Raw genomic sequence first — 144,179 nt, forward strand, 5'->3', positions numbered from 1 at the left:
TCAACACGATCGCTTTGGTGGAGGTTCTCTTATGGTGTGGGGAAACATTTCTATTCAAGGGTCCACGGAGTTGTATATCATCAGAACTTGAGCACTGACCGTATCATATATAGAGATGAGATTCTTCAACCAATCCTGAGACCAATTGCCGGAGCCATAGGTACAGAATTCCTTTTGATGGATGATAACACCAGGTCACAAAGAGCAAACAATCGTGAACCAGTACCTTGAGACTATCAAGAGAATGGAATGACCTTTAAAGTCACCAGACCTCAATCCTATTGAACATGTCCGGGATGTTCTTCAGAGGCAAATTCAGCAACGGGATCCTATTCCATCCAATACTAATGAACTTGAAGTTGCTCTGTTAGAGGAATGGGATCGCATTCCCCAAAGGACCATCAGTTCACTCATTCGAAGTTTCCCGAGGCGATGCAGGCTGTTATTCAGGCAAGGGGAGGCCACGCAAAGTATTGACATTCGTTGGATCAATTGTCATTTTTGAATTAAACAAATTATTCAATTACTGGATAAGGATTAAACCCTCTGATTAGGAGGGTGTCCATAATTTTTAGTCTTGTTCCTCTTTGCGAGTGAACATTTACCATTAATTTTTTATCAAATGTGTTTTAACTTTAATTACAGAAGAAATTTTGTGATTTATTTTGATTAAATATACTTTTTCGATACAGAAATTATAAATGAAGATTTTCATAACCCTTAACTTTTTTTGTTGAGTATAATACGTTATCACCTGCATATAGTGTTAATATCTCCCAGCTTATTCGATATTCAAGAACATTTTCTGAAGACGATCAATATTTAAACCAAGGCAGGCTATTGACATGTTGCAGGAATTTCAACAACCTCGTTTAAACTCAGCATTTCGTAAAATCTATTCTATTATAATTACATTTTTAACAAATACAGCCTATCATTTGGTCGTTAGTTCATACCATGTTAAGTCTTTGTTTTTATGTTTAATTTGACTACAGAATGGTCTGTCTACCTGATCAATATATAGGTCTCACAGCAGGTGGTCAACAGAGGATGCTTATCCTCCAAGACATCTGACCCCACCTCTAAAATCTCTAAGAGCCCGTTTACAGATTTGTATAGTTTGTGAATTTTTTGAGCTTTATCACTCTTCGCTACCCAAATTTTTCATTAGATATATCGAGAACGTTTTAATTAACAATAACAATTAACAATATTCAGTTTTGTTTCTACGTTGATTCGATCTGTCCTATTGAACTCAAAATAAAAGACACCAGAGAGTCTGAATAAAGTTTATGATTGTCGTGATGTCTTAAACTTTTCTATCCTCAGATTCCTTTATTTAAGTGGTAATATGGTATTATCACTTGTATGTGGAATTTATGTCTCCTAAATGATTCAATAATTTCTACGTGCGAACAATATCGTAAACGAGGCAGGCTATTTACAATAAGTTGATGATACAAATATTTCAACGATCTCGTTTATGGTCAATATTTTGAATTCTATGGTTGATACAATGACCTTGTTTGCAAATACAATCTGTAGTTTAGTCAAATATTGACTGAAGTCTTTCATATAAATTGTTAGGCCATTATTTTCGCATTGAATGGTCTTTTTTTTCTTTTACCAATCATAACAAGGAACACATCAACATGGCGGTTGTAACCGGTCGACAGGGGGTTCTTGCTCCTTCATGGCACTTGATCCCACCTTTTAGAGGTCCGTGTTTGCTCTGGTCATAACTAGTATTGTTGCATTGAATTTTTGAGAATGATCACTGCTTGTTATCTTCACATTCATGGAATACTTGTATTTTGAACACCAAAGTCTGTGATGGTTTTTATTCTAACTTTTGAATTTATAAATGATTTTCAAACTTCTCTCTCAGTTCTATTTTTATAATCAGGTATTTCTGGACTAATCACACTAAAACATATATATTGTTGATCGAATTTTTAATACTTTGGACCGGCAATATCGTCTTTTATTTAAGGTTGATAAAAATTACAAAATGTACCAATACTTCTGACAATATTTGTTTTATTATTTGCTTTGACTTTGTAAAATTCCCCTAAATGACCTGAAAGCCATATACCACTTCTTTTTTTCAAAACTAACAGATACCTGTATAAATTATTCGATTTGTAACTGGCAATCTGTTTTTCTTCTGATAGCAGCGAGTGCGTAACAAAAAACAATAATAGTGTATTGCATAATTTAGCATCAAAAGCATGAATTTGTTGTTTTATTGCAAAAAAATTGATTTGCTTTGGGGGTTTTCTTTTAACAACGCCCTTCTGCTAACATAAATAGTAATTGAGCATGCCACAAAATAGGGTGCTGCAATATCTATGGTCATACTTTTAAAGTTTTTGACATATTTTCTGTCTCCAAAGCTTGATATAAATACGAAGTACGAAAATCATTACTTCTTATCATATTTAAAGACATATTTTAGACATCGGTATTTATCTAAACAGATATTGACCATAAAATATATTTGATTACTCTATCATCTCTGGACGCTAAATATTTCCTACAAAATCCGAGCGTAAATGAGACCCCCGCTTAATTGTAACTCGTTTGAATGACATGCATTCTTATCCGCATAAAAATGGTGCTTAAATCTCACATCCTTGAAAACCAGTTGTCATAAAAATTGAAAAACAATAAGTTTCATTGTATCATCCTAATAGAACATTTCAGATCAGGAAAGAGGACAGAAGGTGCTTTAATACCAAATACATCCTAGATAGACAATTCGGTTGAGCATTGGAGAGGAATCCCACTTAAAGCCGCATCGTAAAGCAGTCATTCTACTATAAAAGGACCAATTCAGGGTATAAAACATGAAAAAAAAAATAATTGTTTTAAATAGCAATATGAACATCATAATTCTCTAAAGGACATATCAGTGAACTTGAAAAAAAAAGAATTGTCCACAAATCTGGCATCGTTAACTTTTTACAACAAATTTAATATAACATTGACTTTAAGGTAATGTTACGGAAGTTAATACATGATCAAGTCTTATTGTTTTTTAAATAAAGCTGAATTTGACCATTTTTTCGTTTTCTGATGTTTAGTTTAGAAAGCTAGTATGATTCACGAATCCAATATCAAGTTAAAATTTCGGGGGAAATATCGTTATGGAAGTTAATCGTTACGGAAGTTAATTTCCAGCAATAAAAGTTTAAATTCTTGGCATTATTAAAAATTAACGTTTGTTTTAGAATGTTAAACAAAAGTATGAAGCATTTCGCTCCAAAAATAGTAAAAACAAAATAATTATACCTTCAGTACAAAATTTTTCCTGAATCACCGTTACGGAAGTTAAATTTTAAATAGAGACAACTGTTTTTGTCTAAATCTTTTTGTTATGTTGAAAATGTTATGGTCTACATTAGCTGACTCGCAACTAGAATCGATGATATATAAGGTTCCATGGTCACTTTCAGAAAAGTTTCAGTTCTTTTTGAAATCTGCATTCTGTGCGTGAAATTTAAAACAAAATCGTTACGGAAGTTAAATGATTTTCAGCGATTTGCTATGATTTCGTCTGAAAGAAGATCCATGCATTTCTTTGCGAGAAGTGGTTTGATTTCTTTATAAATAGGTAAAAAAAACAACTTTTTTTCAACATTTATTCATTCATTCAACATCTATTCGGAACGCTTAAACGGCTGAAAATTTCATCTTAAAATTTTTAAATGAATGAAGCGACATTAAGATTTGCAGAGAAATACTTTTTTCAACAATACATTGTGTTCATATCAAAACTTTAACTGCATATATATCGACAAATTTACAAAACCATATGCGTATATTAAGTCTTAGAGTTGAAATCGATCTTTAAATTTATAGTTAAGATATTAAAACGGTAAATTTGTAAGCGACATAAAAAATTCTTAATTGGGCATGTTTTAATAGAATGACTGAAAGAAACAATTCTTATGAATACAGGAAAGAAGTGCTGCTTAAAACTCACAACCTAGAAAGACAATTCAAACAAGCATTCTGAGAGTATTGCATAAGCAATACGAGTACCTTGCCGACAAGTGTAATTTGGTTCCTCTTAAAATTAAAAATCCCATAATTATATTTAAAATCATTGAAGCAGAACAAAATGCGACATTGATCTACAATTCATCAAGGTACATTCACATACTGAAAATCAGCTCAATTCTGCAAGAGTGCGAAAAAACAAGTTAAACAGACAGACAGAGGGACAGGTACACAAACAGACGGACAGCTAAACAGACAGATGGACAAGCAGACAGACAGAGGGACAAACAGACGGACAGCTAAACAGACAGCTGGACAAACAGACAGACAGAGGGACAAACAGACGGACAGCTAAACAGACAGCTGGACAAACAGACGGACAGCTAAACAGCTGAACAGACAGAGGAGGAGGAAACATAGTCCCTCTGGTATTACTGGTATTATCAAAAATGGCGTTTAAAAGCCGCATCCTCGATGGACCATTACCATGATTATTACTTATATATATAGACAGAAGGGTATAATAACTATTAAGGAAGAATGATGATTAAGAGCCACATCCTAGAAAACCAAGACCACTGAACGCAGAACAAGATCCAAAACAGAATACAACATACTAAAACACAATTCTATTTAGGTGACCAGCACTTTATAACCAGAAGCTAAAAACTCTCCAACATGTGTTTGTTTGTTTGTTGTTTAACGTCCCTCTCGAGAATTTTCACTCATATGGAGACGCCACCACTTGCCGGTGGAGAGCTGCAAATTTTGACCTATACTCGGCACTTAGGGCCATTGAGCAGTGAGGGATCTTTTTCGTGCCAGCACCTACTAGGACACGGGACCTCGGTTTATACGGTCTTATCCGAAGGACCGGTCTCCACGTCCCACAGTGGGATTCGAACCCGCGACGTAAGGATCAACTCCTTACTCCGCGACTCTAGAGCAGAAGCAGACGCTCTTACCACTGCGCCACGCGGGCGACTCTCCAACATGTGTAGCGTAGCGGAGATCAAGTGAATCTTGACATTTTAACTCTGTGCAGAGTAAAGCTAATGCTTATTGAGTTTAGATCTAACATCTTAAAGATTCTAGTACTTAAAATTACAGTTCGTGGTATTTATTCCTAGTATTCGTCTTACGGGGAGGGGTATCCAGACACTCTCCGTAGAATTTTGTGCTGTTAAATAGACAAGGCATCTCCCCTGTAAACGACATCGTCCCCTGCCCCTAACTTACTTAGTTGACTATATGTAAAGAAGCCTTTTTAGAAATTTTGCACTTTATTATTGTATTTAATTGATATACACAAAAATTCCTGGATCCAGCTTTGCAATCAATTCAAAACGTAGAAAGAAAAAACACACGACTTTCCAGAAATATCTCTTTTGAAGCTGCACTAAATCTCTTATTGTTGAAAGTGCAACAGGTACGCGGTATGCAATATGAAATATAAAAACATCTCTTCAGGATTAGTCCCCGACAAGGGAGTTAAGATTGTTTTACCTTGTGTTATTGCTTGGAACTTGTTTTTTTTTTTATTTATTTATTTATTTATTTTTTAAATTTAATGAACCATTCACAGAATTGTAAACTTTAACATTTCTAATTTTTTTGGGGAGTGGAGGGGGCATACGTAAAACAATGTAAAAATACTGGCAATAATTTTTACCTATAGATCTTCTACAAGCAGAGAAAATAAACACCTACGTTTTACTGATTTGATATAATAATTTTTTTTTTGTTATCTAATATTATTTCTTTTCTTATGGACGATATGGCGACTTTCGCGTTTTTTATTTATTTATTTATTTTTTAATAGATTACGGCAAACTCTTTCATTATAATATAAATCAAGAAATACAGTATGATTTGCAGAATTTTTTAACAGTTTTGTCTTACGAGCGGTTAGCCTATTGTCATCTAAATAGAATGACTCAAATATCACAGCAGAATAACAACTTGTGGTCATGAAATGAGTAAAGAACAAAAAAAAATAATATCGTCAGGATATAAGGTTCCCGGCAGCGCTAAAATGAATTTTAAAATAGTTCGGACTTAGTGAGGAAGGCTGTAATCCACAGCCAGCATCTAACAGATTGTTTATGTATGAATATATTGATGAAGACGTAATATTAAAAAGACTGCTGCACCATTAACTAGAATATTTGTATGATACTGGGGGATTGAGCTCCTGAGAGCAGAGGCTCAGTGTTAGATAGATGAAAGCTTTTTGATGTTCACCAAGACGTAGAGAAGGGATCGTTGATTGATTCTCTCAATAATCTACGATAACGGTGTTATTCACACTCTCAAAGTGCTTCTTCCTATTCACTACAGGTAAGTGATTTTTTAACAATTCTTTTAATAAAATTTTAATTATTTTTTTTTTCATTTGATAATTTGTACACTATTTTGTACAAGGACGAAACTCAATTTTTGTGACATGAATAATATATATTGAGTGTTCACGCACATCATTAGAATCTGCATTATTGGCGTCGTCGAACTTTATAATTCCAGATTAAAATTTTCGTGAAATATACGCCGTGCTTTCTTCTTGGCTTTGATTAATTTTCCATCTACAAGACTAGTTTCTTCGACAGAGAAAGAGAACAAAAGTACATGCAAAAATAAACCTAAAAGACTTCTTAAAATTTAAAACGCCATCCGTCTTGTCATTTTCTGGTGATTACATAGATGGCGGTAGCAACCGGGGAGCCACGGGGACCACCCCCCCCCCCCCCAAAAAAAAAACATAAGTACTTTATGCCTATGCCCCCTCAATAATAACGTCTGATCCTCCCCCTTTTTATTTGCATGTCAAGGATTTTATTTGCATGTCAAGGATTGTTTGTGCTTGGTAGTGCCCCCCACCCCAAAATGAAAATGTTGGGTTGTCCCCTAAACTAAAATTGCTTCCTATAGACCTGATACATATATCTAGGACCATTCAGTTTGACAAAACGGTCAATGTTTATAAACTTTATGGAAAACCCTCGTAATCACCATTAATAAGCCATTTTTTGTTTTAACTTTTTCGACATTTACATTTCGACAGATATATAAAGTGAGTACCTTTCAAGAAATTTAGGTACAACCGTACAAGTTTATGGAAACATAATTATCCTGAATTATTACTAGGGCATGTCTTTCACAAAGTACTCAGTAAAATACGAATTAGATGTAAATATTCACTTATGGTCCATAATAATGGTGTTTAACCATGGTCTTGTCTTACAATGACAGGCGTTCTTGTAGTAACAAAGACGGAACCTATAAAGTCTCTCCCCCTTTACTATGATTTCAGGAAATATAGCCAAGAAGTCATAAACTCTAATTAGACTCCAAAAATCCTATAAACATTACGTAATATCTTAATAAAGTGATAAAATAAGTCTCAAACAAACTTTGTAGAACAAAATTGTAGTACGATATTGATATGGAACTGAAATTTGTCTGAAAATTTCTGTCAATTTTACAGAACAGAAGCCTGGATAATAGTTAACGGATCCGTTATTGGCTTTTAAGATTTGATTTATCATCCCGCAAAGGAAAAAAGACTCCTGGACTGATAAATAGTAGTGATTAAATTGTCAGATTGTTTTATTTCAAAAAAATCCCAAGAGTCCCAAAACCCACTCCGAAAATTTAACCATGAAACTCTTTATTATATATCTCTCTTTATATGGGAATAATGACGTTCCTATTGTACCGTTGACACAGTGCTGAAAACTGTCCTTAGTATTATTGTTGTTTTTTTTATCTAAATTTTACAACTTATTCCTACAAATATACATAAGTTGAGGGTATGCCAGAACTGAACTGCCAAGATTAACTATCATGGACTGAATCAGGATTTTATTCCATGCCTTATCAAAATCTCTACATTCACATAAATAATGATAATAATTTAAAAAAAAAAAATCTATGGGTTCGGTAGGTAGTAACAAGTTTCAGTGACCGTTTGACCTAGTCAGCAAATGCAATCTATCATTAATGCTGACTGACTTTTTTCATACTAATTGTTAGGCCATTATTTACACACTGAATTGTCGACGGATTTTTCCGTTATTTCCCGATCATGACAAGGAGTACACGGCGGGTGTGACCGGCCGGCAAGGGATGCTCACTCCTCCATGGCACCTGATCCCACCTCTGATGTCTTAGAGGTCCGTGTTTGCTTATTTTTTGTGTTTTGTTGTAAAGCAAGGGTATAATGATGGAATAGAATCCTTCTTTCCACTTTAATGCGTCCTGTCAAGATTGAAATTCTAGAAAGTATTCAATAGAATTGAGTAAAAGATTCAAATGAAAAGGAATTGATTGTAGCTTGTGGGGCAAAATTGCAAAAGACATTTCAACTTGACAAATTTATAAAGAAATAATAGACGTTTATTCCATTAAGAATTATCTCTCTTTTCAGTGTAACAATGAACCTTAAGGATACAATGAATCAGGATGACAAACGTCAGTAGTCTGTTCCGTGTTAGTGTGTCCTTAAATAAATATAGTTTTGCGAAATTAATATATCATGTTTAGGATTAACATTTTAAGGCTATGTATCAGCTCTATAAATACGAATTATTCTCTTGAAGTTCCCGTATAATAGGCACATTTTAACGACACAGTCGTGAATTACAAGATATTTGGAATTCATTTCTGTCAATGCCGTAATGCTGATAAACTTGACTTCTAAGGAACCAGAATTAAGTATGAGTTATAGAGCGAAATCAGAGATTTTATTGATAATTACTACGCTTTTATTTTTTGTTGTGTACACAACGCCCTTCTAACACAAACAACCGCAGCACACAGGGCAAGATAAGATAAAAGGAACATTGCACCATTATCAAGTGCATGTGTTATGCTTAATGGAACTGCTGACACATAATTCAAGATGAAATACCTTTAAAACCGATCAAATTCAATATTACATCAAGTATGACCAATACCGGCGGTAAATAATTTCCTCATCACGACAAGTTCATCCGTCTATATTGCTTCGAAAATGTCAAATATTTCAAGGACATATCATGTCTTTTCAAACGAATGAATGGTCAACTTTCTATAGCATTACCATAATGTAATGTTCTTGAAAAGGTTACCACATCAAACTGGTAGAAAGAATTCTTCACTCTCTTTTCAAAAATTAATATTTATCTTTAAATATGTCTTGGATTTTCCAGGAACTAGATGAAATAACTATCTATAAATCCAGTCATATTTCATAAATATTACTTTTTTAATTGAAATATCGTGGCGCAAAATTAAGCGGTATCGATTCCTGGCGCACTTGGCTCCTTAGATTAAGATCATCCATCCGCTCTAATCAAAAGTTATCCTCTGGTAGTTGCTGCTTGGACTAAAAAAAATAACATGTGTGTGTGACATGAATGTCTTGCAGAAAGATATTTCAGAATTTCAAGGCTGTAATTCTTTTAATCATGAAGCTTGAAACTCAGACACGATATGATATTCAACAACATGTGACCTCACAGGAAACTGAAATTCAATATCTACATATCAATATCTTAAAATATTAAAATATTGTGTACTTATATAGGGCAAATCAATATATTAAAATATAGTGTACATATATAGTAAAGTATTCATAATACTTACAAATTTAAATTGCAAGTACGGTAAAAATTTGGCAATTGGGTATTTATTTCTGAGCCTGTTTATAATTCATTTACTTAAGGACATACGCAACGTAGTTTGAACTTTATTGTCTTTTCCCCTGGAGTTGAAGAGTTCCAATACTTAAAGGAATTGTGTGCTACATTTTAATGTCTATGTATGCTGCTGTACACTTCTTCTAAAACAAGTTTGGATTCACAAAACATTTAGAATATATGTTCAGTAATTTTTGTATATTTTTCTTTGAATTATACAAGAATTCATCAATTGATATCTTTTAAAAACCCCTGGTAATGAATGCTGATTTTTTGTCTACGAACATCTGATGACACTATAATCTTAAATTAAGAATATCTTGAAAAATTATCAGTAGGTAAGGTACGTTGCGTATGTCCTTAATATTACAAGTTCAGCCCAATATCTTCAAGCTTAGCAAGACAAGCTTGTGCATATTCCGCCTTCCCTTTCACCAATAATTTTGCTAATCTATACTTTACAATATAAAACAAAGCTAAAATACGGTTTTGCTCCCTGAAAAACAAAGTCTGGTGACCTTTCTTTTTTGAAACTTCTATGACGTTGTGCCTCCCCCCCCCCCTTTCCTCTCCTCCAACTGGAATTGCTTGCTACCGGGGCATGTTGTAGATGACAATAAAATTAAATTATTTTTAAAAACTGGACAACTCTAGATCTTCGCTCAGCCTACTGACTGAGTGGATAGACAGTCTACTATTAATGAAACAATTTATTTCAAATAGCGGACTTGCACACATATCCCTACGGTGCATGTAGGTCTTTTACATTCCACCTTAATTAATAAAGTCAGGGAGATTGGTCTAAGTTTTGGTGCATGACGTGTAAAATCTTTAGAGACCCTCGGGGATTAACAGTCCACCAGCAGAAGCCTCGACCCATTTGTCATAATGTAAATAATATACAGTGCCAATTTTGATGCACCAGATGCGCATTTCGACAAATTATGTCTCTTCAGTGATGCTCTTGCCGAACCGTTGGAAATCCAAAATATTTGAGTAAAAAAAAACTTTGAAGAGCTGAAAAAGGGGATGTCAATGACTGGAGCCAAATACGTCGAAGGATCAGAGCTATGCATGAGGGAGATAATTCTTAATTTTGAAATAAATTTATACATTTTACCACAGCAATCAAATACTAGTACATAAATTATCCGTATTTTCAAGCTAGTCATATGTCTCTTTAAGCATTTTAAGATTGCCACTTTCATTTTTCTAATTTATAGTCTCATTAAAGATCTTTTATTGGAGCAATAAGATACCATTGATTATAAAATTTTAATTACTGCTTTCTGGATTTTGAGGAAATATGATTTGCATAAGTAATAAATAGACGCCAAGCCGTCGACTCTAGCGTATAAAATATTTTAGATACTAAAAAAAAAAAATTTAGAGAAGTCTCTGTTTATAACGTAAGAAAGAACCGTGTTAATCGTAGAGTTGTATTTGATAGGTGGAATTATTTTTGTAATATGAACAGTTGCATAAAGTGCCGTTTTGAAGACATTAATATTGTACAGCGGCCACACGTGGAAATTTTAAGATTTGTGGATGAAGCATAGTTTATTTACGTCAGGTGGATGAGAAGGAAAAAAATAACAAAAGTTTCCGTACATATATCTCTTAGTGATAGCTCTGTTTTGACCCTTGCAACACGGCATTTCTACAGATTAGTGAGGTTACAGATAAGTGAGGTTATGACAGATGCAGGTTCCTCTCTATCTAACCAAGGACATCAGTACCTACGGATATCGAATTATCATATTAAGATTGAATTGATTGTTGGGAAGCCGGATGTTGTTGGAGAAATACAATTAAATACGTGAGAGATTTAAGAAGTACAAAAAATATCATTGCTGGAGGAGAGAGAAGGTTTTATTTTTGTATGGTATCTCGGGTAATAAAATCTGAGCTTGATGATATTTGTTATTCATTACATGTAAAATTCAAAATATTGACTAATATTATTGATATTTCCTTTTTTTTTACTTAAATATTTCGGACTTCCAACTTTTCAGCAAGAGCATCACTGAAGAGACATAGTTTGTCGAAATGCACATCTGGTGCATCAAAATTAGTACCGTATATTATTCACATTACAAGCAATCTTCTGATAATAAATGCCAACCTATTTGTATTAAACCAAGTTTTCTTATATATCATATCATTTTCCCAGGAAAAAAAGGGAATTTAAAGATACTCGAGGTTAAATATACACACAAATGTTTTGTGAATTCTTAGCACTTTGCTATTTTACTGTTTCCAGTATTATGCACCGATATAAAAATACGGAATTCATGATTTACACAAAAACTTTAATACTTGGAATTGTATTAACGCTCTTATTTTTATTAAAAACATCAACGCAGAGTAAACATTTTGTTTTTCAAACGTGACAAATGGCCTGTTTAAAGGATGACATTTTATGCCATTATCAACTGTGTTCATAATATGTCGTACGACAATTCAACCTAACATGAACAACTGTTTATAAATATAATTGGAGAAACAGTTCCCATAACCAGGGCTCCTTAGTAACCAGTTTTCTTGAACTCTTGTTCCTTAATTTATTTTCAAATAAAAGAAAATAATGAAGGAACTGAATTTGAGAAGAAAAAAACTGGTTGCTATCTCGCACTGGTAATGGAACCTTTATGTCCATTTCTTACAAAACACCCAGTAACTGTTAACTTTGCCGTACAATTGCCTTATATATATATATATATATATATATATATATATATATATATATATATATATATATATATATATATATATATATATATATATATATAAAATTTTGGTTTTTCGTCAAGAAAAAGCGAAATGCTTAACATAACGACTTTTTAGATATGCAGTCATAAAGTGACACAATGGTGCAAAATAGTCCACAGAAAAGGGGGGGGGGTATATAACTTATGTCGATCAAAAAAAAAAAATACTGAGAAAAATACTAAATAAGTCGGGAAATATTCAGTTAATTGTTAGATTCCACATTTTCTGTTTTCAATATGGTTGCGTGAGAAAAGAATGTAAAAGAATGAAGACGGAAATGACGCAAATGAGAGATAAAATGAATACATAGAAATCAGTGTTTGACCATTCCAATTTATAATATCCTGTCCTTCGTGTAGAGAATAAATTAAGTGTCTAGCAGTCTCTTTGAACACAGAGACATTTTATCAAAAATCAGTAGTGATTGACTTTACCTGTAAAGATTATTATCAATTCTGCCTGAGAAGACACGCGCGAATCAACGTGGACAGAAGTAATCAATTTAATTACTTCAATACATGCATGGCTGTACGGTCAATTGCAATTGCCAAGTACCCTTGTACTTATCATAAAAATTATATCGTTTTTTAGAATAATTTTAAGAATTTATTGAGTATTCATCAATGCAACAAATAACCCATATTCAAAAACCCTTTAAATAGGATTTGGTACAGTCAAGAAAACATATAAATTACTGTACATTTTCTTTTAATAATAAATGTTTATGTAGATGTAGCCATCTTTAGTTATATAAATGTACTTCAGTACACATCATAGTCCCCTACCGGTGAAACCGAATAGTTGTCATCAAGTATAAGTAATCATGTTTCATGTGGAAGAAATAGCTAAGAGCTCCCTGTAGTAGAATAGCATCAAGCTTAGCTAGGAGTGTCCTGTTGTAGTAACACATCAAGCTGAGCTAAAAGTTTCATGTTGTAGTAACACATCAAGCTGAGCTAAAAGTTTCATGTAGAATTACAACTAAGTTTAGCTAAGAGCTTCCTGTAGTAGAATTGAAATTGAGCTTAGGGAAGAGCCAATGTAGTAAAATTGGCATCAAGCTTAGCTAAGAGCTGCGTGTGGTAGATTTGACAACAATCTTAGCTAATAGCCTCTTGTATAATTGACATCAAGCTAAGCTAAGCTTATCTATGAATTTCCTTTGGTAGTCGTTTTTAAATGCAAGGAAAAGAAAAAATACGATACAAAAACATTGGAATTCTTTGCAAGTATATTGAAATATAAATATTTGCTTAACAAATTTATTTTTAGTTCTATCTATCTCTTATAGGAAAAGTGTCCTATAAATATAAAATAGTAATAATGTATCGTCATATAAATACTCATTTATACTGTCACAGTGGTAATTTTGGTAACTATTCTGTATGAAAAAAAAAATCGAATCTCACTGAAAAAAAGAGAATTTTACTGATTTGATATCAGTTACCTAGGTCATCAACTGTATATAAAGTCAAACCGTATATGCATAGAAAAACATCCATGTGAGTAGAATTTAAGATACATTAATAGATGTTTAACAATGACTTTTGCACTGTTTTAATGAAAAAAGATGGATAACGAACTATTCTGCAGTTCATGTGGCTAGGTTGAGAAGTTGAGTTATTGTCTTTTTCCTGTACGTGAACAATATCATCTTAATGTCATACTGAGTGCATTATTCATCCTTTTTCATATATCATGACATTTGTATTAGCAAGTCAATAAGGAGAACGTGTAAGTTTTTATAAATTCATATAGATACACATGATTTCTCCCCTGGATTGACAATATGCAGGAGGTTAGGGATGAAGTGTATTTTTGCTTGTTTGTCCAAAATGTACAATGAAAGGTTACAATTAAAAGAAATTATTTCAAAACCAAATTCAATTTTCTTTATATGATACCGGCTGATAAACTGGTGTAGGTTTTAAATATTAAAAGCAAAAAAAACTTTTTCTGCTTGCTTGGAAAATGTATTTTTGAAAACAGTAAAATAACACATTTTACAGATGCATATAGTACATGCAAGTACCGTATCATCAACACTGGGCACAAAGTAGATTTATTAATTTTGTACTATTGTTTATATAACTTCCATATTCTGTTGTGAAATAAGGTTTAATTTTTGTAAATGCCTAGATACTTTTCTTGATTAGCCAATAAAATATCTTGTATATTATATCAGACGGAGGAGTGTGAAATCGTGAAAGGCGCAAGGCGAATCTGTTCTCTTAATGTAATTACAGTGTAAAATAGATTGTTGTCTGATGTCTCTTCAGTGCATTGTTTAATAGGAAAATATGAAAATAAGTTTACCTACATCCGAGTTTTCAAATAAACTTGGCTCTTTATACGAAAAGTCTGTCTTTTTCTATAACAAATTAAATTGTATTTAGTTAATACATATCGATTTAGTGCATATTTAGTAAAAAAAGATTTGTAATGTGAAATATGTAAAATAATACTGCAATTCTTCGCGATTTAAAAAAAAACAAAACAGCAAAATAAGCTTCTGTACATTGCAACTTATAAAAACAAGGGGTAGTTTTTTTTAATACTATCGATCGGAAGCATAAATGAAATGCACAAAATTAACATGAAACATTCTTTCAGGAGATATGCTATTCAAATTTCATAAAAAAAATTGTTCTAATGTATCTCAAGAGATGTATTGGGACAAAAATGAAAGTTCTAAGACAGTTTTTAAGATCGACACATAGGCTCTCTTAAGATGAAAGAGATAAAGATAACGAACAGTGATCGATCTTAAAAAATCTACAAGCAGTACAAATTTGTGAAAAGGACATAAGATACGGAGCCCGGAAATTCCAGAGGTGGGATCAGGTGCCCAGGAAGAGTAAGCATCCCCTGATCACCGGACACACCAACTGTGAGCCTTATGTATTGATCAAGTAGACGGAATATTCTGTAGTCAAAATCAGTATAAAACAAAGGCCTAACAATAACTACACTATGAAACAAGTCGGCCAAAATATTGAATGATAGGTTATATATATTTCCTAGCAGGGTCATTATAACGACAATAGAATTTACGTAATACTGACTTTATAAGAGGTTGTTAAAAATCCCTGTAACATCAACTTTTCGGTCATGAGCCTGCCTCGGTGTAAATATTAAGTTTCGAATAAGTTGGGAGACGTAAACACCGAATGCAGATTATACCGAAATATTACTACATAAATAAGGAAAAGCTGAAGTCATCTCGTTTGTCATACAGTATAGTTGTTAGTAGGCCCTTTTCGTCTATAGTATGTAAATCGTCCAGTTATTTAGCAGATGTGGCAGACTCCGTGGTGTCTTTTATTTCAAGTTCACTGGGATATATCGAGTCGACATATGAATGGAAGTAACTACTGTTAATTGATAATCGTCGTCGATATATCTGAATGTCGAGTTAAGGGCCACAGGAAGTGGTTTCTTCTTCTCATTCAGAAGTTTTTAAGTAAATTCTGCTTCATAGGAATATAAAAACAGGTCAGCTAATAAAGGAGCACAATTAGTATCTATCGAAATTCCAACAAATGAATTTTATTTATAAATATCTTAATCTCCTTAATCTCCTGTAAGTCTATATCAGAATTTTCTGCAGTATTCTAGTAAGCTCGATACTTTTTTGCAGTGCTTAGTTCAAAGAGCAGGAAATCTTTGTCCTACACCCTTTGAATTTTCAGTGTTGTTAAATCTCAACAAAAAATAAATTTGCACATTCCAGTTCCAAAGAAAACAAGGACTCTTCCTTGTTTAAAGGTTCCCCTTTTACCTTCGAACTGGGATGTTCATAGGAAATATTAACAAGGTCAAAAATCCAATTAAACATCACAAATTTAGAGCAGATCATATCACAGGGAAAAGTGGCTTACATGATATTCATGTGATTATCTTTTTATTTGAAAATTATGTGAAAATCATGTAAAAATTATATAGATATTATTCCATGCGAATATCATGTGAATAAGTTTGTATGATATTGACAAATATTTTTAGAACATTCATGTGAAGTTTTCTTTGCACGATCTTTATGCTCTTCATGTAATATTCATAAGAAAGTTAGGTCAAAATGGCTAGAAGTTTTCACATAAATTTCACATGTCTTCATTTTCGTCTCTTCACATGAAATTCATGTGAATTTCATATAAAATTTATGTAAGCCACTTTTGCCTGTGATACAAGAACCCCTAAAACATTAGAGGTGGGGTCATGTGCCAGAGAGGAGCTCGCATCCTGGTCACACCAACCATGAGCCCTTCGTCTTGATGCGGAAAAAGGAGTATTCAGAATGAATATAACAATTTGAGTCAATATTCAACTTAACGACATGCATTTAACGACAAGGTCATTGTAACGACGAAAGAAATTGCGAAATGTTGACTTTAAATTAGATCTTTGATATTATTGAAACAATAACTTGTTTGCTATTAGTCTGCGTGTCTTGGTTTGAAAATTAAAAGATGCTCTTGTCTATTAACCGAGTGACATTATCACCATATGCAGATGATGATTGTATATTGCCACATGAATTAGTGAAGTTGACGATAGGAAATTTGAATTCCTCAAGTTCATCATCAAGTTTAGTTGTTAGTTTAACATCAGGGTCTCTCTAGTAAAACATCCAAATATGAAGCAAATATGTCAGAATCTTTGGTGTCCTTAATTTCGAGTTAAGTGGAATATAATACGTATAATATTGGAATGAAAATTAATATTGTTAATTAATACAACTTCGTCGATATATCTGTGACCGTGTATGGATTTGGACGGCATCAAGATTTCTTCTGGAACGTTGTTTGCAGAACTAACGGGATGGGGGAATGTTGGCGTATAGGGAACGAGGTATAGGTAGAGGCGCTGTGTGGCCGTAAGGTAAAAAAAAGTATAGATGTGCCATATTCCCGAAGGTCAACCAATATGCAATTCCAGATAAAACAAAAAACAGACATTTTAAACGTGATCGAGTCAGATCTGGCCGAAATGGCCTTCGAACTCCGAGTCCTGGTGACTGACATGGCCGAGATTGGCCTTTGTATATTCCAGACTAGAAATTTAAATTATACATGATTTTTTGTTAGAATCTACACAATGAGTAAATAAATGGAGGTGTTGTCATTAAGAAAAATGAGTGAAAGATTCATATTGAGTTATTTTATTCTTAATGACTCGTTGATGTTTGGAATGAAAAACAGATAATTACACAATGTTGTTATAGCAGAAAAACAATTCTTGAGACATAGCACTGTGTCTCTTTGTAATAACGGATCTTATGTCCGAGAAGTGTCACTGGTATATTAAATATTAAGCTTTGTGAAAAATGATATTGTGAGAAATAAAATATGACATAAGCAAGAAATTGAAAAGTAAAGTCCCAAAATAAAGTTTTTCAGGGACAGGGAATATTACACTGTGATCAATTTAAACGTTGAATTGACTATCACAGCAAGAGACATCCTCTTTTCGGCAGAAGTTTTTGAATTATATTTTATAAGAATACAAAAATAAGTTATAAAAGGGGCACAATTAGCAAATAAAAAAAATAAAACAATAAAAAAAAAAGAAACGAAATTGTGCTATTATACAATTATTTCTAAAAGATCCATTTCCCTTTTATAACATTTATGGGAAACTTTTGGAACAAGACAACCCCTAAAAATCGTAAAAACGTCTATATCGCAGGGATATTTACCATATCGCAGATCCTGAAGTGACGTCATCACCGAAAAGTTATCCAACCAGGTTCAAATAATTATCTATCATACTTAATATTAGCAACAATATTGACCAAGCCGTGCACACTTTTTTTTTCAATGTGCGTTAATATGGTCCATATTAATGCACTTTGAAAAGAAAAAAAATTGTTTCCTGTTAACTCGGTCCCAAATTTAACGCGCTTTGAAAAAAAATTTGAAAGTGCGTAATTTTTCAAAGTGCGTTTTAACAATGCTTTGCCACCAATGTAGGATTTGGGATGATCAATAGTATGTGGCTTCTGATTCTAATTAACGTAAACATTGTCTAAGGTCCAATTAATCGAGAAAAATGGCCATGCTTTATAAAAATTTAATATACTATAATTATGGGAACTTTTAAAATGCACAATTTTTGATGCTTGAAAGTTAAATTATTGAGATTCTTCAGATTTCATTCTAGTCATAACTTAATTACAAGACACTTATATTTCGACAATGTTCCTCTTTTTTATTGAAAAATAAATAAATTATCTGTGAAAAGAATACGATTAGCTTTATGTTTATTTCAGTAGAATGGGCGTGTATGGAAGTTGATGACTTATCATATTATCGCCATGTAGATATGATTATAAATATTTCTGAATGGCATTCTATCTTGTCAGTCTTTATCAGTTAAAACCAAGTCAACTGTTGAACCACCTGGCTGTTATTTAAAAGGTAGGTCGTACATGTTATATCTCGGCTGATACTGCTGTTATTTAAAAGGTAGGTCGTACATGTTATATCGGCTGATTCTGCAGGAACATCATTTTCATCTGACTATAATTTTTTTTTTTTTTTAAATTCACCTTCTTTTTGCATTTGAAATAAAAATATAACTAAGTAGGTTATAATGATATGAGTAAGGTTTTTTTTTTTTTGTTTTGTTTTTTTTTTTTTTTTTTTTGTTTTTTTTTTTTTTGGTTTTGCAGAACGAACTACGAATCCTTGAAACATATTGATTATTATAGCATACAAAAAAGTTCGCTTTATTTAGAAATAAATTAGTTTTACGAAATTGCGAGAAGCTTAAGTAATAAATCATATGTAAATCTTTTAAACTATGCAGTGTTATATTATCGAAACAAAAAGGAATATGTGTGAATGTAGGTCTAAATATGAAATAACTGAAAAAGATCATTTTTCAGTACCAAAATGTTATGTCGTAAAATTTATTGTTATCAATAATAAAAGTTTAGAGTTTGGCATATATATATGATCAGAAATAAAGAATTGACTAGACAAGACTATCGTTCTATCTTATAGTCACCGAATGCATAAAATTAGGTATCCCACAATGCTTCCATGTACCCGGTAGTGGCCATGAAAAGTGGAGAAAAAGTTTTTATTTATGACAATAAATCTTGATTGTGGAGAAGATTAGCGCGTTCCAGATCATGTCACTCAGATATTTGCAATTTTCCAGGAAAGTCCTAAACATTAACAGCAATTTCCAAGCCGTAAAAAAATCTTCCAAGTAGCAATAGCCTGTAAAATAGGACAACCAAAAAGGCCTTTAGTTAAATAAATACATTGAAATGATCTATCTCCTGGTCCTGGTATATCTGATTAATCCGCCAAATGAAGGAAAAACGGGGCCCGAGGTGAAAAATGTACTTCAAGTAAACAATTCAGTTTTCAGTATTTTGTCAGAATATTGTGACCTCTCTCTCTCTCTCTCTCTCTCTCTCTGGGCGTTGCCCGGATAGCTTCCATTACTTTGTCTGTTTACGGTCGCTTCCTCTCCAATTGTGATTGTTTGAATGACATAAATGTTATCAGGAATAATAGTTCCTCTACTGATTGTAGTTCTATTTTGGAAATTGGATTTAATAGGTTGTAAAAGTTCTTTCAAGTGATAGATTCAAACTAAGACACAGATACAGGGGACTGTCAAATTATCTCCCTTGCCAATCCTCCTCCAAATTTCATCAATTATCTACTGTAAGGACTGTGTTGTTTTTAGTAAAACACCCCCTACTAACGACGCAAATTAAAGAGCATATCATCTGGTCCAGTATTAAACAAGAGTAATATACTACAGGAATCATGCATTTTGTTATGGACCATCAATGAAAATGCTTTTGGAAAATATTTTTCTGATTTTATGAGAACTATTGATATATATCTCCAAGAACTGTCAATGTGTTTATTATTGTCTTTCAACTTGAGTTTTCTCTCCAAAGCAGATCAATAATTCACTTAATATGCCAGATTCAACACCATTGGCGATGCATTCCTAGTCACCATTATTCTGAATTCGATTAATTCTTCATTAAAAGATATGTAAAATGACCTGGCGAGTACTTCAAGGCAGGAACAGTTATACACCACTAATAGAAATCACGCTTTCTTTACAAAAGACATGACCTGTTGCACGACAGGGCCAAAATTGCTCCATCAATTTTATAGCCTGTAATTTACTTCGACATCCGGGAACTTCTCCCAACCGCACTACCGCCGCGGACTAATGAAGGTTCTGTACAACGTTTCCTTTATGTTCACCGAAATTGTCAATGGGCGATTCTGTCATTTTAATAAAGTTTGACTGCTTTGATACAATTAAAAACCTCTGTGATATTGATTTTAAATGAGTTAACATTGTTAGAAACACTGATAGTGTAGATAGAGGGTGACATAAAGCATTTTATTGCAGTATCATGTAAATTAATTGGACAAAGACGAATAGGTCTCGTTATTTTCTCCAGGATTAGAGTTGGGTGCTACCAAACATGATCTGTTGTTTGACAAATAGAAAGATTTTTGTCGAAATATACTGTGAAGCTAGTTCGGCATCAGTGGTTTCAGATAATTTTGAGTCAGGAAAATGGCGAGTTGTTAGTGACAATATCTTCATATAAATGCACGTACTTTTCCAATTAAATAAAAATACTCCGTAAAAGAATCCTATATCTTTTTATCCGTGGCAACTGTTTATATCTAAAGAGACCTTCTATTTACGTTACGTATGGTGTTACGCTCATTGAGCTTCAAAATAAAATCGCTAGGAAACTGTTTCATATGTTAACCAGTATGATAAAAAAGCCAATTTATCGTTGATGCAACTTTAAATCATTTGGTTACAATTAAGATTTTTTTTTTTTATTTCAAATTCCTTTGTGAATGTAAATTATAAACATAGCTAGGCATTTTAATGATACGGTAGCGCCAGGGTTTTTTGCGGGAGTAATTGCTTATTTATTTTTTCCGAACATTAGGCCACTGAGGCCCGTTATTCGCTTCCTCGCCCATCAGGGATGCTCACTTTAAAGAAATCTCTCCACTTTATCAGAAGCATATAACCTTTTTTCATAAGAATCAATTTGGCTCTGACTGCGGCCCCATTCAAATGCGTATGCTTTGATATAAAATTACAGATCATAAATTAGAGCATCTCTTGTAAATTTGACGAGCGATTATTAGAAGAGTTACCAAGGCAGATTTTCTCGCGTGAATATGTACTTAGCCATTTTATTTGAACTAAATTATTCCAATCTAGCATAATTCAGATCATAAAAACCAATTAAGGACAAACGCAACGTAGTTTGAACTTTATTGTCTTTTTCCCTGGAGTTGAAGAGTTCCAATACTTAAAGGAACTGTGTTCTACATTTTAATATCTATATATGCTGTTGTACACTTCTTCTAAAACAAGTTTGGATAAAAAAAGAACATCTAGAATATATGTTTTGTAATTTTTATATATTTTTCTTTGAATTATACAAGAATTTTCATTAATTGATATCTTTTCAAAACCCCTGGTAATACATGCTGACTTTTTGTCTACAAACATCTGATGAAACTATAGTCTTAAATTAAGAATATCTGGAAAAATTATCAGTAGGTAAGGTACGTTGCGTATGACCTTAATGCATTCTCCTTAAAAAAAACACACGAAGAAACACATCGTATAAATGCTAACAACGGGATAGCTAGAGGATTTGACGTTTCTTTGGGAAAAAAATTGGCCAATAATTTTAAATGCTGTTCATCACGAACTACAGTGAAGGTAAAGAAAGCATTTTCTATTCAAATTTAAAATAAAGAAAATTACTTCTTTTAACTTACAGGCCTAATGCAAAAATTTTGTTTGAAAAAGAACTTCAGTGTTTTCTAAAATTGCAGTTTATTTTTAATTGACATGCGCTTGACTTCTGGTTAAATATATAGGTTAATGAATATATGTAATTGAATAAAAAATAAATCTGACGCGATGTAAATCAAATTATAACTGCCAATAGATTCTTAAGGCCTCGCAAGATAATCCAACCATAGAGATTATAGAAGATTTACGTTACAAAAATACGATATTCGTTGGCAAAGCAGGGAGGGCGTTAACTCGACTGTAAGTGACACGTAACTTCTATAATGATAATAAATCAAACAAACAACATCTCAGAATGATGCCATTATCTAGAGTCGCAGATGTCTAACGATTTCAGGCAGGTTCTCTTCGGGAATAGTTTGTATTGAGACCCTTTCCTTACCTGATGACATTCACTTTTGTATTTTGACCTTTTCCCTGATCACTATAACCTTTAGAATTACTGATGTACTTTTCTAATGTATTTGGTTATTCAAGAAAAAAGAAAACAGTAAGAACCACTTTATTTTGTGATAAAAGGTTAAGTAGAGTATTGGATTTTGATGCTGCTGTTTGCCAACACCACTTTGTTTTGTATTTAGGTATATATGTATATATTAAGTGTGTGTCAGCAGGTCTTACAATGAACTCTGATAATTTTATTGTGTTTGAAGAGATAATCAATTACATGCCCTAAATTTGTTTAACAGAGAAACAGTAACATAATATCAGAAGTCGTAAAGTGCTTTTAATCAAATGTTCCTACTTCGACAATTTTGCTGTGTATTAATGTATTTTCTTTTCTCTATCTTAGGAAACCTTGACGTCATCGCTAGGTGAAATACCTTTGACAAGACATGTAGACAATTTGTGTCAAAACAACGGAGAGACATATTACCCAATTATCTTCCTGAATATTGTGTCACACACAAGACCATCACCAACATGGAAAGCACAGAGGAACTTCTGATGATGAATATGTCTTTCCCTTTCCACCTTGCTTTTGTTTATCCTATCCCAGAGGCGTTCTACGTTAACGGATTCGTCTCCCCCGTTCTGATTTTCTTCACTTTGGTGACAAATATTTTCGTAGTTCTTATTCTTCTGCGAAGGCACATGCGTTCACCAACTAACGCCATCTTAGCTGCCATGGCAATTTCCGACACGTTCACTGGAATTTCCCCGCTTCCGGTATTCATTCATTTCTTTTCTCTCGAAAACTACGAGGACTTTGTGGAATATCACTGGTGTTACCTTTACAAGTTTCTCGGCGAGCTCATTCCAACTATATTCCACACTGCCTCGATCTGGCTTACGGTGACGCTGGCCATTCAACGTTACGTTTACATTTGTCATACAGCTACCGCCCGACGATTCTGCACCATTCAAAACGTTGTCATTGCATCGTTCATAATCTATTTTCTGGCCATACTCTCACAGATTGCGCGTACCTTTGATTTTGAATTCATCCCCTTTCCAATACATAACGCGCCCAATAACACATTCGTAGCTTGTATCGAACAATTCTCTCCATGGGTCCTCCAAAATGAAGATCTGTATTTCAATCTTTACTTCTGGTTCAGAGCTATTTTCATTCACCTTGTCCCGTGCACAGTCCTTGTGGTGATAAACTCAGTACTCATATGGACACTTCGAACAGCTCAAAAGCGAAGAATGCAACTTCTAAAACAAAACAAAAGAAGCGAATCCATGAAGTTGAAGGATAGCAACTGTACAACCTTAATGCTGGTGTGCGTCGTGGGCTTGTTTTTGCTTGTTGAGTTACCCCTGGGTATTATCGTGATTTTACATCTCATCCAAAACAATTTTAAGCTTAATTTCATGTCAGTGGAGACATTCAATTTATTGTCACTAATTTCCAACACATTTATTTTACTATCTTATCCGCTGAATTTCTTTATTTATTGTGGAATGAGCCGACAATTCCGAGAGACATTTATGGGAATGTTTGCAAGGTTTCCGATGCCAATAAATAAGGAATGTTCCCATTACGCATCTATTCCGACAGAAAATGGCAAGAACAACGGGGAAACCACGAGGGAAACCGTGTTGTGAAGGGTAGCCGAAATTAAATGTGATAGAACGCATAAGATAGAATACGTAAGGCTACCAAAACTTTATAGACCAACTAGTATATCAGTCAAAAATGTATATATCTGGCGTCATGTGATGTTTCCATGTCTTCTATCATTTAGCGTAGAATATGTACATTTAGATGTGTATGTAAATGAATAACTCAGTAAAAGGAAAATAAAACTGTTTAACGGGACGTCAAGCTGGTGACGTAACCTACAGCTTTGATACGTAGTAAGGTCGTAGAGACTAGCCGTGGATATTTTTATCTATGGTGATGTAAATTCGTGATACATGTAAGACTTGTAATTAAATTCATGAAATTTGAAAAAAAATGCTTTTTGTTATTTGACTTGTGTTTTTCTTCTATTTATCTTTTTGTTACTTAAGTCCAGTGTCATTTGAAAGTTCACGTTCAAATTTGGCTTCCAGGGGTTTCTTAAAAAACGGCATTAGAAATAGGAGTTTTATATTGCTGGAATAGGATCTTCAAAAATTATGGCACCAAGGGTCAATTAATCAAGTTAATCATACTGTCTTTGTCAATGACAACCTCCACTTGCCAGCAGAATTAACTGGCTTTCTTAGTCTTCTTATTCCACTGAATGAAAGAAATCTGCAGACTGCACTAAAAACCAAGACATTAGTCGTTTTCTTTGTTGTGACGTCAGATTGGGATTCCCGAGAAACCGCCAACGAAATGTGAAATATCTATTAGATAACGAATGGTAGTTTCTTCACATAGGCTTAAAAACAATTTAGATTTAAAATTACTGAGCTGTTGGTTTAAGTTGAACCTGATTTGGTGTACACGGAATAAACACTTTGCTGACCAACGTTAATCCGTTTCATCTGAAAAGGTGTACATTTGTATAGTCGAACAATTTTCTCCATAGTTTATATAAGTTTTTAATGTAATTTTTATTTATTGGCATTTAAGATTTTTGGACACAAGAATTGCTTTACTATCAAAAAAAAAAAAAAATACACAAACACATTTATTTCATGTAAGTAAACTATATTCTTCCATAGTATCAAGTTCCAAGAATAAATCAAAATTTCAAAGATTTTCCTAAGCTCTGTGAATGTACTAAAACAATCCATGGGCATTGCAGGATATCTACAATAATGTACCTGAAGTCGAGGAGAGGTTCCAAATATTTGATTCAGAGATTTGATTCTAAGAGGCAAATAAACCGTAGATGACAAAATTAGAGGGAAAAAATTCAGTCATAATGCTAAGAAAGTGTTCACACAATTTCCATTAAATCTAGTGGAATATTCCACAGAAGCGTCCCGAACAGAAGATTCTGTAATATAACAAATGTATTACACACTTGTTGTTTTCAAAAATAATTAAAGAAAACTTTTGGTACTGCTAAGGACTGAGTTCTTTTTCTCTACACTTTAGACACAGTTCACGAAAATAAACTCTTGTCTTGCCACATGTATCCACTTTTTTGTATTACTATCTTCCAGAAATTATCACAAAGTCAAAAACACAATGATTGCAAAACAGAAGAATGGTTTGTGTTATGCACCTTGAATTATTTTCATGGTAATTTCAAAGTCATCTCATTTTTACTGAATTTCTGAGACTCCGTCCTTTACGGAGGAAGAATAACAATAATCCAAGGAATAAGGGTTCTTTTTTTAACCAAAGAGGACAGGGTGAAAGTGGTTATATTTTAGTTATGTTCTCCGGTTCCTGGGAATTTATTAATGTGTCAAAATTACTCAAATGATCCGATACTAAAAACTTTAAATTTGGGGTTTATTTAGATAGACTAAGCTTAAAATTCCCTCATAGATGATGAAGAAAATGGTTGCTTAAAGAATTCATTGAAGTGTCGAAACACATTCTGGTACATCAAAAAGTATTGATACTGATATTTAATCCACAGTGCTGGAATTGTTACGTGAATAAACCTAAAGTAAAATACCTTTGCATTTACTGATACTAAGATGGTAAACAATAGATTTCAAGGTGTATATAACCTCATAAACACTATCTGAGATCACGGGCCACTTCCGAGACATTATTTGATGATACTAAGATTTCAAGGGATACAATAACCTAGTCTGCAATACAACCTATCATTAAGTTGTTTGTTTGTTTGTATGTTGTTTAACGTTCCTCTCGAGAATTTTTCACTCATATGGAGACGCCACCACTTGCCCTGCAAATTTTGTCCTGTATTCGGCATTCAGTAATCAACCAGTGCTCGTTAGAAATCAACCAGTACTCGTTAGTGCTACTGCAACACGTGACCTCGCTTTATACGGTCTCATCCGAAGGACTGGTCTCCACGTCCCACAGTGGGATTCGAACCCGCGATGTAAGGATCAACTCCTTACTTCGCGACTCTAGAGCAGACGCTCTAACCACTGCGCCACGCGGGCGACATCTATCATTAAGTAAAATCCTGTCTGAAGTTTTTCATACTATTTGTTAAGCCATTATTTACACAATGAAATGTCTACGGATTTTTCCGTTTTCCCCGATCATGAAAAGGATCACACGGTGGGTGTGACCGATCGGCAGGGGATGCTCTATCCTCCATGGTACCTGATCACACCTCTGATGTTTTGGAGGTCCGTGTGTGTTCTGCTCACGATTTGTGTTGTCTAAATAGACTTTGAATACTTTTTGTTATCTTCATATTTAATTCCATTCATATGTCGACTCAATATACCCCAGTGAACTTGAAATAAAAGATACCATAGAGTCTGACACACATGTTTCATATCTGGGAAGTCGTTAATGGTAACCTAACAACAAAATGTTATGATAAAAGAGATGACTTCAACTTTTCAATCGTCAACTTCCCTTATCTATATAATAACATACCCTTTTCACCTGCATATGGAGTTTATGTCTTCCAGTTGATTCGTTACAGAAGAGCATGCTCTTCTTTCGAAAATTTTCAAAACGAGGCAAGCTATTGACAAACAAGTTGGTGAAACAAGGATATCAACAGTCTCGTTTAAAGTCAATATTTCGCAATTTCTATGGTCGATACAATGACCTAGTCAACAAATGCAATCTATCATTATGTCGAATGATGACTGACGTGTTTCATACTATTTGTTAGGCCATTATTTACACACTGAATTGTCTACAGATTTTCCCGTTATTTCCTGATCATGACAAGGAGCACACGGCGGGTGTAACCGGTCGACAGGGGATGCTTACTCCTCCATGGCACCTCATCCCACCTTTGGTGTTTTTGGAGGTCCGTGTTTGCTCTCGAAATTTGTATTGTTTTAATAGACTTATGAGCTTGATTACTGTTGTTTGTCTCCATATTTCATCATATGACAATAAAAAGGTAGAGAATAACGACAAAGGAAAAATATGAGAGTGATGACAATGATCAGGTAGTGATTGGAGACGATGAACTGGTAATGAATAATAAAGATGGAAAGGTAAAAGATAATGAAAAGAAATTATTAGATAATGTTAACAATGAACAGATAGTAAATGGTGACGATGAACATATAGAGAATTATTACGATGAAAATGCACTGTGTAGACAATGATGACAGAAGAAAAGCTAAGGAATGATGACCATGCATGATCAGGTTGTGAATGGCGACGATTTAAAGAAAGTGAATAATAACAAGGAGAAGATAGGGAATTATGATGACGAAAATAAAGGGAATAACGACAAAAGTAAAAGTTAGAAATGATGACAATGAACAAATAGTGAATGATGACGATGAAATTAGAGAATAATGACGATGAAAAGGTAAAGTTAGGAAAGGTCACAAATGCTGGCGATAGTCTGTTTCCTGTAGTCTGTTGATCTGTCCGTTCATCTGTCTAGCTTTTTGTCATTTTCTCAAAATGCGATTTAATTTCCTTTTGGTATCCCATTAAGTATACACCAATCTGGATAAACTGCTTTCCAATGTCCTAAAATGGTAACCAAATGTAGTTCTAATCAGAAAAATATAACTTGTTATTTATAGCTGCAGACGTCATTAGATAAATAACAAAGTTGATTAAACCTCCATGTTTTTCTATGTAATAAAGGATTAAGAAGTTTACCAAAGTGACGTTGGAGACAGAGTGGGTCATCCAGGGTTTAGTGAAATTGCGCTGTGATTAATTTTGCATGGATCTATGCTTCTTCTCAAGTTAAGCTATCGATTTACAAGGTGGATATATTTTAAAAGATGGACAATTTTATCTTACATGAAACTTTGTTGTTAACAAATAACATATCAAACAATATATCGAACCTTCCTGCTCTAGTTTACAAAATTAGGGACAGGCAAAATGATATACTAGTCTTTATTAGTCATTTTGTTCTCAGAATGCCTTTGAATCAGGTGCACAATTATAAACTGTGAAATTACTAATTTTTGTGGGGGTTTAATTTTCGTGGTTTTTGAAATATGAAGGACCCCATGAATTCATGTCCACCACGAAATGTAAATAAGTTACATAAGTACTGAACAATTTTTCATCCACGAATTCAAAATACCTACGAACCTATAGTTTTTCTTCAAACCATGAAAATTTAACCCCACGAAAATATGTGATTTTACAGTTTTGAGAGCAAGAGATTCTCACTTGGACTCGAGACAGACCCTGGCTTTGATAATGGAAGGTTAGATTTTTTTATTGCTGATTTTACCAACTTTAGTGTTTTGTTTATTCTCTTTACCTTTAACTATGGCACTTAAAGTAAATATAAAGTTTATCTTTTGTTAAACATGAGAATAAATGTTCTGAATGATACATATTTAGCTGAATTATTCGTGCAGGATTGCTATGGTTTGATATAATATGTAATCGTGTTAATCTCAGCTGATATTCGACTTTTCTGGCTATTTGAACTTCACCGAATCTCAGGAAATTTCTTCATTATATATGTCTCAAAAGTCTTTCTTATCTTTGGACGGTTTTAGCTATTATTGTGCGCCCTAGCTAGGTAACATGGCAGTTTGCTTCAAAAATATGATTCAAATATTAAAGTTACTATTACTTTTAATACTTTATTGCTTACAGTTTAATGAACACAAAGCAAGTATATTTCGATCAAACGATTGTTCCTATGACACAATATTTTATCTCCTGTCTGTGTATTGTTTTAGGTCCCATTCCAGAATGTTTCACTCATATAGAGAAGTCACCATATACCGGTGAAGAGCTTCAGCAAGTATATATAAAATCTTCTTCATAGGAATATAAAAAAGTCGGCTAATAAAAAAGCAAAATTGGTGCCCATCGCAATTCCAACAGATTCCTGGAAGACCTGGTCTCCAAGAAATACATAGATCAGCAGTCTTGTTTAAAGTCGTCATTTCGTAACTTCTATGGTAGATACAATGACCTTGTCAGCAAATACAATTTATCATTAACTCAAATGCTGACTGACGTTTTTCATACTAATTGCTAGGCCATTATTTACACACTGAACTGTCAACGGATTTTCCCGTTATTACCGGATCATGACAAAGAGCACACGGCGGGTGTGACCGGTCGGTAGGGGATGTTCACTCCTCTATGGCACCTGATCCCACTTCTGATGTTTTAGAAGACCGTGTTTGCTCTGTTCCAAAATTTGTATTGTTTAATAGACTTTTGAACTTGAATACTGTATGTTACCTCCATACATTTCATCGATGTTGTCGTTGAGGAGCTCCTGTATCCTTTTAATATCAACTTTAGAGTACTAGTGTGTAGAGCGATTTTTAACAAAGTAATTTTGTTGATGACCAATCACAAGATATGAAAATTTCAGAGTTCCGTTTTTATTGAAGAAGCAATAGTTGATATCAAAATACCTAGTTTTTAATTTATCGTGAGGAATGGTTATATAAAGTATTGAAAAGTCGTACGTTTTGATGTACTGACTTTGGAAAAAATTCTAGATTTTTTTCTAAAAGGTCTTTGGAGTTTTTGAAAATTACACTACACCATAATTTTGTTAGTAGGTAGGGAATAGCGGTTGCTTACGCGGGTTACTTATAGTATATATGCATTTTTCTCTAATAATTATAATAATAATAATAATAACCTTTATTTATCCAGGATTACACAATTAGCATAAAGCTAGTTTTCATTGTGGTCCTGCATCAACACATATTTACAATCATATATGGGCATATAAAATTAACATCTAAATAAAAAACATAAGATACAAGAGTACAATCACATGGCAGATATATACATGTAGAATCATACTTGTAACAATACACTCATAAATTGGCACATTTAATGAATTGGAATTAAAAGAAATCTTGTTAATTTAAGTATTGTATCTGTTAAAATACTCAGTAAGATATACAGATTTAAAAATACCCACTGAGCTAGAGTTCCGAACATTTTGTGATAGTTTGTTCCAAAGAAATGCAGACGAATAGCTATATGAACGTCTAAAGTTTAAGATGGCCTGATGGGCTCTAGCTTAAAACACAAGCTTTTTATATTAAACTTTTTTTTCCATTTTGGTGGTAAGAAATTCTTTCAAGAATGATTGACAAATATATTTGATAAGGAATTTTGATCCCGTACTCTCCCACCCCACCCCCTCTAGCCTCCTAGGGGCTCAGAAGCATGTGCCTTTTTAAGAAAGGATTCTTTAAAGATTTCCAAGATAGAGAATTTATTATGTAATAATTGTGCTGAGGTTGCCTATGTATCACGTGATTTCCTGGACAATTGGCCAGGTATTTGTCTAGTAGCAAGTGTATTCTAAATAGGCTTAAAATCTATTTAAATCAAACTTACATGGAGTGACAAAGTCTATCAGTCCCAGTTCGGATACTAAATTTAACGTAAACTGGATTATTTTAAGTCTTGCTCTTACCAATTTCGTGTGGATGATAAATAACACAAGACGTGCATTCAATTCTGGTTGTATATTGTCTCTGTTCAATAAATGGAGGACTTCAATCCCCAAGGACCTCTAACTCTGTCGCTTGCTCGGGTCATGCCCCATTGAAAACATACTGTAAATTATATCAATAATGCTTCGAATGTAAGGACCCTAACTCACACTAAAAATGCATCATTTCGTGATAATTTGATGCATAAGTGATCTGCTCTTAGATCTAAATAAAATAAATCGCTGCAATTTCTTTCAAGTTACTATCAATTTTACTCTGCCTAAACTTACTTACATTTAGAAATGCATATGACATGGGATACTGGGTGTCTTCAGAAAATGGGTCACGTTAAAGGAATTTATGTTTACTACTTTACTTATGTATCAAACCTGCCTGAACTCCTATATAGTCATAGAAGTGGCATATCCAGAGATGTTGTAAAATTTACCTACAAAGCACAGATAAAGTTTTTGAACCAATAAATGAAATATTGTTGGCATAATTATAATGAGGAGAAAGCCTTTCACTGTACAATAACTGTGAATATTAGATAAGACTTCGTTGCTGGACTCTAAGAGCCTTTTTTATCATTGATACATGGACTACATATATCCTTTTTTCATCCTAAACCAATTTTAACAGGTTTATAATAAAAAAATTGTATTTTTTAAAGCTAAACTTAAAAACAAATTGCAAGTTTTTAGAGAAATATATGTTTGGATGTGTTGAGAGATAAATTAATGCTATTTTTTTTTTCTTAGACAATTTATCAACTTTTGCGACAAAAACATGTTTGCACTCATGAGTGTTGCATAACACTTATTTCTCAGCTAAAAATAACATGTTTATACAGAGTACATGTATGTCCATGGACAAAGTACAATCTTAATTTATGTTAAACAGTTTTTTTTAGTAAAAACCCATAATATTTTGAACAAGTTTTATTCTTTTTTATTATTAATTTTTATTTTTTCAATATATAGTAAAAATGACATGTATTGTTCAAATAATCAAAAGGCTAGATTACTACCGGTATATGCACTGAAAAACAAGGGTTTGTTTTCTCAAGAAATATTTCAATTTTTTAAACACACAGAGAGAAAAAATGTAACATTCAGAAGACAATGTGGCTTTATTTCTTACAATTTAGATCTGAAAGCTAAATATAACTCACTTGTGAGTGTAATACCATTAATACCTCTTTATACAAGACCTGGTTGTACAATGTTTGAATCACTGAAATGAACTGAATCAAAAAATCAAACAGATGATATGAAATAAAAGGGTCAATGACAAATACTTGGATTTAATTGAACTGCACATACATAGATACACAGAGAGTGTACTTTGTTTTAAATGTAAGGAAATACAATGCCTTAATTAAAATGCACCAAAAATGAGCACAGTTTGCATCATTATACAGAGAATTAGTAATTAAAGTTGTTGTTTAACATGCATTACATTTAGGGTATTTGTCTTATAGGCCTACATCTGAAAGTGTGAATTAATGGTGTTCTAATCTTACTACTAAGAATTATGACATAAGGAACCGTCTATACACAGCACACTAAAGAGTTCTAAATTTCATGGTATTTTATTGCAGTTAAACTGATCTGCCCTTAGATCTTATACAAAATAAATTGAAATCTGAAGTTCATTACTTAATTTGTAATCAATTCAAGCATTCTTAATATTTCATTTGGTCTGGATGAATTAATTGAACACTTTATGTGCAATTACTTTTCTCATTTAAGTAAGCAATAGTGATTATAGTTCAACACTTTGAATATTTTTTCCTGGTGGGCAAATGGCAGGTACCCTTAGCTGAAAATTGAAATTCAATATATATATCTTTATATAATTTCTCCAGAGTTTAAAAAACGTTATTCTTTGGTGTATAGAGGGTTCAGAAAGATACATGTACCACAAACAAATTTTCATATCTTTTACATAGAAGAGTTTATTTGTATTTTTTTCAATATTTCTTTCAATGAAAATCTAGTTTGGAAATTTCAATTTTGCAAAATGTAAAAATAGATCCTTGAAAATGTTCCCTGAAACTTTACAGGAACAAAACTTCATACATGTACCACAAACAAATTGTCTTATCTTTTACACAGAAGAGTTTATTTGTATTTTTTTTCAATATATCTTTCAATGGAAATCTAGTTTGGAATAAAACTGTACATAGCAGATACTGGAAGTTAGTGATTTCTGTATGAGCAGGAAATAAAAACATTAATATCTATCTCTAATTTACAACCAGTTTAAAAACACAAAACAACAAACACAAATCTTTGTCTTGAAATTAATTCAGTGTTTTTGAACATTGCATATTACTGTGGAAGGAGATTTGGCAGTTTGTTTTCCTTTTGACAATATTCTCATTTTGTTCAATCAACTAAAGAGATTATCCAGTTGATGAAATCAATGAAATATGATAATTTTTCTATCTCTCTATCACACACACCCTCACACCCTCACACACTATGACTATATTGGCATTAATTTATGAGGTTCAACTATAAACAAAAAAAAGGATATGTCAATTAAAACAATAAATATATCAAATCAAGAAGAAATTCAAGACTTCTTCTATCAAGTTATCTATAAATTATTATTTTATCAGAGAAACTTTACTGATGATGAAAAATGTCAGCTGGTTCTACTGAAGACAAACTACAAGGAAAACAATATTACCTAACTGTAGTTCAAATAATTCTTCTGGTAGAAAAATTAAAAATAGTACATTCCGAAATGTTTACCTCTGTTTAATTTATGATGCTGAAACAGAGAGGTTACTTGCTGAGTTTAGTGAACCTTTTGTATAATCATACATTTATGAAAGAAATACTTGACTAATCTGAATTCATATTCATAATTCAAGTAAAAATTTTACATATATAAAATAAAATTATCTGTAACATTTTAAAATACTACGATGCTTAACACCAAGTTTTTAGACTGGGGTTCAAAGCTTCAGTGCTTAAAGTTGTGTCTCAAAAAGATTTTTATCAACTTCTTACAATAGCAGTCATGTTACATCATTTTTGCATGTTCTATGGTGGTGTCCAGTTAATTATTCCTTTTATGCAAATACTGAATGAGGCATTAATTGAAAATTAATTAGTAAAACAAGAACATATATTGCATTCAAAATGTTAAATCTAAAAAACATCAGCTTATGTCAAAAACAAGGGACATCATCAAATATGACACAACTGTTTCATCAGCTTCCAATGTAAAAGCTTTACATAAATTTCATAAAATGCACCAAATTCTTTTTTAAAAAAAACCTCACATAAAGCTAATAATCTGGAAAGAATTTCAAAGTTTCACTTTGTTTATCAATACTTATGGACAGCTCTATACATGTTCAACTTACACAACATACAAAATATATGTCTTGATTGTTTACAACTTAGAGGCACTTCCAAATGAAATAAACTTATTCTTATTATATCATTCTGCCTCGATTACTTGCCATGAGACAAAAACAATCAAAGACAAAATGTCTCTTAGAGTCACCCACAGGTACACTTAATACTGGAGCATGTAACCAAACTTAAATAAATCAGATATATCTACCAATACTCATCACATTTCAAAGCTCCCTCCTAATAAGCCAAACTTTAATAAATGTAAATATCCTTTACAATCAGAAAACAAAGATTAAAACTCTACCAGTCTTAGTTATTCAATATGAGTTTTGACTTGTACATAGGAATAGAACCTAGATTTTTATGTGCAACTAAATATATGTATGTTAAAATCTACTGAGGATCAAAATAAAACTGGTCATGTTTTAATCAACATTCTGTTTTATATTTTATTTTTTTTTAACTGAATTACTTTTTTCTTATACTTTTGAAATATATTGAATTTCAAGGTGTCTCCGAATTATGGATGAGATGCTTCCAGATGTACAGATCACTCCAATGTGTATATCAAAGAATGCCAATTAATAATTTTACATTAAATTGTTTGAATATACCAGCAAATTTAATTTTTCCTGACTTGTCCAGCTTCCAGAATGATGTTGCACAATTATACTTAATCCTTTATAAATTACAAAATAAAACATATTCTCTAAATGCGTTAAACTCCGTCGCTGGCTTGTTTTTGTGGTATACTGTCCACTTTGGTCACTTTCCTGTTTTTCTGAAGTGGACAATGTCTTTCACTAAATTTCAGTAATGGATTAGTCCTCTTGCAAGAAAAACTTTGATTTTTGTCTTTGCTCTGTGAAGTGTATAAATGTGAAGCACCGTCCACCATATCTTTAGGTCCTGAGATTATAATGGGGTCCTCCTCTACTTGAAGAAGTCCAGTCAGTTTTAAAATATTTTGCCCTGTATCATGGCTAATATCTACCTGAAAAATGGCTGCTTCTAGCATTCTGGCCAGAGCTATTAAATATTCCTCTTGTTTTTCTAGCAATAGAAAGTTTGTTCTCTGGCGTAATATTTCCACTATCTGAACATATAAAGTATTTATTTCTGGTTTTCTGTTTTCTGTGACTTGGAAAAGATGAAACCTCAAGTCCACTGTATTATCCTTATTGCGAATTATTGTAAAACTATTCTCCCCTGGCAGTGTTGTGGCAAAAACAGACAAAAATGCTGGGCCATATTGAGTGCTGCAGCTAAAATAAATAAAATCAGAGTTTTAAAAACCAGTAGTTTAAAATACTTTTGATGGTGCTGAATCAAACAAGTGATAATGTGAATACAGTAAAACTCAGTTATAATGAACTTGCTTACAAGAAAATCTCAGTTACAAGGAAACATTTAGGCTTTGTTGAATGGCCTTTCAATTCATGTGGAATAGCCTATCCTTCCTAAAGCTGTGTGGAGTGGTCATTTTTATTTCTTATGATATGTTGAATGGCTTTTCATTTCTAACCATGTGGATTAATCTATGTTTCCTAAACCTGTGAAGTGGCCTTTTATTTCTAATATGTGGATATGCATATACTTTCCTAAAGCTGTGTGGCCATCAGTCTAATGATATGATGATTGACCTATACTTTCTACAGTCAAGTGGAGATGGTGTTCATTCAGAATTTCTTTTCATTTCTTACTATGTAGATTGACCTTTCTTTTCTAATGCTGTGTGGGGTTAATGTTCATTTCTAATGATATTTGTAGTGACCTATCATTCCTTATGTTGTGGGGAGTGGCTTCTAAGCATTGGAATTGGCCTATCTTTATCTTTCCTACAGCAATCTGTATGATTCTGTTGATAAGTGGAGAGGGCTTCCATTTCTAAAGCTGAATGGGATATGGATACTGTAAACCAACTATTATTCGCGTCGTCTTTTATTCGCGATTCGTCAGTTTGAAATCAATCCACAGCGATTAATTTTTGCGACTGAGAAAACATTCTCTATAAATACAAAGCAAAATAAAAGGTTCGTGGCGATTAATTTTCACGAATTCAAGTAGGTCGCAAAACTCGCGAATATTTCTCACACATGAATAAAATTGGTTTACAGTATGTAAAATGACCTATCCAGTGTTCGACGCTAATGTTATAGTCTCAGATTAATACATTTTCATTCAGACTAATAGTCTCTTTGGCTAATTAGTCCAAACGCACCAATTAAAATTTCTCGAAAACAATATGTCAAATAAATTACTGATTTCTGATTCTCAACAACTTTTACTGGAAAACCCCGCATTTTTAGCTTTTTAGCTTCTTGGCAGGTAGTTAGACAATTCCAAGTCAATTCAGTGCTTAATTTTATGACTGACTGATATGAAGTAAAACATTTAGCAATCATGATTTAGTATGACACATAAAGGAAAGATATCGGACATTTTGGATGTAAGTATTGAGAAAAATAACGAGATCAGGAATATGATTGTACTTGTTGATGGGAAGATTTCAACAAGTCTGATTAAAACACTTCACATAGATGCTTTGTTTATTTCAAAAAAAGTAGAAAAAGTACATTGTAATGTTTATTTTTAAATTAATCATTACAAAACATTGATGTTTCTGTTTTTTGATGGACTCAAAAAAATTGTGTGTGAACTAGAAAATAAAGAAGTACTATTCCGGCTGGACTAAAGCCTAAAAAAAGTTAGTGTCAAACCCTGCTATCACTCTTAATGCTGTATGGAGTGGCCATTTGTGGAATGGCCTTTCATTCTTAATGCTGTGTGAAGTGGCCATTCCTTTCTAATGATATGCAGTGGTTCATCACTCTTAATGCTGTGAGGAGGGGTCTTTCACACCTCATACTGTGTGAGCTACCCTTTCATTTCTAATACTGTGTGGAGTGGCTTAGCATTCCTGATGATGTGTAGGGACTTGTCTAACACTGTAATAACTTGTACCTGTATGTGTCTGTAGTTTTTCCTAGAGATTCTAAAGCTTCCACAGACTGGACATGTTTAGTAGCCTGGGTGTTCAGTTCTGCAGATTTGTCATTAGAAGAACTCTCCACCTGAGTGGATTCTGTGGAGGGTGGAGCTTCCACTTGTACTTTGGTGTGGATTTCTGTTGGGACTTCCTTTTTCTCTGAGTCACCTGGATTTAAAGGTTCTGCTTTTTCACTATTGGCTGTATTGAAAACCACTGAAAGTTAGGGAAAAAAATCTCTATTAAGCATCTCTCCCTTCTACATCTATTGTAAACACTTTTTTATACTGATTTAATATATTTTTGTTTTTGTCTTATTTAAAGTGCTAAAAGTACTTCACTTCTTAAATAACTTGACATTTAAACATGCATTCTCTGTAAAATCTTTGAAACAACATCTCTCCAATTTTGATGAAGTTTGCACAACAGGTGTGCCTTGGATAGAAACTACCCAATATGGTGTTAAAAGTTTCACACGTGCACCCGGTTGCCATGGAGACTGAATACACAGTATAAAGATTTTCTCACAAAAATTTGAATTCTTAGAAAATAAGATAGTCTATTTATCACATTCTTATTTATAATGAATTTACTCATAACATTTTTTTTTCAAATAAATATCAAAGTAACATAAAAAAAAGTATTAGTACATTCATTACAGAATATAATTTCAATTTCTCAAATGAATTAATAAGGGGGAGATATGTTTCTTTAAGTGTATCTCACTGCTGATAACCTTTTGTTATAACAGTATTCATGTCATTCCCTAAGAAAGATGTCAATCAAATATTTCTGTGTCCAATTAATCTATTAAGCCATTATCAATAAGGCCAATCACTGATTAAATATAATAATGATGTAACAACTTGGCATCACTTTTCAGTACATACGTGTAGGTCAACAGTACCTACAAATCTGAGAACTCTAAATCAGTGTCCTACTAATTCATTAAATGTGATAACTTGCCGTCACTTTTAGGTGTGTACGTCAATAAAAGCTCTAAGTCTGGGTACTCGTAAGCCGCGTCCAATAACCGCTGTCCCTCCTTAAAGAACAGGAAGACAAGGGGGATCACCACATCTGACTGGCCATCTCCAGACATTGCAAATAACAAACTTGACTCTGCAGTACTTTCTTTGTTGTTATCTGAAGAAAAAAGAATTTGATGGCAGGTAAAAGCTGACTTGAGTTTTTAGCTCAGTCCTTTATGAAACTTTGATCCCTTATTGTGACCCCATCCTACCTTCAGAAGCCATGATATTAACTAATTTGAATGAACACCTTCAAGAAACTTTAATATAAGTTTCATCTTCTCTGACCCAGTTAGGATCATAAGATGATTTTTAAAAGATGCCACCAAATTTTCACCATTTCTTAATCATCTCCCATTGAGAGAGTACATGTCCCTTCATTTGAATTAACTTAAAATCCCATCACCCAAAAATGCTTTTTGAGGCAAGTTTGGTTGAAATTGGCCCATTGGCTCTGGAGAAAAAGTCAAAAATGTGAAAAGTTTACAGATGACACATGACAAACTATGCAGGATAGATAATGTCAGACACCTTTTCATTAGTTAAGCCCACTTGAGCCTTTGTTTCACATGAGCAGTCAACATGGAATGCTAACTCCACTATGGCACCTGATCCCACCTCTGATGTTTTTTAGAGGTCTGTGTTTTCTCTGCTCCCAATTTGTATAGTTTCAATGGACTTTTCAGGGATAGACATTAACTGTCAGATTCACTTGTCCTTCGGGCAAGTGATCTCAAACTTTGACTTGTCCGAATACAAAACTTGGTTGCCCAAATTAGGAAAGAACTTAAGAAGAAAATTATTTATTACTGTAAAGCGCTTCGTGATCGGGAGGTCGTGAGATCGAATATCGGCCGCGACTGACCTAAGTTGATAAAAAATGGGTAGCAACTGTTCCTTCACCATGCGCTCGACACTTTGAAGTGAAAGTTGCGGGTTCTTCGGATGAGATCTTAAAAACCGAGGCCCCGTGTCACAGCAGGCGCTGGCACAATAAAAATCCCTCACTGCTCAATGGCCCTAAGTGCCGAGTAAAGGTCAAAATTTGAAGCCTTCACCGGTATATGGTATATGGTGACGTCTCTATATGAGTGAAAAATTCCTGAATGAGACGTAAAACAACATACAATCAATCAATCAATGTTACTGTAAATGTTATGATAAGGAAAAATGTGACCAAATACACTATTGTCAATTTGGCAAGTTGAGCTACCTGAAAAAATTGCAATGCTGCATTTGTACATAAATGTGTAAATTTAACCTATTAGCACACACTGCCATGCAGCAGTTGCCCTCCATTTCCTTATAATAAAATTCATTAAAAATTATTTTTGGTAGGATCCTTTTGTGAATCGCGATTTTCAGAGATAACTCTGAAGCAACGCTAAAGGAAGATAGTTGCTACGAAACATACACCTTATCTTAATCAGGATACATCCTGTTACACTGTACTTATATTTTGTGCGTGAATAAATAATCTAATTTCCTAATAAGAAGTTAACAAAATTTTGTTAGACGTAGAGTGTATTTACTACGAAAGAAAATAAGAACCTGATTTTTAAATGAACGGTATAATACAGAAACGCTAGCAAGGGATTCCGAATGCAAAAACAGGTCAGGTATGTTGCAGAAATAAAGTGTTCAATTTATTGTTTTATTTATAAATTTATGTAGACTAAATAAATATGTACATATGAATGAAAAAAATTCACTTGCCCTATTGGACAAATGCATCGACAATTTCACTTGCCCGAACTGATGATTTACTTGTCCCAGGCAATCGGACAACCGTTAATGTCGATCCCTGCTTTTGAGCTTGTTTACTGTTCAATATCTCCATATTTCATGAGCTAATTAGGTCATAAATCATTACTCCCCCAACTCTCTACTGCTCAACTTTCATCCTAAGTTTCCTTAAGGCCTGTTGTTCATGTATCAAAACTTTGAAGTTGCTGTTATACTGGATTCCTTACTGTATACAGGTTTTTTTTCGCCCCGTGTTATTTTCGCCCTTTCATACTTGCAAACAAGTTTGCCCCGTTTTAAATTCGCCCAGTCATAGTTTTGTTTAAGAAATAATACTGTATTCCTTTAATTCGCCCCGTTTAAATTTGCCCAAATGAGGGTAGGGCGAAAGGGGCGAAAATAAATTGGGGCGAAAATTTCCCTGTATACAATATTTTTAGCGAGTACTTATTATCACGAAATGGCTCTCTAACGTCAAATCGTGAGAACATTAATTTATGAGTGGATGGTTTATGAAGGGATTTCACATTGATTTCAGGACCATAAAAAAAAGCGAGCAATTTTATTTCGCAAGTGGTGCTTCTCGCGTAATTACACAATAATTAATTCCTTGTGTATAAATAGGAATCTAAAGTATTGTAATGAACTTATTGCTTTTAATCTGATGTTGTGTAAGTAACTAATTCATCATTGGAAATAATTCATTACAAAATAAATTTAGCATTATTGATAGAAATAATGCCACATACTTCCTATTGATGTTGTATTAAGGCTAATATTCTTACCAATGACAATGCCTCCTATAGCACCTGCTGCCTGTAAACGCCTGGCCTGTAAAACAAAAAACAGAAAAAGCCTGTAAACATCTGGTCTGGAAAACAAAAAACAAAAAAAGCCTGTAAACATCTGGCCTGGAAAAGTAAAATACACCTTCAGATTTAAAATAAAAGAGTCCTTAACACCTGGCCTGGAAAAGAAAACAGTCCCATTTTGAATACAGGCCTGTTATAAAGACTTGATTTTGAAATAGAAACAGACTGTAAAAACTGCCCTGTATCACCCCTCTAATTCAATATAAATGGCATTTTGTTCATTAAAACTTGTTTGAATGCAAAGAAGAATTCATTAGTAATTGATTAATAATTCTAAAATCAGTGTCAATAAGTTCATTACTTCCAATTACAGCTCTTTTCATAATGGGGTGAAAAAGAGCTAGGTTCACTTTATGCATAAAATGGCCCTGTAGATAAACCAATTTATCCACTAACACACTATTTCCCTTTCTTAACATCAATATAAAGTAGAGACTTGGCGCTTTCAGTTTGTATATAAAAGTTTCCTCTAAAGACTCCAGATACTGGAAAACAGGTTGTGTGAAATTGCAATGTTCTTGAATTTTGCAGAAAACAGGTGAATTTGAGAACCTTCAACGAAGAATTAAAATATGAGCACACCCCTCGATCCAAAAATTAAAGTATGTTTTATAATCTTAATAAGCAGTTCTTTCATAATACAGCTAAACTTCGAAATCTCGAACACGGATATCTCGAATACCCCAGATATATCCAAGTAAGGCCGCGGTCCCGACGAAATTTGCCTTATACATGATTAAAATAAACCCCTCTATGTCGAACACGGTAATGTCGAATACCCCGGTTATCTCGAAGTAAAATTGTGTTCCCATTCATTAAAATCACATGCGTTATCTCGAAGTCAGATAACTTTCCGCTCTGATGATCAAGTCCGTTAGGTAAACTGAATGCTCTATTGATAACACCCACCTGTCTGTCATGCTCGGGTTACCTGCGTTCCTGTGATCAACAGATACATGCAATAGCGCGATAATTATACGAAGTGTATGTATGGCTTACACTTGATTTTAATTATGCAAGCCAAAGGTTGTGTGTATTAGTCTAATGCATATGCGCGGATGACACGTTAATTGTTTTGTGGCTTGGGTACGTTTATCTTGATAATCGCTATTTAATGCTATGTGAAATTGCGCGCATACATAGTTTATGCATATGAAAGTGAAAGTTATAAACATCAAAGTGAAACAAAATTCTGTAATTTAATGCAATTAGAATTTATTTTTCCTACATGAGCGTGCAGAATTTACAATCGTCAGTACACACCGTCATGTGAACGTGTGTCGCAGTGAAAACTTGTGCCGTGTGATTCAGTGTTGTTCTCTTGTTAGACAAAAGTGCGTGATTCTTCTTCTGCATTTGATTTTATTATGGTAAAATAATTTTATTTTAACCAATTATACATGTATGATCATGTTTTTCCAATAAAAGAAAATGTATATTTCGTTTTCGTTATTCTGACAGCGACCGGTTTTTAAAATCTACTATGCATAAATGATATCTGGTTATGTATACATGGGAAACGATGCTAGCAGTTGACTTGCCGCGTTGGTAGAAGGATTATACTTCTGTGCATATTATACAAAGTTTTTATTTTGTGAATTATAAAGAGGATGCAAAAATCTTTTTATTGCTAAATACATGTACATGTATATTAAAGAAATCGTATACAGAATTTCAAACAAGAAGGAATTTTGACGTGTTTTTACTATTAAGTACATGTTCACTGCACTAAGTTTATTTGAAGTTCATTTGAATTATAACCCTCGATATGTCGAACCCCCGGATATCTCGAAGTTCATCAACGGTCCCCTCAACTTCGAGATAATGAAGTTTAACTGTATATTTGAACATTTTGGATTGGAGGTTGTGCTGTATACAAAATATTGAAAAATAGCATCATATTTTGGCCATTTTTGAAGAAATATTCGGGATATGTGAATAATGACGCAATTCATGACGTCATAATGTATTGACTAGCAAGAAAATTATGTCATTTTTAGTAGAAATTCAGTCACCAAGTGTTCAAGTGATATTTATTGCCTTGTTGACTAAAACTATGCAGTTTAAATTTTTCAGAAATTTATAGGGCCCAAAAAGGCCCTAAGTGGCCCTTGCTCTTTTATCCATTGAAATCAGGCTTTAACACATCACAATTTTCAAATATGCATTGAAATGAATAAATGACCATTAAATTTTTCCATATGTTTAATTTATGAAATTTGATAAAATCTTTATTTATAATCTCCTTTGAAGTTGATATAAAGTGGCCATTTTTTTTTTTTTTTGTCTGTAAACATATGTTCCTCCCTGTGAAACAACAAAAGCTTTCAATTGGTATGTATTTGTGTAATAACAAGAGGCCCAAGGCCCTAGAATTGCTCTTCTGATAAATTGTACAACACTATTACTTCTATTCTAAGCCTCATATTATTTGAAATATTAGGGAAGATTAAACCTTGAAATTCCAAAAGTAGATCACAGTAACCTACTTTTTTGGTTAAGAAACTCTGAGGACTCAAAATGCATCAACTGACACGGTTTGATGACTCTAAGTCTCTTATTATACAAAATGATTTGATATAGCTGTGAAACTCCAAAATTAAGTCACCATGACATACTCTTTTGTTAACATACTCAGAAATGCATCAACTATCAAAGTTTGATGATTCCTAAGCCAATTAGTTTTTGAAATATTTAAATATAGCCAAGAAAAGTCAAAAGTAGGTCAGAGTGACCTATTTTCTTGATGAAATAACCAAACGACTAAATATGCATCAGCAGACAAAGCTTGATGATTCCAAGCCTCTTATTCTTTGAAAAATTCAGATATTGCCTTAAATTTCCAAAAGTAAGTCACTCTGACTTACTTTTGACTTGACACATTTCCAGGACCAAAGATGCATCAATTGACAAAGTCTGGTGATTCTTAGCCAATTAGTGTCTGAAATATCTAAATATACCCATGAATTCCAAAAGTAGGTCACAGTGACCTACTTTATGGTTGAAACATTTCAAGGACTCAAGATGTTTAAAAATTAATTTCCATTTTCCATTAATTTCTATAGTGAAAAACACAAGTTTTACTAAAATTATAGAGTAATCTCTCTTTGTTAGCTCTACTGGTCAGAGACCAGAAGAGCTTATATAATAGTATGGTGTCCGTCGTCCGTCTGTCTGCCTGTCCGTCTGTCTGTAAACAATTTTTCAAAATGCTACTCCTCCTACAGTTTTGGTTAGACTTCAATATAACTTGGCACACAAGTAGACTAGAGTAAGATACATAATTTATTGCAGCAGTTTTTGATTTTGATGAACGGTGTTGCCATGGTTACTAAAAATAGAAATTTCTGTGACATTCATTTAAAATGCTACTCCTCCTACAGTTCTGGTCTGATTTCAATATAACTTGGCACATGAGTAGACTACACTAAGATACAAAAATTAGTGCATCGGTTTTTGATTTCAATGAACAATGTTGCCATGGTTACTAAAAATGGAATATTTTTGTGATATTCCTTTTAAAACGCTACTCCTCCTACAGTTTTGGTCTGATTACAATACAAGAGCACCGCTAAGCGGAGCATCCCCTCACGCCAGGAACTTCACCAGTAATGGCAATGTCTCCATACGAGAGAAAAATTCTCAAGAGGGACTTTAAACAAAATACAATCATCAAGCCCTAATAATCAACGGTACCCAGTATTCCTATGTAAAGTTTAAAATAAGGTAAAGAAATTAAAATATATTGCAACACTAATTAAATTTTAACAAAAGTCAAGGTGGATATCCTCGGGGGTGGGGTGGGGGTTGCGTCATAAGCATACGTGATTGGGCAGTTTCCCTTATTCCTAGCAGAAACATGTCACGTATGCTTTAAATTTCATTAATTTTCCTACCTGAGTAAACCTCACAGTAGCATGGAATATGCCTCAAATCTGAAAATACGCACGGAAATAATATTTTTTTGTAGTGAAAAATGACAATATACCGGTGTTGAGATGTCAATGGCACTTGTGAAACTTTATATTTATCACTGTTTATAACTTTCAAGAATTACGTGCGCCTCAGGCCCCTATTGTAAACACACACACGTGTGGCAATTTGGTATTGAAACCGCGACGTTCATCAAATTATTTCAGTTACTCTGTGACAGAGATGACACTTTTAATTCATAAAAACTTTCTCAGATACGCACAATAAAATGACAATACGCAAATACAAAGTAGAACTTACAGAAGCGGCTCTATCAAAACGACCCGAATTTTAACCTGTTAAATTTACCGGAAGTGAGTATTGTCAACTCGTACATAAAATTGCAGGGTTTGAAGGTAGTAAAAACGTGATATTTTAAGAACTATTTCACCGCTTAACTTGAAAATGAATAGGTTTCGTCCTTTTACAATGCCACATAAGTATGTGAAGGCTGAAAAATGATAGTGCAAAGGTTCTCTTTAAATCTTGCCCACAAGCTGTAACGGACACACTAACACACTACCACACACACATACGCACAGTAGCGATGCTATATCCCCTCCGCAACTAGTTGCGCGAGGGGATAATAACTTTGCACACAAGTAGACTACACTATGATACATAATTTAGTGCATAGGTTTTTGATTTCAATAAACAATGTTGCCATGGTTACTAAAAATAGAAATTTCTGTGAAATTCCTTTAAAACACTACTCCACCTACAGTTTTGGTCTGATTACAATATAACTTGGCACACAAGCAGACTACACTAAGATACATAATTTAGTGCATCAGTTTTTATTTCAATGAACGGTGTTGCCATGGTTAATAAAAATAGAAATTTCTGTGAAATTCCTTTAAAACGCTACTCCTCCTACAGTTTTGGTCTGATTTCAAAATAACTTGGCACACAAGTAGACTGCACTATCATACATAATTTAGTGCATTGGTTTTTGATTTCAATGTGCATTGGTTTTTGATTTCAATGAACGGTGTTGCCATGGTTATTAAAAATAGAAATTTCTGTGAAATTCCTTAAAAACGCTACTCCTCCTACAGTTTTGGTCTGATTTTAATATAATTTGGCACACAAGTGGACTTCACTTTGATACATAATTTAATGCATCAGTTTTTAATTTTGATGAATGGTGTTGTCATGGTTACTAAAAATAGAAATTTCAGTGAAATTCCTTAAAAACACTTTTCCTTCTACAGTTTTGGTCTGATTTTAATATAACTTGGCATACAAGTAGACTACACACACTAAGATACATAATTTAGTGCATCAGTTTTTGATTTCGATGAACGATGTTGCCATGGTTACTAAAAATAGAAATTTCTGTGAAATTCCTTTAAAACGCTACTCCTGCTACAGTTTTAGTCTGCTTTTAATATAATTTGGCATACAAGAAGACTATACTGAGGTACATAATTTAATGCATCGGTTTTTGATTTCGATGAACAGTGTTGCCATGGTTACAAAAAAAAAAGTTTTTTCTGTGAAATCCCTTTAAACCGTTACTCCTCCTACAGTTTTGGTTTGATTTCAATCTAATTTGGCACACAATTAGAATACACTACAATACATAATATGCATTTCGGTTTTTGATGTGGTTACTAAAAATAGAAATTTCTGTGAAATACTTTCAAAACGCTACTCCTCCTACAGTTTTCGTTTGATTTCAATAGAACTTGGCACAGAAGTAGACTACATTAAGATACATATTAATTCTATTTATTAATGCATGTTGCAAATCCAAGTGCTACTTTGTTATATGTACAGACTAGTAGAGCTACAGTCTCATCAGAGACTTCTGGTTTTCCAAAATAAGTTATGTTTTATGAAAATTCACATAAATATCTACATAAATATGAAACCAGAAGTCTCTCATGAGACTGTAGCTCTACTGGTCTGTATGTATAACAAAGTAGCACTTGGATTTGCAACATGCATTAATAAATAGAATTATGTATCTTAATGTAATCTACTTCTGTGCCAAGTTATATTGAAATCAAACGAAAACTGTAGGAGGAGTAGCGTTTTGAAAGTATTTCACAGAAATTTCTATTTTTAGTAACCACATCAAAAACCGAAATGCATTTTATGTATCGTAGTGTATTCTGATTGTGTGCCAAATTAGATTGAAATCAAACCAAATCTGTAGGAGGAGTAACATTTGAAAGGGATTTCACAGAAATTTCTTTATTTAGTAACCATGGCAACACTGTTCATCGAAATCAAAAACCGATACACTAAATTATGTATGATAGTGCAGTCTACTTGTGTACCATGTTATACTGAAATCAGACCAAAACTGTAGGAGGAGTAGCGTTTTAAATGAATTTCACAGAAATTTCTGTTTTTAGTACCCATGGCAACACCTCACATTGAATTCAAAAACCGATGCACTAAATTACGTATCTTAGTGTAATCTACTTGTGTGCCAAGCTATATTGTTATCAGACCAAAACTGTAGGAGGAGTAGCCTTTTAAAGGAATTTCAAAGAAATTTCTATTTTTAGTAACCATGGCAACACCGTTCATTGAAATCAAAAACCAATGCACTAAATTATGTATCTTAGTGTAGTCTACTTGTGTGCTAAGTTATATTGTAATCAGACCAAAACTGTAGGAGGAGTAGCGTTTTAAAGGAATTTCACAGAAATTTCTATTTTTAGTAACCATGGCAACATTGTTCATCAAAATCAAAAACCGATGCACCAAATTATGTATCTTAGTGTAGTCTACTTGTGTGCCAAGTTATATTGTAATCAGACCAAAACTGTAGGAGGAGTAGCATTTTGAAAAATTGTTTACAGACAGACGGACAGACAGACAGCTAAATGGACAGACAGACAGACAGACCGACGACGGACACCTTACTATTGCATAAGCTCTTCTGGTCTCTGACCAGTAGAGCTAAAAATCATTCATTGACAAATATATCAACTTTTGAAAATTGGCTTGGAGGTAGGCGGCAGATCAATACTATCATTTGCAGTTCTTTAAAGTGATAATGGACAATGGACATAGGATTGTTTATTAACATCATAATCAGCAGAAATGCTTTTCTTTGAAAATTACTTCTCTTAAATTACATATGATTACTTAACATTTCATTCTGCTAAGTTTAATTAGCACTAAATCAAGAGACGTGATTACTTATGTTTCGTAATTGAAGAACTATACTTTAATTGAGAGAACAATTATCACCTATTCTATAAATAGTACACACTATACATTTACCAGGTCCAGCACAATCTCTTGATTTAGCTATATAGCTTGAAAAAGCTATATAGCTTTATTAAGCTATTCAAAATAGCTTGATTAAGCTATTTATGTGCAGTTTTTCAAAAAAATGTGTTTTGTAAGAAGAGTCGCAAGTATTTGACTATTCATATATGTACTATGGGCTATCAAAACAACAACCGAAATCAAAGTTAGTTCTAACATTGCAGCATTTGAATACTTTTAAGCAAAAGATGAATTTCCATTGTTTGAGTAACTGTACACAACCTTTAGTGCGTTGAGGCGTGAATAAGTATGATTGCTTCTCATTGTACTGAATTATTACCAATCAATTATCTTGTTGACCATAGTTGGCCTCTTTTATAATTTCAATGAAGAAGTAACTGTATCAATTGCTTTAAATAGCCCCAAAACTGTTAGAACTTTGAGTACAAAGTCTCTTAAGGAGACGTAATTTGATGAGTGATTTTTACATGCATTATTTTCAGAAGAGTTCAAGGTTTAATATTATCACTGCACCAAGGTGCGACTTTTTGTGCATGCTGAGAAAATAACACATTTAAGAAAAAAGTGTGATAAAATAGCTAAAACAAGCTATTCTGAATAGCTTAATAAAGCTATATAGCTTTTTCAAGCTATATAGCTAAATCAAGAGATTGTTTTACTGTCTGTTTTTTAAAAAATTAAAGTTATATGAGCTGCAACTTTGATGTCAGAAATTTTTGTTGAGAAATTGTAATTTACTATTTTAATGACAGAAAAAAGAACATTTATAAACTTCTGTTGTTCATATTTGTGATGGAAAAACTATTTATAAGCTTTGATTGGTGCAAAATTACATTATTGTCGTCCTGTACAATATTGATTTCTTATATAATACTATACATTTCATTGTACAGAAGTCTTTCTTCTGAAACAATTTAATACTTTATATTTGTCTTATTGATCATAAAGGCGTAAATTATATACAAATTCATTATAATAACACATTTTAACAGAAAAATAAAATTCTCAAAAATGCAGTTCATATTGCTTTAATGTATGTTTGTGGATAACTTGAAATTTAAAGATCATTAACTTCCTTATGATCACAATTCGTAAATTTCATATTTTTTACTGCAGTTATCAAATGGAACCCCTGATTAAAAATATCAAGTTAATCAGATCGTGTGACATCAAAGTCAACAATTGCTAATCAGCTGTACGTGTTAATCTTACTAAAATATACAAAATACCTCTGACATGTAAAAATACCAGAGGGTGACTTAAACACTAAAGAAACAAAAGGTGCTTGAGCTGTATAATAGTCAATCAAGACAAAACTGTGATCATCTGAAATTTGTGACAAAATTTTACTATCTTTCTGGTTCAGTCTTGGACTTGGTGTTGGAATTCTGTAACTCCTATGTACTAAATCCTTGTTGACTAAGAGAGTGTATGAAAATTTGTGAAGTTTTAGACATTATGTTTTGATCTTTAGTTTGACTTCATTTTGTGCTAGTTTGATTGATTTTCAATTAAAAATACAAGCATTTTCATCAAAGTATTGAAATCTAATTATGACAGCAAAATTAATTTTAATGTCAAGACAGAGCAGCAAGCATACATTATTTTTTTTCTTGCATAGAGCTAAGTAGAATTCAGACACACTGCAGAGGAAACATGACTAAAACTTTACTTTAAACTGACTAACATGTCTAGGTGACAAAAGAAAACACAAGAGGCCCATGGGCCACATCGCTCACCTGAGCACTGTGGCTAGGAAAAAAGCAAATATCAGTTCAGTATTGAAAAGGGGAAAGGGGGGGGGGGGGTATGATTTAAGCAAACTTGAATCTACACTAACTAAGGATGCTTACATATTTCTTAAACTGTGGCTTTTTTTCCTAGAAGTTTGAAGTTTCATTGTGGTCCAACCCTTCCCCCAGAGGTCTTGATTTGAACAAATCTGAATCAACACTACCTGAGTATGCTTCAATATAAATATGACCAATGATGGCATTGCTGTTCTTTAGAAAAAATACATATGTATTCCTATGTATAACTTTGCTCGTCCATTGTGGCCACACCCTACCCCTGGGGTTATGATTTGAACAAATTTCTATCTACACTACCTGAGGATGCTTCCACATAAATATGACCAATCATGGCATTGCTGTTCTTGAGAAGAAGATTTTTAAAGATTCTTCCTATATATTCCTGTGTTAAACTCTGATTGTCCATTGTGGCTCCACCCTACCCCGGGGGGTCATGATTTGAACAAATTTGAATCTACACTACTTGAAGATGATTCCACATGAGTTTCATCTTTCCTGGCCCAGTGGTTCTTGAGAAGAAGATTTTTAAAAGATGCCATTATTTTTTCACTAATTTGTAATTATCTCCTCTTGGAAAAGGGTGTTGCCCTTCTTTTGAACAAACTTGAATCCCCTTCACCCAAGGATACTTTGTGGCAAGTTTGAATGAAATTGGCCCAGTGGTTCTTGAAAAGAAGTAAAAAATGTGAAAAGTTACAGACAGATGGACAGCTAGACAGACGAACGCCAGACAAAATGTCATCAGAAAAGCTCACTTGAGCCTTTGGCTCAGGTGAGCTAACAAGACATACTTAAGGTGAAAAAAGATTTTCTCTTCTTTTGAATTTCTTTTCACATCTTTAAAAAACAAATCACAATTGGTGAAAATGCTTTTATTATGAATATGACAATTGCCAAATCAATTTAAAATGGTGACTAACAGGAAAAATTTAGGCACCTATTGGAAATTTTAGTAGCACCATGATGACTGAATATAGGCCTGATCAGGTAGCCAAGATGTTAAAAACAGGTAAAATCGTAGGTCTTACTCAAAAGCTGTAAAAATGGACCCCAATCAATATCAGTCAATGAGCCACAGATTAGCCATGCAGTATTCTCTATTTGTGATTGGCTATAGAAGTACACATACTGGTATTCCTATGGCGTCATTAGTCTAAATTGTATCCAATAAGCATTAAATGCCAATGAGACCAAATAAGTCTCTTAAATGTCATGATTTACACTGATGGTGTTTTGACTGAGCTTGTATAATCAACATAACTTTTCTGTTTACTCATAAAAGCGAAAAGAAGCATATGGTTAGAAACAAACACGTAAGTCTTAAATAAGATGTGAGTCCTATACCCTTACCTTGTCCATAAACATACAACTTCCCCTCTCCAGCACCCCAATCTTTCCCTCCAAGTCACGAGGGTTCTGTATGGTGTGGCAAGCATCATATGGTGTGACAATCGCCACCTGGCCAAAAATCTGAACAAAATAACGAAAGCATAAAGCCAAAAAATGTTTATCAAATTAAGGCATTTAAACCTGAGCTGAAAAATTGATTTTGGTTTGTAACTCAGTCACATAATAACATATTAAATAGATTTTCATATTTTTTCTAACAATTTATTTTCTTTATCATGTTTAGGTTAAAAGACACTGTGGGAAATGTAAGTTGGATTATTAACCCTTTATGCATAGTACCAAGTAGTGCTCATTATTAAGGAGGGATTCTTGTCTGGTTTATGACTAGATGAAATATTCAAAGTATATTTGCTTATATGTTTTATATTTTTAGATGTAAGAGATTTAAAAGATGATATTTTTCTTTCCTCGTCACAATTGTACAACTTTAAATACAAATGGTAAGATGAGTTTGAAATCTTACAGGGACTATATTTTTGGCAGGATGACGACATATGAAAATATCTTCTTTCTGCCTCTCAAAATAATTATAGAACAATGAATTTAGTTATAATTTTTACACAATCAAAGACTTGAAGAAAATTTTTAAATGTAAGTTAAATTTATAATAAGGGACTAAAGTTTTAAAATATATCAAATAAATACAATTTTCGAATCAAACTACAATTATGTTAGCTTTTAAAAGCTTCCAATCTAAGTTCAGATTTGAGCCAAAAATCCGTAAAAAGTGTTTTTTCTCTCTTAGTAAACAGTCAAAACTTTTTGTTTTTATATCATTTTGTATCTTTATGTGACAACTTTACCATATGTGAAAATAAGAAAAATTTAAATATAGGAAGCATATAAAAACAACTAATTAAAAATATCTTAAAATTTTAAGAAAAATAGAGAAAATTCGGATTAGCCAATATCCATTTTAGTTAAATTATTTATGTCAATTTGGTAATATCATCTTATAGATCCTATATGGTAATATCTCTTTATGAAAAAAGAAAAATATTTAATTTATTGAAATAGAAGTAGGCATCGCATGATTGGCAACAGTAATTTTTTTATTCTTAATGTCCAGGGAAAAGGTACTGACCTTGACCTGACCTTGCCTCTAATATAAAATGGTCAAATTTAATCTAACTAATACCATCACTTAGTGATATTGTCTTCTTGATTCTGTGAAAATTTCATTGATTTTTAAATATAAGAAATAAGTGTTCTTAAGAGAAGAATCCCTCCTTAAGATAAATCCTTCTTTACTTCATACTTGCTCAGTCTTCCTTATCATTCAGAAGGAAAATTTTCCTCCAATGACAACAAAGTGGTCTTTTTTCATTATTTTCAAATCCTTTATAGCATTTTTAATTATCAGTATTTTAAAAGAGTATAGTAAACTCATTACAAAAACAGGACTTTTCAGCTCCTTACACAGTAAATCCAGATAAATAGTGATGGTAAATCCAGATGTAGAGTGATGGTAAATCCAGATAAACAGTGATGGTAAATCCAGATAAATGATGATGGTTTATCTAGATAAATTATGATTATGGTTTATCCAGATTAATGACGATGATAAATCCAGATAAATAGTAATGGTAAATCTAACTTACTGGAGGATTCACTTTAAGGTTGTATCCAAACTGAGCAGGTCCTGCCTTTAACGATACTGATCCATGGAACGGGTTGGACACAAACTGTACAGTCATTGGTTCTTGTTGATCTGTAAAACAGCAAAATTTACAATGTCATTTAAAAGACTTTGATCAATTTTGCTTTGAATAATGAAATCTACAGTAAAATGGGAAATCAAATAATTATCTTTTTATTAAGGGAATTACATTATTTATTCTAATTGTACAAAATAATAATGTTAGCTATATGATAAGATAGTGAACTTCTACCACTTACGGTCATGTTGTGCATTTTGAGACAGTTCAATCATTTCTTTCATAAATTCTAATCCCTCCTCTGCATCTTGCTTTGAGGCAGCCTGTTAAAACAGATAATGATTGGCTAAAACAAGAATTTAAAACAGATAATGATTGGCTAAAACAAGAATTTAAAACAGATGATGATTGGCTAAAACACGAAGTTAAAACAGATAATGATTGGCTAAAGTAAGAATTAAAACAGATAATGATTGGCTAAAACAAGACGTTAAAACAAACCCGGTAATATTTTCTATGTACTTACAGAGCCAGCAGAGTGGAGGAGCTGAAGTCTTCCATCACTCATGGTAGAGATCTTGATTCCCATCCTGTTGATCAGCTCCTGGTGTTCTCTGTTACTTATCACAAAGTCTGCAGCATGTAACCTCGGACTTGGTCGAATACAACTGAAAATTTTTTTTAAAAAAAATCATAAAACAGCTGCAGTTTTCTGGCAAACAGAAAACAAATGTTGACCTCTGATACAGGAACAGACCTGTCCCCTGGGGAGAGTACATTATTGACGTAATCCTTAAGTTCTGTGCGAATGTCAAATGCATAGGATGTGGTTCCCTTGTTGAGGTGGAGTGGGTTTGGACAGGTTTGCTGGTCTGAGTTCTCTTCAGGATCCAGTAATAAAGGTCCATCCAGGTTAACATCGTACAAACTGGTTTTCACCTGCAAGTTCAATTAAAACATCACCAATCAGAACTTAAATTTGGATAAAAACATGCCGGTATGATGGTCTTCGTTTAAAATCTTAAAACATTCTATAGTCATTGTTCTGATACATCCGAGTTTGAGCCATTGAGACATGGTAGTTTTGAGCCATTGAGACATGGTAGTTTTGATTTTTGAAGAAGTTAACTAAATGAATTTTTGTAATTGTCATAATTAAAGCTGCCCTTTCCTGTATTTTTTTTTTTGTTTCTTGTTCACCACAGAAATGCCAATCTAATTGGCAGTAGCTGAAGTTTGACGTGATGAATGTATGATAAATTGTACGTTTTCCTAATATGGTCAGGTGTACTCCTATTCTTTTAAGGACATTTAGCTGTTGAGAAGCTTTCTTACAAATATCTGAGATATGAGAGCTAAACCTAGGTAAAACCCAGTAATTTTACTTCATTTTCTGGATGAGTCATATCATCTATTTCAAAGCAGACAATTTCCTTTTTTGTTTTTTTTTTTATATTATGGTTTGATATTTATTGGCTCAGAAGAGCTAAAAAGTAGGTCACTGTGACCTACTTTTGAATCAATATATCCCACAAAGTCCTACAATGCATCAACTGACAAGTTTTGATGAGACCAGTCCTTATAGTGGGGAAAATGTCAAAGATTTTAACAAGATATTAATTTAGGTCAACTTTTAAGTGACCTTCAGACCATTTCCTTTTGGCAAAAGGCTTTTGCCTTAGAGTTACGCCTTGACCAATTTTCAATTCTATGATAAATCCTCATCCTTATGTTTGACGATAATCTGCTCCGTGGTTCTTGAAAAGAAGATTGTTGAACAACCACTCCTTTTGATTTTTTATTTCCATATTATAATATTCCCTCGTTTAAAGATCACATCCCTATTTTCAGTATACAAGAAACCCTTGGGTGAAGCAACTCTATGACAAATGGATTAAAATTGGCCTAAGGGTTCTTGAGTTATGGTCCACATTCTAAAAAGTTTATACAAAATACATACCGAGTAAATGGCCATAACATTAACTCTTTGAGCCTTCAAATCTGAAGAGCTAAAAATGTTTGTTATTGCAGGAATTAATGGTTGCAGCCATTGTAGAAAAAATACATAATCAGCATAATCTGGTTATGTAAATCCTGCATTATCAAAGAAAGACAACTTATTGTCTGTGTTTTGGCTGTATTTAAAATCTCCGACACAGGTTTACCCCCTAAATACATAAAATATCATATTACTGATCTGTACAAAATTGTATGTTTCACTGATAGAAGAGCCCACTGCTTTAGAAATGTTTCATACGATGATTTTAAAACCAGCTATAACTAGTTGGCATTAAAGGATTGATCAAGTGAAGTGGATTTTATAAGAAATTAAGAAGAAATAAAGGAGATAATACCCAGCAGATTTGAATATACAAATACAAATTACATGACAATAGTTCTTGCTATATCAAAACTGCAGTTCTATTCATATAATTTTGCATAAAAAATAAAATGAATACATTATTTAAAAAAATTAGTATGGGATTTCTACAGGAATAAAGACTTTTTTGTTGCCCTCTTGAGTGTTAATGACCTCACCTTTGTTTCTATTGTGGAGGAGTTGACGAGGGACAGGGTCAGGGGGAGGAGGTGGGCCTCAGTGGTGAAGATGTACTCATTGACCGGTACCACTAGATCCCTCTCCTCCGAGAACAACAGGTAAAGATACTTAAAGGTCTCTGCCAGCACAAACGAGTCTAGTCTAGTGAGAAACAGATAAATGTGATACAAAAACAGTTATGTCACAACACATGTAACACCCATGGTACTCTTCTGTCAACTGGTCACACATTATGTGACCTTTGAAAAATCAACATTTGAAAATTAACATGCCATTGGGTACAAAATCAAACATTTTTTTACATTCTTAAGTTTTTTTGGAACCCATTACAACAGTACTTACTGATCCTCATGTTTCCCTGTGACCACATCCTTTATGGCAGCAAATCCACAAGGCACCCTAGCGTGCTTGTTCAGATTCTCCACAATTAATCGCCCAACTTGTAAATAATGTGGATCATGTGTGGCCTGTATGGAAATGAACAGTTATCTTGTATGACTTCTACATCAAAATTTCTGTTTCTCAGGACTCAAAATTTAGTAAGCTAGGTAAAGAAACTCTACCAAACTTGGCTTTGTGATCAAACAATCAGTAAACAATATTTACCATGCTACGCAATTAAGCTGATATAAATAACAATCCAGTACATGTACATTACTTTGCTTTTTTCGAAATTGTCTTATCTTAACTTTTAAAGACTATGGTCCATATTTTACATTTTTCCAAGAAAAAAACTCTTCACCTGGAACCTTCACAAAACAATCAAGGCACCTGATCCTACCTCTGGAATTTCCAAGAGTTTGTGTTTATGCCCTGTTCACAGATTTGTATTGTTTGGGATTTTCATGAAATCGATCACTGTTCGTTATCTTCAACCTTTTTCATTGAGAAATATTGTATCATTTTTAAACGTCAGGATATAGACACATGTTGATCATGTATCAAATCTCACTAAGCCACAAGGGCATTAATTGGTAAATTAATCATCTACCAACCTATATATCCTCATACTGTACATGTAGACCTTATTACTTATTTATATGTATGACAAATAATTGCAAAGTTAAAATCTTACAGCTGGTCTACCATTTATGACATTTTAATGAATTTGAGGAAATGTGACAAATTGGATCGATATATATTGCTCAAATACTGTAAATCACTTTTTATTCACAGGAACTTTATTTTCGCATAATTAGTGGGACTGCTTGCTCACAAAAATTTCATTTTGGGGCATATTTCTAGCACTAAAGAATATATAGTACAATATCCAAAGTTCATGAAAATTATGTCTCTCTTATCAATACCAAATGACCATCACGTGAAAATAAAGTGTCGCAAAAATTTGGTGATCTTCAGTAATTGAATTTATAGAATGGAAAACATTTGCAAATGTATGTTCATTTAACAGAAGCTGCAGAACTGTAGCGTTATGGTTTTATATTTTAGTTTTTGACCATAACGCTAAAGATCATGAAATACAAATATTGTGTTTTGTCGGATGACAACAAATTCAAAAGAAGCTAGTTTATTGGTCTGTAGAGATGACTAAAAAGGATTAGGAGGGGGATAAAATATACAGGTTGTTTAAGGAATATGTCTGGAATTAGGGAGTGAAAGGTAGTTGATTGACCAATGCTGGAAAGTAGAGACTGATATAAATGCCATAAATTGCACCATATTTGCATTATGGGATCTGTAGCTTTATGGTCAAAGACTAATATATAAAACCATAATGCTACAGTTGTGCAGTTAATTTAACAGCACACACAATAAATCATCTTCAGTGCCTGATTATCATTAACATGGCAAGACATTCACCTTATACAGAAAATATGTTGATTCAACAAACTCTGGTCTCAGAGGGTGTTGTCCCCAGTGGACTTTAAAGTCTGTAGTGAATGCCTGTAACAAAAACAAGTCATCTATTAATTGCGAAGGCATGATATGGAATAATGAACTATTAAGAAACTAGGTTAAGAGGAATTTCTGACACTGAACTTTTCATCTTGCTGCTTAATTAACACCTAACGACATCAACAACTAAATAAATAATGAATAATTAAATAATTAAACAAGCTGTCATTTTTACCTATTACTTTACATTCACCAATACATGTAAACCAGCTTAAGAAAATAAAATAAACCTGATAAAAGACATTAATGGTTAACCAAAATTTATGTACATGTATAGATAAACAGTAAACCTATGGGCCTAAATGCTCACCTGAGTCACCCTGACCCATTCATCAACAGAAGACTTTCCCACTTTATTCACATAAAAAAAAAATGTTTACCCCATGCTGTGGCCCAACCCTATCCCCAAAAGGTCATGACCTAATTGGAATCATGGGGATGTTTCAATGTACTTATGACTAACCTGACCCTTCATTTTAACAACTTCATTCTCCTTCACCCAAGGATGCTTTGTGCCAAGTTTGGTTGAAATTTCCCCAGTTGTTCTGGAGAAGAAGTTAACAAGGCCGAGTCTAATTATTTCTATCCTAAATATTTTAATAAATTTTCTTAAATGAATTTTTACTATTATATTAATTATTTTAACATAAAAAAAAAATCAAATCTTTACCATCCCGATTTCTTAAGGGGCTCTCTCAAAAGTTGTCAAAATTTTACTATTGGACCCTATGGGATTTGTTGGAAACGTGCCAAATTATCACATTTTTCTCATATTTTTTGTATATCTAGGAATTATTACAAAGGTTATTTTTTTTCGATGTCCAATACCTCTAAATTTGCCATATTGCGACTTACATTTTGTATATATCGGCGCAGGTGAATTAATTTTGGTAAAAAAATAACAATGTTTAGATTGCTCTTATATTTCTTCTAATGTTCTGTCAACAATTTTCAATAAAATGTCCTTGAACATCTTGAATTTTCAAACAAGTCATGCATCATTCTTCAGCTTCATGCATGGCTTACAGAACGGAAAACAGTGACGTCGTTAAAGCCATTTCAGCGTTTGTTCCTAATTATTGTCTTAAAAGCACACTTTAAGACCATGAAAGTTACAGATAATGCAAAATAATGTTAATTTTGTATCAAAATTATAATACTTAGGATAGGTGTTATGTTGCACCTACGACTGCATGAAACTAAACACCTGCGCAAAGTCATGTGCACTCGAATTAGACTCGACCTCGTTAAAATATGAAAACTTTACACAAGACTTGGACATTTAAGGGATGCTGGACACTTACTTGCTTTTAGCTCTGGTGAGCTAAAAAGTAAAGCATTTTTACCTCAGGTAGAAAATTATGCCTCTGAATCACTTGATACAGCATTTCATGTGTTTTAATGGCAGGACTGATGTCGCCTTTTAAGACCTGTAATCCCGGCCAGAAAGCAAGGAGAGCATCCATGAAATGTCGGGCTGATGACGTGGGTTTATGCATGTGAACATCAACCAGCATTGGTCCTTTACTCATGTACTTCATAATGGAATTATAATGCTGTAATGTAATAAAAAAATATCATTATATATGAAGGATGATGAACTTTGAACACATACATTTTTAAAACTAGAAATATGTCCATAGGAAATGAATGCCCTGTTTAATGGTTCATTGTATAGCAACAAGAAAAGAAATATACCTATTAGTGAAATATGAGGAAAGAAGGAATAATTTTTCATTTTTTTTTTTCAAAAACAGAGCTGGTATCTTAAGTACAGTTGTTGTCTTTTGTTGTATGAAATGTAGTGTTCATTCATCATATCTACATTGCATCTAACAGCTAAATGAAGTCTTATTCTTTCCAGTTGATATCTCTCTATTTGTAGCAGATATATATAATTATGATACTTCAAGTAGGTATGGTTGAAATTTTCTCATGAGATTTATTTCTGTATGAAATTGTTTATAGTAATCCTTTTTTTTTAATTCAATAAAATGAACTACAGCTAAACTTCAAAATCTCGAACACGGATATCTCGAATACCCCGGATATGTCGAAGTTAGGCCGCGGTTCCGACGAAATTTGCTTTATAAATGATTAAAATAAACCCCTCTATGTCGAACATGGTAATGTCGAATACCCTGGTTATCTCGAAGTAAAATTGTGTACCCTTTCATTAAAATCACATGCGTTATCTCGAAGTCGGGATAATTTTCCGCTTTGATGATCAAGTCCGTTAGGTAAACTGAATGCTCTATAACACCCACCTGTCTGTCACGCTCGGGTTACCTGTGTTCCTGTGATCAACAGATAATAGCGCGATAATTATACGAAGTGTATGTATGGCTTACCTTGATTTTAATTATGCAAGCCAAAGGTTGTGTTTATTAGTCTAATGCGTACCCATGGATGACACATTAATTGTTTTATGGCTTGGGTACATATATCTTGTTATAAATGCTATTTAAAGCTTTGTTTATTATGCGCGCATACACAGTTTATGCATATGAAAGTGAAAATTATAAACAACAAAGTGAAACAAAATTCTCTAATTTAATGCAATTAGAATTTATTTTTCCTATATGAACGTGCAGAATTTACAATCGTCTGTACACACCATACTTCTGTGTATATTTAATATACAAAGTTTTTATTTTGTGAGTTATGAAGAGGATGCAAAAATCTTTTTATTGCTAAATACATGTACAGGTATATTAAAGAAATTGTATACAGAATTTCAAGAAGGAATTTTGACAGGTTTTTACTATTAAGTACATGTTCACTGCACTAAGTTTATTTGAGGTTCATTTGAATTATAACCCTCGATATGTCGAACCCCCGGATATCTCGAAGTTCATCAACGGTCCCGTCAACTTCGAGATAACGAAGTTTAACTGTACTAGGAGCAACACTGTGGGGAGAAGGTTAAATGCAAGGTCAAAGGGAAGGTAAAGGTTAAACAGTGGAACAATTCTCATCAATTTGTTCCATCATATGAAGCTTGATAAAAATATCTGGAACAGTTTCTTTGAAGCAAAAGTAAATGCAAAATGAGAAATAATTGGTCAAGCTGAAAGAATTAAAGTTAAAATGTTCCAACCAATAAGAATCTTTGTATGATAAAAATATTTTGAAAGTAAAGATCAAGGTCATATGGAAGGCCATGGTCAGAAAATTATGCCACAATTTAATTGCTCTTACCATTATGTATCTTTGTATGATGTTTGACAGAAAGTGAAGTTCAAGGTCATAAGGAAGGTCAAGGTAAAAATTTACAACACAGTTGAATTGTTTTCACCTGCATGTATCTTTGTTTGAAGTTAAAAGAAAATTCTTAAACAGTTCCTTTAAATCAGCTCAATTGATGAAGAACGAGACAAACATAACAAACAATACATGCCCCTGCCATACTCTTTCAGTTTGTGGCAGAGAAAAATCTATTGAAGGTTTAGCAAGCAAAAGCAAGGCCCCCTGGTATCGCACCCCAGAGCATGACACAAGGGTCTTGAGGAAATGACCTTGCATCTAGGTTTAGACCATGTTGACACATCTACAAGTCAATGACAAAATCATGCTCAAGTTTAACTTTTCTCTAAGAATACGTAGTTGTGTCCAATGACCTTGACCTTAAATATACTTTCTTGACCTAGTTATTTGAAACATGGCCTCAACTTAATATCATAACACTCCTTTAGGTCATGGGCAGTAATATACAATACTTAGATTTGAATTCCTATGAAATAACAAAGATATTGCTGGGCTATGAATGTGGCTCTGCAAGACTGAGTTTTGCATGAAATATTACAGAAATCAATTAATACCCATTGTGTGTACTCAAGAAAGCCTGTAAACTTACCCTATCAAATCTGTACAAGTACTTCTCATCACCAAGTAAAACATAAGCTTTCAATACATATTCATAATAGGAATCAGTGCCAGCCCCAACACCTGCCTCTGTCAATCAAAGAGAGATAACTCCTGTCACATCTTCATTATGAGGTTGAAAAATTATATACATATGTCTTCAAACATTTGACCGAAATACATGAACATAAAAACCTTAAATAATTGTTTTAATCCTATCTTTTTTGTATTAAATACCCAACTCTCCTTATCCAGACCCCGCTGTGGACATTAATGACCGTTTTATGCATTAAATACCCACCCCTCCTTATCCAGTCCCCACTGTGGACATTAATGGCCGTTTTATGCATTAAATACCCACCCCTCCTTATCCAGTCCCCACTGTGGACGTTAATGACCGTTTTATGGATTAAATACCCACCCCCTCCTTATCCAGTCCACGCTGTGGACATTAATGACCGTTTTATGCATTAAATACCCACCCCTCCTTATCCAGTCCCCGCTGTGGACGTTAATGACCGTTCCCAGGAGGTCACTGGAGCTGTGCCTCTGCTGCCATAGATAGTCCATAACTTTATGGGCCTTCTCCTGCAAAGGCAAAATATTCATATTTTATTACCAAGATAACCACAGCTGTTATCTGTGTATAGTTAAGTCATTTTAGTAGAATAAACCTAGTCTCATACAGCAATAACAAAAATATTTTTGTGTAATTTTCAACATCATCAAATAATGCTATTTTTTGATTTTTTGCTGACATTAGCCACAAGCTCAAGCTAGCTTTTCTGACTGAATTGAAATGTGTTTAGCAGCACTGGTTTGTCTGTTTGTCTGGTTCTCTTGTGTGGTCTGTAAACTCCCATTTTCAACTTTTCCAGAATCACAGAATCTATTTCTACGGAGTACAAAACTTGGGTAAAGAGGATTAAAATTTGTTTGGATAAAAAGCCACATCTCACATCAAGGGCAGATAATAAAGGACTATGTAAAAATGTTATGGATCATTTAAAAATATTCTCAAGAACTAGAGGACCAGAGAAGACAAAATTTATGTGAAAGGTTTTTCACTGAGTAAAGATGTGGAGTCATGGTATTTTAAAAATAGAAAAATAATCATATATTAATGACTCTTTAAGAGTCCTTTCCTCAAGAAGAGCTTGACTATTAAATTTCAGCAGCCCCATATAGTGTACATTGAAATATATAAAGAGACATCCTGTTTCAGCTAGGGAGAGACAACAGTTGGAGAAAACTTCAGGTTGTAAATTTTTAACAAACTAGAAATATCCTTAATTAACTGAAATTATTTCATAATTTCATCTGAAAAATGTTCAAGATATGTATAAAATTTTTCCTTTAAATATGTTTACTACCCGGTATGCTAAAATCACACTTGAAGTAAACATCTAGACTAGTTTGATACTAACCTCGAACACCGGGTCTCCCGTTAGACGACTTAATGCAGCGAATTCTAATATCATGGTGCCAGCACAAGCAGTACATGTGTCCTTATGTCTCTGTGCTAACTTATCTTTCTCCATACCATATTTTAAATTAATCTGAAAAATACAAATCTAGCTGAGAGGCAAGGATCATTTGATGCTTCACGTCTCGTTTGATCTGATGATCCACACTTGTCAACTCGAAGTGATATGGTTACTCAGATCAAGTTACTGTTATAATGATAAATTTATTATATTCCCATCTATAATTAGCAATTAAAATATTATACAAGATTTTTTTTTGATCAATTATACAACATATGTTTCTTTAAAAAATACACATTTCTGAGGAACTTTATTTGATATGCAAGAAGAAATGTCACATATGCTGTGTACTACATGTATGTCATCAACTTCAGAAATTGGTGACAAAGATTCAGAAAACTACAGTGTTTTGATCTGAAAAGTCAGATCACATCATCACACAATTGCATGAAATCAGCAGTAAAGCTGAGTAATACACAATCGGGTATATAATAAGATGTCTTAATTGATCAAGCTAAATAACAGCTATATTTTCTTTAGTTACATAAATTACAGGGAGCAATAGATTCAGAATTTCTTTGAAATGACACAGAATACAATATAAGCTATAATACTCTGGAATATAGAATACAATTTAAACTGTAATACTCTGGAATATAGAATACAATGTAAGCTGTAATACTCTGGAATATAGAATACAATGTAAGCTTTAATACTCTGGACTATAGAATACATTGTGAGCTGTAATACTCTGGAATATAGAATTCAATGTAAGCTTTAATACTCTGGAATATAGAATACAATGTGAGCTGTAATACTCTGGAATATAGAATACAATGTGAGCTGTAATACTCTGGAATAAAGAATACAATGTGAGCTGTAATACTCTGGAATATAGAATACAATGTAAGCTTTAATACTCTGGGATATAGAATACAATGTGAGCTGTAATACTCTGGAATATAGAATACAATGTGAGCTGTAATACTCTGGGATATAGAATACAATGTGAGCTGTAATACTCTGGAATATAGAATACAATGTGAGCTGTAATACTCTGGAATATAGAATACAATGTAGACTTTAATACTCTGGAATATAGAATACAATGTGAGCTGCAATGCTCTCAGATATAGAATACAATGTAAGCTTTAATTCTCTGGGACAAGATACAATGTTAGTTGTAATAATCTGGGATATGGAATACAATATAAGTTTAAATACTCTAGGATATGAAATACAATGTAAGTTTAAATAATCTGGGATATGGAATACAATGTAGGCTGTAATACTCTGGGATACATAATACCATGTAAGCTGTTATAATCTGGGATACAGGATACAATGAAAGCAGTAATATTTGCAGTAACAATACATACTTTGGGATATCAAATACCAGGTACACAGTAATACTACATACCCTGGGGTATGGAATACCAGTGGTTGTATTCAGTGCTGGCAGAAGGCGGTATCCCACTTCTTTAGCCATCACTAGCAGTTCACCGTTATACCATTCCATGGCACGCCGCTTCCTCTTAAAATAAGCAGCCATCACATGGCCTCCTAATAACCCCCTTAAACACAAAATACCAGTGTTAGTAGTGGTATTCTCTTATATGTCTTAGTATACAAATTTAAAAATATCAACTTAAACAAAAAAAACTGAATTTTCCTTCCTTTAGGTAATTTGATACTCTACATGAAAATCTTTGCATGTTATATGTAACATCTGGATTAATTCTTTTTGGGGGAAGTGAGGGGTAAGCATGATATGGGGGTATATATATATATATATATATATATATATATATATATATATATATATATATATATATATATACATATATATATATATATATATATATATATATATATATATATATATATATATATATATATATATATATATATATATATATATATATATATATATATTGATCTTTTAAGTTTAGCATAAATTGACCTCTATCCAGTAATTGCAACTCAATCCTGTATACATGTATTTTGGTGAAAATATGTAAATGATACACTGTAAACATATTATACTTGGCTGTGTATTCTTTTCAGTATTTTTGGTGGAAAGCAACTTCTGCTAATTCAAGTACTGTACAACTCTAAATGTATTGCACATACGCACATAAATAAGAACATTAAGAAATGCACTAAATTAAATCTAAATCAAACCTAAACTAAATCAAATCTACGCTTACTTGTTCAAAAATCAGTTTCTGCCAACTACATAATATATAATACATTTACAGTAATCAACACATGCTTGTTAAGTTTACCTGCATTTTAAGTAAACCTCTAATGATAAACATAGCAAAACAAGAAGTCTGTGAGCCAATGCTCACTAATAATACCCCCGCTCTGATGTGAATACACAAGTTCAGTTATGGACAAACACAGTGATAACCAGGAAATTGACATCGGATTTGTAAAAACTGAATCCCAACATATGGCATGCCTAAACAAAGAAACAATTTCAAGCATCTGCGATGAGTAGTTGCTGAGAAAACTAGGAAGTTGACATCGGATTCGTACAAAAATGAATCCCACCATATGGCATGCCTAAACAAAGAGTGTGTTAAAATTTCAAGCACCTATGATGAGTAGTTGCTGAGAAAACTGCGACCAAAGTTTGTTATGTGTGGTACGGACAGACGCACGGATAAACAGGAAGTTGACATCGGATTAGTACAAAAATGAATCCCACCATATGGCATGCCTAAACAAAGAGTGTGTTAAAATTTCAAGCACCTGTGATGAGCAGTTGCTGAGAAAACTGCGACCCAAGTTTGTTATGTGTGATACGGACAGACGCACGGATAAACAGGAAGTTGACATCGGATTCGTACAAAAATGAATCCCACCATATGGCATGCCTAAACAAAGAGTGTGCTAAAATTTCAAGCATCTGCGATGAGTAGTTGCTGAGAAAACTACGACCAAATTTTTTTATGTATGGTACGGACAAACGCACGGATAAACAGGAAGTTGACATCGAATTCATACAAAAATGAATCCCACCATATGGCATGCCTAAACAAAGAGTGTTTTAAAATTTCAAGCACCTCTGATGAGTAGTTGCTGAGAAAACTGTGACCAAAGTTTGTTACGGACAGACAGACAGACGGACAGACAGACGGACAGACAGACACACAAGGGTAAAACAGTATACCCCCCCTCTCCTTCGGAGCGGGGGTATAATAAATGTTTACCTATAGTCAGTAGAACTTACCCCAAAACTCGAATATTAGTTTCAAACACTGACACAATAATATCACTGTCAAATCTGGCATAATCAATAACTAACTGGACAGCTGTTTCAAATTTTTCAACTTGTCCCAGAACCTGAAAGTAAAAGGTTAAAACCAACATGAATATCTACAAGTTCTTATTTCCTTCTGAAATGATGATATATCATGATAGAAAAATCTGATGAGAAAAAAAAGTCTTTATTTGTAAATGAAGCTGTCTTAATGTTTGTTTGCCCTCTCTCAGTTCAGGATAAAAAAAATTTGGGTCAGTAAGTAGTGGGAAAATTTTTTTCCAGAATATTTCAACATATTTGTTGACAGGATAAGAAAATTCAGGAATAAAAAGAAAACAAGAGGCCTATGGGCCACAACGCTCACCTGAGTATATTTGGCCCTGCTGTTCTTCTCCAGATTTTCTCCCTTGTAATATGTATTGTGTCACACCCTACCCCCCGGGGTCATGATTTGAACAATTTAGAATCTACACTATGCAAGGATGCTTCCGTTTAAGTTGTAGCTTTTCTGGTCAAGTGGTTCTTAAAAAAAAGGCTTTTAAATATTTTTCCTATATATTTAAATGTAAAATTTGAATCCCTACTTTGGCCCACCCTACCCCCTGGAGTCATGATTTGAACAATTTAGAATCTACACTATACCAGGATGCTTCCATATAAGTTTCAGCTTTTCTGGCCCAGTGGTTCTTGAGAAGAAGATTTTTAAAGATTTTTCTTATGTATTTCAATGTAAAACTTTGATTCCCTATTGTGGCCCTGCCCTACCCCCGGGGGTCATCATTTGAACAATTTAGAATCTACACTACCCCAGGATGCTTCCATGTAAGTTTCAGCTTTTCTGGCCCAGTGGTTCTTGAGAAGAAGATTTTTAAAGATTTTTCTTATATATTTCAATGTAAAACTTGGATTCCCTATTGTGGCCCCGCCCTACCCCCAGGGGTCATGATTTGAACAATTTATTATCTACACTACCCCAGGATGCTTCCATAAAAGTTTCAGCTTTTCTGGCCCAGTGGTTCTTGAGAAGAAGATTTTTTTAAGATTTTTCTTATATATTTCAATGTAAAACTTGGATTCCCTATTGTGGCCCCGCCCTACCCCCAGGGGGTCATGATTTGAACAATTTAGAATCTACACTACCCCAGGATACTTCCATATAAGTTTCAGCTTTTCTGGCCCAGTGGTTCTTGAGAAGAAGATTTTTTAAGATTTTTCTTATATATTTCAATATAAAACTTGGATTCCCTATTGTGGCCCCTCCCTAACCCCGGGGGTCATGATTTGAACAATTTAGATTCTACACTACCCCAAGATGCTTCCATATAAGTTTCAGCTTTTCTGGCCCAGTGGTTCTTGAGAAGAAGATTTTTTAAGATTTTTCCAATATATTTCAATGTAAAACTTGATTCCCTATTGTGGCCCCGCCCTACCCCCGGGGGTCATGATTTGAACAATTTAGAATCTAAACTATACCAAGATGCTTCCATATAAGTTTCAGCATTTCTGGCCCAGTGGTTCTTGAGAAGATTTTTTCTATATATTTCAATGTAAAACTTGGATTCCCTATTGTAGCCCCGCCCTAACCCGGGGGTCATGATTTGAACAATTTATTATCTACACTACCCCAGGATGCTTCCATAAAAGTTTCAGCTTTTCTGGCCCAGTGGTTCTTGAGAAGAAGATTTTTTTAAGATTTTTCTTATATATTTCAATGTAAAACTTGGATTCCCTATTGTGGCCCCGCCCTACCCCCAGGGGTCACGATTTGAACAATTTAGATTCTACACTACCCCAGAATGCTGCCACATAAGTTTCAGCTTTTCTGGCCCAGTGGTTCTTGAGAAGAAGATTTTTTAATGACCCCACCCTATTTTTGTTTTTTCTTGATTATCTCCCCTTGTAAGGGGACTTGGCCCTTTATTTTAAAAATTTACACTCCTCTTCACCCAAGGATACTTTGTACCAAGTTTGGTTAAAATTGGCCCAGTGGTTCTTGAGAAGAAGTTGAAAATGTGAAAAGTTTACAGACAGACGAACAGACGGACGGACAGACAGACGGACGGACGGACAACGGGTGATCAGAAAAGCTCACTTGAGCTTTCAGCTCAGGTGAGCTAAAAAATTCATGGATGTTAAAAAAAGTTCTGAATTGGGCCTTCTTTAGCCAGGTGGTCAGGAGAAGGAAAACAAACATTTTTTTTAAATATTGCCTGAGTGGGTCTTTAAGTGAGCAATGCAGAGTATATTACATATACATATACACAAGAAAAACAGTCCTTAAATTTTTTCTGTTTTCATTACGCAGGTGAGTTAAGGCTAGGTATAGGCATTTCTATGCAAATAAACTAATTAAAATGCCTAAGGACTATACCTATTATACAGAGAAAGTAAAAACTTATTGTCTAATACAGACTTGGTACCCACTAGGGATGGGTATCGCAAAAAAATTTCATATCGCGATATATCACAATTTTTTCCTCAAATATCACGATAATATCATGATATTTTTACAAGCAATTTTACAATGACTTTAAATGAATATTCATAATTTTTCCTAAAAATATGCCAGAAAAATATAACTTCACTTTCTCATCTTTTTATTTACATAATATAAAACTCGTTTTGATGCTAAGAAGCCGTTCTTTAACCATTTTTAACATTTTTTACACTTCCTGTAATTGTAATTTGAAAGATTAAACATATAAATGAATAATTTCTGGAATTTATAATTATATACCTAGATACCGGTATTTTAGTTTCCGTAACACGATACGTATCACGCAATTAAAAATCACGATATACCGGTATACTGATAAAATCGCACAACCCTAGTACCCACGACATGACATGAGATAGCCAGTACACATTATGACGTCATATTATGATGTCATTGTTCTTTACTACACAAGATTATAATGGACATCAACAAAAATGCTTCGGCGCAAGGACATGCTCTATTTTATTTAACTGAAACAAAGTATATTTAGAAGCAAAATATTCCAAAGTTTGCTGGTATTGCTGCACAAATATCAACAGCTCAGTTGTATAATTTTTATTTGTAAAGTTTTAAGTTGAATAAGGGTAAAAATGTACAGTCCGGTATAAGTTTCCTCAAATTCCGATTAAATGAGAAAATGCCTAGGATTTGTCCAGTAGTTTTATTTATCTATAGAATATTCTTCTTGGCATTATACAATTTTTATGTTTAAATAAATAGGGTAATCCCTTGCGCCGAAGCTGTTTTGTTGATGTGTTTTATTACCTACAGTAGGTAAGATCAGTGACATCATAATATGACATCAAATTGTGTACTGGCTATAACATATCGTGGGTACTAAGTATGCATAAGAAAATAAATCAAAACTTTCCCTGAATAATAAATATACCTCTTATGCGTTTTTATTAGCTCATTTGCATAGAAACGCCTATACCTAGCCTTAACTCACATGCGTACCTCCTTTACTTTACTCAAAATATTCAACAAAAATGACAAGTCGAGAAAAGTGCAGTAATTTTTTTTTTACTTACAGCTAATGTATCCAAGGTATCGATTAATGTTAAAGTAAAACTGAAATAAAATGTAATGCCATGTAACATAATTAGCATTTTGACAATATACATAGAATTTAATCTATTGACTTTACATTTAAAGAATATCAATTATGAATAATAATTATTATAGTAATAATACATACTATAATAATATAGTGATACAAGTAAATGATCTTACTTTCCAAGGGTATCATCAACATCACCCCTACTCGGCTCCGTCCCACGATACCGCCCCTTACAGCTTAATGGCATCAGTTCATCAGCAGGAAAAGCGTATTTCTGATAAGTAAAGCATTTCAATCATTCCACTTACTAAGAACATGGAAAATAGATGTCATTTACAAACTCACAATTCATATTTAAGTACTGCAAATAATATTACGTAAAAATTACCATGTAAGATCCATATGCATGATTAAACATTTCTTCAACAGTTTCCCTAGGAGAAAAACAAATATGATAAAATTATTTTGTCAAATTAAAATTTTACAAAGGAATTGAGTATTAATTAAAACAATCTTTCTCTTGACTGTTATAATGAGTTGATTTCCTCTATAAATTTACTGTAAATTTCCTGTAATACCAAATGTATGCAATACCTGCTGTCAGTCTGTAAAAAACATAACTTCTACTATATATTCAGCAAACTCATTAACCAAAAAAAAAAAAAAAATCTCTGAAATTTTTACTCTACTGTATGCTCAGTTATGTTTGTCTGTTTCAGGTCCAGCACAATCTCTTGATTTAGCTGTTTTGCTTGAATTAGTGTATAGCTTGAATTAGCTATTCCTAATAGCTTGATTTAGCTATTTTATCATACTTCTTTCTTAAATGTGCATTTTTTCTGCAAATGTTAAAAAAAAGTTACACTTTGGTGCAGTGAAAGTTTTCAACTTTTTATCGTTCTAAAAAAAAAATTAAATTAGATGCATAAAAAATATCTTTTTTAAAACCCCACCTCCTCCACATACTTTGCACTCAAAGTTCTAAAAGTTTTTGGGCTATTTAGAGAAATAGATCTGTGACCACACAGTTACTGGTCAACAAGGTAATTGACTGGAAATGATTCAGTACAATGTGAAGTAACCATACTTACATGTATCTATCCCTCACCACACAGTTACCCAAACAATAGAAATACATCTTTTGCTAACAAGTGTTCAAAAGCAGCAATCTTTAAACAATCTTTTATTTGGATTCTTTTTTTAAATAGTTCATAGTTCAAATTTAGTGTTTTTTTCTGTTTCTTACAAATAAAGAATATTTTTATGGTAGTGTTAACTACATGGCATCCTATAGCTTTTTCTATAGTGAGATAACCCTTTAGCTTGATCATTAGAGCACTGGACTGGCTAGTTAGAATAATTTAACTGTGTCTTGGGACAAGCCCTCACCAAGTTAGAATACGTCCCATATGCTTGCAATGTAGCAAATCAGAGTGGATCTGCTCCGAAGTGATTTTGAAGAATACAAAAGGAGTTGCACTGAAAATATTTAATAACTACCAAATTAATCATAACAAACATTTTTAAGATTGTATATGCCTTTTAACCTAAAAAAAAAAAATCCATATAAATAAGAAAATTCAACTCATTTTCTCAACTTTTTTCCCTCGTTTCAAATTTACACGCCATGTTGACATTTGGAACTCTCTGGATTATTCATGGAAAATCCACAGAGTTCAAGTTATTGCCTGTGTTTATTTTGCTACATTGCCAATACACAGAACTAATTCTATCCTTAAACCAGGTCCATAGGACAATATCATTTTAACAATAGAACGCTCTATAGAGATCTATGGACTGGCATGCCTGAGGTCCTAGATTCAATCCACTCAGAAGCAGCAACTTATCAAATGGCTTTATCAAGCCTTTTTGAACAGCCTAATAAAGTTATATAGCTTATTTCAAGCTATACAGCTAAATCAAAAGATCGTGGTGAACCCGTGTATACTGTAAAATGCAGGCCTGTGATAGTACAAGCAAATATCTTGATATTTTGTTTAGAATTTGAATGTTTTGTTAAAGAAATGCTACGATTATTTTCGTATTCAAACAATCTTTAAATTCACAACACACCAAGTTAAATTACTATTTGGCATACGTACTGATATATGAAAACAAATGGATTTGTAAACAACTACAGACTTCTTACGGTCAAAATTTAAAATCTCACTTCGTTTCTCTTTTTTGTGAGTCCGACATGCTATGAACAGCCGAGTCTTCATAAACAAGTATGACTATGGTGATTCCTACTAGCTTTCCTGTCCATTTGTACGTCATTTTACTCCCAGCTACAATATTTTCTCTCACTCTGTCGTGTTGTCATTACTGCTCGGACTAAACACCCAATACAAACATCACTGACTATTAGGGCGTTCTTAGCAGATCAAACGAAAATGAATAGTAAATCTATGTTTTCGGCACAATCACTGTATGTTATAAACGCTATGTTTTGCTATTATCAATATAAATGATGACTAATAATTGTTAATCAAAATTATATTAAATAATTTTAATCCAAATAAGATTTTCGAGCCCGATTCAATGAAATAATATGGGCACACTAATCACCTACAAAACTTTGAACTAAAGACTTTATTATACAATGCATGTATTAAAAGAAGGCATGATCTTGGACAGTTGTAATAAAAATAGTTGGTTTTGTAATATTTATGTAAGAAAATGGTCTAAATGTAAATCAATGAAACTTATAACTTATAATTACCGTTTCAAGAAATTTTAAAACAACTGAAAAAAATATTAGAGATGGTTTATGACTGAAAAGAAAGGTCGTCTGTCGAGTAAACTCGATACAACATATTTCTACATAAAAAGGAGTTTTAAAATTGAACAAGAGGCCCATGGGCCACATCGCTCACCTGAGCACATTGGCCAGGAAAAAAAATGCAAAAATCAGTTTAGTATTGAAAAGTTAACGAAGGGGGATGGGGATGGGGGTTGTATTTTAAACTACCTGATGATGCTTTCATATCAATATAACAAATGGCATTGCTGTTCTTGAGTATAAGATTTTTTAAAAATTTGATCCCCCATTGTGGCCCCACCCTACCCCCGGGGTCCCTCATTTGAACAAATTTCATTCTACACTACCCAAGGATGCCTCCATATCAATTTTACTAACCATGGCTTTTCTGTTCTTGAGAAAAAGATATTTTCCTATATATTTCTATGTAAAACTTTGATCCCCCATTGTGGCCCCACCCTATCCCCAAGGGTCATGATTTGTACAAACTTGAATCTACACTACCTGAGGATGCTTCCATATAAATATGACCAATCATGGCTTTGCTGTTCTTAAGAAGAAGATTTTTTAAAATATTTTCCTATAGGCCTATATGTGATAGGGTGATTTATTTCATATATTAATTATTATATTTCAGGATTAAATTAATTCAGTTAAATTGTCATATTTATTTCTTTACAGCATTTCATTTATTGAATAAATCCACATGGAATTATTTACATCAATCTGTGTTTATTGAGTTATTTATAGATGTATGACATCACAGTGGTCATTTAAACCCCTGTCCCTTTTCTATATATATCTTGTGTAGTGTCCAGGCCAACTTGGATTTCATTGGTTGGTTAGTTTCCCTCTCTTTTGGTTTTTACTTTGTTAATTACTTTTGTTGGAGATCTTGGTCTGACCAGACATATTGGCTTTTTGATATGATATGACTTATTTATGACAATGACCAAGACAGGACAGAATGTAAGTTTACTTTTACTAATTTCATCTTCTATATTGTTTATCTTGTAAATTCCCAAATAATAATATTCTAATATAAAGTATGAAAGTTCAGTTTGTGTGATTATTTTATGACTTTGTAAATATTCAGAGTAATAAGTATATTTTATATCTATGAGAATAAGTGTGTAATATAGTAAAGTTGTATTTATTATTCATACACAGATCACTGAATAGAGTACAGCTGTGTTCAGCTATATATATATATATATATATATATATATATATATATATATATATATATATATATATATATATATATATATATATATATATATATATATATATATATATATATATATATATATATATATTGGAGTTATGGCTCTATATCACATATAAGTATGATGTATATATATTTTGAATATTGTCTATATAATTATATTATTCTGGAAGAGTTCAGTATAATTTGATCTCATTGTTTTATCTATATATTCCAGAGTGTTCATACTTTGTACATATTATTGATTAAGAAAGATAACTCTTAATGTTTTATCTATGAGCACAATTAAAGGGAAATAACTCTTCATTTGACCGTGCTATCTGGCAAGTGATCTACATGTATGTTTTGTTATAAAATATTTATGATTGTTTATATATATTTCAGAGCTGTGATAAAACTGATACTACTGATAATACTGATTATTCTGAGATTGAATATATTTATCCACAACGACAGTATGGTGTTTGTCATTATTTTCCTTTAAACGAACCCCATTTCATATATTTCTATGTAAAACTTTTATCCCCCATTGTGGCCCCACACTACCCCCAGGGGTCATGATTTGAACAAATTTGAATCTACACTACCTGAGGATGCTTCCATATAAATATGACCAATCATGGCTTTGCTGTTCTTAAGAAGAAGATTTTTAAATATATTTTCCGAAATATTTCTATGTAAAACTTTGATCCCCCATTGTGGCCCCACCCTACCCCTGGGGGTCATGATTTGAACAAATTTGAATCTACACTACCTGAGGATGCTTCCATATAAATATGACCAATCATGGCTTTGCTGTTCTTAAGAAGCAGATTTTTAAAGATATTTTCCGAAATATTTCTATGTAAAACTTTGATCCCCCATTGTGGCCCCACCCTATCCCCAGGGGTCATGATTTGTACAAACTTGAATCTACACTACCTGAGGAAGCTTCCATATAAATATGACCAATCATGGCTTTGCTGTTCTTAAGAAGAAGATTTTTAAAGATATTTTCCTATATATTTCTATGTAAAACTTTGATCCCCCATTGTGGCCCCACCCTATCCCCAGGGGTCATGATTTGTACAAACTTGAATCTACACTACCTGAGGAAGCTTCCATATAAATATGACCAATCATGGCTTTGCTGTTCTTAAGAAGAAGATTTTTAAAGATATTTTCCTATATATTTCTATGTAAAACTTTGATCCCCCATTGTGGCCCCACACTACCCCCGGGGGTCATGAGGATGCTTCCATATAAATATGACCAATCATGGCTTTGCTGTTCTTAAGAAGAAGATTTTTAAAGATATTTTCCTATATATTTCTATGTAAAAATTTTGATCCCACATTGTGGCCCCACCCTATCCCCATGAGTCATGATTTGAACAAATCTACTCTACCTGAGGAAGCTTCCATATAAATATGACCAATCATGGCTTTGCTGTTTTTAAGAAGAAGATTTTTTAAGATATTTTTCTATATATTTCTATGTAAAAATTTGATCCCCCATTGTGGCCCCACCCTAACCCCAGGGGTCATGATTTGAACAAAATTAAATCTACACTACCTGAGGATGTTTCCACATAAGTTTCATTTTTCCTGGCCCAGTGGTTCTTGAGAAGAAGATTTTTAAATGATGCCATTATTTTTTCACTAATTCCTAATTATCTCCCCTTGAAAGAGGGCGTGGCCCTTCATTTGAACAAACTTGAATCCCCTTCACCCAAGGATACTTTGTGGCAAGTTTGGTTGAATTTGGCCCAGTGGTTCTTGAGAAGAAGTCGAAAATGTGAAAAGTTTACAGACGGACAGACAGACAGACGGACGGACGGACAGACGGACAAAATGTGATCAGAAAAGCTCACTTGAGCCTTCGGCTCAGGTGAGCTAAAAATATTTACCCTAAATGTCTCAATAAATATTAATCTTAATTTAATGTATAGACAATGTATGTAGATCATAGAAGGAAAATATATAGATTGATAATGTTATATAAAATTACACACAAATTAGTGACTTTATCTAGCATCTCAGACAACAACCACCACACGTAATACTAGTCCTCTTCACTTTCAGACCTACAGTACATACAGATTATTTTAAATTTTAGCTTCTTTCCACACTCTGTGGTGGCAGCAGCCTCTTCGGACCAGTTCAGAACTCGGGTCCAAAGCTATGTTCCATAGCTCTTATATTTATAGAGCTAATTAGAGCACAATGTAAATAGAGAGAGAGAGAGAGAGAGAGAGAGAGAGAGAGAGCAAATTGTATTCATAGTAAAAATAATTCGCTTTACTATTATAAAATATCTTTGAAATCATAGTAAACTACAGTTAACGTTAGTAAACAATGTTTAACTATATAGTATATGATGTTAGGGATTTATAAGTACAACGGGATCAAGATGGGTGTTAAAGAACAGGAAAACATTCCATCATCTGAGAAAAAAAGAAATTTATTGCAGCCACATAACAGCAAACTAATGTTCCAACATTCGCCGTCAATCTGTTATTTGTTTTGTGTGCTGTTAATGTGGTATTTACGTGTGTATTGTTGATGTTATATTTACTTTTGTGTACGGTCAATTTGATACCGGTATTTCTATATATTTATTTATTTATTTGTCGTAGACGTCGTACATTATTTTGAACTCAGTTGATTATTTTATTTTAATTTGATCTCTGTTCTATAATTTCTTCATGATGGGAATGTTTAAAGTAACAGTAAAAATAGTTTTTATAAAATGAATTTACTACATCTTGCAACTCTCTTCATTCATTCTCTCTCTCTCTCTCTCTCTCTCTCTCTCTCTCTCTCTCTCTCTCACACACTCACCCTCACACACCCACACACCCTCACACACACCCACACACACAAATATTACTCACATTTTTTACTTAATTTATTTTTTAAAAAAAACTATTTCAGATCCCTATTCTTCCATTTAACATGTTTCTATCTTTTTGACAATCTGATCTATTCTGTTTTATTTCTGTTTTAAGAAAAACTACAGCAACTGCGGTGAATTCAACAATGGTTTATGTCTGGCTGAGGAAGGGCTCTAAATTCTCTATTATTTTCAATGTTTCTTAATTGACAAGTTAAAATGGCAACAAAGAATTTTAAACTTCCTAAAAAATTCCCCATATCCTGGAAACAGTTTACATATAAGGATATAGCTTGATCAAACCAAAAACCCGAAACCTGAAAGGAAAAGTACATGAATGAGGACTTCTTGTTTTTTTTTTGTTTTTTTTTTTTTTTTTTTTTTTTGTTGTTGTTGTTCTTAAATATAAAATTGTTGACCACTGCAACATCCTTCCCCCGTAAATTTCGTTAATTAAATTGAAAGCTAATATTATTTGATAGTAAAACAAAAAAACAATGAAATTGAAATTTCATGAAATACAATAGGTTTAAAAAGATGCCTCGTTAAGAATGGATTTAACTATTTCTGTTAAAGGGCTTGGACACAGCTTTTATATTAATATTTTTAAAAGAATAGTATAATATCATGACTTATATCAATTCACACCCTGCATCCTTAAAAGGTTTGTGATTATTATATATTTCAAACTTATATTCGTGGAAACTATAGGTTTTCAACTTTGAACCCATGAAACTTTGCGTGTGGATTAGCCTTTAATATATAAAACTAATGTTTATAGACATCTGCTCATTTTCTTGGTTTAACCTAGTTTAAATGTGAATACTTAAACCTTGATTATTGCACCGGAAATTGCTATCAGTCTGTTGAAAGGAGTATTCTACTTAAGTATAGTAGTGTGGTCCCTTTTTACATCCTTGGTTTACCGGTTAAATATTAGCATACGGTATTTTGTTTGTTTTCATTGTGTATAACTAAGTATTTCTAATTAAAGCATTCTGTATTTATAATGAATAATTAAACGTATCAAAAAATACAAGCCAATTTTTTAAACCTATCGCACTAAAAAATGCCGGAACATTTTCCCCCAATCAGACTTCGTTTTCTCTATTACATGGAAATGGATACTATAAAAAGAATATCTTGATATGATATTTTTCTTTCAAAGAAGAATTATATGTTTAAGATTCACAATCAACCACAAATACAATTTTCTATTTACAAATCTTTGACAATAAATTAAAACGCTATAACAAGATGTGCCAAACAAATCCATGTTGACAGATATAAAACTGAGTACGTTTCAACTGAGAGCTATCACCTTTACTGGGGCAATTACCCGTAACGATACAAATCCACGTGGTTTGTTATGATTATAAACAGGTCATAAAGAGGTTAATCGCATGTAAATGAAGTCAGCAAAGAGATTCAAAATCACAATACTTTTAATTAGAAAACATAGAGCACAAGGTTGTTCAACAAAGATATGTTCACTCAACCTTTACACATATAATATACACGTTATATTTCAAACTCGACTCTGAACAAACCTGTGCTCGGTGTTTACGAAAGCTTTGAAGTATGTACGTGTCACGATTTCTTTTGATATTCATGAAAATCAAAGGACCCTATCTTCAACACGCAGCTTCGTATGCTGCCTATATCTATTATTTGACATTTTTAGATGATGATTCAAATAACAATAAAATTTAATTTTTTCAAATCCTTTAATAAATGTTCGAAATTTGACGAGTACCCGGGGACCACATATAAGCCTTATTGAGACTTGTTCTTTTTAGCGCGTGACATTAAGATTTCTTTGCGAAACTTCAATAAAACTGATTTAATTCATAAACTGTACGTCCCTCGGTGTGTTGAGGAGAATTCCAGAAAAAAATAATTAAACCCCTTTTTTTTTTTTAAATGTAAAATTGGATAAATGTATATACATGTGTTATGTGCTTCGTACTTGTAACTATTTACCATATAGTAAAGGTACATTTGAATAATGAAAAAATAATTTACTTTAAACAGCATATGATCAACACTCGTATAAATGTCAAGTGGGTACTGAAAGAGAATTTGACTTGTTTGACACTTCAGTCAACGGTACATTCAAATAAGCATTCTAAGAGTCGAGATCGCCTGCAATAGAAATTTTAATAATAAAAACACTAGAATGACTTCTGTTCTTAAATAGTACAAAAAGAAATTATCCCTTACATTTTTTTAAAAGATTTTCAACAAACAATGTACATGCTAAACATGAAAACTCTGCATCTGAAAGTGGAAATAGTATTGGTGGAATTAATTGTGTAAGAAAGGTCCAAGTACAGTGTATTATGTCAATACAACTGGAAATTCCAAGGTTCTTTGATATCAAATACGACAAGATAAAGAATAAAGAAATTCCTGTGGGATTTAAGAGTCGTATAGAATTTGACAAAGGTATGACAAAGTATGCCAAAGGTCAAGTTCTAAAGCATTTGGCAACCCCGATATATTATTTGCGACAATTTTATTCGCTAATTGTCAATTTGAAATCTACCTGCGATTACTAATTTTCGCGACTGAGAAACATTCTACATCAATACATAGTTGAAATATTAATGGCGACAAATATTCCTAGTTAAAGAAGGTTGAAAATAAATTTCAAGTTTGATACAGTCTCCCAGTAAGTCAGTATATGTGTAAAAACGTATTTTTAACCACCTCTACATATCGTTCAAATTTGGAGTAAGGAATGCATGTCACACGACCTTTTATTGAACACAAGGATTTCTGTTAATATTATAACATTAAAAAAAATTCTTTTTTTAAAAAAATCAATATTTCCATTTATAAAATTTAGAGAAGCATCATAATATATATATTTTCTAAGCCAATTTTTTTCGTCGTTCAAGAATTATCCGTGAGATTTATTTGCAACCTTCTTTAAGTAGCGAATTTTTGTCGCTGTTAATATTTTCTTAAATATGTATTGAGCATGGCGTTTCCTTTCTAAAACAAGTCTCAACCTAAAATATGTTCATTTTAGATAGTGGTTGGGCACTAGCTTCATGATCGGGAAGCCCTAAAAAGTTTGACAAAAGTGGAACATATGTCCAGTGTTAGATGTGAAAAATAGAAAGTTACCGGTCTTTCAGTATTGACATTAACGATGTAGGTCCCCAGTCAAGATATGTGATAAAGGACTCTCACTGTTACTGCCGTAGGTGTCATTTATAAATCTAATTTTCCAATGTATCAGTTGTGATCCAACCAATCTTACATTGTTATCTGTCTAAGAAGCCATTCTAAATGAGTCTTTTCATATAAATTCAGCTATTCCTCTAATTTTGTGTATCAGTAAGGTCTTGACTTTTTTTGTTTTTTTGTTCCTTTTTTTGGGGGGGGGGGGCTTTTTTGGCCCTGTGAGTTTCTGAAAAATCGAAACTGCTCAGTTTTGCTTGATAATGCAGTATTTATCAGTTGGACCCTTGGTGACCTTGTATCTATTAAATATGACGTAATTTTCTGTATAGTCAATGCATTATGACGTCATGAAATGCGTTATTTTTACCATATCCTATAAATTCCTTTAAAATTGGTCAAAAGTTGGAGTATTTTTTCAATCTTTCATATAGAGCACAACCTCTGATCCAAAATATGCAATTACATAATGAAAGATCTATTTCTGAAGATCATAAAACGTGTTTTAATTTTTGGATCGAGGGCTGTGCTCATATTTTAATTCTTTGCTGAACGTAGTCAAATATGCCTGTTTTTGGCAAAATTCAAGAACATTGCATTTTCACAAAGCCTCTTTTCCAATACCTGAATTCTTAAAAAGAAATTTTATTATAGGAAATAAAAGAACAAAGTCTCTACTTTATTTTGATATATGAAATGGAACAGAGGGTGATAGTCAATTAATTGATATAAGTACAGGGCCATTTTATACATAAAGTGAACCTAGCTCTTTAGAGACAACCATGTCAGTTGTTTATCACCATCTTTTCGGTGAAGGGGCTCTCAAAACAGACACATTTTCTTCCTTGTAAGAAGAGATTTTTTATTAAGGATATGACTTTTCGACTAAATCTCAAGTGTCCGTGTCTTGCTCTGACGGATCTGGAATTTTCTGTTTGTTAAAGATACTTTAATGTACCGATTTCCGTCGTTATTTAGGGAGGGATTCTTCTCATATTTCTAGTATTTAAAAATTAATGTGAAATTTTCATAGATTGAAGAAGACATCATTAAGTGATGGTATCAATTAGATTAAATTTGACTGTTTTATTTTAAAAGCAATGTCAGGTCAAGGTCATTATCTTTTTCCTTGACCCTAGGAATAAAAAAAAATACTGTTGCCAATCATGGGATGCCTTCTTCTATTTCAAAAGATTAATTTTTTTTTCTTTTTGCATAAAAAGATATTACCATATAGGGTCGATGATACTACCAAATTGACATAAATAATTTAACTTAAATAGATATAGGCTAATCCGAATTCCCTCTATTTTTCTGAGATTTTTAGGATTTATTAGTTTTTTTTATATGCTTTGGTTATGCAAATTTTTCTTATTCTCACATATGGTAAAGTAGTCATATAAAAATACAAATTGACACAGAAACAAAAAGTTTTAACCGTATACTAAGAGAGAAAAAACACTTTTAACGGATTTTTTGCTTAAATCTGTACTTAGATTGGAAGCATTTAAAAGTTAACAAAATTGTAGTTTGTTTGGGAAATCATATTTATTTGATATATTTTAAAACTTCAGTCCATTATTATTAATTTTACAAACATTTGAAATTCTTGAGGTCTTTGATTGTTTAAAATTTTTAACTAAATTCATTGTTCTATAGTAATTTTGAGAAGCAGAAAAGGAGATATTTTCATACGCCGCCGTTCCGACAAAAATATAGTCCCTGCTAGATGCCAAACTTAGTCTACCATTTTTATTTAAAGTTGTACAATTATTTTGAGGAAAGAAAAATATAATCTTTTAAATCCCTTACATCTAAATATATAAGACATATGAGCAAATATACTTTGAATATTTCATCTAGTCAGAAACCAGACAAGAATCCCTCCTTAAAGTAACTCCAAAATATTTAAGACCGTCAAAAATGCAAAGGTTTGGTGCATGTTTAAATAGAAAATATACGTGGAAAGCTTTGGTTCAAAAGAGACCATTCGCTGCTTATAAAAAAATAAGAGAATAAAAAATGTATTCTTTCCTTGAATTGAACCCTCAGTTTTTGAGTCCAACCTGATGCTGTTCTGAAAAAAAAAATGCCAAAATCTTGTACCATACCACTTAACATTAATTTTGGTCGATTCAGCAATGGATAAAACATACATCTCATCATATTGTTTCAATATATTCTTTAACATTCATAATGAGTATGCCAACCATTAACTTTAAGCAGAATGGAATCTTGAGTACAAATATTTCTTTGAATTCTTTTTTAATCACTTGAAATCGGTGATATTTTCAAGAAAAAACTCTCTCAAGTACTGAAAATAACAGAGCTTTACAACCCTGCAATCTATAAACGGAATGGGCAAAGGTCAATTAACCATATATTCTTCCATGTTTTAAGAAAAACCCCGCATCATAACATTAAAATGCTTTCGTGTAAAAATCTACAAATTGTGCATCCAAACACATTAGCTTATTACTTTCCAAATATAAGGAGTATGAACCTCTGCTCTAAATTCACATAATTTTCAAAAAATTTTATGTTGACGATAAGAGTGTGAGGGTGTGTGTGTGTGTGTGTTTTGTTATGTTTTTTTAATTATTATATTTATTTACTTGCTGCTGACATCTTTTATCAAAATGGGAGAACTGGCTCCGGTGCCATAAAACATAGAAGAGCTTTCTTTTGATCTAACTCAGTCTCACTTTTCTACAATTAATTCCTTATGTAAAAGCGAGACCGAGATCAAACGTGAACTCGTCTAAGTTTTATGGTCCGGAGCCTCTATAGCTAGTCTTAATCATTCATAATATTATATTTAAAAAAAGTAACAATAACATCTGCTGCGCAATACAAATGTCTTATGTCATAATTGTGTCAATAGACATTAAAAAAATAAAGCAAAAAAAGAAACAAACAACTCAGTCTCTTTAGCTGTATGTCTTAGCGACATCAGGAACCAATATGCGAACTTTCCTTATTAGTCCCCTACTGGTGAAACCGGAGGGGACTATAGGTTTCCTCTGAGTCTGTCCGTCCGTCTGTCTGTCTGTCCCTCTGTCTGTCTGTCAGTTTGTCCCACTTGGTTTTCCGCACTTTTTTCCTAAACGCTTGCAGATATTGAGCTGATATTTGGTATGTGAGTGTATCTTGATGAGTTACAGATCAAGTTTGCATTTCGTTCCGCTTCATTGATTTTTGACGGAATTACGGCCTTTTCATTTTTTACGGGTTTTCCGCAATTTTCTTCTAAACGCTTGTAGATATAGAGCTGATTTTTGGTATGTGGCTTTACCTTGATTACTTATAGATCAAGTTTGCATTTCGTCCCGCTTCATCAATTTTTGTCTGAATTATGGCATTTTCAATTTTTACGGGAACCAGATTACACTTGCCGGTAGGGGACTAGTATTGCTAATGCAATACTCTCAGAATGCTTGTTTAAAATAAGTTGATGTATAATACTTAACTACATCCTGGTTTGCGACATACTCTTATGTGGCGGTCAGACTGGTTCTGTCGCTTGGCCTGATAGCTCAGGTGGTAGAGCACAATGACGGGAGATTCATGTGGGGGGTGGGGGGATTCGAATCCAGGTCTGGTCCGTCGCATTTTTCTCCTCCCCGTTACATTTGGTGCCGTGACCATGAAATTGACAGGTGAAAGACCTGCCAGGGAAGAGCCTGGGTTGGTGTCTTCGGGGGCCGAAGACATTTAAGGAGGGAGGAATGTGGCGGTCAGATGGATTCGATCGCCGGTGGTTTGATAGCTCAGTTGGTAAACACATGACTGAAGATTCAGGGGGCCGGGGTTCGAATCCCGGTCTGGTACGTCGCATTTCTATCCTCTCCTGTTACACTTACTGTCTTAACCCCCCCTCCTTTTAATTTCCGACAAAAGTAAATGGAACCCACCCTATAGTCAGCTGTCTTTCACAAAACAATAGGTAAATAATGGCTATATAGTCTTTGTTTAATTTTTATACGTCATCATAAAAGTGTTGAAGAAGTTCGATCTGAACAGCATGCAACTTTAAACTCCACGCCCTTTCAGGTAAAAATCGAAAATTGCTGTCATTGTTAAACTTAGGTTTACTTTCCTTTGTTGAAAATCATTTACAACAGTGACGGATCGAGGATTCTTGAGAAAAAAGGGCGATCCGTTTGGGGTCGCGATGGGGGGCCAGGGGTCTCACAAAAAAATGATTTATTAAATCTTACGTATATATTTGGACACAAATTAAAGGGAGGGGGCCTGGTGTCACATTTAATGTCCAAACTGTCTGGCATAATAAGTTTACCTATGTAGATATTTAAATCACAAACTTTTGCCCATAGTACTATTTATAGGAGATTTAAAACTCACTGGACAGGAGGAATGCCACACGAAAATTTTATTTCATAGATCTTTAAGAAATCCTTTTTAAACTATGGTTTCAGCATTGAAAGACCGATATTAGCTTTTAATTAATTTATACGATTTTTTTTTTTTTTTTTTTTTTTTTTTTGCATTTTTTCAGAGAAAATGAAAAAAAAAATATTTTATTTGCAAATTAGATTCTTTATGGTTTAAAATTTGCTATTAATAAATGCATAATATGAATGTGTATTATAAATATGTTAATAAAGGCTGGATAGACATTTAAAATTTTTAAATAAAAAAATATTTATGAAAATAAAACACATAATTTGTGAATATTTTTTAAACCTAATGGTTAAAATCTTCATAAAACTAGTCACAACTAGGGAGAATATGTTACTCAATCATATTTAAAAAAAAGAAAAGAAAAAGAAATCGAAATGAAATTGAGAAATTTTGGGGAAAATAATTATTTTAATATTTGGACCAATACCGATCAAAATTAAACTGATCCCGTTCAAAATTATTACAAAATAATAAAATAATAATTTACTGCCTTCTTTTTGTATTTACCACTTAGAAATCTATTTGATTATCAAGTTCAAATACTTTTTAACCTGTATTACACCTAAACAAACTAGTGTTCTTATGAAAATGTTATCTATTTCCAATTATTACAAAATTTCTGGTTGGGATCAGTTTAATTTCTGACACTTTCAGTCAAGAGAAAAAAAACGCGTTTAAAAATGACGTACCATACGTATATACATAAACTATGCAGAGTTTATGTACATATAGGTGTAGTGCGTCTTTTTTTAAACGTGTTTTTTTCTTGACTGAAAGTGTCAGAGTCTTTATTTTAACAACTTTTAAGTGTATTTAAAGTAGATTCAAAATTTTATTACTTTTTATTTTACATTTAACAATACGGAAGACAAGCCCTATATATATCTTCATGCAGGATTCTGAACAAAGTATTTCTTCCTGCTATAAGAGTAGAAACTACAATACATATATTACTGGAATTTTTCCGTCGGTAGTGGTATAAATTCAATTCCACGCGCTTGCGCGAAATTTCATCTAGTATATATATATTTAAAAAAAATCTGTTCCTTATTTGTGACAAATCACCTGCCCCCTCTAAATCCGCCACTGTATTACATTAAATTATTTATATAACCATGTCACACTCCTCTGGAATTTACTTGTTATTACCTTGATCACGTGACTCATTTTCTTACCTGCAAAAAAATGGTGGACAACCATTTGAATTTACGAACGATCGAGAAGATGGTAAACTTGTGGAGTCTTATTGTTGTATTGATTGGAATATCGACTACATTTGGTGAGTAGGGGTTAAGAAATGGATAAAGACACTGTGGAATCTTTTTGATTTATAATTTACCGTATTCGGCTCAGGTACGCCTTGTATGGAGAGGTGGATCGGAAGTATAAACAAAGTAAAAATACCGTGTTTGAGATCGTTGGAAAGGATGATTCTTGATGTAAGAGGAAAACTATTCAGAACAAGTTATGCCTTCTTAAAAAACTCTCTTAATTAAAATCAGATCGAAAGTTTGGCAGGAAATTTAAATTTTAATTAACATTGATTTATAATATGTTGTTAATACTGATGGCAGATTTTAAAAAAATACACACACAATATGGTGACTATATCATGAATATTAAAGGACTTATCGCATGATTTTTCAAAAATCTTAATTTTATGAAAAAGATTATCTACAACCTTGTTTATTAAAATTCTGAATACAATAAACGTTGTTGAAGGCATATTTTAAGAGATATTGAGAGTTGAAATTCAAATACGGCAATATGCATATTTCAGTCGGATTTCGGCGAAATACTGCTCTGACGTCATAGGCGACAATTCAGTGATAGAGAGAAGAGAAGTTGCACACTATTTACGAAGTTATCAACGACAAATGCAGCTTAATTATGAAAAATGCTGAAAAAATTAATTCCTAACGTGATTTTCAATTACTATAGAAACATTAACTAGTTCTAATGTATAAGAATTTTGAGATATTTTCGTTTTTTATTCCAAACATTTAGAATCTGTTGGTCTGATTACGGCAATGTTTCGTGATCGGAAAATTATTTTTCAAGACCGCCATCCTTTACAAAACATATGAAAGCATACTTGCATAAATTAATATTATGTTAAAAACGAAGAATAACAAAGTTATTTAATATTAAATTTGTGAATCAAATAAGTTAATGCATGTAATAAAATGACAAATCAAATTGTATTGTGATGGCGAGTTTCTTCGTCTTCGCCGCATCTCCCTCCTTATCGTCGCTGCTATTTTTACAATGTTAACGGATTTTTCAGATTATTTCTTGCTGACAATTCTAAAATATAAGGTTGGATATTAAATTTCATAACGATAAATACAGTGATTTGGTCATCCAAAACGCAGAAAATTCAGGTTGTATCGCGTATATTTTAGTAAGATTTACGTGAATAGCTGATCAGCCATTGTCGCCTTTGACGTCACAGGGTCACGTGATCGCTATCTAATTAACTTAGATTTTTAATTCAGGGATTTTCATTTGAGTCAATAATTGGTTTATTACCGCGGTTTATCCCCAGTAAAAACACAAAATTTATAAACTGTTGTCATAAGGAACGTTTTACGCCTTTAATTTCAAATAATTTAGAAACATGCGATAAGTCCTTTAAGTCTTGTTTTAAAGATCAGGTATATTATAACATGGTATAGATAAAAAATTAGACGTGAATCTGATCAGAGATTGAGACAAAGTATACATACCACTTTACTTTATGTGGGGATAATTCTGTAAAATGGAATAGGTAAATTTTGATTTATATGCAAGTTTTATTGCATGTAAACTGCTGTTTCTTCATGCATGTTCTTCATAGTATGGGTTACATAATTGCCAAAAGTGAAATTCTTTGGGAAGAATTAAAGGGAATGCTAAAAAGCTAGGTATATAAATCTATACTTATTAAGACAAATTAATTGCTAATGCATCACTTGTTATTCTTATTTGTGAACTAAACATTTGCCTAATCGGTACTAGTGTATCTAATATGCCATACGTCTTTTCCAATGCAGTGAGATTGACAAATGTCTTATTGGCGTCATGACAAGACCCTAAATTACCTTCTTGCCTAAAAATCAATAATCCATCGTGCACCAGGCGCACAGTTTTTGTCCAGATATGAAGTTGGTGATTACCGATGATCGTCCATGAGGTTGCAACAGAAGCACGGTCTCCCAGTTAAAAATCAAATAATATATTACAGCAATTGACTATCATACTGCCTAGTAGTCATCCAGTGCTTTGGTGTCCATACCCAGTCCACCCAACTTCCAGTTGCCCCAATTTTGTAGAACAATCTTGAAATTATCTTGTTCTGCTTACTTAATGCCATGGCTATCTATAGTAAACATTTTTATGTTTGTTAATCTATTAGCAACAATTTTTTACTAGAACAGGGTTTGACATTAACTTTTATGAGATCTAGACCAGTCGGGCTACTTCCAATAATTTTTACTAGCCCTGACCATAAAATCGCTAGCCCTGAGCAAACCTGCAATTTTTTTTAAATCGCTAATTTTAACGAGGTAATTTTGAAATTGTTTCAAACTAGCCAATTGAGTCGGGTTCATCAAGACATGCGAGTATTGTAATTTAAGCTTTATATAAAGATCATTCAACGAACTTTAATAATTTTTTTATCCTAAATATTAATAAATTAATTGCAGAATATATTTTTTCAGGAACTATATTTATACCATATTCATACTTAATGACGCTAGTTTCTACCGCGGCTTGTCTATTACAGCCATGGCTAATAATAGCGATTGTATCATACAGGGATTTTTTTTCTTTACAGAGCGATAGCTGTGTTTACAATCAGAAAAATTAAGAAAAATTCTTTTAATTAAAAGTTTTTGGAATATTTATTTGAAAGACTGAAATGGGTTTTAACAGTAATTTTATTAACACGACCAATCGGTCTAGTTCACGTACATTTTACACGACCGGACCACTCATCTACTAGACTGGGTTGGTCGGACGTGCCTTAGTGTCAAACCCTGTAGAAGAATGATTTTTTTTTATTTGTTTTAATTCTTTACACATTTCTCCAAAGAACCCCCCTGCAGATACCATACTGACTGCGTTAGCATGCTCTTTTAGGTTCAAATGCTGCATACAGTGTAATTTTTTTCCTGAGTTTTTAATTGGTACAAACATAAAAATCACAAACACAAAGAAAAAAAAAAGAAGAAGAAACTATTTCCTTAAAAAAAAAGCAATGGCAGGATTTTCATTTTTTTAATGGAATGGTTACGCTTTTGTTAACATTGCATGTAGTTATCTATCAGTTAAGACATTTATATGCCTCATTTTTTTTTTTATTTAAGTACATCATAAACAAGTTTTGAAAAGTAAAATATTAATTTTCTTTGGTGGTGCCTTAGCAGTTTGGTCTATGTAGTGTATATTGATCATCTGATTTATTTGTGTTGAGATTAACTGGGTTAGATGTCAATTGTATTACTGGTATTTTAGGAGCCTTATAGGCGCTACATTTGTATGCTACATTGTTGTACTGAGAACAATTAAATATAAAGTCATGTTAAGGGATATAGCATGATAGTCCCTAATAAACATAATAAAGGGCCTTTAATTTTTTTTTCAAAACATACAATTTAGCATAATTGTGTGCATCTTTTTCTCTCTCTAAAGATTCATGATATCCCTTGTGATCTTTCTTCCTAAATATACATGTATAATTGTATATGATACCTATATAAGAAATATAAAATTCTTTACCAAATGATATTTAGATTACACAGAAATTTATTTGTACAAAAAGAAAAATATTTTTGTTTTTTCCTGGAGTAATGACAGTATTGCAAATGTTTTTCAGTTGATGCGCAGAGACCAGATATTGTAGATGAAATTCTACCTGAGGTTAAGCAAAAGAATCAAATAGGATACCTGAACTGTACAGTAGTGAACAAGGGCTCAGAGTCAGTGGTAAGTAGAGAACAAGGGCTCAGAGTCTGTGGTATGTAGTGAACAAGGGCTCAGAGTCAGTGGTAGGTAGTGAACAAGAGCTCAGAGTCAGTGGTACGTAGTGAACAAGGGCTCAGAGTCAGTGGTACGTAGTGAACAAGGGCTCAGAGTCAGTGGTAGGTAGTGATCAAGGGCTCAGAGTCAGTGGTAGGTAGTGAACAAGGGCTCAGAGTCAGTGGTAAGTAGTGAACAAGGGCTCAGAGTCAGTGGTAAGTAGTGAACAAGGGCTCAGAGTCAGTGGTAGGTAGTGAACAAGGGCTCAGAGTCTGTGTTAAATAGTCAAGAAGGGCTGAGATCTAATTGGTAATAGGTTCTATTTCCACTATGGAAGAGTTATACTTCTTAGTGCGCTCTTTTGTGAAAAAGTCGGAAAAAGTACAAATCTCGTGGGATTTCTGGGACAAACGTAACATAAACATGTAAACAATATGTTGAATGTCGATGAACAAATCCTAAGAAAATGCAAATGAAATATTTTATTGTTGTGGACTTTATATACATCAAGAGTAGTAATGACAACGATATCAATTTATATCTATTGTTGATCGTATGTATCTATTTATCGTTTGGTACCTCTAAATACAATACACATGCCTCGGAAATGTCCTATTTTTTATTGATGGATGATAAATTTAGGGTTCTCGCTCTCTTACATATGTCTTTTAGTTCTTCTTTTCTTTAATTGGAATGACAAATACATTTAACCTGTAAAACTGGATTAAGATTGGCATGTTTTGTATTATCCACAACGCCATGCTGTCCCTGTCAGACGACCAAACGCACCTCTGATTTTGAAGAGTTCACTAATGGAAATAGAACGTATTGTAGTCAACAAGGGCTCAGAGTCTGTGGTATAAAAGTACTGGTAAAGGGCTCAGAGTCTGTGATATATAGTCAACCAGGGCTCAGAGTCTGTGGTGTATAGTCAACCAGGGCTCAGAGTCTGTGGTATATAGTCAACCAGGGCTCAGAGTCTGTGGTGTATAGTCAACCAGGGCTCAGAGTCTGTGGTATATAGTCAACCAGGGCTCAGAGTCTGTGGTGTATAGTCAACCAGGGCTCAGAGTTTGTGGTATATAGTCAACCAGGGCTCAGAGTCTGTGGTATATAGTCAACCAGGGCTCAGTCTGTGGTATATAATCAACCAGGGCTCAAAGTATGTGATATGTAGTTATTACCAGGGCTCAGTCTGTGGTATATAGTTAACCAGGGCTCAGAGTTGTAATAAGTTTATCAAATTAGCGTTTTTCTCTGAAAACTGATACTTGAATGAGCTTACATATGCTACACAAGCAATTAAACTTATGACTGGTGTTATCAAGTAATTAAATTTTGGTAGATATTAAGTGAGGGGACTCAGGAGACCCTTTTTTTTCATGGAAGTTTGTATCATCATTATAACAGCTTAATATGTCTATAATTTTACCAGGGTTGTCCCTAAGAATTAAAATAGCAGGGGACCTTAAAAAAGTAGAAGGGGATCTCAGGTTCCTCTCTTAACAGGGGGATGAGAAGGAATACTAGAGTAACCAGGGGATTACGTCATTATAGGCGAGGAAATTCCCTGGGTCCTAAGGACAACCCTGTTTTACCAAGTACTGTATAATGTACAAATAGTTGATTATTGAATGTTATGGAATATACTCTTTTGTAGGTTCAGTGGACGAAGTCACAAACAGTTAATGGAGGAAACCCTATTTTGTTAAGTGAAGATGATAAAATAGTTTATCAAGGTAAGAGAAAGTTCTCTTCAGACAGAGTGCCTTAATCTAATTACTAAATTTCTTCTTATTTTAGACTGCAGAAAATAATATGTTTGTTCACAGTTACCTGACTGACCCTTATTTTATGTGCAAACCCAAATATTTTTTTTTTCCTTGTGAAATCCAGAAATTGCATGTCCTTCAAATGTAACATTTTATAGGTCACATCTAACGTTTAAGGATCAATGATACTCTGATAAGAAAGATAACTCTTAGTTGGATCTATTATTCATTTATCAATTGGTCAAGTTTAAAAAAAACGTTTGTCCAATTTTCCCCCCGAAAGCTATGCTAAAATTGGATGCATTTTACTTATAAAATATCTTTCTTTTGGGCCACAATGCTCACCTGAGCACTGTGGCTAAGAAAAAAGCACAAATCAGTTCAATATCAAAAAGCTTTAATGCATAAGTGGTCAAAACCTACCCCTAAGGGGGTAGGGTATGATTTGAACAAAATTGAATCTACACTAACTAAAGATGCTTAATGCTTACATATCTCTTTGTCTAACTGTGACTTTTTTCCCTACAAGTTTGAACTTTCATTATGGTCCCACCCTACCCCCAGGGGGTCATGGTTTGAACAAATCTGAATCTACACTATCTGAGGATGCTTACAATATGACCAATAATAGCTTTGCTGTTCTTAAGAAGATTTTTTTAAAAATTCCTATATACTCCTATGTAAAACTTTGATCATCCATTGTGGCCCCACCCTATACCAGGGGGTCATGATTTGAACAAACTTGAATCTACACCACCTGAGGATGCTTCCATATAAATATGACAAATCATGGCTTTGCTGTTCTTGAGAAGAAGATTTTTAAAATTTTTTGCTCTATATTCCTATGTAAAACTTTGATTGTCCATTGTGTCCCCACCATACCCCCGGGGTCATTATTTGAACCTGAATCTACTCTACCTGATGATGCTTCCATATAAATAAGACCAATCATGGCTTTGTTCTTGAGAAGAAGATTTTAAAGATTTTTGCTATAAATTATTCCTATGTAAAACTTTGATCATACATTGTGGCCCCACCCTACCCCCGGGGGTAATGATTTGAACAAACCTGAATCTACACCTCCTAAGGATGATTACACATGAGATTCATTTTTTCTGGCCCAGTGGTTCTAAAATGAGAGGAAGATTTTTAAAAGATGCCATTTTTTTCACTAATTTGTAATTATCTCCCCTTGGAAGAGGGTATGTCCCTTCATTTGAACAAACTTGAATTCCCTTTACCCAAGGATACTCTGTGCCAAGTTTGGTTGAAATTGGCCCAGTAGTTCTGGAGAAGAAGATGAAATTGTGAAAAGTTTACAATGACAACAACTACAGACAACAGACAAAGCTCACTTGAGACTTTGGCTCAGGTGAGCTAATTAATGGCTTAAGAGAATATGCTTCAAACTGTCTTTAAAAATGAGTAAAATTTATGTTTTTATGTGAAAAAAAAACAACAAAATCCTACCTTAACAGAGAGTAATTTTTTATTAGCATGTACTGCTAAACAAACTTAATGATCACTCACAGAATTTTTATTACACAGTGCCATTATGCTCCTCTTACTTTACTTTTTGATCAAACATATATATATATTTCAGGTTTCCCATAGCAAAACATGGACACTGCCAATCTTCCTATAATATTGGGGGTACCCATCTCTTATCCACAAATCCTCCTATACCACTGAATAAAATTTAATGAGACTTTCACAGAATCTATAATTTACATAGTGTCATTGTATATCTTCTACTTTATGTTTTGATCCGACAGCTATTTTGGCTTTCATATAGCAAACAATGGACTTTGTCATTATACTCATATGGGAGGGGGTATCATTTTGTGAGCTCAGTGCTCACAGGGCCTCAACTTTTTTATTCTAATGTATCAAATATTCTGTTCAGATTTTCATTTCAGTGTGCAGATTAAATTTTGTTTTTCTTGTTGAATTCAAATTGAATTCATAGGAAATTTTGGGTAGGACAATATTTTTTAAGTTTTGAACTTTACATCCCCCCTTTAGCAAAAGTGGGGATACTTAATAATTTTACAATTTTTTGGAAAAGGAAAACAGGGTTTTAAGGTTTATAGAATGTAATTGTATTTGATTTGAATGTTACAATGATATATTGACACTATAAGCAATGACTTAATGTTCACGGAAAATTTTATGATCACAAACAACCTCACCTATCCTATCCTGTTCATGCCCACTGGCACATAAAGCCCCATTCACAAACAACCACCGCAGTGTTTTCCACTTATACAGTACATGCAAGGATGAGAGACATATCAACACAATAACTCTGTGTTAGTGATTCCAGGCATAAACAAGACAGAGTAGGTGTGAAATGTTTGAAGATTACAAACAGGGAAGATCTGCATACTTGACATTCAAACCTGTTTTTAGCTCACCTGAGCTGAAAGTCAGGTGAGCTTTTCTGATCACATTTTGTCTTTAGTCCGTCTGTCGTACTGTCCGTCCGTCTCTAAACTTTTCACATTTTCGACTTCATCTCCAGAACCACTGGGCCAATTTCAACCAAACTTGCCACAAATCATCCTTAAGTAAAGGGGATTCAAGTTTTTTCAAATGAAGGGCCACACCTTTATTCAAGGGGAGATAATTCAGAAATAGTGAATTTTTGGAGGCATATTTTAAAAATCTTCTTCTCAAGAACCACTAGTACTGGCTCAAAAAGTTGAAACTTATAGGAAACCTTTGTTACATAGTGTAGATTCAAGTTTGTTCAAATCATGACCCCTGGGGATAGGGTGGGGTCTCAATGGGGGATCAAAGTTTTACATAGAAATATATAGGAAAAATCTTTAAAAATCTTCTTCTCAAGAACAGCAAAACCTTGTTAAGTTTTATTGATATGGAAGCTTTCTCAGGTGTTATAGTTTCAAGTTTGTTCAAATGACTAGGACCCCCAGGGGTAGGGTGGGGCCACAATGGGGGATCAAAGTTATACATAGGAACATAAGGAAAATATCTTTTTCTCAAGAACAGCAAAGCCATATTTAGTCATATTGATATGGAAGCATCATCGGGTAGTGTAGATTCAAGTTTGTAAAATCCCCCCCCCCCCCCCCATGTAGACTTTTCAATACTGAACTGATTTGTGCTTTTTCCTAGTCAATGTGCTCAGGTGAGTGATGTGGCCCATGGGCCTCTTGTTATGTATAGGCATAGCATACTTGACGTAAGAAATTGTTTATTTGTAGGCTATAATCAGGGAATAAATGAGGATTCAGGACTGGACAAATATGATGTACAGAGTCGTACAAATGGACGGAGAATCACCTACATGTTAGTGATTCGCTATCTAGCAGAAGAAGATGCTGGAGATTATCTTTGTACAATAAAGATCCAGGGTGTGGAGTGGACAGACTGGCCTACAAAGATTGGCAAGCTTACGGTGCAGAGTAAGTGATCATACTGTAAATGTATTTTTGTCAGCTTCTTGTCAATTATTATATAATGAAAAGATGTTTCCACAATAAATTCCAGTCATTACTTTCAAATAAACGTAAAATAACAACACACTATTTGGACATAGCAATGACACGTAGCAGCTTTACTGTGCAATGTACATATAACATGTCAAATATGAAAATCCATAATTATATACATGTATTTTGTAATGTTGGATTGAATAAATATGAAATTTTACACTTTTATTGTGCTCTACGATTGGTATTTGAACAACTATTCATCTCTAGACTTATATAGCTTTGCTAAAGGGACCGGTTCTATAGAACCACGTGATATTTACCAGGTATTCAAATGAAAACCTTGTAATTCAAAAACAAGTAATTCATAATAACACCAAGTAGAAAATGATTTCTGTCTAATTTGTTCCTCAAACAAAAGAAATCTTATGCCATCTAATCCTAATGCTTAAAGAGTATTGTATGTATACTTAAAAAAAACGGGCTTCATATTTTAGCGGCTTTGATGCAGACAACTATGTGCTAATTCATGAATACCGCTAAAAAATCATTTATTAATACAATACATGGCACGGACATGTGTAGCACTAATTCATGATTACGCCAACAACTCCATACCCAGTGATTGCACTAAATTTTGAATATGCCAATTCATGTACACATACAGTATACGTACCTCAAGATTTTGTTCCCCCCTCCCCTCCCCTCCCAACTGTGAGATTGGTATTACAAAATTTTGATAAGATGTACGTGTACGTTTGGTTTGCCAATTTCATGGCTTTTAAAGCCTGTCCTGGATAGCTGTGTTTTCTTTTGAAAATTCTGTTTTTAAATTACTCATATTTGAAGTGAACCAATAAAAAATAATATGAAAATTATAACACTGCAGTATGAACAATTATTAGAATTATTTTACAGATTATAACATCTATGCTATAAGTATTGTATCATTTGTGTCTTTCCTGATTGAATAATCTGATAAAACAAGATTATTGTTTTCCAGTTGCACCCCAGATTCAGCCAAGTATTAATTCAGCTTATGAACTGGATATTGGATCTAACCTTCAGTTGGTCTGTGAGTCACATGGAATTCCGTCACCCAACATCACGTGGAAGAGGGAAGATGGTCAGGAATTGCCCATGGGAGGGTTCCAGTCAAGGGTAAACATTTGTCTCTTTGTAATAAGTGTCAATCAATACCAGAAATCTTCTTTTGTTTTAATCTAGAGTTATATATATACATACACCTGTATAGTTCATGGAAATTTTGATTAATATCTTTAGTTAATGGAAAAAAATGGTGGCATTTAATTGTCATGCAGAAAAGGTCATAAAAAATTACTTTTGTTTGTATGCATACTTCTAAAAAAGTTCGCATTTATCTCCCTTTTCCAGACCATGTTATGATGTTGTGATTAGATATTCCGTTAGGATTAATGTACAAGTAGCACTCCATTCCTTAAAAGTTATAAATGGAGTGCTACAATTGTTTTTAAGGAATGGAGTGCTACGAGTATATTAACCCACTTAAAATCCACTGTTTTAAATGCTTGTAATTATTGTTTGTGAATTGTTTGTTTGTTAAAGTGACACTGTGACGGACAAACAGGAAAATTGAAAACAGTAGAATTTTTGCATGACACATGCAAATTTTGTTCAGTTCTTGAAGATACTAGGTTTCAGAAAATTACAGGTTTCAGAACCTAAAAAATCTAATTTAATGGAGGAAAATAAAAGTAAAAAATAGCTTTGTATAACCCATCACAAAAATATTGCTTCACTTCTTCCTCTTTATTGTACGCATGTGCTGAAAAGCTGAAGAATTTACCATGGTTTCAATTCCATAGATATAAATGTCGGATGACTGAGAATTTTGATACAGTCTTCAAAAAAAGATGATCATAACTTATTCCTTAATTCTGCTTGCCCCAATTCAATGTTGTTTACAAGTTTCATGCTGAAAAGAAAGGACGCGTGACCTTGACATTGTTGACATTGACAATAAAAACAAAGCGATAGATACAACATTTGTTTTTCCAGTACTTATATATTGCAGTTTTTTTTCTTGCTTTACAGTGCAGTTGATTTGTCAAAACTTTGCTATATTCATATTTCACAGAAATCTTTTGTTTTGTGATTCAATTTTCTTCAAAGAAACAAATGGTTTTGACTCATTATGCAACTTTAATATATAATAAAAAAATATATATAAGATATACACAAGAAGTATATATTCAACATATTAGTAGATTTAATATATATATAGAGAGAGAGTAAGGCGAGTGAAGTGTTATAAAGAAATTTAAATCCAACACCTTTAACAGCTTCGATAGCGTAGTGAGATGAGTGTCAATGGTGAGGGTACCGGGATCGATTCTCAGCGGTACCAATTTGGCTTTTTTCTTAATATGAAGATAAACTTAATAACAAAATTTTCTAAGCTCTTTCCCCGGTAGAGGCACTGGAAGGAGAATTTGAATATAGGAAATACCATTTTCAATGTAATTTGTAACTCTCCATTCCTGAAAAATAATGGAGCGCTCAAACAAAAGAGGGACGTCACAAGTGGATTTCTTCTAAAGATTTTTATTTATTACAACATTTGATTCAAATAACAAAATGCTAGAGTTTCTTGAACATCTGAAATGAATCTCTAGCACTTTATTGTGTGAATCAAACGTATTGTAATATGCATTTTTTAGCTATCACTTGCAGATGTTCAATTTCTCCAATGTACTGGTACTCATAGGAGTGTTGCTTTACTAGTTTTCATGTAAAGGTTCTTATAATATTTTTATCCTGTCAATTCACAATTGAACATGACACGTAATATAGGAAGTAAAACAGGCTTTGACTGACCGCATGTTGCTGTATGTGTTCGACAGTAGTAAACAATTAAATCATTCAACGTGTTCGATGCGAATGGTCAATGCTCTCGAGGGTATTTGGGGATCCTGTGTTCTATATGTAAAGTAGTTCACTTTTTTTTAACTAACCAGCCAATCAATGCGTAATATGGTAATCAATGTGTGAATTTAAAGTTAAGCATGCTTGATCAAGCAAACTGACACGCTGTTATTGGAATGGTAGTAGATCTTTATATACATGTAAAACATTTTATAGGGAGCCCAGTTGAATCTGACCGACATTCAGAAGAATGATCGTGGTAACTACATCTGTGTAGCTGATAATAATGTCAAACCTCCAGATGATTTCAAAGTGGAAGTAGTCGTCTTTTTCCCTCCCGCCTGCAGGCCAGTACAGTCCACAGTGGGTCAGGCACAGAACAGAAGATTTAACGCTAAACTTGAGTGCATTGTAGCAGGTAAAAACCCTGAAATACGGTCATTTAAGAAATTAATAATAGGAAAATGATGTAGGTTATAACATACATTTAGTGGATGTATAGGAAGAAAACTCAAAATTGCTTATATACTTCATTCAGATAAATTAAGATATTGAGTACAATTTATGAACAAGACTGTCTTCATTCATGTATATTAATGGGGCTTCCATATTGATTATAACACTATAATTATTAGGGCTGGGACGATATATCGATTCTGTGTGAGGACAATAGGCATATCGATATGCATGAAGAAATATCATTATATCGCAAAAAAATTCTTACTTATGTTTTTCTTTGTTTAATATTTTGGGTTTAATATGTAAGATAAATATGCTAAATAAGTAAATATAAATATAAAATAATTTTGTTTTACAACAGATATACAACTTCTTTAAATAAATTATTCTTATTTGTAAAGAAATGTTTTGTTCATTTAATACAAACAAAAGATTTTATAAACAATTCAACAGAGTTGGGGTAATTGAAATAAGTAATTGTAATTTACTGTATTTAAATACATTTTTTCAAAGTAATTGAAAGTATTTGTAATTGAGTTTGTTTTCAATTACAAGTAATTGAATGTATTTAAATACATTCCAAAAATGTCATGTATTTTTCAATTACATTTCAATTACAGTTCAAATACTTTATTTTTCAAGTTACATATTAAAAAAGGTGATTTATCAATTAATGCATACCAGTACTGTTTGGTATGAGTTTGTGTTTATTCAATAACTAAATGCCTTATGATGTTTATACAGCATAAACACACTGCCCAGGGCAATAAGAAAGTTTAAATTTAATAATATTGCTGCTTCAAAATATTCATGTATATTTGTTCTTCAAAATTTTTGGAAATAAAACTTAAGTAATTGATATGTATTTAATTACATTCTTCAAAGTAATTGAGAGTAATTAAATACATTTGTTAAAATCAATGTAATTGTAATTGCAAGTAATTGACAAAATTATCAATGTAATTGAAAGTATTTAATTACATTTCAAAGTAATTGATCCCAACCCTGCAATTCAACATTTCATAATACATATTGTATTGTGGCTCAAATATCTTGATATGTACCAGTAGGGAAAAAGATGTATGATAATCATCCCAGCCCTAATTTTTATAGCTAGTATAATAAATTCAGCAGCATTGTAATTGGAAATGTCTAGGTAGTATGCATTGCCCTTTATTTACGTACATTTGTCCACTCTGAATAACGTTTTTTCCATTGCCCTTTATTTACATTTGTCCATTCTGAATAATGTTTTTTTCCAATTCTGAAATATAGGTTTGCTTTGTCTTTTATGAAACAGGATTTCCTCAGCCTAGCATGAGATGGATGAAGGAAACAGAAAATGGAAAACGCACGGAAATTACGGACGATGATAAATATGACATCACCAAACAGTTTAGCAGTCAGCTTCAGAATGATGAATTTTGGTACACACTGCTTGTGAAAAATGTGCAGGCTAAAGACTACACTAAATATTATTGTGTGGGAACAAACAGATATGGAGATGGAGAAACAACTATCATATTGTTTGGTATGTAAAGTTTGTGAATTTGATACAGTGTAATTTTCAGTGGATAAATATCCAAGGCCTCTAGAATATAACATTTAATATAAAATTAGAAAACATTGATCTCATACTTTGTGTTCAACTTTTAACATATTTTAATTAGAGATATTGGTAAACTTATAAGGAAATTTTTTGCATGTTTTGCAAGATAAATAGTTGTAAGTAAATTATTGAGGCTACATGAATGCTAACACTTAACAGTATATAATAAAATTAAAAAAAACTGTATTTTAGCACCTTTTCCATCGTTATTTCTATCCTAACTGTGTGTTTGTAAATTTTCAGAAACCATGGAGTGTCAAGGAGCCAATTGTCCGAGTGCTGGAGGATCAGGAGCCTCACAGCTGGAAGTGTCCCTGTCATCCATGATCGGTCTAGGACTTTTCTCCCTCTTTTTACTTTGGAGGTTGCAATACTAACTGATCGTGACAATGAAGTATATAAAGTCTTTAAGATGAAATAAAGGGAGAGAACTCTTCACTATACATCAGAGTGGGCATGTAAATAATTATTGCTGCAGAGTTTTTTTTTTGAAATTGAAAGAAATATTTTGAAGAAAATTTCCTCTTAAATGCAATAGCTTCAATCAGGTAATAATGGTTTACAATGGAAGTAATTTTAAATCATTGATTGACACATGATTCAGATTCTCCTTATAATTCGCACAAAGTCAAAACTATGTTGTATAAATATATTTTTATTACAAATGAAAATCTTTATTTGGAAGTAATATTGGCATTATGAATAGGCTACTTTGTTAATATTGTATAAAATATGACAAAGTCATTGATATAAATGAGACAAATTTGAATTTTTAACTATTGATCACCATAATTTTGTACTTCACGGATTGTCTATTTATGTATTTTATGTTTTATAATGTTACATTAGGAGACACAATTCATTGTGATTGAATGGAAGTGCTTTATAATTTATATTGGAACTCCCCGATGCCTAATTAATTAGTACTGTATTGTAATTGTTAAAGAAAGTGATTTTTTCCAGTCTTTGATTTGTTTTGACCAATTACTGTAGTTTCACATGTTTCTCTCAAGGAATTTTCATTTTTAACTAAATGTAAGCTTTTCAGCCAATTGTTAATTAATTTTCATGCACTAATGCATATCACAAAGAATTTTGGTATTTTAAGGTACGAATTACACATTCATTTGTCAATTTGTGTGAACTATCAAATAGTCTCGTTCGTGCATTAATTAATTTGTTCATTTCACATTTTAAATGTGTGTGTTTTCTGGCTTTATCTGTTTGAAATCCATATTTTAAACATAATTACCATAAACACCCTGAAAAAAAAAAATGTCTTATTGGAAGTAAAGCTAAATAATGTTAATTACAATCAACAGTAATGAGAAATTTCTTTGTCTGCACTTTATCATTTACAATTCACTAGCTTTATTTATGTCGTTTTCAAATCTGGAAAATAATGGGAAAAAAAATGTAAATGGATTTTAATTACAAAATTGGAAAATGACCCTGAGAGAAGTGAAAGCTGCATACAGTACTCTATTGTTAGGCCTATATCCTAGTAAGTGGTGACTGTGAGGGATTGCTATACTTATATCACCATTTCAAAGGTTATACATTAAGAATGTAATTAAAATTTAGGTTCACTTTTTTCATTAATTTAAAATCATTTTTATTTTATATTGCATTTTACAATGTGCTTAATGAAAGGATTGTTAATAATCCTAGTGATTTTTTTTTTGTTTGTTTTTGGCTCGATCCCTCATTGTGAATAAAACCAGTTTATCAATAGTAGACTAGATTTAATCGTCATGTAATTATAGAATGGCTCGGCATTTCAATCATATTTGTACATATCCATGATAGAAAATCAACAATTAAAGAGGCCAAATTGTAAATATCTTGCTTATGTAATCTCAGAATGTGTCCTTTTTTAATTCTAATTTTATAGAGCAAATGATGAAATTATTACTGTGAACATATTACAGTGTGTATGTTACGTTATCTGAAGAAATGAGTGAAGCATGCCAGTAATTTTTTATTTGAATGATATTAGAGATGGATTAATGATTAGACAAGTTGATGTAGGTATAAATGTGTTATATTGTGTCAGTTGTCCACCCACCCCCCTTTAAATTGGAATTTTGTAAACATTATCTTTAGGTAAAGCAGTTTTTCTGTTTAAATACTGGTCCATTAGAAAAAGATAAAGATAAAAATATTGCAAAATGAATATTAACCAAAATTTATGTAACTATACTTATTTATTTTGTTTATAGAAGGTAACCGGTTTGGTCTTGTATTTGGTAAAAAATGTGTGAGTGGTAGAATATCTGCACTACATTATATATACATGTACGAGGGGTTATCAAAAAGTTCGTGGACTGATGCGATAAAATTAATACTAGAAAGTCTGTGCTTACAGAATTTATAAGGAACATTAAACAATAAAAGTTTAACAAATGTTGAAAATTTTAGCTTGATACGTTGATAATTTGCCAAATTATTCTAAAATAAAAAAGACATTATATGATCACCCGGCGCTGTCGCCGTTTAGTTTCATGACGTCCGACAACGTCATTGTTTCTCAATGTCCGCTCTCTCTACCCCATACACTTATCTTGATGAGATTACCTGGAGTTAAGTAAGGGCCTAAGCCCGTCTTGTTTATATGACTTTACACTGTCATGAACAGCTGATTTCAGTGCACATAATATTGTAAATGAATCTATACATCGGGAAAGATCCTCACTTGATTATGCCAGAATACTTAGCTTTTTGGAGTTCAATTTCTACCACACTTGATCAACGTCACTCTCGACGTGACTAACTTTTGACACCCTGACAACAAATCGACATTAACTGTGCGTATTCCATCTCTCTGAATCTTTGTGGGTATTAAAAATAAGTACTCTAGATGCATTTTATTTTTCTGTAGCCCCTTTAAACATTCCCTAAGTCATTACCAGTTTTTCCAGGTGCGAAACTGTATAGAATGTTGGGAAAAAAAAACCTCCCCCTTTTTGACGTCATTATCAAACCCTTATTTGTTTGGACACTCCATATAAAATTTCATAGAACTTACAGAATGGGGTAAAAATTGCAAATTTTACGGAACAATTGTGTCGTACCACATTCCGGAATTAACGGGATTTTTTTATGACAAATGCTCATATCAAGAGAGTTTTTCTCAATTATACTCAGAAAAAACGTCATATTTGAGGTTGCGCCGCCTGGACATACCATTGCTTACAAAAACATTAATAATTTATTAAAAATTAAAACTTATGATGTATGGTTGATTCTATAGATAGAAAAGGTGATGCTTACTAAATGTCTTAAAATTCATTGATGTATCTAAAGCGGTTTTAAACTTATGGCGCTAGTCCACGAACTTTTTGATAACCTCTCGTATGTAGTTCTTTTACATCCTTGTTTTACACATTTAAGTTAATTATTCTGTTTTATGCATTCCATTGATTTTCTTGAACTATGTCCTTATATCTGTGCTCAGAACTATTTGTTTATTGTACAAGTATGTAGTTTATCAAAATCCACTTTTTTAACCATGAATCTTATATGTGATATATGCAATAAATCTTCAATATTCCAAATCTGTGATTGTTTATCTCCATTGAGAAAATCAAGGGTGCCTTGATCACCTTGTATTTGATAGTACTAAGTGAACCATTATGTTACTGATAACAATGATATAATTAAGGTTTACCACTTGATAGTCTGTCCAATGGTACCAAGGAAAAAAATCTTCTCAAAAACAGAAAAGCCATGATTAGTCACATTTATATGGAAGCATCATCAGGTAGTTTTGATTTCAAGTGTGTTCAAATCATGAATGATAGGGGTAGGGAGGGGGGCACAATTGGGGGTCAAGTTTTTACAAGGGAATATGTAGGGGAAAATCTATTTATAAATATTCTGCTGAAAACAACAAAACTATTTGTTATATTGATATAGAAGCATCCTCAGGTAGTTTAAAATTCAAGCCCCCCCCCCCGTAAACTTTTCAATACTGAACTGATTTGTGTTTTTTCCTAACCAAAGTGATCAGGTGAGCGATGTGGCACATTGGCCTCTTGTTTGCATTTAAATAAATACTTAAACCTAAGTCATGCCTCAATACTTGTACTCGGAGTCATGCTACAATATTTACACTAGGAGTCATGTCATAATACTTACACCAGACGTCATGCCACATACCTTACACCAGAAGTCATGCCACAATACTTACACTAGGAGAAATGACACAGTACTCACACTAAGAATCATGCCACAATACTTACACCAGAATTTATACCACAATACTTACACGTGGAGTCATGCCACAATACTTGTACTTGGAGTCATACCATAATACTTATACTAGGAGTCATGCCACAATACTTACACTAAGAGTCATGCCACAATACTTACATTAGGAGTCATGCCACAATTCTTATACTAAGATTCATGCCACAATACTTACACAAGAAATCATGCCACAAAACTTGTACTAAGAGTCATGTCACAATACATACACTAGGAGTCATGCCACAATACTTGTACTTGGAGTCATACCACAATACTTGTACTCAGAGTCATGTCACAATACTTGCACTAAGAGTCGTGTCACAATACTTTTACTAAGAGTCGTGTCACAATACTTGTACTAAGAGTAGTGTCACAATACTTACACCAGAAGTCATGCCACAGTATTTACACTAAGTGTCATGTCACAATACATACACTAGGAGTCATGTCACAATACCTGTACTAAGAGTCATGCCACAATACTTGTACTCAGAGTCGTGTCACAATACTTGTACTAAGAGTCATGTCACAATACTTGCACTAAGAGTCGTGTCACAATACTTGTACTAAGAGTCGTGTCACAATACTTTTACTAAGAGTAGTGTCACAATATTTATACTAGGAGTCATGTCACAATACTTGTACTAAGAGTCAGGTCATAATACTTGTACTAAGAGTCGTGCCACAATACTTGTACTAAGAGTCGTGCCACAATACTTGTACTAAGAGTCGTGTCACAATACTTGTACTAAGAGTCGTGTCACAATACTTGTACTAAGAGTCGTGTCACAATACTTGTACTCAGAGTCGTGTCACAATACTTGTACTAAGAGTCATGTCACAATACTTGCACTAAGAGTCGTGTCACAATACTTGTACTAAGAGTCGTGTCACAATACTTGTACTAAGAGTAGTGTCACAATATTTATACTAGGAGTCATGTCACAATACTTGTACTAAGAGTCAGGTCATAATACTTGTACTAAGAGTCATGCCACAATACTTGTACTAAGAGCCATGCCACAATACTTGCACTATGAGTCGTGTTACAATACTTGCACTAAGAGTCCTGTCACAATACTTGTACTAAGAGTCATGCCACAATACTTGTACTAAGAGTCATGCCACAATATTTGCACTAAGAGTGGTGTCACAATACTTGTACTAAAAGTCATTTCACAATACTTGTACTAAGAGTCGTGTCACAATACTTATACTAAGAGTCATGTCACAATACTTGTACTAAGAGTCGTTTCACAATACTTGTTCTAAGAGTCGTGCCACAATACTTGTACTAAGAGTCGTGTCACAATATTTGTACTAAGAGTCATGTCACAATACCTGTACTAAGAGTCGTGTCACAATACTTGTACTAAGAGTCGTGTCACAATACTTGTACTAAGAGTCGTGCCACAATACTTGTACTAAGAGTCGTGCCACAATACTTGTACTAAGAGTCGTGTCACAATACTTGTACTAAGAGTCGTGTCACAATACTTGTACTAAGAGTCGTGTCATAATACTTGTACTTAGAGTCGTGCCACAATACTTGTACTAAGAGTAGTGTCACAATACTTGTACTAAAAGTCATTTCACAATACTTGTACTAAGAGTCGTGTCACAATATTTGTACTAAGAGTCGTGTCACAATACTTGTACTAAGAGTCGTGTCACAATACTTGTACTAAGGGCCATGCCACAATACTTGTACTAAGAGTCGTGTCACAACACTTGTACTAAGAGTCATGTCATCATACTTATACTAGGAGTCATGTCACATTACTGACACTAAGAGTCATGTCACAATACGTACACTAGGAGTAATGACACATTACTTACAATGTATTCATATGAATCAGAATTTGTTCAAAATCTTATACGTGAAAAGAGGAAAACACTTGCTTTGGTCTTCAACTTGACATTTAGATATATCGACGATGTATTGTCAATTAACAATGGTTATTTCCATTCCCATGTCGACACGGTATATCCCGGTGAGCTTGAAATAAAAGATACCACAGAGTCTGACACATCTATTTCATATTTGGATATTTTACAAGAAAAAGACGTTAATGGTAATCTAACAACAAAGCTTTAGGATAAACGTGATAACTTTTCAATCGTCAACTTACCTTACTTCTGTAGCAATATACCCTTATCACCTGCATACGGGGTTTATATCTCTCAGTTGATTCGATACGCAAGAGCATGCTGTACGTATGAACAATTTCTAAATCGAGGTAAGTTATTGACAAACAAGTTGATGAAACAAGAATATCAGCTGTCTCGTTTAAAGTCATCAATTTGTAAGTTTTATGGTCGATACAATTACCATGTCAGCAAATACAATCTATCATTAAGTCAAATGCTGACTGACATTTTTCATACTAATTGTAAGACCATTTTTTTTATTATTGACAAGGAGCAACGACGGGTGTGACCGGTCTGCAGGGGATGTTTACTCCTCAATGGCACCTGATCCTACCTCTGACATTTTAGAGGTCCGTGTTTGCTATGCTCCTGATTTGTATTGTTTAATGGACATTTGAGCTTGAGTACTGTTCGTTATCTCCAAATATTTCATAACACTAGGAGTAATGTCACGGTAATTACACTAGGAGTCATGTCACAATACTTGTACTAAGGGTCATGTCACAATACTTACACTAGGTGTCATGTCACATTACTTACACTAGGTGCATGTTACAGTACTTACACTAGGTGTCATGTTACAGTACTTACACTAGGTGTCATGTTACAGTACTTACACAAGGTGTCATGTCACAATACTTACACTAAGAGTCATATGTCACAATACTTACACTGAGTCATATGTCCCAATACTTACACTAGGAGTCATGCCACAATACTTACACTAGGTGTCATGTTACAGTACTTACACTAGGTGTCATGTCGCAATACTTACACTAGGTGTCATGTCACATTACTTACACTAGGTGTCATGTTACAGTACTTACACTAGGTGTCATGTCACAATACTTACACTAAGAGTCAAATGTCCCAATACTTACACTAAGAGTCATATGTCCCAATACTTACACTAGGAGTCATGTCACAATACTTACACTAGGTGTCATGTTACAGTACTTATACTAGGTGTCATGTTACAGTACTTACACTAGGTGTCATGTCACAATACTTACACTAGGTGTCATGTTACAGTACTTACACTAGGTATCATGTTACAGTACTTACACTAGGTGTCATGTTACAGTACTTACACTAGGTGTCATGTTACAATACTTACACTAGGTGTCATGTTACAGTACTTACACTAGGTGTCATGTCACAATACTTACACTAAGAGTCATATATCACAATACTTACACTAAGAGTCATATGTCCCAATACTTACACTAGGAGTCATGTCACAATACTTACACTAGGTGTCATGTCACAATACTTACACTAGGTGTCATGTTACAGTACTTATACTAGGTGACATGTTACAGTACTTACACTAGGAGTCATGTCACAATACTTACACTAGGTGTCATGTTACAATACTTACACTAGATGTCATGTTATAATACTTACACTAGGTGTCATGTTACCATATTTACACTAGGAGTCATGTCACATTACTTTCACTAGGAGTCATGTCACAATACTTACACTAGGAGTCATGTCACATTACTTACACTAGGAGTCATGTCACAATACTTACACTAGGTGTCATGTTACAATTTTTACACTTGGAGTCATGTCACAATACTTACACTAGGTGTCATGTCACAATACTTACACTAGGTGTCATGTTACAATACTTACACTTGGAGTCATGCCACCTAGAGGATCCCAGCCACAGCAAATACTACCAGGAAACTACAAAGTGTTTCTATAGTGATGTTTGTAACACTTTGGTAACAGTTTTAAATAGTGGAAATACGATATACAGCTACACCTATCACTTAAACGTTAAATAGTAGGGTCCTTAATTTCGATACATAAAAGGATTTCCAAGGAACTTTAGAAGTCACAAAATTTTTACTAAAATCAATTAGCATTAAAACATTTGACTTTTCGACTCTTTATACAATCATTCCGCACGGTAAATTAAAGTTTTTAATAAGTGCTTTTTCAATAAAAATGGAATTCGTAAACTTGCATATCTTGACATTGGTCATCTGCAAACTTATTTTGTTCAAAAACAGCTGATTTTACACAAGCACTGCGAAGTTAGTATTAAAAAGATGCTTCATTTTCTGATCGACAATATCTATGTACATGTAGTTTTTGGAGATCAAGTATTCCAACAATCTGTTGGAATCTCAACGGTTCTAATTGCACCATGTTATTAGCAGATCTATTTTTGTATTCATATGAAGCAGATTTTATTCAAATACTTCTACATGAAAAGAGGAAGTGCTGTGGCCTTCAACAGTTAGATTTGTCAATGACGTATAATCAATTAACAGTAGTTTACATATATTTACATACTTACATTGTGTAAGTCTACATATATTTACATATGTACTTTGTGTAAGTATCGCATATATTCTTGGAGTCAAAGGAGATGGGCGAATAAGGCGTGCAGATAGCCTATACATGTAGCTTCAGACGTATAATAATCATATTCAGTTTGTGAATTTAGTATTTAGAGTAAAGCTCTTATGATTGAAATCTAATAACAAACAAAACTTTTCTGTGGGAAATTTTCTTGACAAAAATTATTCTATTATAATAAAAATAATGTAGTATTCTTGTGGTTTGAAATAAAATTTTGAATATCTTTTGAATTTATTCCATATCACCTGCTACATATGGGGTGTATATCTCTTAGTTTATTTGATACGCAAAAGCATGCTCTACGTTTGAACAATTTCTAAATCGAGGTAAGTTATTGACAATTCTCCTGGGACTTCTCTTTCACTTGTATAATAAGTATAGGGTTGAAAAATATTTTGCAAATATGGTCATTGTATCTTCCATACAGTTTGCAAAAGGTTAACTTTAACTGATACTATTGATATTCTTCTGGTAAAATTTTGTGATTTTGAATTTTCTAAAGGTTCCTTGGAGTTTTTAAGAATCCACATCTGAATAACACCACTTCTCGTTGTTGTACATAAATATGATATAAATTAAATTGTGGTTGCAAATGAAAGTCAGAGAAATGAAGAAAAAATATCAAGTTAATCTTCATTCAAAGAGTACATGTACTTTAATGCATGACGGTAAATACTTTAAAATTTGATTACTTCAATGAATACTTCTCTTAAAATTTGATTTACTTTCCTGAATTAGTATATTATTCTACAATACCGTGGAACTTCAAATTAGAATATTGCGGTCTTCCTGTCATTAGTCGTCATTTCATAATTTAAGAACGCAAAAGAATTTGCTCTACAAGAAGTTTTATTCATCTTAGACAACATTAGACGAAATTATGACCCTCGAATTAATTTTATCCAAAGGATAAGACATCATAATTTTAAAAGGCAAATTTTGATTTCCCATCAGACTAGAAATTTCCGGCACCCCAAATGGAAACATCAAATTTAACCTTTCCATGAAGTGACATTTCCTTGAAGCCATTTCTATTTTTCTTCACTGTGTAGCTTGTCGAGCACGTAGAATTTCTTTGTCCGTCATCTGCGAGTCCGGTGTAAAGAATTCTACGTGGGTAATTTTTCTCCCCGTAAATTTTCTGTTCTTGCATATAAAACAATATAATTTCACTTGTCAAAAAAGGGCAAACTGCCAAGTCTCCTGGGACTTCTCTTTCACTTGTATAATAAATATAGGGTTGAAAAATATATTGCAAGCCAGAATTCGGAAAAGTAAAAGTTTAATAATACCTGGCAAAAATGGAAATATTTATTTGACAATATTAATAAGTTATAATCTGTTACAATAGGTGAGTCTTTACTTAATTTAGAGTGTTTAGATTGATGCATTTTTTCCTCTCTTTCTGTTAAAATATAAGAACAAGTATGCTTGCACAGACCAAAATGAATGAATGTGAGTGAGAAAGTGTAAGCCAATGATGTGAAAAAAGAATAAAGTTTCATACTTAATACTGTATCTTGGTAATAATATGAAAAAATAAATCCAAAAATCATTTATGTTATCGCAGATTTTAAGGGCAATGCCACTTTTTCTACAGGCAAAAGGGTCATTTTTCGACGTCGAATAATGACCGAGGGTCATTTTTCGACGTTGAAAAATGCCCGATAGTGATTTTTTGACGTCGAAAAATGACTTTCGGTCATTATTCTAAGGGGGTAATTATTGGTCTTAACACCTGCTGTGTCTCTGTCATACGTTCACAAGAAAGCTTAGAAATCTATTTTAAATATCATATTTGGATATTGCTGGAATTATCGCCTATATATGGCGTGAAGTAAGCCTATCTTTAAAGATTGACAATGATTAATGGTGAATTAAGTAAATGATGTTAAATAAACTAACCATTGTAAAATTTTCGTTTCGTGAGCTATCGGATCAGAATTACTCTATTTCTGGTGCAATGCCTTGGTATAACAATGAATTACTAGTATCGATATCTCTAATGGGAAATGAAACATTGTACATGTACATCAACTGCTATCAAAGGAAACTATTGTCGTCGTTTTTACACACAAGTACTCAAAGGTTAATATTAAAAAGATGCCCGAATTTCTCATTGATAAATCTATGTAGTTTTGTGGACCAAGTCTTCCAACAATCTGTTGGATTTTCCATATATACTAATTGTGCCCCCTTTTAGCAGACTTTTTTTTGTATACATATGAAGCAAAATTTATTCAAAATCTAATCAAAAACTTCTACATGAAAAAAGGTAAAGTCTCTTGCTGTGGCATTCAATTCGACATTTAGATAGATCGTTTTATCAGTGAACAATGTCAGTTGAATTCCTTCGTTGATTTGATATACCCCATCGAATTCGAAATAAATGACAACACAGAGTCTGACACATCTGCTTCTTATTTGAATATTTTACTAAAACTTTTCTATTTTCTATGTAACAATATACTAATATCACCTGCATATGAAGTTTGTCTCCCATTTGATTCGATACACAAGAACATGTTTTGCATAAAACAATTTCTAAAAACATATATTCTAAAATAAGCTTTTGACAAATAAGTCGATGATACAAGGATATTAACAGTCATTTAATGTCAACATTTTGAAAATTCTATGGTCAATATAAGGACCCTCTTTCCAAATATGATTAGTCGTTAGGTCGACTGTTGACTGGTGTCTTTCATACAAATTGTTATGTCATTATTTTCATACTGAATTATCTACAGATTTTTCCATTTACCCGATGATGACAAGAAACACACAGGATGTGTGACCTGTCGACAAGGGATGCTTAATCCTACATGGCACCTGATCCAACCTCTGTTTTCAGAGGCCCAAGTTGACTATTCTCTTTTGAATGGACTTTTTAGCATGATTATTGTTAGATAACTTCATATTAGATGCCTCTGTCAGTTTTCCTTACCGTTTAAAATCAAAAGAATAATATATTTAATAATAGTATAATAATATATTTAAATATTCAACAATTTCATAAACTAAGCATGTATGTTCTTTATTATATATTATAACCATTCATTTCTGCATTTCTTCATAATTTATAAATTTTACTATTAATTTAAACTTAGAGAGTATCAATTTTAATAATTAATCAATTTAAAAGTAAAGTAAATTCACCAAATTTATAACCCATACCATAATTTTCATTATAGCCGAGCACAGGTGACAGGAACACGTCCACAGATATATGAGCACTCGGGCAATTGTAGGCTTGACATTCTATGGTCTCTGGAAATTAACAATAAGGAGCTGTGATAGAAATATGAAAAATGAGTTTAAAGTACTGCTGATTTTTATTTTATCATACATATGCAACCTTCCATGTACCCAGAAAAATTTACTTACAAGTATATTTCATCTTGTAAAAAATCATACATACGGTAGTTTTACGGATATCAATATACTATGTAGACACTAATTTTCATTGTATAAAGAGACCCTCGAATCTATGTCCTCCACGAATTGTTAAATTCGTAATCAAGACAATGTTCCACTTCTTGTTCAACCATGAATTCAAATTCCTAAAAACCACTATTTTGTCCTCAACCCTCACGAAAAAAAAAATAATTTTACAGAGTTTCAGTTTCAGTTCAATTCAGTTTTTCAAGAACTTACTGAAGTTTATAAGCCAGCTCGATCACTAAGATTGGAAACTTCAAAAAGACTTGTAGTTCCAAAAGTTCGAACTAAGACTTTTGGAGAACGGACTTTTAGTTGAGCTGCCGCCTGTTTATGGAATGAATTTTCAATACGCATAAAATTGGCAAAAAGTGTGGATGCTTTAAAAAATTGCTAAAAACATACTTTTTAAGACTGCTTTTCCTGAGTTTTAAATGTCTCAAATGCAAATATCTGATTTTCCTATTTTTATTTAACTCTTCTATAATCTTATTGTTAAGCGCCTTAGAGTATTTTTTATTAAATAGGGCGCTCTACAAGTGTTTCATTTATTATTATTATAGTTCTTTATTCCGTGGAAAATACATCCCATAAGCATTTTACAATATGTTATGCTTTAAAGGTCATTTATTATTCCATGACAATTAAACTGCTACTTCATGCATCTAATTAACAAGCTATACAAACCATACAATATGATGACTGTTTCTCCAACTCCGTATCTGTTATTTCCCACACAATAATAATTAGTGTAGTCCTTAGCCTGTACATTCTTCACAAGCAGTGTGTACCAAAACTCATCATTCTGAAGCTGACTGCTAAACTGTTTGGTGATGTCATATTTATCATCGTCCGTAATTTCCGTGCGTTTTCCACTTTCTGTTTTCTTCACCCATCTCATGCTAGGCTGAGGAAATCCTGTACATAAAGCCGAAGCATAAACAAATTTAAAATGGGAAAGTATAATGCTTCAACAAAGAAATATAAGAAATGGAGGCCAATGCACAGGCAGTTACACATAGCAACTCATTTAATGACAATGTTAAGAAATTTCCCATTCTCATAAAAAGTATAGTTAAATAATCAGATTCGGTACAGTTCTTCATGAAAGTATGAAGATGGCAGATGATGGTAATGGTATTCAATGTTCTAAATAAGGTATAAGCTATCATGAACTTCATTTCCTATCCATCCACTAAACATTTGTTATAATGATATACATGTACATCATTTCCCATTATATTTTAAAGTTTAATTGTATTTACCTGCAACAATGCACTCAAGTTTAGCATTAAATCTTCTGTTCTGTGCCTGACCCACTGTGGACTGTACTGGTCTGCAGGCAGGAGGGAAGAAGACAACCACTTCCACTTTGAAATCATCCGGAGGTTTGACATTATTATCAGCTACACAGATGTAGTTACCACGATCATTCTTCTGAATGTCGGTCAGATTCAACTGGGCTCCCTATAAAATGTTATACAATGTACAAATCTAGAGAAAAAAATGTTGTTACATACTTTAATTCATTCGTTTAAAATAAACGTCGACAGTTACACTGCAATCTGGTCAGAAAGTTAAAAATGAATTCTCTTTTTATTATGCATATGTATAATCAAACAAGTAATTTCTTTATAATGTCTGCAATTATTTCATCTGCCACCTTTTTCTGTTTTTAGAAAACCGAAATTTCAAACTGCACATGAATAACTCCAGATTAAAACAAGAGATTTTTCTTATTTACACTTAATTTAAGAACATTAATTTTTTTACCCTTGTCTGGAATCCTCCCATTGATAATTCTTGATCATCTTCCCTCTTCCATGTGATGTTGGGTGACGGAATTCCATGTGCCTCACAGACCAGCTGAAGGTTAGATCCAATATCCAGTTCATAAACTGAATTAATACTCGGTAAAATTTGAGGCGCAACTGGAAAAAAATATATAATGAATTTTTATTAGAATATTCTATCATTAAATTGTTTAGCATAAAAGTTATATTTCACAAAATACAATGTAAAATAAAAACATTAACCAAGGTTACTAAAACATTAAAGCAATACAGATTGGAAGCAGAGTAAACACAGACAAGAGACGTGATTAGGCGTCATTGAGAAGTGAGCATCCCCTGTCTACTGGTCACAACCCCCCTTTTTGTCTTGTTTGGGTGAACGGAGTAACATTTAGGCAATTCAGTATGAAAATATTGTCCTAACAACTGGTTGACAATTGAGTCCAGCAATAGATTGTATTTGCCAAGGGTCAATAAAAACCATAAAATTTTCAAAATGTTGACTTGAAACTACAACGCTGATATCCCTTTAACATTAACTTATTTGTCAGTAGCTGCCTTGCTTTAGAAATTAATCGTATATAGAACATGGTCCTGTTTATATCGAAACAATCAGGGGAGATGTAAACACCATATACAGGTAATAATGGTGTATGGAAAGTTGATGACAGAAAATTTAAAGTCATTACGTTTATCATGAAGATAATTTGTTAATGTGCCATCAATGTCTATCACTAGTCTATCAAAATATGAAATGGAGAAGTCAGACTTTGTGGTGTTTTTTTTTTTTTTAATTTTAAGAGATATTTCAAATCAAAGTATGAATAAATGTTGTTGATTGATAAATCAGACTTGCAAATCGAACGCAAGGACAAAAGATTTCTTCTTTCAATGTAAAAAGTTTTTTTAAAAAATAAACTGTGCTTCATGAGAATATAAAAAAAAAAATTGGCTAAAAAATGGACACAAGTAGTACCCATGGGATTTCCAACAAATTGTTAGAATACTTGCATGGTCTCCAAAGACTACATCAGTATTCATTGAGGAACTCCAGCATCTTTTTAATATCAACTTTTAAGTACTGATCGGTAGAACCAGAATGATTTTTAACAATTTTGTAGATGACTAATCAGAGTGTAATATGAAGATAACGAACGGTAAATAAGCTCAAAAGTTCATTTAAAAAACACTAATTGTGAGCAAAGCAAACACTGATCTCTAACTTTATTGAAAATCACTATGATTCTACACGCAAGTACTTTAAAGTTGATATTAAACAGATGCTGGAGTTCCTCATTGACAACATCGATGTAGTCTTTGGAGACCAGGTCTTCCAGCAAACTGGAATTCCAACGGACCATAATTGTGCTCCATATTAGCCGACCTGTTTTAATATTTCTATGTGAAGAAGAATTTATTCAAAAACAAACTTCTACATGAGAAGAAAACACTTGCTGAGGCCTTCAAGTCGACATTCAGTTATATCGACGAAGTTTTATCAGTTATCAATAGTTACTTCAATTCATACACATACGTCGACTCGATATACCCAAGTTAACACCAAATATAAGGCACTACAGCATCTGCCACAACTGTTTCATATCTGTATGTTTTACTGACTATAGACGATAAGGACCAACTAACAACTAAATTGTATGACAAACGAGATGACTTAAACTTTTCCCGTGCTCAACTTTCCTTGTTTATGTAAAAGTATACCGCTTTCACCTGCATATGGTGTTTATGTCTCCCATCTTATTCGATACTCTGCATGCTCTGAGTACGATCAGTTTTTTAACCGAGTCAGACAACCAACTGACAATCTCGTTTAAAGTTAGCATGTTGTAGATTTTACGGTCGTTATAATGACCGAGTATACCTATCAATGAGTAGTATTTTGCCTATCATATTTTAAATACCAATTGTAAGGCCATTGAATTTATACTAAATCTGACTAAGGAATATTCCTTGTTCCTGAATAATACATAGGGTTCACGACGGATGCGAATGGTCGACAGGGGATCCCTTCTCCCACCAATGGAATATTCCAGGGTCCGTGTTTTATACCCTTTTCACAGATTTATATTTTTGTAAGTTTTTCTTTTTAGATCAGTATAGGTAAATCAAAGTCACTTCCATTGGCTGGAATGTTAAACATATTTAAAACTGAAAGGTGATTTCCAGGAATTTCATCTTCTGAAAGGGAGAGGGTAGTAAAGGTTCGATTACCAGATTTGGGATTAAAACCAATGAGTTTAAATGAAAGTCAATAGATAAATAGGTGCGAGGACGAAAAACGTGCATTGAGGATCATCCATTCTTAAACATACTTTTCTTGAGTCCGAGGCTACACGAGAAGATCACACACAATGGAATAAACAGGTAAATGGACTTTTGAACAATTCAAATTATATTCATAAAACAAAAAAATGAAGAAAAAAAGTGAAGATAACGAACAGTTATCGATCTCATAAAACTACAAACAATACGAATCTGTGAACATCTGTGAATCTGTAACATACACACGGACCCCCGGGAATTCCAGAGGTGGGATCAGGTGCCTAGGAGGAATAAGCATTTCCTGTTGATCGGTCACACCCGCCGTGAGTCCTAGTATTGATAGAGTAGACGGAACAACTCAGAGCAAGACGCTCTTATACAGATTGGTTATGCAGATTGAATAAAACACGTATACGAGATTTTAGAGAGTTGTGGAACCTTGTGTTTTTACCTTTATATCCACCGGTCACGGTAGCCTAGTGGAAGGGCGCAGGTTCGATTCTCGCGCCGCGTCAACCTAAGATACACAGGAAGTAATTGTTCCTTCGCTAAGAGCCTAAGTGAAAGTAATAGGCCTTTCGGATGAGACCATAAATAACGAGGCCCCATGTCACGGTAGGCGTTGGCATGATAAAGAATCCTCATTGCTCAATGTCCCCGAGTGCCGAGTATAGGTCCAAATTTAAAGCCCTTTCCCGAAATACAGTGACGTCTCTATATGAGTGAAAAATTCTCGAATGCAACGTTTAACAACATTCAATTAATTTTTATATTTTGAAAAGTGTTATATCTATATATGAATAATGGAAATTTTAGACAATATTCAGTGGATAGTGATATTAGACTTAAAGATTTTGCTGATAATTTTCTCTAATTTTATATCATTGGTGACTTTACTTTCGGACCTGTCCTTATAATATGTAAATAGATAAAATATACAATATATGAAAATAAACTGATATATTAACATTTATGATCACTTTCTCTGCACCGTAAGCTTGCCAATCTTATTAGGCCAGTCTGTCCACTCCACACCTTGGATCTTTATTGTACAACAATAATCTCCAGCATCTTCCTCTGCTAGATAGCGGATCACTAACATGTAGGTAATTTTTCTTCCGTTTGTACGACTCTGTACATCGTATTTTTGCAGTCCTGAATCCTCATTTATCCCTTTATTGGATCCTGAAAATAAACAAGTTGGTATGTTTTGTATGCCAACCAATGAATAACAAAGTCATATGTCAAGTATGTCAAACATTCAAAAAAACAGATTTATATGTTGAATATGCTAAGCCTGCAAATAAACAAGTTCGTATATCTATTTCTCTTAATTTTATTCACAATTAGAGAACGTATTCAACAATTCCAGAAAAACAAGAGGCCCAAGGGCCTTAACGGTCACCTGAGTATAATACAACAATTTAGAAGTTAAATACACTGATAGATGAAGCTTTGTTGCCCTAAAGCAAGAGAAGTAGGAAGATCAGGATCAACAAAATAATTAGTCTAGTATTCAGTATCAAGTCATAAATTAAGTTCTAATCTGTCCTCCACTTAACACTATCACATGCAGACTATTAACAAACTATTAGTGCTTCTGTACTATTTAAAACCCATATTGGACTTTTGCGAGAAGCGCTGACTTTTACAATTGATGGCTTACTTTGGCATTTAAACCTGTGTTATATATGGAGGTACGGAATTGATCATAGATAATGAAACTTTATTAGTGAGTATTGGTATGGTATTAGGAGTGCTTACATGATTTACCGGTATACAATTAACACAAGAGATGATGTGAGACAGAATAACTTAACTTAAAATACTTATTTCGTGAGAAATAGTATCTACTTTCAATTTCATTTTCTCAAGGAATCAAATAAGGAAGAGAAACATTCCGGAAGGAAAATTAGTCAGGAATTGGTTAAGGTTTGAAGGGAGATGGTTGCTGAGAAAACTTTATATGCTCTTTGTAATGGCCCATAATAACCTTTTATTTAACTTTTAATCTAAATATTTATATTGCAAAAGAGCTTCCATATATGGTCCTGGTGTAAAAGTTAACCGTCGACTGTAAAAGTCAGTGCTTCTCGCAAAAGTCCATTAAGACCTCTAGCATTGACCTCTCTTATGGTCTTTGAAGAACTTTTAGTAAGATAAGTTATTTTTGTCTCATTTTTATTTATCTATTACTTGCAGGTCTACCTGATTATTAAAACTAAAAAAATACTTTTTGAATTATATGATAAACATTCTTGCATAATTATCTATTCTATTAACCTTCCAAATGCATTATTTACAGTGATTAATTATCAAAGGTGAATGGAAAAGGGGAATAATTTCTCTCAGTAGAATACAAATTAACAGAGCCCTGCCCAGGACTAGAATGCTTAGACAAATGGTCCAGATGTTCAAAAATCTGGTAGAAATACACTTACTTATATCATTTAAATTTCTTCCGATATGCCCAGAAGCAGAGAAGAATTTCACAGGTACAATGCATTTTCACTACAGATTCAACAAAACCTTACCCTAACACCAGAACCCAAGACCAAGGGTCAAGAAATTTACAAATTTGGAAGAGTTACCCTCATCATCGTAACTATGGACTTCAAAGAATTAACACTATTCCACTATATTATCAACCCCCCCCCCTCGTTATGCCAGAACCCCTGACCCTAGGATCACAAGATTTAAAAATTCTGATCGAAGCTCCCATTTTCATCATAGCTAAGCAATTTATTTATCAGCTCAACGCTAAGGAGCAGACAGGATTAATTAATGATTAATTAATAGAATTAATGCTTTTTCACTATATAATCAATAGAGCCCTCCCCCCCCCCTTCCTCAAGAACCCCAAAAACTGAGGCCATATATTTAAAAATTTTGGAAAAGGCATCCTTGCCTATCATAATCATGCACTTAGTTTGTTTAAATAATCTCCAGTAGCAGAGAAGAAGATTTTCAAAGAATCAATGCATTTTCACTATATAATCAATAGAGCCCCGCCCTAACACCAGAACCCCTGACCCTGGGGCCATGAAATTCACAATTTTTGAAAAGGCATCCTTATGCATCGTAACCATGCACTTAGTTTGTTTAAATAATCTCCAGTAGCAGAGAAGAAGATTTTCAAAGAATCAATGCATTTTCACTATATAATCAATAGAGCCCCGCCCTAACACCAGAACCCCTGACCCTGGGGCCATGAAATTCACAATTTTTGAAAAGGCATCCTTATGCATCATAACCATGCACTTAGTTTGTTTAAAGAATACCCAGGAGCAGAGAAGAAGATTTTCAAAGAATTAATGCATTTTCACTATATTATCAATAGAGCCCTGCCCTAACATCAGAACCTCTGACCCTGCGACCATGGCTTTCACAATTCTGGAAGAGGCCCACCTCCTCATCATAACTATGTACTTAGTATATCACCTTAATGCCAAGGAGCAGAGGAGAAGATTTTCAAAGAATTAATGCATTTTCACTATATAGTCGATAGAGCCCCGCCCTAACACAAGAACCCCTGATCCTGGGGCCATGAAATTCACAATTTTCGAAGAGATACTCTAGCTCATCATAACTATGTACTTAGTTACTTTATTAAATATCCAGGAGCAGAGAAGAAGATTTTCAAAGAATAAATGCATTTTCATTATATAATCAATAGAGCCCTGCCCTAACACCAGAACCCCTGACCCTGGGGCCATTAATTTCACAATTTTGGAAGAGGCTCTCTTGCTCATCATAACTATATACTTAGTTACATTATTTAATATCCAGGAGCAGAGAAGAAGATTTTCAAAGAAATAATGCACTTTCACTATATGATCTATATAGCCCCACCCTGGGGCCAGAACCCCTGACCCAGGGGCCATGAATTTCACAATTTTGGTAGAGGGCTCAATGCTTATTAAAATGATGCCAACAGTTTGACTGCTTGATGTTCTGGAGTAAAGAAGAAGATTTTTAAAGATTGCATTATTTTTGGTGGTTTTAGCCCCACCCCTCAGGCCCCAGGGGGGGCAGGGACCATAAAATTCACAATTTTTGTTTCCCTTCACCCATAGATGCTATATGCCAAATTTGGTTGAAATTGGTTGAGCGGTTTCAGAGAAGAAGCTAAAAATGTTCAAATGTTAACGCACGACGTACGACGCACGACGCACGCCGACGGACGAGAACGGATAGCAATAGGTCACCTGAGTGACTCAGGTGACCTAAAAAATCCGAAGTTAAAAATTTTTATTGCTTTTAATTTAATTTTAATTTCGTGAATGTCAATTTCATTCAATTTGACTTCACCAAGAAAAGAAATTGTAATCTGATGAAAAATATTAAAATATGTACAGAACATTTATTACTTGGGTAGGGAATACCGGTACATTTACTTGATGAAAGGAGAGAAGAAAAATACTAAGTAAATCAGATTGAGATATTGTATGTCCAAAGGCATTTTCTGACCTTGGTAAACTATTGTATCATCTTCACTTAACAAAATAGTGTTTCCTCCATCAACTGTTGGAGACTTTGTCCATTGAACCTAAAAAGAGTTTTGACGACACCCTCAATAAAAAAAGGTGTATTGTCTGTTTACGTCATAATCTAGCTGTTAAGATAAAAGATTTTCTATATTTTTTTTTACAATGAGACCCCTCAACTTAATTTCCCTCAAAGATCCTATGAATTTTTAAAAAGAAGATATCTATAATTTTGAACTACTTCATGCCAGTCGTATGTTAATTTGTTCAAGTACTTACCACACGTTCTGAGCACTTGTTCACAACTTGCCACAGACTTTGAGCGTTGGACTCTGGGCCCTTCTTCACTACACGAATTCCGGGTCCTTGGTGGCTATTTATCACAGACTCTGAGCCCTTGTTAACTATTTACCACATAATCTGAACATTTGTTTACTATTTACTACAGAGTCTGAACCCTTGTTCACAAGTTACCGCAGACTACGAGCATCTGATCACTACCTAGCACAAACTCCGAGCCCTTGTACACTACAGAAAATCTGAGCGCATGATCACAACAGAGAATCTGGACGCTTGTTCCTTCATACAACAGACTGTGAACCCTGTGCATTACTTACTACAGATTTGAACACTTGTACACTACACAGACTCTGAGCCTTTGTTCACTACATAAGACAGACTCTAAGCCCTAATTGACTAATAACCACAAACTCTGAGCACTTGTTCACTCTGAGCAGTTGGTCACTACTTACCACAAATTCTGAGCCTTTGTTCACTACATACGACAGTAATTGAGACTTTTTTGATTACTTACTTGTGTACTAATTACCACTGCCTCTGAGCAATTTTTAACTATTAACCACAGACTCTGAGCCCATGTTCACTACATACGACAGACTCTAAGCCCTTGTTGACTACTAACCAAATTCTGAGCCATTGTTCATTTCTGAGCACTTAGTCACTTCTAATCACAATTTATGAGCCCTTGTTCACTACATACAACAAACTCTGAGCGCTTATTCACTACTTACCACAAATTCTGAGCCTCCTTTGTTCACTACATTGGAGTACGAGAGACTATGAACCCTTGTTGATTATTTACCACAAATTAAACTTTGGGCCCTTGTTCTCTACTTACCACTGACTCTGGGCCCTTGTTCACTACTGTACAGTTCAGGTATCCTATCTGATTCTTTTGCTTTACCTCAGGTACAATTTCACCCAGAATATCTGGATTCTTGGCATCAACTGAAAGAAAATCCATAACTGTCATTTGTAAAATCGATCGTTCTTTGTAACTTGGATTAAATATCATATGATCTTTTTTAAAACAACTAAATTTACCTTTTATATATTATGTGCTTACCACAAAAAACACGAGATAACATCTTCAAAAAGAGAGAGAGAGAGAGAGAGAGATGTAAGCATTGCAAGGTATAAACTGGCATAGTGTGTAGGTCTTAAAGGCTCTCTATTAAAGTGACTTTCATGCAACAATATTTTCCATAGCACTACAACATTACGTGTATCTTCAGCCTCAATCCAGTATATGTTACCTGGCATATTGAACATATGTATACAAATATACGTCATTATTTTTTCCCCGAAAATGTCGATCCGAATATATTAGGTATATTTATGTATATAAATGAATTTATGTGATCTAAATACATACAAGATTGTGTTATTTTTAGTTATCACTATTTTGTGTCAATTCATGGGTCTTGAGGGGTTTTTCCGGGTTTTATATTTAAGCGCCATCTAGTTACGGCTAGTAGCCTCATCCTTATCAAAATAACTTTTGGCTCCGAAAAGGTGGTTTACAAATTTTACCCACCTCCACCCCTTTAATCCTCCATTTATATTGTTATTGTGTAGAAAATACATGTACTGGTTTTCCTTTGTATAAGGTGTGGGATATTTTTTGGGCCCCATATTCTGCTGCATTCTGATATTGTAAAATTTGTAATCTCATTTGGCATTTGTAATAAATGCTCTATACAAACACGCCCTCTTCATTATTTGACTTGCTGCAGAACAGAGCTGCAAATGTGCTTCAGGTTCATATGAACTGAATTGTTCATCAATTTCATTATTTAAGAGCACATAAATCTTGTTTACAAAGAACATGGAAAAAAGAAGAATCTGGCTCCGTGAACTTAAAACTTAGACGAACTCACTTTTGATCTGTTTCAATATTTCACTATCTTTTACTTTGATTCTGCTTTCTTTTTGTTTGTTTATTGTCTAACATCCCTCTCGCTCAATTTTTCACTCATATGGAGAGCCACCACTTGCCGGTGGAGAGCTGCAAATTTTGACCTATACTCGGCACTCAGGGCCATTGAGCAGTGAGGGATCTTCTTCGTGCCAGCACCAACTGCGACTCGGGACTTCGGTTTATACGGTCTCATCCGAAGGACCGGTCTCCACGTCCACAGTGGGATTCGAACCCGCGACGTAAGGATCAACTCCTTACTCCACGACTCAAGAGCAAACGCTCTAACCACTGCGCCACGCGGGCGACTTTTTATTTTGTATGAGTAAGACTGAGATCAAAAGTGAGTTCATTTAAGTTTTTTGCAGAAAGTTATCGAATGCAGATGAAAAACCATCTTAGAGAGACAACATTCTGACGAAGGCACATGAAATGGACACAAATAGTATTATACGCTCTTTAGGTACTAGTAAGTTGTTTTTGTTTGTTTGCAATTTTTTTGCTTTTTTGTTTGTTTGTTTGTTTTGTTTTTTATTTATTTTATTTATTTTGTTCTTTTCTGTTTTGTTTTGCTGCGTTTTGCATTTTGTGTGTGTTTGAGGGTGTGTGTGTTTTGTTGTTGTTATTGCTGCTTTTTGTTTTGAAAGCTGACGTTTCTGAATAAAGATTCAATCTTGTACAGTTCTGTCGATTAAAGAAAGCAATTTAAGTTAAAGTCACTGACTTACATCAACGACTGACGAATGATTATCAAATGTAAATATATATACACTATTTACAATAAATTTACAAAACAAAAGGATTTTCTAGTCAAACAAAGATTGGGTTTCATTAAAAAAGACAACATTACTTGGTTTCTTTTATTTAGAAGCTAATTCAAAATGTTAGTGTACTGTATGTGCGAATTGATATTTAAGAACTCTCTTATAAATTGAACTATTTACATTTGCTGTGTTTTCCTAGTTAACAAGCTATGAAATTGATTTGAAAGCCATTTTCGTGTATACTCATATACATAGAGAAACTCATGCTAAAGTGACGTCATAATGAGGCAGCAGAGACGTTAATAAAAAAAATGACGATATAGGGCAGCAAGAAATTTAAACATTGAGTATATTTTTGGTGCATTAACACATGTAAAATGTAAATATAAGGAATGTTTTTAAGTTGAGTGTGAATTATTGGTGTGTAAATCGCATAGACTTGCACGTAGGGATATTTTTCATGAAGCTTTAGCGCGCTTCATGAAAAATGCCTACGTGACAAGTCTGTGCGATTTACAGTGCGTACGTACACCAATAACTCACACAAAACTTTTTAAAAATTCCTCAAATATTTACAATTGCTGTGTTTTTCTACTTAACCAGTTATGAAATTGATTTGAATGCCATTTTCGTGTATACTCACGCGTAGAAATATACACGGAGAAACTAGCGCGAAAGTGACGTCACAATCAGTCGTTAATAAAAATATAACGATATAGCCTAGGGAAGCGAGAAATTCAAACATTAAATTATGTTTGGTACTTTTAAACATTTAAAATGTTAATATGAGGAATGTTTTGAAGTTTCGTGTGAAAGATTGGTGTGTAAATTACACAGATTTGCACCTAGACATAATAACTCCTTTATATGTGGATATAAATAACCACGGTTATAAGGAAGTAAAAACAAAGAAACTTAAATTCCCACGGTATAATTTGTCAACTCATTATCGCCAAATTATTTCTAGTTTCGTTTACTGCGTCCTCCTGACTATATCCTGACTATATCATGGCGAACCTGAACGAAATATAAGATATACCGATAAGAAACGAAGTATTCCTTCTCCATTTCTTACCCCTACTCACCAAATATAGTGGAAATTCCAGTTAACACGAACGTAAGACCCAAAACGTTGGCCATCTTTTCTGCTCTTCAGAGTTGAGGTGATTTTATATCTTTAATTTCATTGGCTAGTTTGACATTATCCAATAGTTTTTATTTACTTTGAGACAAGTGACTGTTCAAACTTAGCAATAATGGCCATTATTACATGTACATCAGCAAATATCCCTCTAGTCTATATTAGCTACGTCCTGTGTTCTCTTAATTTCGTATTTATTTATGTGTTACTTTATTTTAATACTTTTCAATGTTGCTTCTTAATGTAATTTCAAAGTTTATTCTTAAATGAATTTTTGTTGTTAAATTGTTTAAATAATTTGTAAATTTAAGGTCAATTTGTTACAGAACATTGTCTCATCTTATAAATGAAATATATGAAGATAACAAACAGTATTCAAGCTCAAAAGCCCATTAAACATTACAAAATAGGTGCAGAGCAAACACGGACCTCCAAAAAATCAGAGGTGGGATCAGGTGCCATGGAGGAATGAGCATCCCCTGCCGACCGGTCACACCCGCCGTGTGCTCCTTGTCATGATCAGGAAATAACGGAAAAATACGTCTACAATTCAGTGTGTAAATAATGGCCTAACAATTAGTATGAAAAACGTCAGTCAGCATTTGACTCAATGATAAATTGTATTTGCTGACAAGGTCATTGTATCGACCATAGAACTTACGAAATGATGACTTTAAACGAGACTGCTGATATTCTTGTTTCATCAACTTGTTTGTCAGTAATTTACCTCGTTTTAGAAATTGTGCATGCGTAGAGCATGCTCTTGCGTATCGAATCAACTGAGAGATATAAACCACGTATGCAGTTGATGAAGGTATATTGCTGCAAAAGTAAGGGAAGTTGACGATTGAAAAGTTAAAGTCATCACGTTTATCATAAAGTTTGGTTGTTAGATTACCATTAACGTCTTTCTCTAGTAAAATATCCAAATATGAAACAGCTGTGTCAGACTCTGTAGTATCTTTTATATCAAGCTCACCGGGATATATCGACATAAGAATGGAAATAACTATTGTTAATTGACAATACGTCGTCGATATATCTAAATGCAGAGTTGAAGGCCACAGCAAGTGTTTTCTTCTTTTCCCGTATAAGATTTTAGACAAATTCTACTTCATATGAATACAAAAAAAGGTCATGTTGTACTAATGCTAACGTGTAGTCACGGTAATAAAACAACATCGACATAAGTATTTTCCCTGATTTATACTAGGTATTTATTTGTGGTCAATTGAAAAATTTCCATCAATAAAATGGCTACTATTTGAATATTTGATCACTTATTTACTGTGTGTTACATTATGGCGTTTCAGAAGAAACAAAAATAATTTGCATGTATTAAAAGCCTTAGAAGATAACAGAACATGCAGTTATGTTCTTTTTCACATTGAAATTCACGGATATGAGTCAGAAAGTTCGGCGCTTTTGTTGTCATCCTTGCAAATGTTTAAATCATATGGTCTCTTTTTACCCATTCAAAAATTTAGATTTAAACCAATTTGGACATAGAAATTTGATATTTTAGTCGATTTCTTTTAAATACAATGTGAAAAATGCACAATGTCTTTGACGTCTCAAACTATTTGGATTTTGCTTTATTTTCCGTAAAGAGGAAAAATGGACAAAATTCGTTCAACTTAAGTACAGCGAGGAAAATTCCATGGAAAGCGTCCAGGAATACAAAAGAGTTGTTCAATGCTCATGGTTGCTGAATCCGACGAGAATGACTCGGACTGTGAAGATTTTTTCTAGGAATGAATTGACATTGATTTCAGTACCATAGATAATTGGACAACAACCTTACAGTTAGACAACACAGATGTACAGTTTCTCATGGACACAGGTGCAAAGTGTAATGAACTTACTAGAGACACTTATCACAAACTCAACATTAAAGCATCACTAGAGAAACCAAATGCTTCACTAAAGTCTTATTCTGGACATAAATCATGACAAATGGAATGACGACAAAACCGTAGCAACATGATGGTCAAACTTATGCTGTGGAATTTTATGTTGTCAACAGAAATGCATCAAACATTCTTGGAGCTGAGACCTGTCGTAAACTTGACTCTTGACTTGAGATGTATGAATGCTATTTCCTGCAAGCAAGGAACTAATAAGGACAAACACCAGTCATCTAGAATAGACATTTAGTGTGAACCTCAATATGCAGAACTATTTGAAGGATTAGGATGCTTACCTGGAAAATATTGCATACAATTTTTTTCTCTCTTTTTTTTATCTTTTGTTGCAAAACTCTAAACAATACCCATTTACACTGGGCAGTTATCCCGGGTATTGAGGATAAAAAGCAACATACAATCAATAAAATCAAAACAGAAGCATATAATATAAAATTTGTTAAACATTTGTTTCTTTAAACACATATGTTTTTGAGAGAAGTTCAACATGAAATCTATATCTTTTTCTTATGAACCTTTGATAAATTGTTCTAACATGGATTTTTCTTGTATAGTACTTTCTATTCTGCATATCATTTTGAATTTATACATGTATATTTTATTAGCTAAATATGAAATAATAGTATTATAAAAATGAATTTTTAAATTTATTTCTAAGTAGAATCCTATAACAATATGTTTACACTGTACAGCATAGTTCATAACAATATTCAACTTGTGCCATACACCTTTTACATTATCACAATCAAAAATAAGATGTTTTGCATCTTCAGTTTCATTTCCACAATACTCACATTTTGCATTTACTTGTAATTTACATTTTTGTAAAAAAGAATTACAACATAGAATATTATTCAGTAATTCATAATTGAAATCACTAAGACGCTTGTCATACATGTGTTTGATTTTATTCCTATAAACATTACGCCGATATTCTTTATTTCCACAAAAGTTTCGGCTCAATATCGACTGATAACATGGATATTCAAACTTTTTGGACAACATATTTTCATAGCAAAAAATTACATTTTTTATCTGAAATACAATGAACACTACTATTAAAGTTAAACGTATTACAAAATTTGTATGGGTAAAAACACAACATTTCATATCAAACACTTTACTTATTTTCCTAATAACTTTTTAAAAAATCTTATATTCACATAGCCATTTCGATTTATTTATCAGTGTATTGGAAAGTCCTTGTAATGTTTTAAATTTACCACTTTCGTTGAAGAGATCTTTTGTATACGAAATATTACTAACAATCCAATTTTTAAAACATATCGTTTTACCTTTGAATTGAAATAAGATGTTATTCAAAAGAGGATGCTGTGCAAATTTGACATAAGATAAATTTGATACTTCTATTTCCTTTTTACATTTATTTAAATAACAGAATATTTCTTCATAGAAAATAGGCAAGTGGGATATAAGTGAAAAGTTCTCAAGTTTTCTTTCAGACAATGTAAGTAAATTATTTATATCTATCTTCATTTCATCAAGGTATCCATTTATAATTTCATTAAGTAAACAAGATTCATCAATAAGTCTTGTTACTTATGATGTTCAGTTCAATATCAAATAGTTATATTCCTCCATCTTCTTGTTTGCCTATAACAGTATCGCGCCTAATTCGATCTCGTTTATTCCGTATAAAATTAAAATACTACTTTTAACTTTTTCATCAACCCGTTGTCTGGAATAGGTAATATTGAGTCAACATATATTATTTTTGATATGGCTAAAGAATTAACGACACGAGATTTTCCAAAAATTGTTATTTTCCTTTTTTCATGATTCAAATTCATATCTTCATTGATTTTAATCCAATTTAAATTGTAGCATTAGTTTTTGTTATTACCAATAAAAATACCTAAACAACGAACAGCGTAATTGGAGAAATATAAATTTGGTGATAACCATACATCCACCTCATAAGATACCCATCTCAATGAGGACAGTTTAAGAATTACAGAGAATGGAACAGTTGGGAGTTGGCGAAGGAACAGTTGCTACCTATTTTTATCGACTTAGGTCACCCTAACAAAAAAATACCATAGTTAACTATAGTTTACTATAGTTAACTATAGTTTACTATAGTTAACTATAGTTAACTATAGTGATAACTTTGACACTATGAAAACTTTGATTTACGAAAGTGATAACTTTGACACTTTGATTTACGAAAGTGATAACTATGAAAACTTTGATTTACTATAGTGATAACTTTGACACTTTGATTTACGAAAGTGATAACTATGAAAACTTTGATTTACTATAGTGATAGCTATGACATTAAAGTGATAACTATGAAAACATTGATTTACTATAGTGATCACTTTGACACTTTGATTTACTATATTGATAACTTTGACACTTTTATTTACTATAGTTAAATATAGTTAACTATAGTAAACTATACTTAATTATAGTATATTTTTTGTTAGGGCAGTCGCGGCCGTGATTCGAACACACGACCTTCAGATCACGGAGCGATCGCTCTACCGACTGAGCTACCGTGACGACGTGAATGGAACTGAACAAAGGAACGAGATACCAGTTTTGGGACAATGAAGGCCATGATTACGAAAGCTCTGGTCTTAGGATACTACAACCCAGTACTTCCGCTAAAGCTCTCTGTGGATGCAAGTTCAAAAGGACTTGGTGCAACCATCTTGAAACAAGGTAGATCCATTGCATATGCATCAAGAGCACTGACAACAGCTCAAAGAAATTACGAGCAGATTCAGAAGGAGGCATTAGCAGTTGCCTTTGGATGTCAAAAGTTCCATCAGTACATATATGGTAGATCAGTAACTGTAGAGTCTGACAATAAACCATTACAGTCTATTTTTCAAATACCGCTCATTGTAGTACCTATGCGTTTATAAAGACTACTTCTAGCCGTTCAGAAATACGACTTAAAGATTGAATACAACCTGGCAAACTTATGTTTGTTGCTGACGCATTGAGTCGACACTACCTCGACGAAACCAAAGAAATGACACCAGAAGTTGATGTCAACATCATCACTCTCAACAAACACTTACCGACGTCGCCTGAGCGTTACAAGGAATCTCAACAAGAAACTTCTCAGGATCAAACTTTACAACAGCTTCTTGACACGGTATTGTTAGGTTGGCCCAACAGCAACCACAGCTTACCAACAAGTCTTCTTCCTTATTGGACATTTCGCGATGAAATATCACATGTGGATGGACCACTGTTCAAAGGCAGCGAACTTATTATTCCAAAATCGATGCGGCAGAAAATATTAGTTCACGAATCATATCTCCGTATTGTGAAGTGAAAGAGTAGAGCACGCGAGTCTATGTATTGGCCCGGCATGGCAGCGCAAAAAGAGGATAAAGTATCCAAGTATCATATTTGTGCAGAAGTTCAAAATTCGAATCCGAATGAATCAATGACATGCACAGAGTTACCAGACCCCCCCCCCTCCCCCCTCCTGGTCCAAAATAGCATCAGACATTTTTGTATACAAGCAAAGCCATTATCTACTCGCTGTAGATTACTACTCAAAACGGCCAGAAATAACCATCTTAAAGGACTTTTCATCACATCAAGTCATCAACTCTCTTAAAAGCATGTATTCTATGATTGCAAAACATGGAGACATGCAACAGTAGGATCTAAACTTCCATTACCAAAATCCTTTATTGTATCGTTGGATAAGAAACAGTAACGTCGTAACCGCTGTATGCTGAAAAAGACAAAATCTGTAAAACCCACACAGGAAATCAGTGAGAATTTCTATTTCCAAATATCAGATATTAGTGCTGAGGAAAATGTTCCACAACAGCAATCTTTCGGGTCTCGCTAGTGTGCAAGACAAACTCCTGATGAAGCCGTCAAAACCAGATCAGGAAGTACAGTTTAAGTTCCATCCAGATTTGCACAGACTTTGTCATGCAACCAGTTTAAATGTAGTTTCATGTAACATGTGTATAAGTTTAATAACATTTCAAAGGTGTTGTAAACTTTTAATTTCCAGTTGAGTCTTTACAATGATTTCAGATTTCAAATTCGTTGACTGTTCAAATGATTGCTATCAAACTAATAAACTTTTAATTGATATTGTCGATTTCAAAAAAAGGAGGATGTCATGTATTTGCTAATTGATGTTATATTTTCCGGATTTCTATCTGTTTATCAATGATCATGTTTGGTTCTAAAATAAAGATAGTTGTTTCCGGTTTAAAAATGGCGTTTTGCATGAAAACACAACAGTATGGTCGTTATTATGACTTTGTAGCGATTGCAAAATGTCATTGGGTCGTAATTTGATTGAAATTTTTATACCAATCGTTAGTTCTTTGTTTTTATATTAAATTTAACTATGGAATATTCCCTCTACCTGATCAATGCATAGGGCTTAAGGTGGGTGTGAATGGCCCGCTGGGGATGCTTACTCCACCTACACACCTGATCCCACCTCTGGAATTTTTTGGGGTCCGTGTTTTATGCCCTGTTCACTAATTTGAAATGTTTATAGGTTTTTCTTAGATCGATCATTGTTGGTTATCTTCACCTTTCTTATTCTATTCAAATATTTGCATATAAAACACAACCAAGGGAATATATGTAATTTTTTTTTATTAATTACAAGACTTACAATAGGCCTCACACGTTTTCGAATAGGAATAATAACATTTTGAATTTAATCCAGAAGCTATAAATATTGTGTTATGTTCACAACAGGGCATGTCGATAAACAAAGATATATTGAATTGAAATTTGATATAGATAACTAAAGTAATCAAGCTCAACATTCCATTGAAACAATACAAATCGGGAGCAGTGCAAACATGGACCTCTAAATCATCACAGGTGTAATCAGCTGCCATGGAGGAGTAAGCTTTCCCTGTCGACCGGACACACTCGCCGTATGCTCCCTGTCATGATCGGGTAAAGGGAAAAATCTGTAAACAATTCCGTGTGAAAATAATGACCAAACAGTATGTATGAAAAAATAAATTCTAAATTTTCCAAATGTGCAATGGAGTTTTTGAGAATCCTCATTTGTTTTATATTCCTTCTTGAATATGTTTACAATTGATTTTGGGTCGTTCAACATTTGACCTAATGATAAATTGTATTACCTGACAACGTCATTGAATCAACCAGGAAATTTAAAGGAGGGTGTTAATATCCTTGATTCGTCAACTTTTTTTGTCAAAATGAGTAATTTAACGTCCTTATTTTCAATAAAATTACCATCACCAGTTATGAGAGCTTTTTTTTATTATTATTATTTGGAAAGTCTCCTTATAATGATAACTTTCAGATCAGTCTGGGTTTACTGATAATTTACCGATTTTCACAAAAGTTATTGCTCTTAGACTTTTAAACTTTTTAAATGATTCAATGGTTTTCGGATTTTTTTTTTCGGGGGGGGGGGGGGGGGGAGATAGTGAGCTTATTTTTGGAATGTGTAAAAGATGGAGATACGGAGCAGTTATCATACCCAAAATCCATTAAAGAATACAAATCGTGAACAAGACAAAACACAGGCCCTTGGATACTCATGTCAAAAAGACCATAACTCATGTAATAATGACCAACATTCATCAGGTAACTAGCAGGAGTTAACATCCCCTTGTTGCATTATGCAGATTATTACCCTGTCCCAAAGTTTTGTAAACAACTTCTCTTTGTAAGATTCTAAGAATTATTTGAGATTTCCAAAAAATCACATTTTGAACAAGTAGCTGTTTTAATTGATGAATAATATTTTTGATTATTTTTGTAACATTCGCTCGTTACATGCCACAACCACACTACCAAACATGTGCGATATATCATTTTAATATAGATAATGATGTACTTAATGTATAAAAAATGGAAACAATTGACCGTAGTTTACGAAATTTAATAATAATAATTTTATGAAAGTTAAAGGTGGAAATAGAATGCATATGCAAGCCGCTTGGCCAAGTCTTGGGAGACAGACTTTTCACCAACAGATACATATTTGTTGGTTAACATAACAAGAGGCCCATGGGGACATCGCTCCCCGCTAGGAAGAAGCAGAATCAGTTTAGTATTGGCTTTACTGTTTTTAAACAGAAGAATTTTAAGGATTTCCCCCCCCTATGTATTCCTTATGTGAAACTCTGATCGCTCATTGTGGCCCCACCCCACCCACCCTAAATTTGAACAAATTTCAATTTACACTACCTGAGGATGTTTCTATAATAATATGACTAATCATGGCTTTGCTGTTCTTGAGCAGTTTTTCAAAATGATTCCTATATATTCTTATACAAAACTTTAACACTCTGTTTTTCCCCCAACCATCGGGGAAATAATTTTAATAAATTTGATTCTACAATACCAAACGTTGCTTTTGCATAAATATGACATAATGGCTTAGTTGTTCTTAAGAAGAAGATTTTATAAATATTTCCTTTGTAACGTGTATGATCAGTTTCTTACAAGGGATTAATAGGTTTTCCTTTTACTAAGTCTGAGTTATTGATTGGAATGATTATTAAGACATCTCTGTCTGAGGGCTAATCACACAGTACCTAAATTTTCTCTTATCTAGAGATGGGGACTTGGTAAGGTACTACTTGCACCGTGTTTCTCCCCAAGGTTCCTATTGATAAATAAGAACTGGGTGTCTCAATCTTCTACAGATTTACTACACCCAGAACTTAACATCAATTCCTTAGGATACTTTCTACTTATATTTGCTTTTACCCGTAACTCCTTTATTGCTGAGTCATCATCCAACTTCGTCAGCTAGCTTCTGTATGCCTGACTTTCCCAAAGCTTGCCTTATATGCCCTTTGGTTTGGCTAGTCCATTCCAAGGGGTTGTCAGGTCATTCAACTATTTGAAGTCTTCAATGCGTTTTACTCAAATGTCCCTTAACCATTACACCTATATATTCATTTGTAAAACTTTGACCCGCTGGCTTGGCCCCGCCCTACCCCTGGGGGTCATGATTTGAACAAATTGATTCTACGCTACCTGAGGATACTTCTGTAATAATATGACTAGTAATGGCTCAGCTGTTCTTAAGAAGAAGACTTTTAAAGATATTTCCTATATACTACTATGGTGAACTCTGACCCCCTATTGTGGCTCTACCCTACCCCCAGGGGTCATAATTGGAACAAACTTGAATCTACTCTACCTTGGGATACTTCTTTTATAATATGACTAATCATGACCTTGCTGTTCTCGAGAAGGAGATTTTTAAAGACATTTCCTGTAAATTCCTATTTAAAACTTCTATCCCCTCTTGTGGCCCTGTCCTACCCCCGGGGGTTACGATATGAATAGACTTGAATCACATAAGTTTCATCTTTTCTTGCTAAGTGGTTCTTGAGAAGAAGATTTTTAAAAGATGTCTGCAAATTTTTACGAATTCTTAATTATCTCCCCTTGAAAGAGGGCATGGCACTTCCCATGAACAAACTTAAATCCCCTTTACCCAATGCTGCTTTATTGCAAGTTTGGTTGAAATTGGTCCAGTGGTTTAGGAGAAGAAGTCGAAAATGCGAAAAGTATAGACGACAGACGGAGGCCGGATCTCTTTGATCAGAAAAGCTCACTTGACTCCTGTAAACCCAAGTGTAGGATAAGGATGCCAGAAAGGGATAAGTATCTCTTATCCACAGGTTACACTCGATGTGAGCCCTTTGTCGTGATTAATTAAATGTAATAAATATAAAACAATTCTACACAATTTGAGAGAAAATGTTATTTATCTTTATTCCGATACGATTAATAATTACATTACAAGAATCATTATCCATTTTATGTCAATTACAAGCAACTTCTATAAAATATACTGTCACGGTAATTCAGTGGGTAGTCGTGCGCCAAAATCCTTGCAACAACTGACCTAAGTTGATAAAAAAATATGTAGCAACTGTTCCTTTGCCAAGCGCTCGACACTTTGAAGTGAAAATTGCGGGTAACAAAATATTGTCATGCATATTTAAAACATATACGAAGGAGTAAAACTATTTATAGGACAAAATTTTACAAATTTTTTTCCTAATTGTGAAAGTACAAGATACCATTAAAGAAATTAAAATTTGAAACAAAGAATATCATTGAATAACGGTAAGAGTAAGCAAGAACGAGGTCCCTCCAATTTCCGAACTCTTCAAAGTCAGTCTGCCCGTTTTGATCCAAATATCTGTTAAATATAAAAGTGTGTATGTTATTCATGCCTGTGTGAAGATTTCGTTTTTCAAATATCAAACTCTTGCCAAAATGTGTGTACAGTAAGACTTTTTTTTTCTGATGGACCATCGGTATTATTCTACACATCAGTCAGACAACAAGAACAAAACATTCCTTGAAGGATATTGAACATTTACTAAAGCGAAGGTATGTTGCAGACTACTTCATGATAACTGCATCAATTTGTTTATTAAAAGTGAATAACTTAATTTTATAAAAGCATAAATACTTACTATTTCCTGTATTTTCAAACTACCAGTGCTGTGATTACCATCATTACAACAACAGAAGCGGCGGCCCCGACAATAGCATAGGACGCAGTGGATTCCCTTGTCCCCTAAAAAAATCAGAAATGATCAAAAAGAAATTTGAGGAAAAAACTTGTATATAATACAACTAGAGTTTTCCAAGGAACACGTCTGACCTGTTAAAGCATCATTAAATGATGAAAGAATACAACTAAAGGGGGTTTTCTTTTTAAGGGAATACCAACATTTACATGTAGTTCATGAAGGAAAAATTAACATAAAACGATAGTAAGCAATCCAAACCATTTTATTCTACCTTTGAGGATAAGAAGTTTGGAAAAGAATGTACCATCTTACTAATAGCCTTACTTTAAGTACTCCATTCCGTACACAACGAGAAGAATATTGGATTAGAAATCTAGATACTGCATTTCCATATGTTGTGAAAAAATGACAAAATCAGTTATGTAAGAAATAGTTCAAGCCCTCCGTTTGCCAATGTGAATGTGATTCGACTTTTAAGCAGTACACCAAGACGTAAGCACATAGACATCGTTTATACAATAAGCCAAATAAAGACAATGTTGCATTTGCTTTGCTATTACAGTGTACATTGCGTCAACAAAGAATAAGGTTTGCATCATCTGTGCCCTTGATAAAAAAAAATAATACATTGGAAACGTAGGAATCTCACACCACTAGATCTTTTGACAGTTCTCATAACTCTTCTATAACCAACATTAAACCATATTTTTTGCCTCCCTTCCAGATCGCTGATTCACAGAAACATCTTTTATTCTTTTGTGATGGATGTATCAGATGTATGTTAAATTCTTGCATTAAGCAATTGAGGGGCAATATAAAAACCATCTATCCTTCTGTGTTCAATAATTCAGAAGTGAAAAAAAAGAATTAGATAGACTACACGAGCAGTATGTACTGGTTCCAGCTGACAAAGCAGGTAATCACTTTGTCTTTGTAAGGCTCATTATTTTAATTGTATTTTAGAAGAACTGGAATTTCATTCTTCAAGTGGCAATCTAACTTATTCCCATAGCTCCCTTTCTAAGGAGGAAATTCTTCGAAATCATAAGTCAGTTTTGAATATCTTAATATTCTCAAGAGCCAAAATGAATTTGAATTACCATACTTATATTGGATTCCAAAACTTCATAAAAATTCTTACAAACAAAGATACAGGTTCCAGTAAATGTTCTACCAAGCCTCTTTCTTTACTCGCTATAGTATTAACAGCAGTGAAGGAGAACCTTCAGGAGTACTGTGCAACAATATATTCGAGTAGTGGTGTAAATCAGGTGTGGATGCTTAAAAATTTCAAGGAACTTTTGGAAAATTTGAAATCACAAAATTTTACGAAAATCCATAACATAAAATCTTACGACTTTTCAACTCTATACACAACCATTTCCCACGATAAATTAAAGTCCAGGATTTTTGACATCATTGACAGCTGCTTTGTCAATAAAAATAGAACTCGTTAATTAACTTACCTTGTCATTGGTCATTTGCAAAATTATTTTGTTAAAAAACATTCTGCTTGTACATCTATGTGGTTTTTTTTTTGAGATTTTCCAACAATCTGTTGGAATTCCCATGGGTACCAATTGCACCACGTTATTATCAGAACTATTTTTGTATTCATACGTAGCAGAATTTATTCAAAATCTTATACATGAGAAAAAGAAATCTCTTGCGGTGGCCTTCAATACGTTCTATTTCCACTATAGAAGAGTTATACTTCTTAGTGCGCTCTTTTGTGAAAAAGTCGGTAAATGTACAAATCTCGCCGGATTTCAGGGACAAACGTAACGTAAACATGTAAACAGTATGTTGAATGTCGATGAACAAATCCTAAGAAAATGCAAATGAAATATTTTATTGTTGTGGATTTTATATACATCAAGAGTAGGAATGACAACGATATCAATTTATATCTATATTGTTGATCGTATGTATCTATTTATCGTATGCTACATCTAAATACAATATACATGCCTCGGAAATGTCGTATTTTTTATTAATGGATGATAAATTTAGGGTTCTCGCTCTCTTACATATGTCTTTTATTTCTTCCATTCTTTAATTGGAATGACAAATACATTTAACATTAAAAATTGGATTGAGATTGGCATGTTTTGTATTATCCGCAACGCCATGCCGTCCCTGTCAGACGACCAAACGCGCCTCTAATTTTGAAGAGTTCACTAATGGAAATATAATGTATTGGACATTTAGATATATCTACGAGGAATTATCAATTAACAATAGTTATTTACATTCATATGTCGACACGATATATCCCAGTGAGCTTTAAATAAAATAAACCACAGAGTGTGACACATCTGTTTCATAATTGGATATTTTACGAGAAAAAGACGTTAATGGTAATCTAACAGCAAAGGTTTATGATAAATGTGATGACTTTAACTTTTCAATCGTCAACTTCCCTTACTTATGAAGCAATATACCCTTATCACCATATGGCGTATATCTCTCAGTTGATTCGATACGCAAGAGCATACTCTACGTATGAACAGTTTCTAAACGAGGTAAGTTATTGACAAACAAGTCGATGAAACAATAATATCAACAGTCTCTTTTGAAGTATCACTTCGTAAGTTCTATGGTTGATACAATGACCTTGTCAGCAAATACAATCTATCATTAAGTCATATGCTGACTGACGTTTTTCATACTAATTGTTAGGCCATTATTTACACACTGAATTATCGACAGATTTCTCCGTTATTTTCCGATCATGACAAGGAGCAAACGGCGGGTGTGACCGGTAGGCAGGAATGCTACCTCCTCCATGACACCTGATCCCACCTCTGATTTTTTGGAGGTCCGTATTTGCTCTGCTCCCGATTTTTATTGTTTTAATGGACGTTGAGCTTGAATACTGTTCGTTATCTCTATATTTCATTTTCTCCTGTAAATATGTTGATACATTTACATTATGTACTAGAAACATTTTTATTTTTTATTTGTTTGTTGTTAAACGTCTCTCGAGAGAATATTTCTCTCATATGGAGACGCCACCACTTGCCAGTGGAGGGCTGCAAATTTATACCTATACTCGAAACTCAGGGCCATTGAGCAGTGAGGGATCTTTTTCGTGCCAACACCTACTGCGACACGAAACCTCGGTTTTTACGATCTTATCCGAAGGACCGGTCTCCATGTCCCGTAGTGGATTCGAACCCTCGACGTAAGGATCAGCTCCTTACTCTGCGACTCTAGAACAGACGCAACCATTGCACCACGCTGGCCATTGATGATTTTATTCAGAATACTTGATACTTGATACTTGGCTTTAGTATAGTTTACTATAATATTTTTGTTAGCAATGTGTCAAATGAAGTGTCGACACGTTCATAGAATTTTCTAGGGGTTGTTGTTGTAATTGTTCTATCACTGTTTCCTTTTGTACTTGCATTTGATTTAGTGCCCACTTCCAAAATCTCAGTTGTCGTATCAGTGTCCACTTTCAAAATATCAGTTGTCGTATCAGTGTCCACTTTCAAAATATCAGTTGATGGATCAGCTAGACCTGATGAATTAACATTATATGATCTTTCTTTCGACCATTCAATCAACTATACAGAGGATACGAAAAATTGTTGCTGAGGAGATATTTACCTCTTGTTGAAGAACCTGTTTCTGATATTGTAGATTCTCCCACATCCTCGTCACTTAAACAACCAGATCCCTCCGGAGAAACCAATGTTTCTGGAAAGAAGAATGAATCTTCAGTAATATATTAAACATTAAAAGCTTAATTAGAGGTTATTAGCGGTTTTATTTAAGTGACATGGCACGCAATCATACATTTCCTCCCAACTATTGTATAAATTTGTAAACATAAAAGCTTTCTTCAAGACTTAATTCTAGGAAAATGAGGAAGTTGGCTGGTTTCAAAATTTAATTAAATACAATCTTTGACAATTTTGAAACCATACCGTATATTCTTACGCCAGTATGAGATTATTATCATAAGATGATAAGATGAAAAACGACGATTAAGGTTTCATATTTTAACAAAAATTAAATAAAGGGAATACAGCCAATTGATGGTGTTAACAAGGAGAGTGAAAATTCACATTTTTACATCATGGATTTTCATTGTATTTGTCTATTTCAAAGATTTTTAGTTGAAAGTTCGTACAAATGATAGAAATGGAATAAAAATATTACTGAAGGTTGAATGACTAGAGCAAAAGTATTGTTGTAATGACATTGTTTTTCAAGAAAATAGACCCGAATAATTGGCTAGCATTAACAAACGAAGTTTGCTTTTATAAAATTCATTATCATTTTATACAGGGTACACATTGGTGTGTTATAGAAAAACTGAGTAAAATGGAAACCCATGTTTAGCTTGCTATACATGGAATGAAATATGAAGATAACAAACAGTAAGCAATATAAATAGAGCAGAGCAAATTGGTTATTCCGTAAATCGCTAAAAATTCAGTAAGCTAATAATACTTGGCCATTTCTTGGATAAAATCGCAAAGTTAGCCGTTCGATAAAATAATCCGTTATACGGCATCCATTTGAACTCGAAAAAAAGACATCATAAAGTATGACACATCTGTTTCATATTTGGGTATTTTATTAGAAAAAGACGTTAATGGTAACCTAACAACAAATCTTTATGATAAACGTAATGATTTCAACTTTTCTCTCGTCAACTTCCCTTATTTATGTAATGGATATATGCCAAATACAATTCTGTGTGAAAAAATATCAGACAGATTGAGTCCCGTTAGGGCCGAAAACTGTCTGATATTTTTTCATACAGAATTGTATGAGGCATATATTGTACTTAAAATATTGACCTTTAAATTTCACTTTTTGATTTACCTGAGACAGTCCTATATTTTAACAAAAGGCAAAAGTGTTAATGGCCAATGAAGCAATTTTTTTCAAGAATGCATGCTTGAATGAAAACTATTCAGTTTTTTTAATCTACGACACAATTGTAGGTTCATGTTTTAGAGGTAATATAATAATTGTTTGGAATGGAGAGTGCATGGGGCTGAAATTTTCGTCATTTAAAACATGCCTAGAGCTTAATGCCATGCACTGATTTATGATACAGGCAGTATAGTGAATAATATTTCTGGGAATGGATAGGAAAATGCAGATTGGAACTTTAATTTGAACGGAAACAAACACAGAAAATAAAGCAAATGCTGAAGGTATAGTAATTTCTAATTAAAGACATTAAAAATAACTTTATAAAGGATTGCATGTGTAATGTATAATTTTGCTATCTAACCAGAAGTAGAACTCTTCTTTGATTAAAATGACAGATTTATAAAAAGTCGACGAATATCTGTAGTTTTAAACACTAAATGAAAACACAGCTTAAATTTTTACAAGTTCAGGGAGCTCATGTCTGAATTGTTTCATTTTCTTCCTTCTTACTAGAGTATTTTTTTTTAATTCGAAGTTATTTTTTTCAGTCCTGTATGATCAATAAATAAGATTCTGTTTTAAAATAATCATTGTACTTAAGATTAAACATAGCTAATAGCCAAATAACTACATTTCAATTTCTTTGGTTCAGTAATAGTCCAATTTTGAAGGATATCAGTACTGAGACAATTTGATATTCCGAAAAATATCAGACTGATCACTAATTTTGGACTACCACAGGTAAATTTTTAGACTGCAAGAAGAAAGGAATGGCATCACAGCAATTTTTTTTATGAAGCAATAAACCCTTATCTCCTGCATATGGATTTTTTGCCTACTATATGATTCGATCCGCCTACCCATGTTTTTAATTTACTTTTCAAAAAAAATATTTATTAGGACATTACAATTATCGGAATAATGAACCGTCCACAGAATTAGGTTTGCTATTCGAAAAAGGAAAAAGGAATAACGAATTTGCCCTTAGTTCTAACTTTTGATTTTTCCGTCGTTGAGATGTGAACCCTTAATAATATAATGTGGTATTATTGTATCATAGTATCTTCTCGGTAATGAAAGTGTTGCACGTCTAAGATCTTATAAATTATGTCAAACAGTTTTATATCGACACTCCATACACGTAAGTCTCTCAATCAAAGTCACTAAGCTTTTCTAAGACTAATATTGAATAATTAACTTCCATACCAAATTTTCCGATACTTGTTCCTCCATCTTCGTATCTGTTTCTTTAACTCTATTAATGAAAATTAAATTCCTACCACATACATAGCTTTACATACCAAACAATATGATAGTTGTTTCTCCATCTCCATATCTGTTAGTTCCCACACAATAATATTTAGTGTAGTCTTTAGCCTGCACATTTTTCACAAGCAGTGTGTACCAAAACTCATCATTCTGAAGCTGACTGCTAAACTGTTTGGTAATGTCATATTTATCATCGTCTGTAATTTCCGTGCGTTTTCCATTTTCTGTTTCCTTCATCCATCTCATGCTAGGCTGAGGAAATCCTGTTGCATAAAAGACAAAGCAAACCTATATTTCAGAATTGGAAAAGATGTTATTCAGAGTGGACAAATGTAAATAAAGGGCAATGCATACTACCAAGACATTTCCAATTACAATGCTGCTGAATTTATTATACTACCTATAAAAATTAGGGCTGGGAATATACATCTTTTTCTATATTGGTACATATCACGGATATTTGAGCCACAATACAATATGTATCATGAAATGTTGAATTGTTTATAAAATCTTTTGTTTGTATTAAATGAACAAAACATTTCTTTACAAATAAGAATAATTTATTCAAAGAAGTTGTATATCTGTTGTAAAACAATATTATTTTATATTTATATCTACTTATTTAGCATATTTATCTTACATATTAAACCCAAAATGTTAAACAAAGAAAAACATAAGTCAGGATTTTTTTGCAATATAATGATATTTCTTCATGCATATTGATATGCCTATTGTCCTCACACAGAATCGATATCTCGATATATCGTCCCAGCTCTAATAAATATAGTGTTATAATCAATATGGAAGCCCCATTAATATACATGAATAAAGACAGTACTGTTCATCAACTGTACTCAATATTTTAATTTATCTGAATGAAGTATATAAGCAATTTTGAGTTTTCTTCCTATACATCCACTAAATGTATGTTATAACTTACATCATTTTCCTATTATTAATTTCTTAAATGACCGTATTTCAGGGTTTTTACCTGCTACAATGCACTCAAGTTTAGCGTTAAATCTTCTGTTCTGTGCCTGACCCACTGTGGACTGTACTGGCCTGCAGGCGGGAGGGAAAAAGACGACTACTTCCACTTTGAAATCATCTGGAGGTTTGACATTATTATCAGCTACACAGATGTAGTTACCACGATCATTCTTCTGAATGTCGGTCAGATTCAACTGGGCTCCCTATAAAATGTTTTACATGTATATAAAGATCTACTACCATTCCAATAACAGCGTGTCAGTTTGCTTGATCAAGCATGCTAAACTTTCACACTTTGATTACCATATTACTCATTGATTGGCTGGTTGGTTAAAAAAAAATGTAAACTACTTTACATACAAAACAAGGAACCCCCATATACCACTGAGAGTATTGACCATTCGCATCGAACACATCGAATGATTTAATTGTTTACTACTGTCGAACACATACAGCAACATGCGGTCAGTCAAAGCCTGTTTTACTTCCTATATTACGTGTCATGTTCAATTGTGAATTGACAGGATAAAAATATTATAAGAACCTTTACATGAAAACTAGTAAAGCAACACTCCTATGAGTACCAGAACATGGGAGCAGTCTGCAAGTGATAGCTAAAAAATGCATATTACAATACGTTAGATTCACACAATAAAGTGCTAGAGTTTCATTTCAGATGTTCAAGAAACTCTAGCATTTTGTTATTTGAATCAAATGTTGTAATAAATCAGAATCTTTAGAAGGTCTCCTACTATTAAAATCCACTTGTGACATCACTATTTTGTTTGAGCGGTCCTTTTTCAGGAATGGAGAGTTGCAAATTACATTGAAAATGGTATTTCCTATATTCAAATTCTCCTTCCAGTGCCTCTACCAGGGAAAGAGCTTAGAAAATTTTGTTAAGTTTATCTTCATATTAAGAAAAAAAGCCAAATTGGTACCACTGAGAATTGATCCCAGTACCCTCACCATGGTAGTCATAAACACTCATCTCACTATGCTATCAAAGCTGTAAAAGGTGTTGGATTTAAATTTCTTTATAACACATTACTCGCCTTACTCTCTCTCTCTATATATATATTAAATCTACTAATATGTTGAATATATATTTATTGTGTATATCTTATATATATATATTTATTATATATTAAAGTTGCATAATGAGTCAAAACCATTTGTTTCTTTGAAGAAAATTGTATCACAAAACAAAAGATTTCTGTGAAATATGAATAAAGCGAAGTTTTGACAACTATAATGCACTGTAAAGCAAACAAAAAAACTGCAAAATATAAGTGCCGGAAAAACAAATGTTGTAATCTATCGCTTTGTTTTTATCGTCAATGTCAACAATGTCAAGGTCAAGCGTCCTTTATTGTTAGCATGAAACTTGTAAACAACATTGAATTGGGGCAAGCAGAAGTAAGGAATAAGTTATGATCATCTTTTTTTAAGATTGTCAAAATTCTCAGTCATCCGACATTTATATCTATGGAATTGAAACCATGGTAAATTCTTCAACTTTTCAGTGCATGCGTACTATAAAGAGGAAGAAGTGAAGCAATATTTTTGTGATGGGTTATACAAAGATATTTTTTACTTTTATTTTTCTCCATTAAATTAGATTTTTTAGGTTCTGAAACCTGTAATTTTCTGAAACCTAATATCTTCAAGAACTGAACAAAATTTGCATGTGTCATACAAAAATTCTACTGTTGTCAATTTTCCCGTTTGTCTGTCACAGTGTCACTTTAACAAACAAACAATTAACAAACAATAATTACAAGCATTGAAAACAGTGGATTTTAAGTGGGTTAATTAATATACTCGTAGCGCTCCAATCCTTAAAAACAATTGTAGCGCTCCATTTATAACTTTTAAGGAATGGAGTGCTACTTGTACATTAATCCCAACAGAATATCTATAATCACAACATCATAACATGGTCTGGAAAAGGGAGACAAATGCGATCTTTTTTAGAAG

The 144,179-nt window shown here is 33.2% G+C and overlaps 5 protein-coding genes across 5 annotated transcripts in view; 2 read left to right on the forward strand and 3 right to left on the reverse strand.

Annotated features, from left to right (window-relative positions):
* Positions 1–6,110: 6,110 nt before the first annotated feature.
* LOC133173192 (sex peptide receptor-like) lies at positions 6,111–24,658 on the forward strand. Its single transcript, XM_061308146.1, has 2 exons — positions 6,111–6,345; positions 23,095–24,658. The coding sequence occupies exon 2, from the start codon at positions 23,226–23,228 to the stop codon at positions 24,354–24,356; it is 1,131 nt and encodes a 376-aa protein (XP_061164130.1). The 5' UTR covers positions 6,111–6,345; positions 23,095–23,225; the 3' UTR covers positions 24,357–24,658.
* A 7,498-nt stretch (positions 24,659–32,156) lies between these two features.
* Positions 32,157–72,299, reverse strand: LOC133173819 (ER degradation-enhancing alpha-mannosidase-like protein 3). The gene is made up of 22 exons (XM_061308867.1): positions 72,171–72,299; positions 70,389–70,434; positions 70,174–70,274; positions 69,972–70,011; positions 66,411–66,523; positions 64,590–64,743; positions 63,110–63,241; positions 62,165–62,270; positions 61,675–61,772; positions 59,165–59,374; positions 57,723–57,806; positions 56,244–56,368; positions 55,880–56,042; positions 54,099–54,280; positions 53,868–54,009; positions 53,583–53,664; positions 53,285–53,394; positions 51,624–51,743; positions 41,149–41,194; positions 38,553–38,732; positions 37,562–37,802; positions 32,157–35,862 (listed from the first exon to the last, which is right to left on the reverse strand). Exons 1-22 carry the CDS (start codon positions 72,275–72,277, stop codon positions 35,316–35,318), a joined length of 3,129 nt encoding a protein of 1,042 aa, XP_061164851.1. The 5' UTR covers positions 72,278–72,299; the 3' UTR covers positions 32,157–35,315.
* Positions 72,300–85,639: 13,340 nt separating this feature from the next.
* Positions 85,640–103,246, forward strand: LOC133172961 (lachesin-like). The gene is made up of 8 exons (XM_061307823.1): positions 85,640–85,759; positions 89,342–89,451; positions 91,145–91,223; positions 94,487–94,687; positions 95,718–95,875; positions 97,838–98,039; positions 99,381–99,611; positions 99,933–103,246. The coding sequence occupies exons 1-8, from the start codon at positions 85,666–85,668 to the stop codon at positions 100,064–100,066; spliced, it is 1,209 nt and encodes a 402-aa protein (XP_061163807.1). The 5' UTR covers positions 85,640–85,665; the 3' UTR covers positions 100,067–103,246.
* A 9,317-nt stretch (positions 103,247–112,563) lies between these two features.
* LOC133173517 (lachesin-like) lies at positions 112,564–121,735 on the reverse strand. Its single transcript, XM_061308502.1, has 6 exons — positions 121,610–121,735; positions 120,455–120,533; positions 116,969–117,169; positions 113,685–113,842; positions 113,177–113,378; positions 112,564–112,829 (listed from the first exon to the last, which is right to left on the reverse strand). The coding sequence occupies exons 1-6, from the start codon at positions 121,733–121,735 to the stop codon at positions 112,564–112,566; spliced, it is 1,032 nt and encodes a 343-aa protein (XP_061164486.1).
* A 19,498-nt stretch (positions 121,736–141,233) lies between these two features.
* LOC133173519 (lachesin-like) overlaps positions 141,234–144,179 on the reverse strand; it is a gene marked incomplete at its 5' end in the record, with an annotated part of 9,964 nt that continues 7,018 nt past the window's right edge. Inside the window, 2 exons of the mRNA XM_061308503.1 lie at positions 141,234–141,472; positions 142,201–142,402. Coding sequence (XP_061164487.1) covers positions 141,234–141,472; positions 142,201–142,402 — 441 coding nt within the window. The remainder of the gene's footprint in view (positions 141,473–142,200; positions 142,403–144,179) is intronic.

This window comes from Saccostrea echinata, unplaced genomic scaffold (assembly GCF_033153115.1).
Source record: "Saccostrea echinata isolate AGI-Se365-2 ecotype Australia unplaced genomic scaffold, CSIRO_AGI_Sech_v1 ptg000056l, whole genome shotgun sequence".
In the NCBI taxonomy this organism is placed as follows: domain Eukaryota; kingdom Metazoa; phylum Mollusca; class Bivalvia; order Ostreida; family Ostreidae; genus Saccostrea; species Saccostrea echinata.

Bases quoted from the DNA above. Each gene is read 5' to 3' on its own strand.
- LOC133172961 (XM_061307823.1), top strand. From the start codon at position 85,666: ATGGTGGACAACCATTTGAATTTACGAACGATCGAGAAGATGGTAAAC. The intron at 89,452-91,144 runs GTAAGTAGAGAA...ACTCTTTTGTAG, and splicing joins ACAAGGGCTCAGAGTCAGTG to GTTCAGTGGACGAAGTCACA. The intron at 95,876-97,837 runs GTAAACATTTGT...AACATTTTATAG, and splicing joins TGGGAGGGTTCCAGTCAAGG to GGAGCCCAGTTGAATCTGAC.
- LOC133173819 (XM_061308867.1), bottom strand. From the start codon at position 72,277: ATGACGTACAAATGGACAGGAAAGCTAGTAGGAATCACCATAGTCATA. The intron at 70,275-70,388 runs GTAATTTTTACG...TTTACTTATCAG, and splicing joins ATGCATATGGATCTTACATG to AAATACGCTTTTCCTGCTGA. The intron at 37,803-38,552 runs GCAAGTTATCAC...CCTAACTTTCAG, and splicing joins GTACACACCTAAAAGTGACG to TGGTTTTCAATACAGCCAAT.
- LOC133173517 (XM_061308502.1), bottom strand. From the start codon at position 121,735: ATGGATTTTCTTTCAGTTGATGCCAAGAATCCAGATATTCTGGGTGAA. The intron at 113,843-116,968 runs GAAAGTGATCAT...ATTTTTTTCCAG, and splicing joins TGGCAAGCTTACGGTGCAGA to TTGCGCCTCAAATTTTACCG. The intron at 113,379-113,684 runs GTAAAAAAATTA...AACATTTTATAG, and splicing joins TGGGAGGATTCCAGACAAGG to GGAGCCCAGTTGAATCTGAC.
- LOC133173192 (XM_061308146.1), top strand. From the start codon at position 23,226: ATGGAAAGCACAGAGGAACTTCTGATGATGAATATGTCTTTCCCTTTC.